Source organism: Sphaerodactylus townsendi, linkage group LG16, assembly GCF_021028975.2.
Source record: "Sphaerodactylus townsendi isolate TG3544 linkage group LG16, MPM_Stown_v2.3, whole genome shotgun sequence".
Taxonomy (NCBI): Eukaryota; Metazoa; Chordata; class Lepidosauria; order Squamata; family Sphaerodactylidae; genus Sphaerodactylus; species Sphaerodactylus townsendi.
This window is the reverse complement of record NC_059440.1, coordinates 5222327-5366505: the sequence shown is the minus strand read 5'-3', so window position 1 is coordinate 5366505 and position 144179 is coordinate 5222327. Positions and strand designations below refer to the sequence as shown.

At 52.8% G+C, this 144179-nt stretch overlaps 1 protein-coding gene across 1 annotated transcript; it reads right to left on the bottom strand.

The window, feature by feature from the left end:
* Window positions 1–38124: 38124 nt before the first annotated feature.
* TBX4 (T-box transcription factor 4) lies at window positions 38125–116412 on the bottom strand. The gene is given in 9 exon segments (XM_048519368.1): window positions 38125–40625; window positions 46055–46262; window positions 46265–46298; window positions 50524–50612; window positions 64981–65133; window positions 82614–82761; window positions 87079–87198; window positions 114682–114898; window positions 116373–116412. Coding segments are annotated over 9 exon segments (1632 nt in total). The 3' UTR covers window positions 38125–40002.
* Between the last annotated feature and the right edge of the window lie 27767 nt (window positions 116413–144179).

The following is a 144179-nucleotide window of genomic DNA, read 5'->3' as shown; positions in this document are numbered from 1 at the left end:
CTAGATGTGTGTGTGTGTATGTGGGGGGTGATTTTCCACCCCCCACATGATGAACTCCGTTTGCGCGTGCCCACAGAGAGGGCTCCGAGTGCCACCTCTGGCACCCATGCCATAGATTCGCCATCACTGACTTATGGTGACTCGGCACTGTTTTCAAGATAAAATATGTTCAGAGGTGGCTTTTGCCATTGCCTGCCTCTACTTCACAACCGAGGGCTTCCTTGACGGTCTCCCGTCCAAGTACTAGCCACGCCCCCCCCCCCCGCTTAGCTTCCATGATTTGGTGACGTCATCGGGCTAGCCTGCGCTAGCCTGTGACGAACTCTGCTGTAAATCATGTAAAACTTTGCTACTCCTGTGCTGTAAGTCTTTCTAAATAGCCTCTTACTCAGGGCTTCACGTGGGACCCACTATGCCCAAGATTCTGATGGTTTGTTCCTGGAATCCAGACTTCCAAAGCTACCCCCAGGACAGGTTCAGAGATTCTGATTGGCCTGTGGCCAGCCATCTTTACATTTCCACCTGTTGTCATTGCTGTTACCATTTCCACAGCCGTTGGTATCAATGTGAGAACCAGGAGTGGAATGCTGGCACTTTGCTGTGGTCCAGAGGCGTGTGTGTGTGTGGGGGGGGGAATGGAGCCTGGGGCAACACCTGCTCTGGCTGCCCCTCCCACCTCCCCATGTCCCCCTTTCCTTCCAGTGGGAGCCTGCTGTGGGCCGCCCCCCCGCTGGCTGATGGAGCAACCTGGTGGGGCCGAGGGGTGCCCGGCGGTGGCCCATCCAGGCTGCTCCTTCTGCTGGCGGAGGCCAGCTGAAGGAGTAGCCTGGTGGGGGACCTGAGGGGAGAGGTGTGGGGGGTGATTCTCCACCCCCCACGTGACCAGCTGGTGTGCACCCAGGGACATGTGACCCCACATGTCCCGTGAGCGCTCCGCCTCTGCTGTGTTCGGTTGTCAGTCATTCCAGACTGCATGGTATAAACCTAACTTCCAAGGCTCCAAGCTGGGAGAACAGAACAGCCGTGTTTTTCGCAGCTGCTTATTAGAAGTCGAAGGGACAACCGACCGAACAGGAATCCTGGGTCTTCTCCCTGACCCAGAAACTCCTAAATGTCACGGGAAGATGGAGAAGGAAACCGACGATTGTGAAAACCCCGTCTCTCTTGTCTGGACTGACTATGTTGATGCCCCCCCCCCCACTGGACAGGTTGGCACTCAAAATGGAAGCAAGAAACAGAAGGCGGAACTATGGAAGCACGAAAATGATAGAAACAGTGAGCCGAGAAGCCGCCACTTCAAACTCTCACCCAATATCAACCCAAGCCCTTCTTCCCGGCTTGCAGAAGGTAAATTACCTGTTGCAGAATCGCAACCGAGGTGTAATTCTACAGCCAATCGTCGTAGCCCCACCCCCACCCGCCACCTCATCCCCTCCTCCACAAAATGGCAGCGTAATTTACTTAAGAGCAGCTTTTGTTTTATTTTTTGATGAGGCAGAGAAGCTCTTAGCGTGAGGAGCTTTGTTCTGATTAAGTGCGCAAAATGACAAACGCGGTTGTCCTTGGGGCTCATCTCCTTCCTCCTTTAGGCAGATAATCACCTTTCGGAGCCTGGATCTCATTGAGCTGCTCCTCAGCCGGCAGCGCCGGGCAGGGGAGTAAGGGAGAAATCCGGGTAAGTTGCATTTATCAACCTTAAACACTTGATCGGTATCGGCATATCAGCTGGCGGCGAGGCCTTAAGACGCGAGATGAAAGTTCCAATTAGGATTTAGGGCGGTTTTGCTATCTGAGATTTGAAGTGGGTTTTCTTGGCTAATCCGGACATCTTTTCCACGCCGATATGTCGACACGGCCTTCTGCACATGGACTTACTGCAGCTTAAGTGGGAAGCCGGGGGAGTTTGCCAGGGAGGGGTTTTTAATACCTCTGAACTGAGTCAATGCCTAGTCAAGGGCGAGATCCCTGGGGAATGGGGTGAGCGCACTGAGCTGAACTCGAGGCCAGGCAGATTTTAGGAAGCACAGCTACATTAGAGTTCAGGAGCACCTTAGAAACTGACCAGAATTTCGAGGTATTGGGTGTCTTTGTTGGCTACTTTGTGAGCTTGATGGATTTCAACTCATGTGGCTGAATTGGAGATGTAGCGGCCAGGGGGACACGTGGGGCACGATGCCCTGGGTTCGTGCCAGTATGTGGGCATGGTGGGGGCAGGCAACGGCGCAGGGCAAACGCGTACCCCGGGCGCAGTTTCCCCTCGCTCTGCCCCTGGGCTGAACTGAGGTGCCTTCCATGAAGATCACTACCCAGGTATTGATCTGCAATAGAGCAGCTTAATTGCAGTCCCGTCGCATCTTCGAGACCAATAAGATTTCCGGGTCGTAAGCTTTTGAGAGCCAACATGGTGTAGCGGCTGATTCTAACTTGGAGAACCGTATTTGTTCTCCTCCTTATGTGGCCTGCTGGGTGATGTTAGGCTAGTTACAGTTCTCTCAGAACTCTCTCAGCCCCACCTCCCTTACAAGCAGAGGTGGGATCCAGCAGGTTCTCACAGGTTCCCGAGAGTAGGTTACTAATTATTGGTGTGTGCCGAGATGGGGTTACTCATTGGTGATTTTGCCACGTGATTTTTGCCTTAGTTATGCCCTCCTCTCAGCAGTAGCGTGCAGAACTTGAAGCAGTCTAGCAGGAGGTGCACCGGCGTGCGTGGCAGCCTGCGCCTGCGTGCATTGCTCATCTCCCTTGCAACCCCCCCACCCCCACCCCGGACACTCAGATCTGCATGCTGGGGATAGCAGCTTGTTCACTCTCTGGCCCCTTCCGCACACGCAAAATAATGTGTTTTCAAACCACTTTCACAACTGTTTGCAAGTGGATTTTGCTATTCCACACAGCTCCAAAGAGCACTGAAAGCAGTTTGAAACTGCATTATTCTGCATGTGCAGAATGAGCCTCTGTTTCCAGTGTCAAGCACTCTCTTCCCTGGCTGCTTTGATAACACCTCTCCTGCTCGTGGCAGCCAGCAGGCTTCGTGTGTTGGAGTGGAAAAAACAAACCTGGTTTACCGGATAAGAGTCCGCTGTTCATGTGGAGAGGAGGAGAGAATCAAACCCGGTTCTCTAGATTAGAGTCCCCCTTCTCTTAACCACCAGACCATGCTGCAATTGTCAGGAAGACACGATCAAGCAGTCTCTTGCCCCTTCGGCACCTGCAGAATAACGCACTCTCAATCCACTTTCAATCCACTTTGCAGCTGGATTTTACTGTGCGAAATAGCAAAATCTACTTGCAATTAATTTGCATGTGCGGAAGGGGGCCTCTGAGTCAGAATTTCAGCCATGACTATCCTTGATCTTCAGCTCCTTTAAGACTAAGATTTATTTGTTATTAATACAGTCGTAAAGCAAACGAACAAGGTTTTATTCTAGCTGTCGATTTCATAAGTGACTTGGAAAGATGGGAGTGGAAAGGAGACTGTGGAACAAGAGGTGAAAAGTGTGAAATGTGTCTTGCTGATATTTAAGCTCACCCCAAAAATGCTCAACAAGAGTTGGTTGATGAAACCTTGAATCCTATTTTTAAAAAATTAAAATTTGAATTTCAAAACTGACATGCAATTGTAGAATTCACGCTCCCAAGCTACGATTGGCGTGGAATTGGGTGGGTGTTTGCTGTGGTTTCGAATTTATGGCCGTGATTCTAACGCTTCTCTTTGACGTTCAGAGGATCCTCTGAAGATGCCAGCCACAGATGCAGGCGAAACGTCAGGAGAGAATGCTGCTAGAACACGGCCATACAGCCCGGAAACCACACAGCACCCCAGTGATTCCAGCCGTGAAAGCCTTCGACAATACATTGGTGTGGAATTGTGTTTCGGTCCCAATGCAGAGGAATCTTCCACATTTCAGAACTCTGGGTTTCTCCCCCTTTTCTATTAAAAGGCCGTCATCCTGATCTCACTATAAAGAACAGTCAGAACAAGCAATCTTATTGTTTTATTTTACTTATACTCTGCCCTTTCCCAATCAAGTCAGTTTCAGGGTGGCTCAGAGCACTTGTATTCTTTGCTAGATTAGGAATCACAGGCAAAATGTGGATTCAGAATGACGCCTGTCCAAATTACACCCACGTGTGAACGTGGCCAGCTGGCACCATATTTGTAAGGTTGGGGTGTGTGTGTGTAGTCCGACCTTGGAAAGGTTCTCGCCGGAGGCTTTTGGCTCAATGCCCAGTAATGGTAATTTCACTGTTTTGGTTATCTTTCACTTGCTTGCTTGCCTGACGTGAAACTCTGTGTAAAGTCTCTGTGTGAAATCCTGCCTTGTTTATACTCTTTTGGGCGGGAGTCTGTCTGTTGCCCTGTATAAGCGTTGAGCGGATCTCGGTTTCAGTTCTCGCATTGCCTGTTTCCGACTAAGAATGCCAGCTCAATAAAGAACTTAACACGGTTGCTTTTGACTGGACTTTACTGGTTCGTTATAATATTACTGTCAGTGGGGTTAACGTTCAGGCTGGACAGTGGCTGGGGCTTAGAACCAGAGCCCATGCTTTGCATGCAGGTCTGATCCCTGACATCTGTTAAAAGGATCTCAGTGCTGGCTGGTTACTTAGGACCTTGGAGAGTTGCTGATGGGCTTGATATATTTACACACTTGTGGTCTCCTTCACACTCAGCGTGCATTCTCTTCAGGTTGGATTCTCAGTTGTACGCACATTTTCCCCTCTTCAAAAGTCACCCTACTCTCAGATTAGACTCACACGTGGTTTCTATATCCTGTTTGAAGTGCGTACACACTTGTGGTCTCCTTCACACTCAGCGTGCAGTCCCTTCAGGTTGGATTCTCAGTTGTACACACATTTTTCCCTCTTCAGAAGTCACCCTGCTCTCAGATTAGACTCACACGTGGTTTCTATATCCTGTTTGAAGTGCGTACACACTTGTGGTCTCCTTCACACTCAGCTTGCAGTCTCTTCAGGTTGGATTCTCAGTTGTACACACATTTTCCCCTCTTCAAAAGTCACCCTGCTCTCAGAGTAGACTCACCCGTAGGTTTCTATATCCTGTTTGAAGTGCGTACACACTTGTGATCTCCTTCACACTCAGTGTGCAGTCTCTTCAGGTTGGATTCTCAGTTGTACGCACATTTTCCCCACTTCTAAAGTCACCCTGCTCTCAGATTAGACTCACACGTGGTTTCTATATCCTGTTTGAAGCGCGACTTTTTGCCTCTCTTCGCAAGGAAAGCGAAGACCAGCGTGTGCTCAGCGTTCTCTGGGTTTTCCCATTCTTGCCTGCCTTCCCCCACCCACCCATCAACAGTTCTGCCCAGTCTTCCGGCCCCCATTCCAGGAGGTCTGTAGGTCTACGACAGGAATGACAGACCACTGAAATGCCCCTCCCTATAAAAAGGTGGCAGGCAACCTCCCCAATTGGAGGTTTCAGAAATAGCAAGAAGGCATGGGGTAGGGGTGGGAGCAAAATGGTAATTCGGCTTGGGAGAAATCAATGAGACATAGTGTAAATGAAAAAAATGCAGAAATGAGTGTAAATGAAAAGATGCATGGAAACCACTGCAAACAGCCTAGGGCAGGGACAGATGTTCATGGACTACAGTTCCCATCAGCCCCTTCCAGCATGGCCATATAGCAGTGGTGGCAAGCCTATGGCACTCCAGATGGTTCATGGAATACAATTCCCACCAGCCCCTTCCAGCATGGCCATATAGCAGTGGTGGCAAGCCTATGGCACTCCAGATGTTCATGGACTACAATTCCCACCAGCCCCTTCCAGCATGGCCATATAGCAATGGTGGCAAGTCTATGGCACTCCAGATGTTCATGGACTACAATTCCCATCTGCCCCTTCCCATGGCCATATAGCCTCCTCCACCACAGCCTCCATTACAAATCTGATGATTCTGTACACATTCCTGGACTGAATCTCCATGACTGGTTGCAGCTCTGAATGGGAAGGAGGGGGCAACTCAGCGGTGCCAGGGTACTTGTATGCCAATGAAACAGTGCCATGAGAAGTGGGCAGCAAATCTTGGGCAAGCTGTCGAGAGGTGCCAACACCTGGAAGTTTTGTTTTCCTTTTAAAACACTAGCAACAAAGTGAAGAGTGAAACTAAGGCTCATTCCGCACATGCAGAATAATGCACTTTCAAACTGCTTTCAGTGCTCTTTGAAGCTGTGCAGAATAGCAAAATCCACTTGCAAACAGTTGTGAAAGTGGTTTGAAAACGCATTATTTTGCGTGTGCGGAAGGGGCCTAAGTGTGAGTTGAAGGGTTAAACCCCCCTTTTCTTTCCCTTCATGATTCCAAGGTAAAATTGAGGCAGCATGGGGCTTGTAACTGATAATGTATCTTCAGAATGAGCTGGTCATCTTCATCCCATCTATTTGACCTCGAAGTGTTGTTGAATTCTCAGCACTTTGTTCCTTGACATTTGTGGGGTAAGTCCTGATGGTGTCACGAGGTGCACCTAGTGACGTCACACCTTCAAAACAGGACACCTCGTTCCAATCAATTTTAATTCTGTTCCATGTAACTGAACTGTAAGCTCCTGCAGTAGCGGTAATGTTCCCTATTGAAAGACATTAGTACGTAAGCGCCAAAGGACAGACGAGGTGCAGCGCACTGGGTGTAGCCCTGCAGGGCAAGTGGCAGGGCGGAGTGTTCTGGGGGTGGATGGGGCAAGGGTGGATAGGGGCGTGGCAGGGGTGCAGGCGCATGCATTCCCCGAGCACAGTTCCCCCTTGCTCTCCCCCGATACTGAGGTAGACGAATTAATGCACTGACATGACCTAAAGCAACTGCAAATGTTTGTATGAAATACACATTTGTGAGTAACTAGTTAAGACTTTTTTTTAAGATGCAGCAGAACTAAGTCAGGGCAGAGAACTGAATTTGTACAATAAATAATCGAGCCTGGATGATTTAAAAAAACCAATTTTTTTGAGCAGAAGCAACAGTGTCATTTTTGCTGACTTGGTTCGGAAGCAATCTGTGCTCCTCAAAAAACGTTCCGATCGCTTTGCAAAACAGATGCGTCTGGTGCCTTTTGGAGCGCAGGGAAGGCAGACAGCTTTTTAACAATACTTCATCTGAACACCAGAGGTCATGAAGGCATCAGCTGAAGGCAAAAGATGCCGGGCAGTTCTGTTCTGTTTGACCACTGAGATTTTCCCCACATCGCATGTCCAGTTGCAAGTAACACTTTATGGAGCAGTTATTCTGAGATCACTTATGCTGCACACTTCGATTTCGAATACCTTTAATGGCATACAAATGGTTTAAGATTAGCTTAGCAAGATAATAACAGCCTTTACAACTTTACAATTTCTGACGAGTTAAAATAACACCATTTAAAAATTTAGCCACCGCTTCCAACAGCTCGTAGTTGTGGCTGTTTAAAAGATATATAACCTTCTGTTTATCTGTAATGCCTTCACTTCCATGCAGGAAGGGGATTATGTGTTTCTTCCTACCTATCTCATAAAAAGGACAATTCAACAGCATATGAGATACTGTTTCCACAGAACCCATGCCACACGGGCATTTCCTTTCTTTATGTGGGATTCCAAGGTGGCGTCCAAGGCTAAAGGAAGGCAGGGCATTACACCTAGCTAAGGGGATTGCTCTACGCCACCGGGCCTCAATCAGGAGATAAAGGTACCGGGCTACAATTAATCTATCCACAGGTATTCCCAGAGAGATCGGGGAACAGGTTTTATTAGCTTCCTCTAGCATCTGTTGAAATTCTCTATAAAGAAGTCTCTTCTTGATAGCCCCATAGACCTCCTGCTCTGTTAACATTATCAGGTCCTCCAAGGAAAGGCCCAACTCATTAAGTTTGGCTTCGATTTTAACCCACCACTGGGTTGTGTGGAGGATGGAGCGTCCCTGGGGTGTATAGTCCAGTTCATCTCGATTAAAACAAATCCTGGCCCAAAACTTGAATGTCAGTCCAGGGAATACCTTTGCTGCACACTTTAAATAAAGCTATCTGATCTAGGCTTGGGGTGTGTGTGTAATGGTTCGATTGTGCTGAATTCGGAGGGCTTATTTGCATCCGTCCCTCATGCCTCAAGACTACTGAACTAGGGATAGAACCAGGGGTCTTTTTCTTGGCACACAGGAAAACCCATCTGGCCAGGGCCACGGACCAAGCCTTTCTCCTGGCATACCCTGTTTCCCCGAAAATAAGACATAGTAGAGGTTTTGCTGAAGTGCGAAATATAAAGCATCCCCCCCAAAGTAAGACGTAGCAAAGTTTTTGTTTGGAAGCATGCCCGTCAACCAGAGCATGCAGCTGTGGAGCGGACATCTGGAGAGTCGCAGGATGCAGACCCCTGTTCTAGACCAAACAATTCTGGTCTCTTCAGCCTTTCCTCGCAGGAACCTTTAACTGGAAGTCTGGCGGCAGAACCACTTCCTGGGTCTTGACATTTCAGACTGTAGGCAAGGGGGAGGGGTTGCTTATATGAAGGCTGCCCCCCCCAACCATAAACCTCTCACTGCATGTTGAGAATTGCTACCCTGTTTCCCCAAAAATAAGACAGTGTCTTATATTAATTTTTGCTCCCAAAGATGCACTATGTCTTATTTTCAGGGGATGTCTTATTTTTCCGCTCCACAGCTGCATGTTCTGGTCGACGGGCATGCTTCCAAACAAAAAAACTGTGCTACGTCTTACTTTCGGGGGATGCTTTATATTTAGCACTTCAGCAAAACCTCTACTACGTCTTATTTTCAGGGGATGACTTATTTTCGGGGAAACAGGGTATGCCAGGAGAAAGGCTTGGTCCGTGGCCCCGGCCAGATGGTTTTTCCTGTGTGCCAGTGGGCTTGCATTTTATTCAAGCAGTGCCCCCCCCATCTCAACGGTGGTACAAATCCAGGGGAAGTTTGCCAATGGATTAGTTTACGCAAATAGACCAGCAGTAAGAGGTGGGGACCCTAAGCAGAAAGTTCCTGGGGTGCCCCCAAAGCCACCACTTGTTCCTTTCCTTGCCCCCCAACTTCCTTACACATCATTGGCTTGTCCACGTGCAAGCTGTCCCATCACCTGCAGTCATAGCTGCCCACACACTTGCGTGCCCTTTCCAGAATGGTGCTAAGTGGTGCACAGAGGTGTAGCTAGGGGAAATGGAGCCTGGTGCAAAATCGGAGTTTTGCTTGCCCCCCCCCCCAATGTTCGTTTGGGTTTTTTGTATTTTTCAGTGTTTTTTTAAGTTTTTGGCCTGCAGGGAGCATAGTTATTAGGCTAGCAGCATCAAAATTTCAGGGTATCTTTAGAAGTCTCCCCTGATGATACCTCCCAGGTCTGGTGAAATTTGGTTAAGGAGGTGCAAAGTTATAGACCCTCAAATGGGTAGCCCCATCTACTATTAGCTCCCATTGGAAACAATGGAAGATGGTGCACCCCCTTTGGGGGTCCATAACTTTGGACCCCCCAAACCAAACTTCACCAAACTTGGCTGGTATCAGCAGGAGTGTCGCTGGACGATATCCTGAAATTTTAGTGCCGCTATCCTAAAAATAGAGCCCCTGCCAGCCGACAAAGTAAAAACACGAAAAATACCAAAAATACATTTTTGCTGCCCCCCACAGGCACGCCCGGTGTGACACGCACCCCCCTATCCCGTGGTATGTATGCCACTGGTGGTGCATGCAGCTAAGTGTGACACAGCCACCACTGATGCTTTGTGCCCCACCCACGCACCCTTCTCCCACAGTGCTGGGCAGCCTGTGAAGCTGGGAGCCCAAGCGACCAGGCCCTTAACAAGCAGGGCCCGCAGGAGTTGGTGTGGATGCAGTTCTCGGAGGGGAGGCTTAAGCAGGGAGGGCCCCACTAGAATCCATAGGCCCTGGCAGCTGTCCCCACTTCAGGGTATGCCAATGCCAGTCTGGGTGGGGCACCCATATGAGGAGGTGTGACTGCCAGCTCAGTGGTGGGATCAAAAAAATTTAGTAACAGGTTCCCCTAAGCCAGAGGCAGTGATACCCTAGGCGACTGAGCCCTGGGCAAAAGCCCTGGAAGGGCAAAACCTTAGTTTTTTTGTGCCCCATGACAGCCACTGCACCACCTGACCCCCCCAAATTTTTTTGCACCAGGTCATTTCTAAATCATCATCACATTATAGAAAATGCCCCGACTCACAAATCTGAACCCAGCAATGGTGAAACACACAGGTTCTTTGATAGAGACTGGTGAGATAAAAGGTACGAAGGCTGAGAATCCATGAATTGCAGTACCTGGAAGGGATCAACGCCAGTTCAAGGGAGTTACATTATTAGATTTCGCGAATTGCTATATGGGGCGTTCCACGTTCAAAGGCAGGATGCCTCTCGAGGAAGCGCGAGTGGAGGCGAAAGCGGACCCAATTAGTAACCCCCTCTCAGCACACACAAATAATTAGTAACCCACTCTCGGGAACTGGTGAGAACCTGCTGGATCCCACCTCTGTGCCAGCTGCATCCTAGCCTTTGCTTTTCCCCTGTTCAGAGATGAATCCCACGGCTCTGCTCGCATGCTGCTAATTGCTAACTTTATCTTGTGTGCCCTCGTGGATCTACATTCCTGCAATGTTGTGGTTGGCTAGATTTTCTCTTTTGCACTAGAAGATACAGGGAATTCCGGCTGCTGGACAAAAGCTATTATACCAAAGATGGCATTTTTTAAAACGATGTAGCACTCTCTGGAAAATATCTCCGTAACACTATTTACCCCCACCCCGCCCCGCCCCCGACAAGGCTTTCTGAAGGATGGATTAAAGTCTGCCCCTGGATCTTTACCTGGCTTAAGTTCCAAATGAATGTAACAGAGCAACAAAGCAAATCAATGTGATCAAAGAAAAAGTGTCACTAATTATTCAAACAGGACACTTACTGGCGGGGTTTAAAGGCATAGGAGCGGATTTCCCTTGCATGTGGATCAAATCAGAAGTATCCCATAATTGACTCTTTACAAGACCTTGCTCCAGAGTAATGGACTAGATATTAAAGCCGTGGCCGTTTAAAGCCGGTTTCCGTCTTACTCTAAATGGAGGTCTACCGCTAAGAGCTATTTTACAAGATCTGACACATTAACCGCATCGCTGTGAAATGGCCCTGGCTCCGGCTTCTGAGACCCAGGATCTCCAGAGCTTTCGATAGTTCAATCGCGCGAAGTGAGCAGCGCTGAGAGGGTGGAAGATTAGCTCACCACCCCGCCCCACCCAAAATACAATTAAGTCCAGATGGGAGGATATCAGTATCCTTATCTCTCCTCCCCCCCTCCCCGCCCCGGCTTCATTAGAAGTCTTTGGGGTAAAAGGTGATTTTCTGTTTTGGCAATAATGTCTCGTCTTGGCTCTTCCATTGCTGGATTCCTACGATATTAATTATTGCTCATATACTCGTCAGCAATCAAGGAACAGAAAATCATGTCAAATATCCAAGAAATATTTCTAACACACAGTCCATCGTTCATTGATTGCTGACTAGTATATGAGCAATAATTAATATAATACATTCATTGTAACGCTTCCTTGTGTTGTGGCAAGTAATTTGGGGTTTTGGCTGACCTGGTTCTTTTTCCGTTCCTATTTCATTTCTTGCCTTTTGTATTCATGGATTCCTATGATTACTGGTTCGGTATTCTCGTACTGCCGCTGCTCTAATTTATAATTTATTTACCAGCAGCAAAGTAAGCAGGCGCTGCCAGGAATTGTCCCCGTTGGATGTCTTGCCGAAGGCTTTCACGGTCGGAATCACTGGGGTGTTGTGGGGTTTCCGGGCTGCATGGCCGTGTTCCAGTAGCATTTTCTCCTGATGTTTCGCCTGCATCTTCAGGCTACTGGAACATGGCCATACAGCCAGAGGTGGGATCCAGCAGGTTCTCGCAGGTTCCCGAGAGTAGGTTACTAATGATTTGTGTATGCCAAGAGGGGGTTACTAATGGGTGATTTTGCCACGTGATTTTTGCCTTAGTTACGCCCCTCCTCTCAGCAGTAGCGCGCGGAACTTGAAGCAGTCTAGCAGGAGGTGCACCGGCGTGCGTGGCAGCCTCGGCGCCCTCGCGTGCAGTATCGTTCCAGCCCAAGGACGGCGCCGGCGGCTCGTCTGCCCCGCCACAGCCCCGCCCAGGAATGCCCAGCCCCCGGAATGCCTGGCCACGCCCCTGTCGTGCCCCGCCCAGCCCCATTGGCACCACAGTTTGAATCCCACCACCATGGGAACCTGTTACTAAAATTTTTGGATCCCACCACTGCATACAGCCCGGAAACCCCACAACATTCCAGTCCTTGTTCACTTTGTGTGTGTATGTCCAGAGACATGGCAGGAAGAAGCTCGGGGATTGGGGTGAGGGGGCAACGATGGGGTTGCCAACTGCAGGTTGGGAAATTCCTGGAGATTTGGGGGCAGAGCTGGGAAGGGGAGAAAAGGGGTTCCTCTGTGGAACCAAAGAGTTCACCCTCCAAAGCAACCATTTTGTCCAAGGAAACTAATCTCTACGTTGCTGGGGTAGCCATAAGTTGGCTGCTGCAGGATGGAAGCCTTCCTTTCCTAGTTTAGACCAGAGGTGGCCAACCTAAGGTGCTTCAGATGTTCACGGACTACAATTCCCATCAGCCCCTGCCAGCATGGCCCAGGGGCTGATGGGAATTGTAGCCCATGAACATCTGGAGCACCTTAGGTTGCCCACCCCTGGTCTAGACAGTTACCTGGGCTTAATTGAGCCAAGGTGCTCTTCCCTTGCTTCGGGCTAAGCCAGTGGTGGTGAACCTTTGGCACTCCAGATGTTATGGACTACAATTCCCATCAGCCCCTGCCAGCATGGCCCAGGGGCTGATGGGAATTGTAGTCCATGAACATCTGGAGCACCTTAGGTTGCCCACCCCTGCTCTAGATAGTTACCTGGGCTTAATTGAGCCACCATGGGGCTAAGCTAATGTACGGCATTGATGTTTGCCTGGCCTACTCCTCCTCCTCATACCCAAACCATAAGATTCCTGAGTGATTAGAAGCAAACGTGAAATGGGAATCTTCTCAGCCAGGCCCCCCTGCCTCAGCCTTGGACTGGAATAGCATCTTTGCCTCTGTTCTACATTCACCCTGGAACTACAGCCCTTAAGCCCTTCCTGTTCTCTCGAAGACCTCTAAAGATGAAGCTCTACCTTCCTGGTCCACCTTCAGTCGCGTGCTGGACTTCAGTGCTCTTCCCAGATCACACAGAGCAAGAGATCGGTGGAGGAACCCATGGAGGGAGAGATTTCTGGTGGATGGCTTTCCCTCGCCCTGTGTATTTATTTTGTTTGGTGCATTTCCTGACTCTACTCCAAAGTCTCAAAGCAGCCATATTTTCACAGTGAACAATGAGATCATCTGAAGAATGTTCAGTGCTCAATTTTCCTCCAAAGACCTGACTTCTTCCCCCCAGAAAATGTGATATTTTGAACATTTTGATCAAACCTGGTATACTAAAAAACCCTCAACCCCATGCTAATACAAGATCTGTCTGCATCCTTACCTTTTTCTGTGCCATCAAAACCCACCCCTTTTGTTCTGCTCTGCTGTCTCTCCACCAATCAGCCTCTCTCAGTGGTGGGATCCAATAATTTTAGTAACAGGTTCCCATGGTGGTGGGATTCAAACTGTGGCGTAGCGCCAATGGGGCTGGGCGGGGTACAACAGGGGCGTGGCCGGGCATTCCAGGGGCGGGGCATTCCAGGGTGGGGCTGTGACATGGACGAAGCCACTGCGCCAGTCCTTGGGCGGGAAACGGATGCATGCAAGCGCAGGCTGCCACGCACGCCGGTGCACCTCCTGCTAGACTGCTTCAAGTTCTGCGCGCTACTGCTGAGAGGAGGGGCGTAACTAAGGCAAAATTCACATGACAAAATCACCAATTAGTAACCCCCTCTCAGCACACACAAATCATTAGTAACCTACTCTCGGGAACCTGTGAGAACCTGCTGGATCCCACCTCTGTACTTAGCCATTTCTAATGCAGAATTGATTTCTCTGCAAATGCCGGTTTTTATCCCATTTGTCTCTCACCTTTGGAAGAAACCAGTCCCAGACTAACTCTCTGAGACCCCTTCCGCACAGGCAGAATAATCCACTTCCAATCCACTTGGCAGTTGGGTTTTACTGTGCGGGATAGCAAAATCCACTCGCAAACAATTGTGAAAGTGGACTGAAAGAAGAAGAAGAAGAGTTTGGATTTATATCCCCCCTTTCTCTCCTGCAGGAGACTCAAAGGGGCTTACAATCTCCTTGCCCTTTCCCCCTCACAACAAACACCCTGTGAGGTAGGTGGGGCTGAGAGAGCTCCGAGAAGCTGTGACTGGCCCAAGGTCACCCAGCTGGCGTGTGTGGGAGTGCACAGGCTAATCTGAATTCCCCAGATAAGCCTCCACAGCTCAAATGGCAGAGTGGGGAATCAAACTTTGCTCCTCCAGATTAGATACACAAGTTCTTAACCTCCTACGCCACTGCTGCTCCTCAAAGTGCATTATTCTGCCTGTGCGGAAGGGGCCCGAGACGTCACGCTGGCTTGCCGCTTTGTGCCCCGCTCCCACAAAGAGGCATGTCTTCTAAACCCATTTGGGAGAGCCACCCCACCCCTACACCCGTCTGTGTAACTACTGCTGGGGCCGGTGTGCTTAACCTCCTGAGAAGCCGCCTGTCTAGTGGAACTGATGCAAGAAACGGGCTCAGCCGGTCAAAAAGTCGCCGCTTTTGCCTGCTATTAATATGAAGAATGTGTCAGAATTTCCATTCTAAACCGCTAATTTTGTGGGTTTATGGCTGTGCCATAAAAACACACCTCTCGCCTGAATTTTGCCTGGCCGGTTTTTAAAGCTATGCTAACTCAAAACATCCATCTAGGCCCAGATACATTCCTGCGCCTCAAATACACTTGTTCCTTTTCTTTTTAATTTCTTTCTCTCTTTTTTAGTTCTTAATGTTTGCAGCGCCGTCCGTGACCACGTGTGGTCCCAGAAGGAAGGGCTGTGCTCGTCCGTGGACAAATCGTTTCATTCAGAACGCATTACTCCAGGGCAAGCAGCTGTTGGCTTGAAAGCCCTTTTCGTTGTGATGTCCCCAAAGAATCATATAGATTATCCTTTTGGGAATCAGCCTCCTTTACTGAACATTTAAACCAGATTGCAGCCATTTTAACTGTGATTTCTTCCAAACAAAAACCAAGGGTTGTAGTTTTGAAGTGCTGATAGTGAACGGCTCCCACGCCTTGTCCTGACTGCAGCCCTTGGGAACTACAGTTCTCAAAGTCCCAACCTGAAACAGATTTTGGTTTGCTGCATAAATTGCAAATACTTTCTTGGTTCATTTTTTCACAGAGGCTAGGATGTAGAGCAGAAGGGTACCAGGGGTAAATGGCGCCCGGAGACAAATTGTCTCCAGGACGCCCCCCAGGCCCTGCCCCCCACCACCCTAGCTCCGCCCCCTGCCCCAGGCTCCACCTCCCCTGCCCTTGACCCTGCCCATGTCACCATGGACATGGGCAAGGTCTAAGGTGCCCACCTCCCCACCACAGACTCCCCCTGCTGGCTGGGCTCCCAGCCCACAGCCTGAAGTCTCTTCTGACCTCCCCTCTGGGCAGGCCAGAAGAGACTGCAGTCCCGGCTGAGCAGACCTTCTTTTATAAGCACTGAGGCCGGGGGTGGGGCTTGGGGAGCAGGAAGGGGTGGGACTTCCCCTTGTTTCAACAAATGGTAGTATTGCATTCCAGCAGTAATCAAGGCATTCAATGCAAAAGTAGTTCCGCAGCTACTCTATGGCTTTCCAGTCCTTTTCTTAGCCCAAAACACCAGTCTAAACACTCTACACTCTAAATTTCTGCATAGGATTATGGGTTTCCCCAACTGCGTGTCTTATGCAGCCTTACGCATTGAACTAGGCCTATGTTCCTTAACTACCTTGGCTTGGATTAGAGCAACTATATACTGGTTAAAAAATCCACTATCATTCCAAGCCAGGCAGTTTCCTCATTACGCTTACTGCTCTCTGAACTTAACACTTCAAACTGGCATGATAAAATAGTTGATAAGATTACAGAAATTGGCATATCTATGGATGAAATATCAATGTTATCTTATTTAGAGGCAAAAAAAAATTGTTAAAAGAAAAATTCCTTGAATGGGATTATCAAAGATCTTTAATAGCAGCAAAATTCAACTTGCTCACCCTAAATCAATCATCACTAGTTGAAGCAAAGGGTTGTCTCATTATTTACTTTATATGATTAATTTTAGATTGAGACGCGGCATTCTTCTTTAGCAAGATTCAACATTTTGCCATCTGCCTCTACCAGGGTCGCATTCCAAAAAAATACCAAAGATTGAAAGATTATGCCCCTGCAACAGCATTAGCTGCTAGAAACACTAGGAGCACATCATGCTTCACTGTCCAAATAGGGAATGCTTAAGGTATAAGCATTTCCACCATTGTTTACATCTTTTAATGTAGATATGACAGATGATCAAAGGATAAAGTATTTCCTGGATGGATCAAATCAGGATTTTTCTGAATTAGTTGCCAAGTTTCTGTTGGATATTATTGGCACATCTGCTAAGGGAGATTTTTATATTAAATGATGGTTATTTGAGTTGTGTAACTATGTTATTCTGGTTGTAAAACGTTTTTGGTTACAAATTACTCTTTACCGGTATGATGCCAACAGTTGCTTTGTGTGTGCAGGCAAATGAGCATTATTGTACTACACTGGCCAATTGGATTGTATGTTGCTAACTCCAGTGAGAGTACTTTGGGATAGGAACCTCAGGAATAAATTCAGTTAACTCATGTGTTTGTATTATTTCTTCTTGGTACTCCTACAGGTAAGTCTTTTGGGGCACAGTTTCATAAAAACAGTTATAAAGATTTTCGAGAGCTAGAGAGGTTCAGTGGTTAAGAACACTCATGTGAAGGGATGGATAATCAAACCCAGCAGACACTAATCTGGAGAACTGGGTTTGATTCCTTGCTCTTCCACATGAGGGTGACAATTTCCCATTATGGCCAGAACCACAACTTAATGAAATTCTTAACTTGATTTGTCAACTCAAGCGGAACAAGGGAACTTCCCTGGGGAACTTCTCTTGAAATATGCTGACTGGTGGGCTCTGATCTTAATCAAATTATTCACATTTATTAATCATCATGGTGTAATACCCGATACTTGGCTAGCATCAATTGTTATTCCAATCCATAAAAGAGGACCAACAGACAAACCAGAAAATTATAGACCTATCAGTCTCTTATCTATCTTGGGCAAGCTTTATGCTAAATATCTGGAGGGAAAACTAAAAGCTTAGATAACCAGAAGAAATATAATTGGTCCTGAACAAGGTGGTTTTAGGGAAGGAAAATCCACAACCGATCACTGTCTTATCCTCTCCCATCTCATAGATAAGTATACTAATACACGGTCAAAAAAACTGTATGTAGCATTCTTGGATCTAAGTAATGCTTTTGATTCGGTTTCTAGGAACCTCCTTTAGACTAAACTATCAAAATTAGATATGGATCCCCGTCTACTCATACTAATTCAGAAAATGCATAACGCTACACTTTGCCAAATTAAATTGGATCATTCAGGCTTACTATCCAAAAAAATAATAATTACTAGGGGAGTAAAGCAGGGCTGTGTATTGGCCCACATCTATTCAGTTTATATATAAATGACCTTATTGACCATCTTAATGCAGTTGACGGCCATCCCCCTAAACTAGGTCGTAAATCTATTCCACTTTTGTTGTATGCTGATGATATGGCCATTTTATCCCAAACTAGAATTGGCCTTAAGAGATACCTAAAAAACTTTTGCAAGCTATTGTAGCAAAATATGAATGAGTTAGAAAAGTCAACTATGTTGAAATCAAAAAAATTGTAGTATTTTTTCTGTGAGATGAAGTGGCAGCTTAACTGACATGGAAAATTGATAACATTTAATTAGAACAGGTTAAGTCATTTAAATATCTTGGGTTAAATTCCCATTATAATTTTAGTTGGTCTTTACAAAGATCCTGTTCTGTAACATTTGGAAAATGTCTAACTTCGAGTATTGTGCAATTCTATTATGGGAAGGGCCATCACTCACTGGATGTTGCTTTAAATATCTTTCAAGCTAAAGTAGTTCCAAAGATCCTTTGTGGAATACCCATATGGATCGAAGCATTTACTCCAGAGCTTGAATGTGTTCAAACAAACTTTTTGAGGCGAGTTATGGGTGTCCCTAATAGTGTAACCCTTACCACACTATGCCTTGAGGCTGGCTTATCATCAATTGAGACCAAGGCTTGGATCACTACAATAAAGTTTTGGCTTAAGATTCATTTTAGAACAAATCAAAACAATATGACATACTATCTTCTTACAGATAATTATATTTCAAAATGGTCTAAAATGATTACTCAAAAAATTAGGTATATTGAAATTGACATAACTGCATTACAATAGCAATGAAAAATTCATTTTGACTCAAATTAGTGATAGGTTGAAAGATCATCTGAAGAGAGACATCTTTTTTACTCAAACAAGATCCCAACTTATTCACCTCGAGCACTGGGAATTTCTCCTATGGAGTTCCAGCTAGATACTTAGTTTCTACCTTATCTGTTGAACAGCGACAGGCCTTTATGTTGGCCCGATCTGATAGCTTTCCTTCAGCTGTGACATCGGGCAGATGCCAAAAAATCCCGAAACATCAAAGGTCCTGTCGTTGTGGCTCACTTGACTCCCTGACCCATATTCTGCTTGAATGTGACTTAAATGCCGAAGTACGATCAAGTCTGATTCACCCTTTTTTACTGGCAAGGAAAATACAAAGCTCTACTTATGCTGTACATTGTCTTTTACAGGACCTTTTTTTTGATGTTAATTTGTGCAGTTGCTTCCTTCCTGGCCATTATTTTAAAACGATAGCTATTGTCTTTATTTGACTGTTGCTGCTAATCTATATCTAACCAGTCATTTAAACTATTTATATATGTTGTTGTTATACCATGCTAATAAAAGGCATTGAATTGAATTGTAAAAAAAGGAAGGTGACCTTGGGCCAGTCACAGTTCTCTCAGAACTCTCTCAGCCCCACCTACCTCACAAAGTGTCTGTTGTGGAGAGTGGAAGGGAAGGTGTAAGCCGCTTTAATTCTCCTTATAAATCCAAACTATTCTTCTTCTAGTAGTATATGGAAGTCTCTATTACCAATATTGTCTGCTTTCTTTTTTTCCTTTCCATTGTCTGCAGAGGTGTTCCTCCCATTGGGAAAAGTGGGCAGTTGCCCAGGGCGCCACCTTGTGGGGGGTGCCAAAAATGCAGGTGGGATTTTTTGAATTTTCAGTGTTTTTTTCTGTTTTTGGCCTGCAGGGGTGCAGTTTTTAGGCTAGCAGCACCAAAAATTCAGGGTTTTTAAAGAAACTATCCTAATGATATCACCCAGGTTTGGTGAGGTTTGGTTTAGGAAGTCCAAAGTTATGGATTCCCATAGGGAGTGTCCCCATCCCCTATTGTTTCCAATGGGAGCTAATAGGAGATGGGGGCTACACCTTTGAGGGTCCATAACTTTGGACCCCCTGAACCAAACTTCACCAAACCTGGGTGGTATCATCAGTAGGGGCTCATGAAGATACTCTGAAATTTTGGTGCTGCTATCTTAATAATTGCACCCCTGACAGCAGGCATACCCTAAATTTCCCCAGATTCTCCTTTTAAATCCCCCCCTTTCCTGCCAATGCCTGTTTTCTTTCTTTCTTTCTTTCTTTCTTTCTTTCTTTCTTTCTTTCTTTCTTTCTTTCTTTCTTTCTTTCTTTCTTTCTTTCTTTCTTTCTTTCTTTCTTTCTTTCTTTCTTTCTTTCAATGCCTAATAAAGGTTATTGTTGTTGTTGGGGGGGCATCAAACTCAGGTTTTGCCCAGGGCTCCAGTTTGCCTAGGTACGCCACTGATTGTCTGTAATTTACAATGCACACACTCTGCGAACTGCATACTCAATATCTGTTAGATGTCTGCCAAGATATTGAAGTGTAATGAATGATGGGTGATAGATTGCACTGGATTCATTTGTGAGGGGCTTTTCGGGTACAATAATATGTTCTTAAATGAGGAGAAATAGGTGCCACAACTGGAGAGGCCTGTCAGCTTGAGAATCAAGAATATACACATTTTCCTTAATAAATCCTGGGAAGTATAGTTCCCGCCAGGCCGCTTTTCAGCCTGAACTGAGCAGGCTGCTTTTTCAGGCTGAACTAAGGTGAGGAAAGGTGGGAGGGGTGTGGTGGCGATTTTCTGCCCCCCATGTGACCCCAATGGTGCGCGCCCGGGTCAGGGCGGCTTCCCCTGCCCCATTGCAGTTACGTGTCTGCTTTTGTATTCTGCTGTCCATTTTCCCGAGACATCTGGTTGGCCCCTAGTGGAAAAAAAGATGAAGGTCCATATCAGGGTTCACAATGTAATTATTTTCTTGCATGTGCCTCTTTTGAAGCGTGCAAACGTTTTAAACTTTATTTTTCAAGGAAATGCTGGGGAAACAATTTTGGGAAATCTTTTTGACTGGTTCTGAAAGGTAAAATCCTGCATTCCCGAATACAGACCCAGGCAGCAAGGCCGAACAGACAGCCTCCTGTAAAACAACCGTTTAATAAGGCATTAAAATACCATTGACTAGAACACACTTCTTTTTTTCAAAGGAGCAAGCTATGAAAACAAATGCCTTTCAAATAATTAGGATCTTATGCACCAGCGCAGAGCTGATCTCTGGGCAGAGATTTTCCTGTTGCAAGCCGGCCAGTCTAAATCTGATCGTCTAAGAGAGGAATTAGCAGCCCATAAATCATCCACGGTTGGGTTTGTTAGTTCTTGCTGCCATGTCGGTGGATTTTCTGGGGCAGGGACTGGCAAAATGCCACCTGCCATTTCTGGAAGTATTTTTTGCACCACTCTTGCAGGCTCTTATAATCCTGATCATCTTAGTTCTACTAGAAACAGTGAAGTAAGTTTCTAGCCCTCATTGGTCCGGGGATGAGCGTGAAAATATAACGAGGAAAATGCTGAGGAGGTTGATCAAAGGAAGCAAGTAAAGGCTAACTTGGGGCGTTGTGGGGTTTCCTCCTTAGGAGGAAATTCTACTGGAACATACCCGTACAGCCCGGAAACCCCACAACACCCCAGTGATTCCGGCCATGAAAGCCTTCGACAAAAGACTAACTTATTTGTGTGTCAAGCAACTGATGTGTTTTCTAGAGCAGTGGTTCTCAACCTTCCTAATGCCGCAACCCTTTAATACAGTTCCTCATGTTGTGGTGACCCCCAACCCAAACATTTATCCATTTTACAGATGGAGAACACTGATGCAGAGAGTCTTAGGCGACTCCTGTGAAAGGGTTGTTTGACCCCCAAAGGGGTCCTGACCCACAGGTTGAGACTCAGAGGCAGTTCCCAGAGTTAAGTTTTAGTCAGCACAGATCGTCAGGTTATGCTCTTTTCTTTTGTCATGATGAGAATCGCGAAGGATAGCTTAGGTTGAGAAAAGGGCTTGCTTTCAGCCACGCTGGCATTTCTTGGCAAGATTTGAATTTGAACAATGATTTCTTACGTCAGAAGTCCTCAAGCTTTTTGAGCCTGCAGGCACCTTTCAAATCCTGGCACAGTATGGTGGGCGCAGGCATAAAATGGCTCCCACGGGATGCAAGCCACAAAATGGCTCCCACAGCTTACCTTTGGTTGCACAGTAAAGTGCTGTGGTAGCAGCTGTGGTAGTAAAGTGCTGTGGTAGCAGCTGTGGTAGTAAAGTGCTGTGGTAGCAGCTGAAGCCAAAGCAACATTTTTAAAAATCTGCGCCGCCAATCAGATCTCCAGTGGCCAATCAGAAGACTGGTTGGACAAAAGCCACATTTGGTCCTGCCCACTTACTAAGATGCCAGGAACTGAGTGAGTGAGCAGGCGCGTATCTGCAACGGAGACATCTGGGGCGGCTTGTCCTGGGCGCCACCATTGTAGTCACATGGGGAGGCAGGGCTGGGGGCAATTCAGGGGCGGGGAGGGTGTGCACGGGCAGTTCATGCCCCGGGCACAGTTTCCCCTCCTTTCGTCACTGTCAGTGGGTGTCTGTGGGCACCATGTTGGGAACCCCTGCCCTGTACCCAGATCTAATACTCTTAATCCAATCCAATATGCACTTCAGCATAAATGTACACCTGAAACATCTGGAGGAGGGCCCTCATTTACTAGCAGGCTCAAACACTCTGTTGTGCATCAAAGTGAATGGGAAGGCTCAGTGATGAAGGCAATGTTTGCTGTTCTGGTGCAACTCAGAAATATGAGGGATAGTTTGGCCACATTTCTGGTCACTGTTCAACGATGCCGTGTTGGAAACACAGGCCTGGTTTTATCCTGAAGCAAATCCACGTTTTCTTAAACTATGGTTGGTTTGATTATCTAAGTACAGGTTGTGTCTATCGCTGGGGTTAGTTATGGTAAGCCTGGCCAGGATCTGAAACTGCGGCTTGGAGTTGATTTATGGGCCAGAGTCAGTCATAGCTCTGGTTTCGTGTGACATGTGAACACAGACGTGGCTTTATCTTGGCTTGTTCCCCAGTGCTGTCTTCACCAGCACGCAGGCCAGGGGAGGCAGGGGAAAAGGCAGAGACAATGAAACCAACACTTCTTCCACACAGTGGGTTGCTCTGTGGGTTGCTGTTGTTTTAATTGTATAGTTTGTATAGTTTGTATAGTTTGTATAGTTTAATTGTATAGTTTAATTGTATAGTTTGCTCCTGAACCTGATTTTGTATTAGTTTTGTTGTACACCGCCCGGAGCCCCTAGGGGATAGGGCAGTATAAAAATCTAAATTATATAGAGATAGATAGATAGATAGATAGATAGATAGATAGATAGATAGATAGATAGATAGAGAGAGAGAGAGAGAGAGAGAGAGAGAGAGAGAGAGAGAGAGAGAGTATATAGATATAGATAGATAGATAGATAGATAGATAGAGAGAGAGAGAGAGAGAGAGAGAGAGAGATACACACACACACATATATATAAACAAACAAACAAACAAACAGTGTGGATTCTCCACATTGCTTTCATGGCCCCCGCAAATGCACAGGTGTGCACATTGGCAACGAAACTTCCACATGTGGGGTTTTTCAGCACACTTTCCTGTGTCCAACACACTCCACGGTCAATATGTATGGACTGCTGGGGAGCAGTGGTCATCAGGGTTTGCCCTCCCCCCCATGGCTCACCACTTCTCCTGTACCCATTTTCCCCTTCGTGCTGGTGCTGTAGCAGTTCTATTAAAATTTAAGTTCGATAACAACACTATAACGATCTATAGCCACTTGCCACAATTTTACAAATTTTCAAGAACCGTTATGGCAATGAATCGTGCCCCCCATGGCTCACCACTTCTCCTGTACCCATTTTCCCCTTCGTGCTGGTGCTGTAGCAGTTCTATTAAAATTTAAGTTCGATAACAACACTATAACAATCTATAGCCACTTGCCTATTTCAAATTTTTTCAGAACCGTTATAGCAATAGATCATTGCCCCCCCCATGAAACCGCACTTCTCACCTTTCCCCTTCGTGCTGGTGCTGTAGCGGTTCTATTAAAATTTGAGTTCGATAATAGCACTATAACGATCTGTAGCCACTTGCCTATTTCAGAATTTTTCAGAACTGTTATAGCAATAGATCATTGCCCCCCCCCAATGACTCACCACTTCTCCTGTACACATTTTCCCATTCGTGCTGGTGCTGTAGCAGTTCTATTAAAATTTGAGTTCGATAATAGCACTATAACGATCTATAGCCACTTGCCTATTTCAGAATTTTTCAGAACTGTTATAGCAATAGATCATTGCCCTCCCCCCCATGGCTCACCACTTCTCCTGTACACATTTTCCCCTTCGTGCTGGTGCTGTAGCGGTTCTATTAAAATTTGAGTTCGATAATAGCACTATAACGATCTGTAGCCACTTGCCTATTTCAGAATTTTTCAGAACTGTTATAGCAATAGATCATTGCCCCCCCCCAATGACTCACCACTTCTCCTGTACACATTTTCCCCTTCGTGCTGGTGCTGTAACGGTTCTGTTAAAAATTTGGAGTCTCGATAACAGCAGCACTATAACGCATCTGCATTAACCCTTGCCTATTTCAGAATTTTTCAGAACTGTTATAGCAATAGATCATTGCCCCCCCCCCAATGACTCACCACTTCTCCTGTACACATTTTCCCCTTCGTGCTGGTGCTGTAGCGGTTCTATTAAAATTTGAGTTCGATAATAGCACTATAACGATCTGTAGCCACTTGCCTATTTCAGAACTTTTCAGAACTGTTATAGCAATAGATCATTGCCCCCCCCCCCCATGGGGGAGGCAGTGGTCATCAGGATTTGCCCCCCCATGACTCACCACTTCTCCTGTACACATTTTCCCCTTCGAGCTGGTGCTGTAGCGGTTCTATTAAAATTTGAGTTCGATAATAGCACTATAATGATCTGTAGCCACTTGCCTATTTCGAAATTTTTCAGAAGCGTTATAGCAATAGGTAATTGTCATGCTATAGCAATTACCAGGTTTTTTAAAAAAATATACCCTCGAATGCCACAGCAAGGGGGAAAAAATGCTGCAAAGTGCTGACGGAAGGAAAATAGTGCCGATTTGGTTGGGATGCTGAAAAATTCTAGGCCAGACTGAAACCCTGACACAAGGCCACAGGCTCCAGTTTTGCTGACTTGCAGCACCTTGTGCCATCAAGTGATTTCATAGCAGAACCTGCTTTTATTGAGCTGAAGGAGTGTTGCCAAGTCCCCCCGGGCCATTAGCAGGAGTTGGGGGTTCGGGTTGGCTGGTGCAGAATGGGAGATTCCTGGAGATTTGCGAATGGAGTTCATGGAGGGCAGGGCAGTGGCGTAGTGCCAACGGAACAGGGGAGCGAGACGCCCCAGGCATGCGCCGCAGTGGGGGTGTTCCAGGGCGGGGGCGGGCGGCACTGCAGCAGGGGCGCAGGGCATTTGCATGCCCCATGCGCAGTTCCCCCTAATTTCATCGCTAGGGCAGGGACCTCAGCGGGGTATAACGCCACAAAGCCCACCTTCCAAAGCATCCATTTTCTCCAGGGAAACCGATCTCTGTAATAGGGAGAGGAACGGTAATTTCAGGGGATCCTGGCATCCCTAACTGGAAGGTAAGTCAAAATAAGGAGGAGATCTGGCGTATCAGTTCTTAAACGTTCATCCCTATTAGTACCCCTTACGGCCAAATTGGTAGCAATGTGTGGAATGAGTTCTTTTTCCACTCTGTCTGCCACAAGCGATTAATCCGAAGGAGTTGCATAAAAACGTGGGCCTCGTTTGCCTGTAGGAACTGCAGGGGAGGAAATGAAAGGATCAACAACTTAAGAGGGGCACTGAAGGCGGATTGTTCCGTGCAAGGGCCCACAAGCTTTCAGGAAATTTACTTTATGAAAGGCTGAGGATGCAGGGAGGAGGTTGGGGAGGGCAGGTGATGCTCCTAAATCACGCTCTGCCCTCGCGGAGGTGTTTGCACAGGTTATTGTTGCTAAACAAGCAGGCCTGGAATCTCCAGACGTTAAGTTGGTAGCCCCAAGCCTGGCTTTTCATTAAATGCTCAAACAGTATGAAACCCTCGGGATGCTTCAGAGTTGGCATCCACCTGAAAAAGAAAAGATCATCAAAGCAAAGTCACCGAGCAGATCTTTCCTACCAATTAGGATCTTGCTTGCTTTTAACTGGTTTTACTATCACAGCAGCCAGTGTGGTGCAGTGTAGCAACCACTGCACCAGTGTGGTTAAGAGTAGCAAACTCTAGAGTAGCAAACGTCTGGAGAACCCATGACGTCAGCTTGGTGACCTTGGCCCAGTCAATGTTTGTTTGTTTGTTTGTTTCTTTATTAGTTAGTTAGATTTTTATACCGCCCCATCCCCGAGGTGCTCCGGGCGGTGTTCTGTGCAAACTCTCTCAGCCAATGGCGTAGCGCCAACTGGGGGTGGAATGCCCCAGGTGCATGCCGGGGTGTGGCAGGGGTGCGGGGCACACGCATGCCCCGGGCGCCGTTCCCCCTTGCTCTGCCCTTGCTCTCAGCCCACATAGAGGCAGGCAATGGCAAACCACCTCTGAACATCTCTTGCCTCGACACCCTTATGGAGTCACTTTAAGTTAACAGTGACTTGATGGCACATGGCTTCTCCATCTAATACTTGATGTTTACTAGTCCTACCCACAAATGACAGTGAACACATGTACAGTGTTCACTTAATTAATTTTTGTATGTGCGTTGAGTAATTCCTGTGTTACAGTCAACACACGTTCAGCTGAATATATGAGACAAACAGCACCTGTATCCAGGTGCTAGTCCCCGGTTTTGTTCATGAAGAAGAAGAAGAAGAAGAAGAAGAAGAAGAAGAAGAAGAAGAAGAAGAAGAAGAAGAAGAAGAAGAAGAAGAAGAAGAAGAAGAAGAAGAAGAAGAAGAAGAAGAAGAAGAAGAAGAAGAAGAAGACGAGGAGGAGGAGGAGGAGGAGGAGGAGGAGGAGGAGTTTGGATTTATATCCTCCCTTTCTCTCCTACAGGAAACTCAAAGGGGCTGACAATCTCCTTGCCCTTCCCCCCTCACAACAAACACCCTGTGAAGTGGATGGGGCTGAGAGAGCTCAGAAGACCTGTGACTAGCCCAAGGTCACCCAGCTGGTGTGTGTGGGAGTGCACAGGCTAATCTGAATTCCCCAGATAAGCCTCCACAGCTCAAACGGCAGAGCGGGGAATCAAACCCGGTTCCTCCAGATCAGAATGCACCTGTTCTTAACCTCTTAACCGCTACGCCACTGCTGCTCTCACATTGACCCTTTTTTAAAAACAGGTGTGCACGTGTCCAGGAGGGCTCTATGTCCCTTCACTGCAAAATGTGGACACGGTTACAGTTAGAAGCCCTTAGCACCCCCTTACAGAATATCAGCTTCAAGTGATTTTTTTTAAAAAAAGGAAAAACATATTCCAGGAATGTGGAAAAAACCCCACAGAACTGCATGAGCCATGAGTTAACTATCCTAGCAAAGAATAGCAGAGTCTAAGATTATATCACACAACACTCTGCCTTATGGTATTCATCTGTCTGGCTCAATAATTTCCACTCTGACTGGCAACAGATATTCAGAGTCACCAGTAGAGAGGAGTCTTTCCCAATACCTGGCACCTGAGAACCTTACTGGAGATGCTGGGGGTTGAAATGGAGTCTTCTGCATGCAGTGGCGTAACGCCCACGGGTTGGGGGAATCTTGCACTGGGTGCGTGCCGGTGCAGAAGCGTGGCGGGGGCGCAGAGCACACACGTAGTTCCCCCTCGCTATGGCTCTGTCTGCATGCGAAGTGTGTACTCTGCCATGGGGCTGTGGGGCAGCTTTCCAACACCTTTAAAAGGGATTGGGCAGATCTGACGGCTTTAAAAGGCAGATTCATAGAGGAGAGATCTGTCACGGGCTACCTAGGGACATCCAGAGGCCATACACTTCTGTATACCAGGGCTAGGCGGCACCATCAGAGGAAGGCCTTGGCCTCTATGCTCAATTTGTGTTGGCCCTCCAGAACAAGTGATTGGCTTCTCTGTTCTCATGTTCTCAGGGTAACTTAGTGGATAGGTCTGTCCTGGAACCTGAAAGTAATAGCCCACTAAGGCCCCTTCCGCACACACAGAATAATGCACTTTCAATCCACTTTCAATGCACTTTGCAGCTGGATTTTACTGTGCGGAATGGCAAAATCCACTTGCAAACAATTGTGAAAGTGGATTGAAAGTGCATTATTCTGCATGCACGGAAGGGACCTAAGAGAGGGTGGAGGGTAGAGAGGAGTCATATTTTTGAATACTGTATTAAAAAAACCTCCTTGCATGCAGTAGGCTAGCGTATTACAGAGACCACTGACATGCTAAATTACTTCTTGCAGGGGCTGTAAGTGTAACCATTTGCCATTTCAGTCTAGGTGCACAGTGAGATTATATTAGAGAGGGGGCACCGAATGTACGAGAATGACAGGGAAACTTCCCCGCCCCCCCCAGGTTGGTTTTTTTCTTCCCATATGACCATCTAAACTTGACCTTGGAATGCCTGGAACGAAGCTTCCTGCATCAATCAGTCCCACTTCGTGGCATATGATTTAGTGGCCCAGGATGGGATGTGCATCCACATCTGGCGTACCCATCAAGTGGGGTCTGGTTGAGAATCTCCGTGCTCGTCCAAGACGAGCAGCGCCACCTGACTGTGGGGTCTCTTCGATTGGTTCAGTCCAACTGTGAAAAGTATCCGGGTTCTTCACAGCTTGGTGGAAACGAAAGCACGGCTGAAAAAAAAAACCACTCGGTGTCCCAAAGGCGAGAAGTTCAGATGCGGGGCGGGGCGGATAAAGCCTATGCACCCGGCGCTGTAAAAACTTGTCTGACTGATACTGTACAGAAATCCCGGTGGAAGTTTTCTTCCAGCTTCCAGCCTGTCTTTTCTCCTTCATGATGATAAATTGTTCGGGAAGACAGCTTCTAATCTTCAGCCCTGGCGCTTTTCTTGAAATGCCAGAAAGGCAGAATCTCTTTACGTAGAGGACAGAATTATCACCTTCACTCCCTCTCGTTTCCTAGCGTCATCTGAAGAAACTTTGAGGACGAGGTTTTAATAGTTAAGGACAGGAGCTGTGCTGCAGTGGGATTGGTGGCCCACGCTGCCACCCAATTTTGTTCCTCTCAGAGATTCTCGGCAGCTCACCTTTGGGGGGTTTTCTTCCCCTCTGGATGAACTGGGCGGTTTACCCTGGTTCCTGTGCCTTTCCCTGTTTTTTGTTTACCCAGTTCATCACCTTCTCGGAATGCCTTTGATTATTGATTCCTCATGGCTCACGGAGAACCAGCTCCGTATTTTCTAGCCGAAACAGCCCAATTTGGGGAATTCCCAGAATCTTGCCTCTCTGGGTTATACTGATGTTTTTGTTTGCAGACATTACTTGAGGCTACATGTGTTTGAGCATCGGGTTTTGCGTCACCTTTTTTTAACGAGCGTGCCTTGCGGGAGAACGGAGGACGCTGTAAAACGCTTCTGCTGTGATCGTGACCCCTTTCAGCGAAAAATCGGATGCAATGAAAACAAGCTAATGGGACAATAGTGCAGGCATCTGGTTCTTTTTTAGAAATGAGGTGACATTCCTCTCTCTGCTTCAGATATAGGGGGTCCTCCGCATCCCTCTGAAGATGCCAGCCGTAAATGCGGGCAAAATGCAGAGGCGTAGCTGCAATGGGGACGTTTGGGGTGGCTCGCCCCGGGCGCCGCCATTGCAGTCTTGTGCGGGGGGGGTCTGGGGGTGGGAGGTTTATAAACGCAGGCAGTTTATGCCCCTGGCACAGTTCCCCCTCCCTTCGCCACTGGCAAAACGTTAGGATCTAACACCACCAGACCACGGCTACCCAGCCTGGAAAAGCCATCCCAGCCAGGTGATTCTGGCCGTGAAAGCCTTTGGCAATACATATTTATTTATTCTCCTGTTCAGATATCAAGGTTTGTGTCTGGTGTAGGACCAGAACTAAGCTTGGAGCTTCCAAACATATGACAGGCAATAAAATTTAGAACTGCTTCATAGCACTCAGCAAGGAATGCCAGCATCCAGATTGGACCAGGGAATCCCCTGGAATTACAGCCTGAATCCTCCCGAGGAGCTTCCATAAAGAATAGAGTTCTCCCTGGGAGGAACCAAAATAAGATTCGGGAGGTAGAAGCCCAACCTATGGTGCTCCAGACGTTCATGGACTACAATTCCCATCAGCCCCCTGCCAACATGGCCAATTGGAGCCAACCTGCAGGGAGGCCAGGGGGAACTGGCTCGCAACGGGCAGCCCCGGCAGAACCGGCTTGCCACCGCAGTGCCCATTTGAGCCGCCCATCCGAGCCCCACCATCCCCTAGCCTCCCTGCTGACTCCTGTAAGTGGAGTGCAGGGGGGTGCAGGGAGCCAGGCATGCCCCCAGGCACCATTTAGGCCTGAAACGCCACTGATTTTCAAGGCAAGAGACATTCCGAGGTGGTTTGCCATTGCCTACCTCTGGGTGAACTGAGAGAGTTCTGAGAATGATCACTCGCTCTTCTTCCTTGTGACTGAGGATTTATATCTTTTCGAAGGTCGTCACCTTGAGGCAGAGACCTGGTTTTTCTTTCTTTACGCTACTGTGATCAAGCATCTTGTGCCCTCAAGTTATGCCTTCCTTATACCAAAGGAGTCTCCTTCTTTGGAGGTTTTTAAAGAGAGACTGGATGGCCATCTGTCAGGAGTGCTTTGATTGTGTGTTCCTGCATGGCAGGTGGATTGGGCTTGATGGCCCTTGGGGTCTCTTCCAACTCTATGATCCTGTGATTCTGTTATTTTTATTTATTTATTTATTTATTTATTTATTTATTTATTTATTTATTTATTTATTTATTTATTTATTCTTTAGACTTTTATACTGCCATATTCCCGAAGAATCACAGGGCAGCGCACTTTCTAGACTCATGACACAGTTCATTAGGGACAATCATAAAATAGCTAAAACCTATAAAAGCAGTGATAAAAACAATGAAAAACTAAATATAAGAGATATAATAATTATAATTATAAGTGGCGTCCGATAACCCCATTTTTAAAATAAAATCCTCTCCTAAGAGGGAGGGACGGCGAGTCCTATGAGATGATAAGAGGCCCAGGTGTAAAAAGCCAAGGAAAAGGGGGGGGGGCACCATCAGCAGCCGGTCCCTCCAAAGGCCTGGCAGAACAGCTCCATCTTACAGGCCCTGCGGAATTCACCAAGGTCCCGCAGGGCCCGGACAGCTGGAGGAAGAGAGTTCCACCAGGCCGGGGCCAGAGCCGTAAAAGCCCTGGCCCGCGTGGAGGCCAGCCGCATCATCGAGGGGCCGGGGACCACCAGTAAGTTGGCCTCCACTGAGCGAAGAGGCCGTGCCGGGATGTATGGGGTGATGCGGTCTCGAACATCTAATTTAAGAAATAAAGGCAGTACAGTTTGGGATCAATTTAAAAAAATCAGACTGGCGATCCCTCTAGGTCAGTGTTCTGCCTGTTAGGATTTCATACGGAGAGAGATCTTCCCCCTGTCAGAACTTCTTCATTTAGGGACAGCAGAGATTGCACCATTCTCCCCCCTCCAATAAAATCTATGGCCTATATAACTAGCGACCATTAAACAACGCAGCCAAAGAATGAATGTGGATGTCTGGACAGTTTTAGACCTGAGCCACTGAAAAGCACGTCCTTCATCCTTCCTGCCTTAAGAGTGCCGGGGAATCCTGATTGGCCGATAGAAGCGATGGCTTTTCTGCCTTGTAGAACGTTCCACGCTTCCCCCGCCTCCCCCCCAAGAAAAATCTCCTCTTCAAAAGAAACATTTTTTCCCTACAAACTGCAATAAGAATTATTTAATGACATAATCAAAGTAATATGGAACGGCCCATATTTTCCAGAATGTATAGACCCCCTCTCTGCTCAAACGAAAATGCCCGTGCCAGAAAGCACCCTTTTAATTCCAGATGTTGGCTTTTTCTCAAGCAGCAGAGTTGCCAATGCTAGCAAATCCATATTTTTTACCCATGGATTAAGTTTAGCTTCTTTAATTTCTGGCGTATTTTAGCATGACGTACAGGTCCTTGGCAGTGTGCTGTAATATCTGCTCTACGCAGAGCGGGGCCCAAATCCCATATTGGGAGAAGCCCCGTAGCAACGGGGACAGGAGGAGGAGCAACAAACCGATGAGAAACGGTCCGGCGGTGAAAATGTAAATCCCACACAAGTCTTTAGAATTACGGCCTTGCCCAAGTACAACTTGTTTTCTTACCCCGAACCCTTGGACAGGCTCTACTTATATAGAAATGTATGTATCGATAAATGTTGTACTGTTCACTTAAAGCCATCATGCAAAATGTAGGGAGCACCTGTACCCTCCAAACAGAGCTGCCCACAGGTCAAGGAATCTGCAACTTATTAACTATCTGATTCATTAAGGAAATTTATCAGAAATGACTGCCATGTTTTGATAGGTGCCTTTTTTAAGAAGCACAAATCAACTTACAACTGGAAGTTCCTGTTCTGCTACAAGAAAAGCTTTTATTTCCTACCGCAGGAGCGCACCGAAACCGCAGGAGCCTCAAACATTAAACAACTGTGTCCTTCCCGTTACAACGGACTCCCACTGACGGACCTATTGAAGTGTTGGTTAATATTTTGCTGTAAGATTGCAGCCCTACATACAACGTTTCCAAAACAGGATTCTCAGGAAACAGTAGGAAGAGAGAGATTGATCCCCTACAAAAATAAGATGCCCCTAACCAGTGGTGGGATCCAAAATTTTTAGTAACAGGTTCCCTCGCCAGCCCCCCCTCAGCAAAGGGGGCAGAGGCGTACCTAGGCAAACCTGAGCCCTGGGCAAAACCTGAGTTGGAGGCCCCCCCCATGGGCAGCCACCCCACCACGACCCCCCAAAATTTTTTTGCACCAGGTCATTTCTAAATCATCATCACATTATAGAAAATGCCCCAACTCACAAATCTGAACACAGCAATGGTGAAACACGCAGGTTCTTTGATCGAGACTGGTGAGATAAAAGGTCCGAAAGGCTGAGAATCCATGAAGTGCAGTACCTGGAAGGGATTAACCCCCAGTTCAGGGAGTTGTTATTAAATTCGCCAGTGCTATCTGGAACCTTCACGATCAAAGGCAGTCTGCCTCTCGGGGAGGCGAGGGCGTGGAGATGGAAAAGCGGACCCAATTAGTAACCCCCTCTCGGCACACACAAATAATTAGTAACCCACTCTCGGGAACTGGTGAGAACCTGCTGGATCCCACCTCTGCCCCTAACTGTCCGCAATCGTAGTATTTTAGGGACAGATTAGTGAGCACCACCACAAAATGACTTCCATGGGGGAATGGGCCTAATGCCAAAAATCACAGAAGCATACAGTTGGAAATTGCTATGGAGGCCATCTAGTCCAACCCCCTACTCAATGCAACACCAGGACCTGAAAAAAAAATCCAGAAATATTCAGGAATAACCAAGTGTATTCAGGGTCAGCATTTTAAGGCTGCCAGACCAGTTTGTCTTCATGTTTACAGTGTGACACATCTGGCTGCCTGCACTGATATTGGTTGCAAGGTTGGCTGAGCTTAGGTTGTCTGGATTAATGTTGGTTCAGTTGGGCTTGCAACGGGGCCCCTAAAGTTGCTTTGGCTTGGATTCTCTGTACATTGGTCATGCTTCCCATTCTGGCCTTGTGTTCTGCTGCATTTCTGTGCTCTGACATTGGTTCTGTTGAGCTTGAACTAGCCATGGCCAGAAGTTTCCCTGTTGAATAAGGTGACCAGATGGTCACCTTTGTGGAAACCAAGGACAGGAAGGTAAGTAGCTTATGCCACAAGAACCTACCCGGTTTTCTAGAACTCCTGTTTTCCACCTTCTGACAGGACAGGAAATGTAAAAAAGCCCCAGAGAGCCACGTGCTGCTTCTGTATACAGGAGAACTACCGCTTGCCTTGAGCCCCAGAAGGCAGTGCGGCCGCCTTCCAAAAAGCGGGACAATTGAAATAGCCCGTGGGACGCGGGACAAATTGTTTGAAGGTGGGACTGTCTCACCAAAAGCGGGACGTCTGGTCAGCCTACTGTTGAAGCCTCATCTGCAGGAAAGCAAACAGACACGTGCAGTGACAACCAATGGCCAGGAGAGCCTTGCTGGGTGCAGCCGTTCTCACCATGACCTGCCAGGGACTTCATCCTGTGCCCCATGGGGCAGAACTCCATTGCAAACCCCTCCCCCGAGGCATAGGCTGACACCATCCAACCCATGTTTACCTGCTCTGCGTGGAGGTACTGATGATCTGTATACCACGGCAGCTGCTGCGCAAGGCTCTGACACAGGAAAAGAACGCATGTAAGGGGGGTGGGGCAACCTATTCCACTGAGGCCCTTTCCGCCCAGCAAATGTAAAGCAGGTTTCAGGTGGGATAAATGAGCCAGGTGTAGCCCTGGGCCATTCGCATGGCTGGGTGTCCCATGGTCAGCGAGCGCATTGGCTACGGCACGTGCCTTCACACGGAGGTGCTTCCCCCCACACACTAACCCACCTTGGCTGTGTAGCTACGAAACCTGGCAGGCATGGACCTCCACAGCCATGCTGTTGTCCAGTGGCGTATTTACCCAGGGACAAGAGGTACCCTCTGTCCCCGGGCGCCACTTACCTGGTCACACGGGGGGGTGCCAAATCAGCCCCCCACGTGACCAGGAAGAAAACGGCAAGAAAACTCGTCGTCTGTTACCCTCAACCCCACCCATGTCGTCCTCGACATGGGTGGGGTCAAGGGCACCCTCCCCCTGCTGCCCCCTTGGTCCTGGCTCCCAGGGAGCCAGCAGCCCCTTCTGCCCTCCCCTCCGCTCTGGGGAGGCAGAAAAGCCTGATGTCTATTGGCCTCTGGCACTTGCTTTTATAGCACTGAGGCCGGGGGCGGGGCTTAGTGGGGACATGGCCATGCCCCAGGGTGACATGGGGTGTGGCCATGCCCCCTAAGATCTCTGTCTCTTCTGCCTCCCCGGAGGGGAAGATGGAAGGGACTGCAGGCTTCCTGGGAGCCGGGAGCAAAGGGGGGTAGCAGGGGGGGCAATTTGTCTCTGGGCACCATTTCCCCTCGGTACGCCTCTGCTACCGTCCCTGTGCCCCTCTGTAGCTACACAACAGAGAGGAGGGAACTGGGAGGGAAAGGGAAGTGCAGCCAAGTAACGCACTTTCCGGAACAGCCATTCGCTCGGCTGCAGCTGCAATCCTCATTAAAGCAAAAGAATCACAGATAGTGCGATTCTTGAAACACCCAGGTTGGGGGTGAACGCGGAGCAGACTCGCATTAGGAGCGGGATCCGTGCGAAGTTCCCACCCAACACGGGTTTTATATCGTGGTTAGCCCGCGTGTATTGGCCCGTGCGGAAGTGGCCTTAGAATGGAGGGGCTCCACCACACCCTCTACAAAATACCATCTGAGCCCAGGAAAGGAATGAGCTTACAGCCCAGTGTGGAGCTAAACACTTAGCCCTACCTCTCCCCGCAGCCCTCCTAGAGCGCTCCCCTTGCACCGATCCCCTTTGTGTGCCTGGGGCTGCAGTTCTTGTGGCCCCTGCTTGTCTGCGATGCTGCTGGGCTCAAGTGTAGGAGGTGACATTACCTGGGGGTCTCCTGGCCGGAAGCAAGGGGAACGGGGAGGCAGTTTGGGGAACCAGACACCGGATGAGCTGCTGGGGCACAGCTGCCCTTTTGGGTTCTGCCTCCGGAGATGGGGTATCTGTTGGAGTTCTGAAACTAGAGAAGTCAGCGTTGCTCTCGGAGTGTCGGAGTGAAAGGCTCGCCCGGTAGCATCAAGTACTCGTTCTGTGCATTTCCCGCCACCAAAGAGCCTCACCGCTTGCTCTAAGTTCACATAGCAGGAAGTCCTAATGCTTCTCACCCTACCTTTTGAGTTGTTGTAGTGTCTAGCAGGGATATTTGTAGGGCTGGGCAGGCCACAGTTGGGTGCTGAGGAGGGAGACGATTGAGCATGTCCACAGTTGGCATCGTGAGCCGCTCGGGGCCTCACCAATGCAGGGGGGGACGATGTGGCCATACCCGCCTACCATGCTGTGAAGGGGGGGGACTTGAGGCTGTGCGCTGTCTGTAACTACAGTGTGCAATAAACATGTTGGCCCTGCTTTTCCACCTCTGTCCAGGGGTGCTCCCAAGATGAAAGGGCTTGGGGAGCCGACTATCTCTGGCCACGTCTCCAGAACGGCTCACAACCACACCAGCACTTAAGTGGAGTCAATGGGCAACCACTAGGCTGCTCTGCCATCGTTTGAGAGCAGCAAAGGATCACTGGGGTCCTGTCCTGGCACTACCAACCCTTATCAATGGCACAGTGGTTAAGAGCAAGTGTACTCTAAGCTGGAGGAACTGGGTTTGATACCCCGCTCTGCCGCTTGAGCTGTGGAGGCTTATCTGGTGAACTAGATTTGCTTGTGCACTCCAGCACACACCAGTTGGGTGACCTTGGGCTAGTTACAGTTCTTCGGAGCTCTCTCAGCCCCACCTACCTCACAGGGTGTTTGTTGTGAGGGGGGAAGGGAAAGGAGTTTGTAAGCCCCTTTGAGACTCCTTACTGGAGAGAAAGGGGGATATAAATCCAACTCTTCTTCTCGTTCTTCCCAGAGATATGTTGGTAAAAGTCAGCTACCTGAGCAGAAGCGTACCAAGGGTAAATGGTGTCCGGAGACAAATTGTCTCCAGGAAACCCCCCATGGTGAGACAGCAGGACTTCCTGGTCACGTGGGGGGCCGATTTTGCGCCCCCCATGTGGCCAGAAGAGTGGCACCCGGGGACAAGGGGTACCCCTTGTTCCTAGGCAGATACACCTCTGTACTTGAGAACTTTCACTCTGCCCCTCACCTTTAATTTTGCACTGCCAGCCACGCAATCAACCCCCCAACAAATGCTTACACTAAGTTAGTGAAAGTCACCCAGAGCCATTTTATAGTAAGCAATTCTTTTATATTCTGATATGTAAAATAAAATTCCGTACTACGGTAACAGTAGAGAAGGGAGAAAAAAACACACGGGAAAGAAAAAGGGAGAAAAAAACACACGGGAAAGAAAAAACCAGGCCACACTGTATTTCATCTAATGTGGATTCTAATAGAGATTTATCCATAGCATATATGTTTTATCTAATCAGATCTTAGTTTTTACATCATAAAAGGGAGTAAAAAAAACTTAAATAACTGTCTTCTTTTTTTTAGAAGTCCCTTGTAACATTCATTTTTAATTATGTATTTCATTGTACAAACAGACAAAAAGCAAAGCAGAATGGGAAAAGGTGGGCCTGCATTTGTGAGATAGATATACTTTATATATATATAGATATATATAAATAACTATTCAGCATGCAACATTTGTAGTGATTCCCCTGTTCTGATAATAAAATCCACACCAGCCGCGCAAACAGCCTAACAGAATCAACGCATGGATCTCTCCAGGGCAAAATAACCTTTTTTTTTTTTTTAAAAAAATGGACTCTGCATTGCAATAAAATAAAAAAACCCTTCTTCTCTCCCATTAGCAAGGAAATAAAAACCCAAGTCAGTTGGCATTTGATCACAGAGGATTAGCCATCTAAACTGCTGGAAAGTGTACCGATACTGAGACAACTCCTTGGAAGCTTCGGTTTGAGTGCTCTTCCTTTCGTTCAGTTTTGTGGCCAAAGGGACAAGAGCAGTGGCGTACCACTAATGGGGACATGGGGTATCCCACGTCCCTGGGCGCATGCCGTTTCGTGATGGAAGCCTGCAGGGAGGCCGGAGGGGGCAGGCCTCGGTGGCGAGCGGGACCCCAGAAGCTGGCTTGTCGTGCCTGCCACCGTGCCCATCTGAGCTACTGCCCCCAGCCCCACCCTCCCCGGCTTCCCTGCTGGCTCCTGTAAGTGGGGCACGGGAGGTCGGGCGGGGGGACAGGGTGAGGTGGTCCTGCCCCCAGGCGCCATTTAGGCCTGTTACGCCACTGGACAAGACTATCGTGGTTTCCTTCACGTTCCCTCTGGCAGTAGCCAATTGTGGCATTAATAGCACTGGTATGTAGCTTAAGTGGACTATGGCAAATGTGGACACGTCTTCCCTTTGGCCAGCTGTACAAAATACTGCAGGTATGGGATGCCATCTTTTTCAAAAATTCTCTCCCCCCCCCACACACAAATCTGCATGTTCTAGTTTCTTTACTTCTTACCAAAAGAGAGAATTCCAAATTATGACCCTCCCTCCCCGTAGCCTGATAGTCACTAAAATCTTATCGCCTCATTCGGCTGCATTATCTGGCAATAGGAGCGGCAGCAGCGTAGGAGGTTAAGAGCTCGTGTATCTAATCTGGAGGAACCGGGTTTGATTCCCAGCTCTGCCGCCTGAGCTGTGGAGGCTTCTCTGGGAAATTCAGATTAGCCTGGGCACTCCCACACACGCCAGCTGGGTGACCTTGGGCTAATCACAGCTTCTCGGAGCTCTCTCGGCCCCACCTACCTCACAGGGTGTTTGTTGTGAGGGGGGAAGGGCAAGGAGATTGTCAGCCCCTTTGAGTCTCCTGCAGGAGAGAAAAGGGGGATATAAATCCAAACTCTTCTTCCTCTTCTCTTCAATTAGGGCTGCCATCTTCGAGGTGGGGCCAGGGGTCCTCCCAATATTACAACTGATCACCAGACTACAGCAATCAGTCTGGAAGAAATGGCAACTTCATAAGGCAAACTCTATGGTATCTTGGCTTTGCTTGAGCTCCTTCCCCTGCCTAGGCACCACTGTCAAATCCTTTGGGCTTTCCTAAGCCAGAGCTGGTAATCTTTCTGGCTGCAGTGAGAAGGATGCAAGAGACGTAAAAGCGTGTTACGTAACCAGTGGAAACACAGGGCTGCCACTGAAAATAACAGCTCTGTGTTAAGGGATTCTCCCCGGCTTTCCTTGATGTGTACGTCAAATTGCTTCATGTCTGAATGCCATTGGGGATTTTCCTGTCTCGTCGTACTCGACTGATTGATGCTGTTGCAGCGGGAGAAATAACAGCTAATAATCTCATGTCAGGAGCCCCCATGGCATGAAATGGCGAGCCGCGGTACTGCCGCCAGAGCTCTGCTCACAACCTAAATTCGATCCTGGCAGAAGCCGGTTTCAGGTAGCTGGTTCAAGGTTGACTCAGCCTTCCAAGGTCGGTAAAATGAGCACCCAGATTTCTGGGAGTGAAGCGTAGATGACTGGGGAAGGAAATGGCAAACCACCCCCAAACCGAGTCTGCCTAGGAAACGTCACCCCAGAGCTCAGTAATTACCCAGTGTTTGCCCAAGGGACTGACTCTACTTTCTGAGCTCAGGACGCAAGTAATTTGACTTACACATTCCGGCACCTAAGCAAGACCCTGCCGTTTTCGCCAGCAGCCCCGGGTAACGTGCTTCACAGCAAATTAGCTCTTCTGGTCAAGCAGACTTTAATGGGGCTTCCATGTTTGAAACTGGCCAGGAATGAGGTTCTAGTGTGGTCTACTGGACGGGATTAGATGCTTGCGACCATCAAACGAGCAACCATCTGGATGGATATTTTTCCCAACAGAATCCCCACTGAACTTGCGCAGCTCACAGAAACTATTGTTCTCGCTTTGCATCCTTAAAACTGAAATTGATTCATATGGCCTTGGTTGCTGATCCAACGGTCCTACTAATTAACGACAGCAAAATGCTAAAAGGCTTTGGGGTTTTAAAAAAACCTGTTCCACTTGTGCATTACGTAGGTATGATTCACAAGGCCCTTGAGCCGTGCCTATTACTCACTTGGGCTCATTCCGCACATGCAGAATAATGCACTTTCAAACTGCTTTCAGTGCTCTTTGAAGCTGTGCGGAATAGCAAAATCCACTTGCAAACAGTTGTGAAAGTGGTTTGAAAACGCATTATTTTGCGTGCGGAAGGGGCCTCAGTTGGAAGTTAAGCTTGCTTGCTGCATATGTAAGCTGCTGGAATATAATTTGGGGGATTAGTTGCATTCCCTGCTTTTCTACAGACTGCCAAGAAATCTAAGGGGATTTCCGACAAAAGATCAACTTGGTGGTATAAGATTTTTGAAAGGTGACATTCCACGATTTCTGTCAGTGTGGTGCTCCTTTGGGCAGCAAAATTTCCACTCGCCATTTCAGACTGGTTGATCCAAGCGACTGAGCTGAGCTCCCCCCCCCCACAGAATTGCTTTTTTGGCTTAAAACCCCCCAAGTTCTTTAGACACACAAACGCCAATGGAAACGCTGGCCCCTGAAGGTGTCACGGAAGTGCAAGTTACCCCACAGGTATTAACACCGAACTAACGTTGTCCAGGAGCAGTGGGCCTGGCCGTCGCTATGTTCATCGCTCAGGTGGTGGAGTCATCCGTCCGTCCAGTTCTCCACAGACCCCATGCCCGAATGATACTGTAACGAAGACTCCCTTGACAGCGAAAAGGTCTGTGAGTACAGAAACTCGTTCGGCGTGCTTAAGTGGGGAGAGGGGGGTTTCCTCTCGCACACCGAGGGGTGCACCCTTTCCCTCGGGAAGGACGTGGCCGGGACTCTCTCTCGACCCTGAGACTGCGAGAGCTGGTTGTAGACAGCAAAGGGACTGTTGCCGGGCGGCTGGGAGCTTTGATTCGTGATGGTGGGGAGGCGTGGCATCATCGTGGTGGCGGTGAAGTGAGCGGGGAACGGCTGGTAGGGCACAGTTTCCATGGTCTGGACGCTGTAGCTGGTGTAAGGCGCGACCGAAGTCCACATATTGCAACTCAGAGGGGGAGGCGGCGGAGGCAGATCTTCTACCGAGGAGACGCCTGCAATTTCAGTGCCGGAACCAGAGTACATGCACGCCTCCCGCGGGGCCACTTCGCTGCAATAGGAGGGGCTCAACATTTGCTGGTCGTAAGGAGGGGGCGATCGGAAGTAGTGGTCTTCCCCGACAGAAGAAGACGCATCCAGGTAAGAGCGTTTGCAGGGCAGATCCAAATGCCGGGCACCCTCTGTGAAACAAATAAACCAAGAAGCGTTTAGAATGGCGGTCTCCTTCCTCCGTCCCCTCGGATGGCCTGAACAATTGTCCATGTATCACGACTGTATCGTATAGCCCAGGGGTCTGCAACCTGCGGCTCTCCAGATGTTCGTGAACTACAATTCCCATCAGCCCCTGTCAGCATTTGGCCATGCTGGCAGGGGCTGAGGGGAATTGTAGTTCATGAACATCTGGAGAGCCACAGGTTGCAGGCCCCTGAGATAGCCCCTCTCGTGACTGCAAAATGGTAGCCATGTTAGTCTACTGCAGCACAATAAAATGGAACTCCAGGGGTACCTTAAAGGGGAGCAGTAATTATTTCTGGGTGAGTTTCTGTGAAGCAAGCAGTGACTCACAAAAGCTCACATAGAAATAAAGATGGTTGGTGCTGCTGGACTGTTTGCTTGATTTGGCCTCTCTCACATCAATCACAAAAAACAGCAAACCCAAGCCCTGACAGACAAGGCAGTAGAGATGTCAACAAAGGAGATCCTCCCTCCAGGTCTGTGGCAAGAACAAAGGCCTAAAGAAGTCTGGGTATGCTCCAGGAGACACAGAGGCCCTTTCCACACAGGCCAAAAACAGCTCCCTAGGGACGGCAAAAATGCCGTCCCCTAAGGGGAGAACTGTTGACAAGCATCGGCGCTAAGCGTGCATGCGCCATGGCAGTGCCAGCCCTCAGTCCCCCCCCCCAGCGGCGCGAAGCCGCTGTTTCCCAACCTCGCTCCCCGAGCGAGGTTTTCTGGAAACAGCGGCTTCTGGAAACAGCGGCTTCCAACTGCTGCCATGCGAATGGCAGCGGCTGGAAGGCGCCATGTCCCCCGCACCATCCCTGCAAGCTTACCTTGTCTCCTGGCTTTTGGCTCGTTGCAGAGGCCAGGGAACACACACCCCTGGCCCCCCTGGCCTGCGACTGCGGAGCCGTCGCTCCAGCCTGTGGGGGCGTGTCCCCTGGCCTCTGTGACGAGCCGGAGGCCAGGGGATGAGGTAAGCTTGCAGGGACGGCGCAGCCTGTGTGAACGGCCCCGGGGGGATGCATTGGCGTTGTTTATGCCGACACACCCCTGCACCATATTAATTCCTTGATGTCTTAATTAATATGGACTGAACATATATTAATGTATATACATATGGTTGTATTAATTGGACACTCACCTGATGAAAGTTGAATTGATAGGAGAGTATGAACTAAATACTTATTTGAATTAATATTGATGATCCTGGATTTATTTGTTATGATTTTGGACTTACCTAGTGGATGTTGTTAAAAAAATAATTTGAACTTACCTTTTTTACGTTATGAACAATAAGTAATTGTGTTTATAATTTATGAGATATAAAAATATGAATAATGGTACACATATGAAAAATTAGTTATAGCCAGAGTGCAACAGTGCGAGTAGTCTAATCATTAATATTTACTGCTGCACCCTTCTTTTATGTGAGACATGGACTATGATTCCCATCAGCGCCTGCCAGCATTATGCTGGCAGGGGCTGATGAGACTCAAAGTCCATGAACATCTGGAGGGCCACAGTTGGACACCCCTGTCCTAAAAAATTGTTATTGTCTGATTACCCACAGCTGGTTCTGCCCCGCCCTCGCCCTGCTCTGGCATGAAAAGTCACGCCGGAAGTACTCGCACAGAAAATGAGAAGAATGCACAGGGCAACAGTGTGTGTTTTGGGACAAGATTTCTTGCCCCGATGTTTGGTGGGACCGGAAGTGCACTGGGGCAAGAAATCCCGACATGCTTCCTCTTTGTGGCATGCCAAGAGAGGAGGCGCGTCGGGGCAAAAACGAAGAATATGGTTGAAATGATGGATGTAAATTATTAATTCACATCCATCATTTCAACCATATTCTTTCTTTTCCCCTGTTCTTATTTTTGAGAACAGTAGGAATAACAATACATTTTCTATTCAGCCTGGAATTCTTGGATTGATCTCTTATCCGCAGAGTTGGTTAATTTGGACATTGTTGCATGTTCTGTTAGTTGGTTTCCCCAGATCTCTAAAGAACTCGGAACTCGATCTCAAAAGAACATCGATTTTGCTAGGTTTGAAATAGGTTCAGTAGGTTTGTGAATTCCTACCATCCAGCCAATTGCTGGCCTTTGGGCTTCTGGAATTTGCAGCGCTGCTCTGCACTAATCCCATTAGACCACTTTATTCGTTTTCAAGAGACAGTCTTTTTCAGAAAAGGCAGTCCGATGGCCAGTGTCTGGCTAATCCAATCAATCTTAATTCTGGACCTTTGTTTATCAGTTGAGAGCTAAATGAGCTGGGCTACTTAACTTTCTCACATCCAGCAACTGTTTCTCATTCCTCTCAAGAACTGACAGACCTCGCTACTTTCGTGGTGTTGCTCTTGACAAGTTCAAGGGGTCTCAAAATGTCCGATCGGGAGCTCTCACTCTCTTTCTCGCGCTCAAAAACACTGCTCTACCCTGGCCTGGGATTTGTGTCAAGGCTGCTAAAATCTTTTGAGATAAAGCATAAGCATAAGCATTTTATTGTCATTGTGCACGCACAACGAAATTTACAGCGGCATTCCTCGATGCACACAATTTCAGACTCATACCCCATCCTCCCTTTCCCCTTCCTCCACCCATCCCTACACAGCCCCAAACACATCAACACGAAGCCGCGGAGTTCAGCATCGCCACAGCTCTAGAGTAGAAGCTGTCTCTAAGCCTCTTTGTCCTAGTTTTGATAGACCTGTATCGTCTTAGTGACTTGCTTAGGGACTTGCTTAGGGACTTGCTCTGGCAACCGGTAAAAGGTTTCAGGGGACGTGCCCAGTGGTGGGATTCAAATAATTTAACAACCGGTTCCGGTGGTGGGATTCAAATAATTTAACAACTGGTTGTTTACATGCACTATTTTAACAACCGGTTCTGCCGAAGTGGTGCGAACCGGCTGAATCCCACCCCTGGACGAGCCTCATGGCGTTTCATATGTTTTGCAGTGACGCTACTTCCTGTCGAGAGTCAGCTTGCAGCATGGTTTAATTAGCAGCTTGCTTCATTCCTCCACTTATTAGTTGCGCTGTTAACTCGGGCTGAGCGGAAAAGGGAGAGGCACACTTTGCAGAAACCTGCAGTCAATAGCCTTGTTGGCCACACACACCCTTTGACGGGTCCCCCCTTCCTTAGACAGTCCTATTCACACAGCTGCAACTGTGCAGCTCCCCTCCCATGGAGCCCTGAATGGCTGCACGTTGATTTTTCAAATTGTCGCCCTCACTCTAGATTGGTTTGCCCAAAGCAGCATCAACCATGCAGTGAAATCTGGTTGACTTTGTGATTGTTCCATTACTCCCGAAAAGGAAACGAAGATTTGGAGGTTGAAACAGAGCAGTGCCAATAGATGTCGTAAACATGGGTGAATCAGCATGAAAGAAAGGAGGAGGAGGAGGAGCAGAAGCAGAAGCAGAAGCAGAAGAGCCTTCAGGGAGGGCACTATATAAATATAAATAATAAATAAATAAGAAGCAGAAGCAGAAGAAGAAGAAGAAGAAGCAGAAGAAGAAGAAGCAGAAGCAGAAGAAGAAGAAGAAGAGGAAGAAGCAGAAGCAGAAGCAGAAGAAGAAGAAGAAGAAGAAGAAGAAGAAGAAGAGGAAGAGGAAGAAGCAGAAGAAGCAGAAGCAGAAGCAGAAGCAGAAGCAGAAGAAGAAGAAGAAGAAGAAGAAGAAGAAGAAGAAGAAGAAGAAGAAGAAGAGCCTTCGGGGAGGGCGGTATATAAATACAAATAATAAATAAATAAATAAATAAATAAGAAGCAGAAGCAGAAGCAGAAGCAGAAGCAGAAGAAGAAGAATTTGGATTCATATCCCACTTGTCTCAACAGTAAGGAGTCTCGAAGTGGCTTACAAACTCCTTCCCTTCCTCTCCCCACAACAGGCATCTTTTAAAGTAGATGAGGCGATGAGAGTCCTCAGAGAACTGTGACTAGCCCATGGTCACCCAGCAGGGAGGAAACAAATTCAGTTCACCAGATAAGAGCCCACTGCTCATGGGGAGGAGTTGGGAATCAAGCGGGGAATCAAACCCAGGTCTCCAGATTAGAGTCCACCACTCTTCCATATTTTGTTTTTTTTTAAATAAAATTCAGAAAAATAGGAGACAAATTGTTCTTGTTAGAGGTCCACCACTCCTAACCACTACGCTATGCTGGCACAAGAGAGAGGCAGTGGGATAGCTTTTAGATCACATTTCTACATCCCGAAAAGCTTCCTTCACACCAACAGTTCGCCCTCAAAAATTTGGTCCAGCCCGACATTTAACTGCTTTGTTTGCACTTTAGATAAAATGGTTGCAAGCCTTGTTGTGCTGCTTTTAGAGGTACTTTACAATGAGGGTAAGAACATATGTCCCCCAGCCATGCTCTGCTCTCTGAAAACGAATCACAATCACACACACGCACCCCCGCCCCAGCAAGGTATGTACAACCAGGGGCGTATCTGCCTGGGACATGAGGTAACCAGATGGTCGTTGGCTTCGCTGTGAGTCTCCGGATGATTGGTCTTTGTCGTACCGGTGGGAGGTCAAAGGTGACGAGTCAGCTGCTGCTTTGTCGTCTTTGGCCTCCCTTGGCCCTGCCCACATCATCATCGGGGCTACGCAGGGGGCGGGGCTCCACAACCTGCAGGGGCGTGCTCGAAGGAGGTTTTGTCCAGAGGTGGGATCCAGCAGGTTCTCACAGGTTCCCGAGAGTAGGTTACCACCATTTGGTGTGGCTGCCGCAGAGAGGGGGGGGGGTTACCTAATAAGTTGATTTTGCTAATGCGTGATTTTTTGCCTTTAGTTACCTCCTTTCAGCAGTAGTGTGCATGGGAACTCTTGAAACAGTCTAAGCGTGGATGTGGCAGCCCGCTTCGCATGTCGCTTCCGCCCATGACGGCGCGAGCTGCCGCGCCCGCCCCGCCACAGCCCTTCCAGGAATGCCCTCCACCCCAGAATGCCTGGCTCCCTCGCCCCTGTTCCCATTGCTCCCCGCCCCATCCCCATTGGCGCAATACCTTACAGTTTGAATCCACCACCACCATGGGGAACCTGTTACTAAAAATTTTTGGATCCCACCACTGTTTTTGTCCCCCGGCACCATTTCCACCCCATACGCCTCCGTGTACAAAAATAGCTGAATCGGAAAGATAGGGACATACAAAGGGAGGGGAGCATAAAGCGTAACCCTCAAAATCAGGAAAGCTGCCAGCAGCACTTGAAGGAAATGCTCCGGCCAATGCACAACTGAAATCATGAAGAATCAAGAACTCCCAAACTGCCCTGTTTAAGACTATTTCCCCCTTGGAAAGAGGTACCTGGAAATCCCGAGTTTCTCTGTTGAGCAAGCCCTCCTCCCCCGGCCTAATGCTTTCTTGCCCCCCAAGCTCAGTTACCTCGCCGTTTCAGGCAGTGATAGAAGAGCCCCGATTCCCTTTGTGCTGCGAAGGTGTTGAGAGGCAAGTCTTGCGCATCTGACGCGGCAAACTGCATGTGAGCTCCGTTCTCGTACTGGTAGTGCTGGAGGCCCTGGTGGCTCCCATGGAGCGAACTCACATCTGACTTAGCAGAAAGCTGACCGTGAGTGGACACCAGCCTCTGCCTCTCATGATGCTTTTGGAGATCACCGGATACTCTTTGCTGCATGGAGAGAAGGAAGCAGGAACTGGTTAGATTACCTCCAAGCGACGGTGAAGGCCACTGCTGTGATTGTGTGGCTCTACTAGAGCAGAGATTTCAGACTGTGTTCCAGGGAACCCGTAGCAGACAAGCGCTATTAAAAGACCGTCTGACCATTTCCCACCATTACCTACCCTGTGCAACCTGAAGCCACACAATTACTGATGCACATCCGCAGTTAGAGTCTTTAACATGAAAGTGATTTCCTCAATTGCTCTATGGAATCCTTGTGGATTAATGCTTGGAGCCAAGTGCTAGAAAAGGATCCAGTCAGCCTTCTTATTAAAAATATTCAGAATTCTGCCACATTGCATTCCTGCTGCACTCTGTTTGGAAGCTGGGACAGCATCTGCACTGGTTACTAAAGCTTGGCTGGCCACCCATGCCAAGTTCTGCCCGCTTGCTATTAGCTGAAATTCGGACACTGGTAGCTTTTTATCCATCATATCCTCCCCCAGCTCCATGGGATCCTGGTAAGTGGTGGCGGGCAGTTGAAATTAAAATACTTTCCTGGGAAGTTCTCCTGGGAGTCTTCGTAAATGCTACCTTCCGAACTCTTTTTTTTCAACTAAAAAGGCTGACTCCTTGACCAGGAGCTACAAGTTCTACAAGACCAAGCACGAAGTAACTGTCTACCTTCTTTTTTCAACATCAAATTCAAACCAATGTGATGGCAGAGACTATCTGAGTATACCCAAGAGCCTGAAGCTGGAGATGGATATAATACTAAGGGCCTAGTTGTAATTCCTTCCCTTTGTTCTATACTTCCAAGGGAGGTTTCTTAAAATTGACTCAAGTAAGAGCCGAAATGCCTCCCCACTGTACACTATAGTGGGTGCAAATCTATGGGAACATATAATGCCTCAACTGCCCCAAATGTCAGAGGAAGCTAAGGACCAGGCTTTTGACCTTCCTTTTCCTGCTAGAAGTTTAAGGAATACTCTGTTATGCTGGGAAGGTGGCATTCCTACTAAACAACTCTTCTTCTGTGATTTTAAATTCTGTAGCTAGGTTCCTTTTAGGAACCTTGGAATAATACCTGTGGTGGTTTTATATATGGAACATCTGTCTGGATAATGCTGGTTGTTATATTCGTTTTATGCCTAATAAAGGTTTTATGTATGTATGTACTGATGCACACATCTGTCTTTGAGGTCTACTGATTTTATATATATATATACATTCTATTTAATATATATTCTATATTCAATATATATATTATCTATATTCTCTCTCACTATATATATGTGTGTGTGTGTGTATGTATGTATATGTATATATATGTGTGTGTGTATATATGTATATATGTGTATATGTGTGTGTGTATCTCTCTCTCTCTCTCTCTCTCTCTCTCTCTATATATATATATATATATATATATATATCCATCCACTATCCATCCATCCATCCATCCATCCATCCATCCATCCATCCATCCATCCATCCATCCATCCATCCATCCATCCATCCATCCATCCATCCATCCATCCATCCATCCATCCATCCATCCATCCATCCATCCATCCATCCATCCATCTATCTATCCATCCATCCATCTATCTATCTATCTATCTATCTATCTATCTATCTATCTATCTATCTATCTATCTATCTATCTATCTATCTATCTATCTATCTATCTATCTATCTATCTATCTATCTATCTATCTATCTATCTATCTATCTAGATATCTAGATATCTAGATATCTAGATATCTAGATCTCTCTCTCTCTCTCTCTCTCTCTCTCTCTCTCTCTCTCTCTCTCTCTATATATATATATATATATATATATATATATATGTATAATAATATGTGCCTCATATGGTGGGTGGGTAGATAGATGAGTAGATGGATGAATGGAATGGTGGAATCAGATGAATGAGATCAGATAGATGGATAGATATGAATAGATAGATGAATGAATGAATGAATAGATAGATAGATGAATGTAGAGATAGATGAATGGAAATGAATAGATAGATAGAGATAGATAGATAGATAGATAGATAGATAGATAGATAGATAGATATTGATATATTCTATTTAATAAATCGCTCTACCCCCGAAGGGCTCAAAGCGGTGTACAGGTCAAATAGGAAACCAATAAATAACAAAATGCAGACAAACATATTGAATAACACCATTAAAATTCATAAAAGCAATAAAATCAGTAGCAGCGATACAACCTACCCCACCCACAATTTGGTGGATGGCATCCGGTCCTAACCCCAGGAGGGGACCAGCAAATTGCCGAAGATGGTATGTAGGGGGTGTCCAAAGTTATGGACCCTCAAAGATGTAGCCTTCATCTTCTATTAGTTCCCATTGGAAACAATGGAGGATGGGGGCACCCCCTTTGGGAGTCCATAGCTTTGGACCCCCTGGACCAAACTTCACAAAACCTGGATGGTATCAATAAGAGACTCTCCTGATAGTACATCCCAGGTTTGGTGAAGTTTGGTTCAGGGGGTCCAAAGTTATGGACCCTCAAAGGTGTAGCCCCCATCTTCTATTAGCTCCCATTGGAAACAATGGAGGATGGGGGCACCCCCTTTGGGAGTCCATAACCTTGGACCCCCTGAACCAAACCTCACCAAACCCGGGTAGTATCATCAGGAGAGTCCCCCAAACAATTCCTGAAAGTTTGGTGCTGCTAGCCCAAACAATGCGCCCCCTGCAGGCCAAAAACCGAAAAAGCACTAAAATGTTTTAAAAACCCACAAACGGAGGGGCAGATCTTCGGACATGAATGGGGGGGGGGGGGTTTCAAACCCGAGCCCTCCCCCTTACCTACGTCCATGATGTAGGGCATCAGGCTTTTGTCATTAGAAAACACATTTCATGGGGATCTAAGTTTCTGAAAAGCTGCCCGGTCTTCTGCCGTTAATAGTTTCTGACCTGGCTGCCTAGGTTTGATATCTTGAGATATCAGGTCAACCAGCAGCTTGGATTCAGTTGACTGTGTCCTTCATTGAGATAAGCGTGATCTTGTGATCCCATTGCCAGAAGTGATCCCATTGCCAGAAGCTTAGCATTGTGGATTCCTTACTGTTGCTGTTATGTTTATTGATGTTGTTATTATGTTGTTGTACATAATAACAAGGCTCCCGGAGCCTTTTGGGGGAGGGGAGTATATAAATGAAATTACCATACCACAATACCTATGAATACTCTGTTGTTCGATTTGTGGGAGAGCTGGATGAGAAGAAAAGCCGTAATGATCCCAATCTGTGAAAGACGGGAGACCAACACTGTCCTGCTAGCTATTGCTCAAGAAGTGTGTAAACTGTTTTGAAACCTCAACAGCACCAGAATATAGGGAACTTTTTACATTAGTACCATAAGTACATAAGAACTAGCCTGCTGGATCAGACCAGAGTCCATCTAGTCCAGCACTCTGCTACTCGCAGTGGCCCACCAGGTGCCTTTGGGAGCTCACCTGCAGGATGTGAAAGCAAGGGCCTTCTGCTGCTGCTGCTGCTGCTCCCAAGCACCTGGTCTGCTAAGGCCTTTGCAACCTCAGATCAAGGCAGATCAAGATTGGTAGCCATAGATCGACTTCATAAATCTGTCCAAGCCCCTTTTAAAGCTATCCAGGTTAGTGGCCATCGCCACCTCCTGTGGCAGCGTATACCCTGTGGCATTTTGCCCCTGACCTTTCGTGTCAGCTTATTCCCTTCTGCCTCAGTAGTGTTTTCCCAATCTGGAACATGTGACACACCACTCATACCACACTGCAGATGTGACAGTGTGTGCTCTTCAAGAAATAAAACTATCAACTGGGCAACGTGAAAATGGCATCCATTAAAAGGCTTTGAGCAAGAGGCTGGGAAGCAGTGATGATGGGAGCGGGAGCTGTACCCAGGACATGAGTTGCCTGCGTGCCCTGTCCCGAGTCCCGCCCCCTCCCCGAAACGCCCCCAGCCCCACGTGACGGCAATGGTGGCACCTGGGACAAGCCACCCCGGGTGGCCCCATTGCCGCTACATGTCTCGTGGGAAGGGTTCCTCATTCCAGCCATTTTCTAACTCTCCACTTCCTGTGGAGCAGGGCGGGGCCCCTTCTCCCAGCTAAGTGACGAGGGCAGCTTCCACCCTCTCTTGAGTGCCTGTCCTGTTGGCTTGGATCCTGCCTCCAGGGGAGTGTCCTTTGCAGCGTCAAACAGGCTCATTCATTCTGCCCACCTTTGTAACCTGGCCACCCGCAGGTCGCTGTCGTCGCTTCCCCGGAAGCCCTTGGCGAACGGGTTGTTCTCTATCTTCAGCTGGGTTATCTGCGGAGAGAAGGAGAGAAGCCAGGTCAGCCTTGCATTTGAAAGTACAACCACGACTACGCTGCAGATGTACACTGTTTAACAGTTCCATGAAGAAGAAGAAGAAGAAGAAGAAGAAGAAGAAGAAGAAGAAGAAGAAGAAGAAGAAGAAGAAGAAGAAGAAGAAGAAGAAGAAGAAGAAGAAGAAGAAGAAGAAGAAGAAGAAGAAGAAGAGGAGGAGGAGGAGGAGGAGGAGGAGGAGGAGGAGGAGGAGGAGGAGGTGGTGGTGGTGGTGGTGGTGGTGGAGGAGGAGGAGGAGGAGGAGGAGGAGGAGGAGAAGAAGAAGAAGAAGAAGTGGAGGAGGAGGAGGAGGGGAGGAGGAGGAGAAGAAGAAGGAGAAGTGGAGGAGGAGGAGGAGGAGGAGAAGGGGAAGGAGAAGAAGAAGAAGAAGTGGAGGAGGAGGGGGGGAGGAGAAGGGGGAGGAGGAGAAGAAGAAGAAGAAGAAGAAGAGGCGCTGTTTACTGGGGTTTTACTGGGGTTTTAATGTTATGATTATTGTAACTTTGTTTATTTGCTCCAACACTGTTTTTTTATTCATCTTGTTGTTCACCGCCCAGAGCCCTTTGGGGGAGGGGCGGTATATAAGAATGAAAAATAAATGAATAAGGGGGAGGAGTTTGGAGTTATACCCCACCTTTCTGTCCTGTAAAGAGACTCAAGGTGGCTTGCAAACTCCTTTCCCTTCCTCTCCCCACAACAGACACCTTGTGAGATAGGTCGGGGTGAGAGAGTTCTGAGAGAACTAGGACCGGACCAAAGTCACCCAGCAGACTTCATGTGAAGGAGCAGGGAAACAAACCCAGTTCACCAGATAAGAGTCCACTGCTCATGCAGAGGAGTGGGGTATCAAACCAAGTTCTCCAGATTAGAGTCCACCAGAACGCCCAATCGGTTATACTTAGACTTTATTATTCATTGTTAAATTCATTTTTAATCCATTTGTTCCCTGGTTTTCTCCCCAGTGGGGACCCAAAGTGGCACTCATCGCTCTCGTCTCTTCCGTATAATTCCCCAAAACAACCCTGAGAGGTAGGCTAGGCTGAGAGGGTGTAACTAGCCCAAGGTCATCCAGCAAGCTTCTGCGGCTGAATGGGACAGGGCAGGCACCCGTCTCTCGGATTTGGAGGCAGGGGCCTTCCATGAAAGTCACATGATGCCTGCATCCAGGTCAAGAGGACCAAATTTAGGGCAGGGAAGGTCCCCTTCTCCCAGCTAAGTGATGAATGCAGTTTCTACCCTCTCTTGGGTGCCTGCCGTCAGTGGCGTAGCGCCAAGGGGATGAGGGGGGTGCGCAGCGTGGTGGGGGCGTTCTGGGGCGTGGCGATGGCGTGGCAGGGGCGCAGTTCCCCCTCGCTCCGGCCTTGCCTGCCCTTCTTCGAAGAAAGGCAACAGGAATGGCAATCTCCATCTCGACAGTTTGTCAGATGACTCCTTCCTGGGACGATAGTTTCATAAGGTAGCTGTGTTGCTCTGCAGTCCAGTGGCACCTTGTAGACCAGGGGTCTTCAAACTATGGCCCTCCAGATGTTCATGGACTACAATTCCCATCAGCCCCTGCCAGCATGGCCAAGTGGTAGGGCTCATGGGAATTGTAGTCTATGAACATCTGGAGGGCCATAGTTTGAAGACCCCTGTTGTAGACCAGCAAGAGTTTTAGGGGATGAGCTTTTGTGAGTCAAAGGGAGAATCATTTCCCTTTGTCAGATGAAGCAGTTTATCCCTCGACAATCTTGTTGTCTCTGAGGTGCTACTGGACTACCTGGACTATGAATCTACCTATTAGCAGTGGCGTAGGAGGTTAAGAGCTCATGTATCTAATCTGGAGGAACCGGGTTTGATTCCCCGCTCTGCCACCTGAGCTGTGGAGGCTTATCTGGGGAATTCAGATTAGCCTGTGCACACTAGTCACAGCTTCTCGGAGCTCTCTCAGCCCCACCTACCTCACAGGGTGTTTGTTGCGAGGGGGGAAGGGCAAGGAGATTGTAAGCCCCTTTGAGTCTCCTGCAGGAGAGAAAGGGGGGATATAAATCCAAACTCTTCTTCTTCTTCTTCTAAACCAGTTCAGGATGTAGTTTAAATGTAGTTTTGTTTTAGAACTGTGAGCTGAATATAGATTCAAGTCCAGAAGAGAGCAACAACAAGATTTTGGAGTATGAGATTTCAGGAGTCAAAGCAAAATCTTGTTGCTGCCTAAGGTGCTACTAAACTAGAATCTAGCTCTTCTCCATCCTGTGGACTCAGAAGGAACTCATCCCACACACCACACAAGTGACCAAAACACCTCCTCCTAGTGTGGCAAGTAAAAAGCTGCAGGAGAGGGGAGGGTCTCCCTCCTTACCACACATCAGGAGGGGTCAGCCTTATTGTTTTCATTTATTTCTGTGCCACCTTTGCAGCCTAATTCAGGGTCTCCAAGGTAGCGAACATTTGAGACATTAAAAACACTTTAAAAACAATTATATAGAACATAATATAAACACATAAAAACCAGACTTCAACCCCCTTTTGTTTGTTTGGAAATGTAAATGCAGCTTCTCCAGAGACCTGCTCCCTGCCCACCCCTGCCCCGGAACGCCCCCGGAACGCCCCGGAATGCCCCCACCATGCCTCTGTACCGGTGTGCTCCCGGGGCGTTGCACGCAGCCCTGTCCCCTTGGCGCTACACCACTGCTTTCAGCATACAGTTGGGGGTGCTGGGGATGTGGCGGGGGGAAGGTAGTTGTGAATTTCCTGTGTTGTTCAGAGGGTTGGACTAGATGACCTTGGACATCCCTTCTATGTTTCTAATGATGTTTAATGGGGAATCATCCCTATGTGAAAACACCCTAGGCTCATTGAAGCTTTTTATCGTATCCATCTCTAAACCAGGATTCTCCTTCGCAGAAAGGGCACCGTGGAATGTGCGACTGATACACAGTCCCAGCCAGGCACCTTCATGGTCAGTAGAGGGTTTTTTTCTTCATCCCCGCCCCCGCCCCCGCGCCAAAGTACAATTCGTGTGTGCATGTTGCCGAAACCATACTAGCTTGACCTGGTGCATAAATGTTTGTCTTGCAACTATCTTTCCAGGTTGTGGGACATTGCCCCCCAAAAGTTAAGTGGATTAGATGTCTGGGGGTTGACATCAGAGGTGGGATCTGATGGGTGGGAGGTGGGATCCAGCAGGTTCTCACAGGTTCCCGAGAGTAGGTTACTAATTATTTGTGTGTGCCGAGAGGGGGTTACTAATTGGGGATTTTGCCACGTGATTTTGGCCTTCGTTACGCCCCTCCTCTCAGCAGTAGCGCGCAGAACTTGAAGCAGTCTAGCAGGAGGTGCACCGGCGTGCGTGGCAGCCTGCGCCTGCGTGCATTTGTTTCCCGCCCAAGGACTGGCGCAGCGGCTTAGTCCTTGCCACAGCCCCGCCCAGCAATGCCCCGCCCCCAGAATGCCCCGGCCACGCCCCCGCTGTCCCCTGCCCAGCCCCATTGGCGCTACGCCACTGTTTGAATCCCACCACCATGGGAACCTGTTACTAAAATTTTTGGATCCCACCACTGGTGGACATTGTTAATAATTTTGGGGTTTTCACTGGACTTTGGCAGGGTAGTAAAGCATCTCCGTCTAGTGTAGTTAGTGTAGTAGTCGACCTTCTGGATGTAACGGAAATTGGGCTGCTATAAATGGGGTTGAAATGTATACACTAAACTGGCTCTGAGAGTAGATAGTTGTAGTTAGGTTGTTTCGGTTTACAGAGCTGTGGGAAGTCGCCATCAACATTTTTCTAATTTTTCTGATCTTCTGCTTGTCCTCAGGTTTATTAATTTATGAGGTTGTTAGTTGTAATAGTCAACAAGTTATGTATAGGGATAGTTAAGTTATGTAGAGATTGCTGCTCTGTCATTCTGTATGCTACGTATTATGTTGTTAGGCTATTGCAAACTGTTATGTAGGTGGGGTGCTGTGTGGTTTCTGGGCTGTATGGCTGTGTTCTAGCAGCATTCTCTCCTGACGTTTGGGCTGCATCTGTGGCTGGCATCTTCAGAGGATCTGATGTTATGTATGTGCTTATTGTAGGTGCTAAGATATGTGATATGTGATATGTGATATGTTATGCAGGTTCTTATTGTATGTGTTAAAGTATGTGATATTGATACTTTGCTATTATATCGTACGCTATGTATTATGTTGTTATGCTATTATGTTGTTATGCTATTGTAAAAAAATTTATTAGGTGCTATGCGGATTATGCTGTTAGTGGTTAACCTGAGATAGGAATATTATTGTTAGTTATATTTAGCTGGTGTTGAATTATTGTCAGGGTCTATTGCAAATGTTGTATTTACCGTGTTTCCCCGAAAATAAGACAGTGTCTTATATTAATTTTTGCTACCAAAGATGCGCTATGTCTTATTTTTAGGGGATGTCTTATTTTTCTGTGTTCTGTTCGCCGGGCATGCTTCCAAACAAAAACTTTGCTACGTCTTACTTTCGGGGGATGCCTTATATTTTGCACTTCAGCAAAACCTCTACTGCGTCTTATTTTCAGCGGATGTCTTATATTCGGGGAAACAGGGTATGTAGGTGCTTATTGTTGGTGCTAAAATATGTGATATGTTATATGTGATATGTTATTCAGGTTCTTATTGTAGGTGTTAAAGTATGTGATATTGATACTTTGCTATTATATTGTATGCTATGTATTATGTTGTTATGCTATTATGTTATGTTATTGTAAAAATTTTTTATTAGGTGCTATGCGGATTATGCTGTTAGAGTGGTTAACCTGAGATAGGAATATTATTGTTAGTTATATTTAGCTGGTGTTGAATTATTGTCAGGGTCTATTACAAATGTTGTATTATTATGCTTGTTGTATTGCTGTTGTTGTCATTTATCATGTTGTACACTGCCCTGAGCCCTCCGGGGGAGGGCGGTATATAAATTAAATTTCAAATCAAAATCAAATCAAATCAAATCAGCCTTCAGCCGGGAACGCTTATTGCGAGAAAGAGAAAGTCAAAATGCGAAGCCGCTAGTTTGCAGCCGGTTGACATGAGCCAAAGATTCAGTGTTCCCCTGGCTGCGGTGAGAAAAAACAAGGCGTGGAGGGTGGTGGGCAAGAGGAATGCACCACACACACACGCAAGCCACACCCTGTTAGGCCGGTGACATTTCAAAAGGAGGCCAGCGTCAGCGTCTGGCGGGCTGGTCGTGGTTTCCTTGGCCTGCTCCCATTGGCCGGTTCTGTCGGCCTTTTACAAAAAAATGGATTTCCAGGAATGTGGCTTTAAGTTGACTTTTACATTTTAACCTCTTAAAGGGGGAAACAAAAAGAACCCTCGGGCGTCTCTTTCCCTGCCTTCCTCACTGGTTCTTATCCCAAAGGGGATGTTCGGGCATCTGATGGAGCTGTGCGCATGGACCATTGGTACCCCGTGTGCGAGAGGGATGTCAGGATTCCTGGCAGACTGTCAGCGAACCCTGGAAGCAGCCTTATTGGCTCGGTTGTAGAGGAAGTACGTCTCTCTCTCTCTCTCTCTCTCTCTCTCTCTCTCTCTCTCTCTCTCTCTCTCCCTGCCCTCTGCCTCTGGCTAGCTTTTCCCGGTGGATTTCTTAAACCACGGTGGGTTCTGCGGAAGCATAATAATGTCCCCCCCCCAAACCCACAAAATGCTTGGACCCTCTCCCGGCCACCACCCACAGAATGACGTCCAACCAAACACTTCTCAATTCAGCTTCTTTATGTAATGGCTGGGGGAAGCGGGCATCTGGACTCAAATTGACTGCTGGCCGGATGCAGAATTTTATGTGGACAATATTCGGTTCTTCTCCCCCCCCCCCCCATTTTTTTAAATAAAAAAATTAAATTAAAATTTTTAAAAATCCCAACAGCCTCCATGTTCCAAAAACTTTGACCACAGCTGGGCCGCTAGCTCTGGCCCCTGGGCACATCTGTCTGCCCACAAGTCCATCCCAAAATAAAGCAAGGGGTAACCCAGACCTCTTGCTCTGAAGTCCTTGGTGAAAGAAAAGTGCCACGCTAAAAACTCTGCTGCCTCATTTCAGTGGCAGAATTCTGCACATGCTCAAAGGCACTTTCTGGTTTTATGTATTTGCTTTATTTATACCCCAATCCTCTCTCCACTAAAGTGACTTGCGTTGTTCACCTCTCTTTCATTTTATCCTCATGGCAACCCTGTAAGGCACAGGTGTGAAACTCGCAGCCCTCCAGATGGTTATGGACTACAATTCCCATCATCCCCTGCCAGCATGATGCTAACAGGGGATGATGGGAACTGTAAGGTAAGTTAGGATGAGAGTGTATGACTGGCCCACGGTCACCTAGCAAGTTTCCATGGCAGAGCAGCGATTTGAACCCAGGCCTCCTAGCTTCTTGTCAGGGGGATTGTATTGTATTGGGATTGAGATGCATTCCTAGATCAATGTAATTGCTACAAGATATATGTAACCAACCTACTATATGTTATCACTGCCATTCTGGGGCATTCTTTCCTTGATCTTTACTTTATAGCTTCACACACTTAGATAACTAGGCTTTCCCCTGACACTTTGGTCTCATGAGAACCACAATTGTTTCTGTTATCTCATGTGAGCAGGATGCCAGGTCACTCTCTGTCTCTATCTGTCGCGACCTTGGGATGCCTCAGCTCCAAACTAACTCTTTCTCACGTTTCTTGGGAAGATGGGAGGGGGGTCTAAAATCGGAATAATGGGGATAGCAAAAGCCAGATTTGCCAGAATTGGCTTTGTCAAGCTGGGTGCTTCGATGCCTATCAATAAATCCTGCTGGTCAACAATACAGAGTATTGCTTCAAGGTTCGAGACTACTACACTACTACTCTTTTCTAGCAGGATTAATTATTGTATGTTATGTTTTGTCGAAGGTCTTCATCAGCCTTCCCAAAGCACCAAATGCGGCCACATTCCTGGTCAGGATGGAGCATAGAGCCCGGCGCTGAGAAGCAGCACATATCTGGGTCATTTGCGTAGAAATATGGACCCCCCCCCCCCCCCTCCTCGTAATGCTGACATTTTAAGCGAGACCTTTCGGTGATCTCTCTCCATAAAGCCACTCAGAGAGGAAAAAGCCTCCTTCTGGACAGCGTCACTTTTCAACTGACAACCTTGCCGTGGACTAATCAAATGAGGGGCTGCACACACACACACACACACACACACACACACACACACACACACACACACACACACACACACACACACACACACACACACACACACACACACACACACACACACACACACACACCCCGTATTTGTTACAACGTTCATTCCATTTACTCAATGCTACAACTAGATTTCAGTCCAGCAGCTCCTTTGAGACCCACAAGATTTTCGGGGTATACGCTGTCAAGGGTCAAAACATGACCATCCTCTGAAACTCACTCAATGCCGCAGTTCTGGGGTTAAGGCCTCAGAGAATGTATGTGTACAGTGCTACGAAGCTGCGCCTGACTTACAGAGACCAAGTAGGGTTTTCAAAGCAAGGGGCAAAACCAAGACGATTGGTATTACCTTCCTCTGCATAGCAACCCTGGTATTCCTTGGTGGTCTTCCATCAGGGGCGGAGCGAGGGGGAACTGCGCCCGGGGCACACTGCGCCCCGCGCCCCTGCCACACCCACGCCCACCCCGGAACACCCACGCCACTGTACCAGCATGTCCCTGGGCGCTACGCCACTGTCTCCCATCAAGCACTAACCAGGAGCAACCCTGCTTAGCTTCAGAGGCCTGCATAGGTCAGGGCCCGGGATAAATTGCCATATTTTCCACCAGAATAACTCCACCAGAATAACGTTTGTCTGCTTCCAAGCTGCAGCAGCAGCACTGAACACACATAAAGCTGCCTTACGCTGAATCTGACCTCCAATCCCTCGAGGTCAGTATTATCCATTCCGACTGGCAGCAGCTCTCCTGCCACCTGGCCCTCCTAACTGGAGATACCGGGGATCGAAACTGGGAGCTTCCGCATGCCGAGCAGATGCTCTGCCCTTGAGGTGCGGCCCACCACGGTTGAAATCTCCTCGCCCCAAGCTGGGTATCTGTGGGCCAGTGCAAATTGCAGCAGGCTGTAGGTGCCATGGGGTGGTAAATGGAGTCCTGTGCATGTGTAACCCCCATGCTCAGAATGGGTTGACCCAGAAAGGGGTGGAGACTCAAAGCAGCAGAAGGCTGCAGAGCTCATGTAGTTTGGAGGAGACGAGGCTACCAGACTCGGACCTTGATTTGTATAAGCCCTTAACACCTTGTTAAGGTAACTGCAATGTTGTTGGGAACTAGTGGGAAGGTAGTTATTTATTTTTGCTATGTTGTAAATGTTGGAGTTTATTGTTTCAGGGTTTCTTTTTGCGGTTGTAATGGGTGAGAGTTCTCCTGGAAACCTTCATCACGTTGAATCCTGTTCATCAAGCCCTTGGTGTCTTCAGGAGCCAACCCACTTGCAAAGAAGAATTGGACTTGACAGTATCAGTAGACTGTCAATATAAGGACTTGAAAATGCAACCTGAACAGGACCTTGAAGTATGATGTTAAATGTTGATGTTATATGTTAAGAAAGTAAACCGTTTTGTTTTTAAAATTTGTTGTTGCAAACTCATTTCAAGTTCTGCCCCACAGAACCCACAAACAGAGGTTACACACGCGTGAATCACTGGCGTAATGCCCATTGGGCAAGGTGGGCAGCTGCCCAGGGCATCACCTTGTGGGGGGCATCAAAATGCTGAGTTCGTTTTTGGGTATTTTAGTGGTTTTCCAATTTTGGCCTGCAGGGGGCGCAGTTTTTAGGCTGGCGGCACCAAAATTTCAGCGTATCATCCGGAGACTGTTCTTATGCTACCCCCCAGGTTTGGTGAGGTTTGGTTCAGGGAGTCCAAAGTTATGGACTCCCAAAGGGGTACTCCTATCCCCATTGTTTCCAATGGGGAGCTATTAATAGGAGATGAGGGCTACAGTTTTGAGGGTCCATAACTTTGGCCCCCCTGAACCAAACTGCACCAAACTTGGGGGGTATCATTAGGGCAGTCTCCTGATGAGACCCTGAAAGTTTTGAGACTGTGCATTCAGAAATGTGCCCCCCCAGCCTGCAAGCCCCATTGACAGCAAAGCAGAAAACTCAATGCAGAACGAAGATTCTTGGGCAAATTTCGGGATGTTCTTGCAGGGAGGGCATTCTTGGACGTATCATCACCAAAATTTCAGGGTATCATCTGGAGACTGTCATGATGGCACCCCCAAGGTTTTGTGCAGTTTGGTTTAGGGGGTCCAAAGTTATGGACCCTCAAAAGGGTATCCCCCTTCTCCTTAGCAAAGAATGTGGGATGGGGTACCCCCTTTGGGAGGCCATAACTTTGAACTCTTTGAACCAAATCTTACCAAACCTGGGGAGTAGCATAAGGACAGTCACCAGATGATATGCTGAAATTTTGGTGCTGATATGTCTAAAAATGCACCCCCTGCAGGCACCAATGTCCTGGTGCAAAAAAATTTGGTCGTGGTGAAGTGGCCGCCCATGGTGGGGGGGGGGGGGGCATCCAACTCAGGTTTTGCCCAGGGCTACAGTTTGCCCAGGGCTGCCTCGTTACGCCCCTGGCGTGAATACACAAACGCACACCCACACAGTAGTGCAGAAATCCTCAATGCAGATCCTGTTTCCAAGCCCAGCGTGGTCTCCTGCATGCAATCAGGCCAACCCCCCCCCCCCCCCCCACGGGCGGCCACTTCACCACGACCAAATTTTTTGCACCAGGACATTGGTGCCTGCAGGGGGTGCATTTTCCCCCCCCCACCCCCCCCCCCCCCCCCCCCCCCCCCCCCCCAACCCCCCCCCCACGCACCCCCCCCCCCCCCCACCCCCCCCCCCCACCCTCCCTCACCCCCCCCCACCCTCTCCCCCCCCCCCCCCCCCCCCCCCCCCCCCCCCCGCCCCCCCCACCCTCCGCCCCCCCCCAACCACCCCCCCCCCCCCCCCCCCCCCCCCCCGCCCCCCCCCCCCCCCCCCCCCACCCCCCCCCCCCCCCCCCCCCCCCCCCCACCACCCCCCCCCACCCCCACACCCCCCCCCCCCCCCTCACCCCCTCCCTACCACCCAACCCCCCCACCCCCCCGCACCCCCCCCCCACCCCCCCCCCCCCCCCCCCCCCCCCCCCCCCACCCCCACCAACCCCCCCCCCCCACAAAACGGATGCGAATCCACCGCAAGGACAAGAGCTGAATGCTTTTTTGCGTTTTGCTTTCTCCCAATTCTCTCTCGCCCGCCCCCCTCGGCCTCGCCCCTCCAAATCCTTCTTTTCCTTCATGTTCTGACCGCAAGGCAGGCTCTTAACTCCGCTTTTATAGTAACATTCCTTGTATGTCTCCCTAAATACATATGCCGTAATTACTTTTCACTGTAGATTTATGGCCGGGCTTTACTAGTCATTATTAGGTTTGCTCGCTGTTTTGAATGACATCCGAGAGTTTATGGCCTCCGATTCATTAGTTACAGGGCTTGCTGTGGACTGCCAAGTGGCCTTTTAGGGAAAAGAAATAACCCACCCACCCACCCCCCCCCCCCAAAAAAGAAGAGGTGCATTTTTCTTCCTGCCTTTGAGCTGCATCCTTGGCAAAATTCTCCTGCAGCAGTCCACCGCCAGAGGCGTACAGCCCACGGGGGCATATAGGGACATATGTCCCCGGGCAGCTACCATTTGATCACGGGGGCGTGGGAAATCGCCCCCACACCCCTCCTGCAGTGGAGCAGCAGTGGCGTAGGAGGTTAAGAACTCGTGTATCTGATCTGGAGGAACCGGGTTTGATTCCCAGCTCTGCCGCCTGAGCTGTGCAGGCTTATCTGGGGAATTCAGATTAGCCTGTGCACTCCCACACGCGCCAGCTGGGTGACCTTGGGCTAGTCACAGCTTCTCGGAGCTCTCTCGCCCCCACCTCCACTCCTCAAGCAGGCAAGTTTGCTTTTAGGGGGGAAGGGCAAGGAGATTGTCAGCCCCTTTGAGTCTCCTGCAGGAGAGAAAGGGGGGATATAAATCCAAACTCCTCCTCTTCTTCTTCCTCATCCTGCCCCCCCATGTCAAAGGCACCCCCTGCACCCCACTTAACAGCAGTGGTCCTGGGCAGCCTGGCGGGTCAGGGTCTGGTGGGGCCGGGCCAAGGGGCACCGGGCAGCAGCCCAGCCAGACTTCTCCATCCCCACCAGCCCCCCCGCCAGGCTGCCGGGGACCGCTGCCACTTAAGGTAAGTGGGGTGCAAGGGGGCGCCTTTGACACGAGCAGGTGTTGCCCCAGGGGCCATTTCCCCCGCTACGCCTCTGCCCACCAGCTACCCTATGAGAGATCCCAACATTTAAAGCACCGTTAGGACCAGAAGAACTGTCTTTCTGGATCAGATCAAAGTTCATCTGGGACAACATCCTGTTCCCGCAGCGTCGGACAGATTCTTCCAGAGGTTTGCAGCCAGGCAAGATGAGAAGCTGGTGCATCCCCCCCTTCTCAACATCTGGTAATAAGAAGCCCAAAGGCCTGTATGCTGGGAGGTTCTCTCAAGCCATCACAGCTAATAGCTGTTGATAGACGCCTTCTCCTCCGCTGCCCTTATCTATTCCTCTTCTGCAAACCATGGAAGCTGGCCATCATCACTGCATTCCAGGGCAGAAAACTTTGCACATCAATCATGCGTTGGGAGAAGAGCAGCCTTTCATCTCCTCTCAGCCTCCTGCCGGTCAGCTTCAGTGGGTCGGGCCCACATTCTATGGTCGTGAGAGCGCATGAGGAATGTTCTGGCCAATGATGTTGATCTACAGTCTTTAAATAGCAGTCACTTGGGTTCTGAGCTCCAATCCCCCTTTACATAAATACAGGGGATGGGGGCGGGTGGGGGAGAAGAGAGGAGGAAGAGTTTGGACTTATATCCCGCTTTCCTCAACCATAAAGAGTTTCAAAGTGGGTTACAAACTCCCTTCCTTTCCCGGCAAGAGACACATTTTGAGGTGGGCTGGGATGACAGAGTTCTGAGAGAACTGTGATTCGCCCAAGGTCACCCAGTAGGCTTCATGTGGAGGAGTGGGGAAACAAACCTGGTTCCCCAGATCTCATCATGCCCACTAGGCTCAAGATTGCTGGCGTTGTAAAATATATTGATATCGTAGCAACTCCCTGGACCACACACTGCTGAAGAAAGGGATTATGTATACAGCTGATATTCTCTCCTCCTCCCCTCCCCTCCACACAGATACACTTCTTGCTGCTGCCACTGCCACAGAACAGAGAGGCTTCTTTTAAAATAAAGGCATTTTTGAAATAATTTTAAAAGCACTCCCGGGCTTCAGGGTGGGCAGGAGTAGAGTCGGGGAGGTAGGCTAGAAGCAAAAAAAAGAGACTGTTCCTTGGGAAAGCCCTCTCTGTTATTATATTGAGATATCAATATCCTGATGTGAGCATTTACAGAAGCTGGAACGATCTGGCATCATGGAAGGAGTGGGGTGAGGCATGGACGGCAATGCAAGGGAGTGGGAAGGGTGGAGCTGTGTAGGCTGACTGTGGGTGGAGGGAAGAGGTCCAGGGCAAAGCTGTGCTTACTGGCATATCTGCCCACTGTGGCGGCGAAGCAGATTAAAAGTCATTCTAGAAGCAACCTCGCTTGCCGCGGAGAGAATGAAAAGTGAAAGCTGGACTCGAGGAAATACGTCCATGCAAGAAATCTTTCTGCGAGGGACATTCACCCCCATTGCTCCCCAGACACCTTGTGCATAATTGGCCCCAGACTAGGGTCTGGGTGAGTCAGGTTTGAATCCCTGCTCTGGCAGGAAAGCTTGTTGAATGACACGCTCAGGCTACCCTACCCCACAGCACAGTTGTGAAGATGAAACAGAGGAGAAGAGAGTTATATAAGCTGCTTTCAGTTCTCAACAAGGAGAACAGCAGGACTCAAATGAAGTGAAATAAAATGAATAAAAATAAGAGGATATGTGGTTTTGCCCCAGGCAAGTCATCAGAGGAAAGCCAAGAGAATATCCGATAACAATAGCAGAAGATCTTAAAGTTCTATCTGTTTGTCTGTCTACCTGCCTACCCATTTAATTTATAGACTACTCTCCCCCGTAAAGATGATGACTGCCCATATAGCAGGGGTGATCAACCTATGATGCTCCAGATGCTCATGGACTACAATTCCCATCAGCCCCTGCCAGCATGGCCAATTGAAAAAGAAGAGGAAGAGTTTGGATTTATATCCCCCCTTTCTCTCCTGCAGGAGACTCAAAGGGGCTTACAATCTCCTTGCCCTTCCCCCCTCACAACAAACACCCTGTGAGGTGGGTGGGGCTGAGAGAGCTCTGAGAAGCTGTGACTAGCCCAAGGTCACCCAGCTGGCGTGTGTGGGAGTGTACAGGCTAATCTGAATTCCCCAGATAAGCCTGCACAGCTCAGGCGGCAGAGCTGGGAATCAAACCCGGTTCCTCCAGATTAGATACACGAGCTCTTAACCTCCTACGCCACTGCTGCTCCTTCTTGGCCATGCTGGAAGGGTTTATGGGAATTGTAGTCCATGAGCATCTGGAGCACCACAGGTTGGCCACCCCTGCCATGTAGTGTAGCGGTCAAGAGTGTCAGATTAGTATCTGGAAGACTGGGGTTCAAATCTCTGCTCTTCCATGGAAGCATAGGTTGGTGACCTTAGGTCAGCTACATACACTCTTCCTAACCTACCACCCAAGGAGGTTGGTGAGGATAAAATGCAGGAGAGGAGAATGATGTAGGCTGTTTTGCGTTTCCTCTAGAGAGAAAAGTGTGATATCAATGAAGTAAAATAAATACAATTCAAAATAGATGCAAACTCTTGAAGCGGCCTGCTCTAGGGCAGCAAGCTAGCTAGGATGATGGAACGGCCATGGATAAACCTGTGGAACCTGTATGGATTTTCCCCATGTGGTGAGTGGACGAAATATGGCAGGAGTTGGGGGAGAAACCACCATTCCCCCTGCGCTACAACGTCTATCCGAATCCAGCCCGCCCCCTATCGCTGCACAGGTTAATCCAGGAAATCTAGTCTGGTCCCAGACCAGACTTTTGCTCCATCTAGCTCAACAATTTCTGCTCTGACTTTAGCTCTCCAGGGTCTCTGGCAGACGGAAGTCTGTCTCTGCCCTTCTGCCCGAGACCGTTTCGGACGGGAGATGCCAAGGAGTGCGCCCGAGACATCTTACGTGACACGTTTACAGTCAGCGTTCCTTACAGAGGCTTAGAACAGAAGTTACTTCTACCTCACCACATAAAAAAAAGACAGATAAACCAGATTTACGTTTGGACTTCAGGGCCGCTCACCTTGTGGTTCTGATAGGAAGTGACGGAGATAAAGGACGTCTCCGGAAACACGTGCGTGCAGAAGGCCGTGTTCTTGGAGCCAAAGGCGTTGTTTTCATCCGCTTTCACAATGTGCAGCCGTGGCTGGTATTTGTGCATCGAATTGAGAATGATCTAGGGAAAAGGGGAAAGGGGGAAAAAGGCCATTAAGAATCAAAGAGCGCCTGTTCGACTGGACTGAGCCGCAGGAGACAGGAAGGTGGTTTAAGAACAGCAGAGCTCAGCTGAGAGCTTTGTTTTCGAGGACGCGGCGGTTTGGTATGCACGTAAATATCCGCGAGACGCACGAGAGGCCTGCAGCCAGACTTTGTGACTTCCTTCGAACAGTCAGCAAATGGACTTCCTCGCCTTCCCCGTTGCCGTTCCTCCCCGTGCAGCTCTCGCCTCAATTTCTCACCCCCGTTTTATTGACGCCACTTAATTTCTGTCCTTCCTTCCTTCCTGCATTGTACTCTTGACAGTGTGTGTGTGTGTGTGTGTGTGTGTGTGTGTCCAGAGAAATCACCTCCTCTGGTCACTGACCATACTGGATCCAGGTTCGCTGTGGCATCACAGACCCATGCTTCCCCACCCCCACCTGGGACTTTCGTTCCACCACTCCCCCTCTTCCAACTTTCCTGTCTCAGCCTCTCCTGCTAGCAGAGCCCAACCTTCAGATTGGGCTTGGAGACCTCCCGGAATAACAACTGATGGGGATAAATCTTGGACCGATTTATGGAGGAGAAGCCGATCTATGGCTACCAACCTTGATCCTCCTTGATCTGAGATTTCAAATGCCTGAGCAGACCAGGTGCTCGGGAGCAGCAGCAGCAGTAGCAGCAGCAGCAGAAGGCCATTGCTTTCACCTCCTGCATGTGAGCTCCCAAAGGCACCTGGTGGGCCACTGTGAGTAGCAGAGTGCTGGACTAGATGGACTCTGGTCTGATCCAGCAGGCTAGTTCTTATGTTCTTACTAGTGGAGCCCAGCCACGCGTTGCTGTGGCAATTGTCCTTCTCATCACAGTCTGCAACCCACACAGATGTCCATGCAGGTCCAATGATCCGCAGCATAGCCTTTTGGGGTGGTCAAATGGAATCCCTCTTTCCCTTTTCAATGCACATCGTTATATGGTGCTGTCTTGTTTTTTTAGTATAAGGTAACCCTTTCCATTCCACAACGGAACTGTCCAGAGTGCGAATCCCGCTGTCCATGAGGCTGGTTGACACGCGCAGTCCTGGCTTGGGTAAGGCAGAACTGGGGCAAGGAGGCTATCCCAGCCAGGCAGCCGAGGCAGGGTGGTGAGGCGCTCAGATCGAGGCCAGCTCCCTGGGTTCTTAAAGGGCCATGTGCAAAAGAAGCGGAGCCAGTAGTGTTGGTTCGCCCCCACCCCGTGGATTTTCTTAGAAGAAAAAGGCAAACTCCAGCTCGCTTTTAGTAAAAGAGATCTGTGGTGAATATGGGTGAGAAAGTGGGTAAGTGGTGGTTGGATGTGAGGGAGGGCAGAGTGAGGTGTGTGAGGATGAGCTGGATGTGTATTGTGTGGTAGCAGTGGGTGAGGCACAGAGAGTGAAAGTTACCTGTGTGTGAGGGGGGGAACCCCACCTGATGTCTCACACGGCAAAGTGTGTATGTGTTTCACTTCCACTCATATTACCTAACAGTATTACCTATTTACTGTTTTCACTGCTCATCTCTGCCCATCTGCACGAACATCCCAAGCCCTCAGGCCACAGACAGGCTGCACAAACATTCTAAGGGTGACAATTAAACAGAGGCAGCTTCATGGCCTGGTGCGCCAGGAAAAAGATGTTTTACCTGGCTCAGGTATGGACTTTCGGCGATTTGAAGGTCCCATTACCTGCCCGCAACAGGGAGGAACGTCATGTGAAAATTTGGGGGCGATCCATCCAGCCGTTTCGGCATTAGGGAGTGACTAACAAAGTCACTGTTTGCTTTTTATGTATATAGATAAGTCCCCCTGGATAAAATGGCAGCTCTGGAGGATGGACTCTGATATCACCCTGCTGAGATCCGTCCCCCAAACCCTGCCCTCTTCAGACTTGACCCCTAAGTCTTGAGGAATTTCCCAACCTGGAGTTGCAACCTTATGACCTGCGCCCCAGGCCACACACCCCATCCGAATCAGGGCTCTCTATCCACCAACTCTCTTCCTTTAAAAAACGCTGGCCAGTCTTGTTCACAGATCTCTCACCGGGGCTACCTGAGGTCTAAAACCAGGTTCAGGGTCCGGGGCAGCACACGGACCAATTCACGCATCCCCGCCCCCATTGCTGAACTTTGGAGGATGCCATGCCAAAATTCTGTCCTTGGCATTTGAAGCAAGCCTTTATTGGCATAGACAACAGTGCAACAGTAATAAAAAACAGATTAAAAAGCATATACAATATAGATGGAAGGAAATCTACTGGCATTTAGTAATTTCCAGGAGAAAGTCTGCCACTATCATACAGAGAGAAGGATCAGGGTTGTCCAACAAGTAGTGTAATCTAATTAAATCGGGGAGATGGGGTAAATGTAAAGGAGTAAGATTCACATACTTGGATCTGATTTCCTTGAATCTGAGACAGAGTAGTAATTGGTGGGCCAGAGATTCAACTGAGCCATCGTTACATGGGCACAATCTTTTAGCCTTTTCTTGCTTATTAAATCTGCCATGTAACAAGGCAGAAGGCATAACATTAAACCTGGCGAGCATTATGGCTCTCCTTTGAACAGGGTTTATTAAGCAATACAGGTAGTGTGCCAAGTTCAAATGGGAGAGAAAAATACAGGGGGGAGCACGTTTTCTTGGCTGCAGTGATTAGGGTAGAGAACTCTCTATCCAATAGTTGACCTTTTAATATCCTATAAGCTTCTGAATAGGACAAAGGGCAAAGTGAATCCACTGACAGTCCAATAGAGGCCATTTTTTCTTCAATTATGGAAAACCAGGGGTTGGAATGGGTGTCAGAGAGCAGACGGTGGACCAGGGAATTACAGTCTGAGAGAAAGTGAATTCGCAGCCAGAATCTAAAAGTCCTCAGCCAAGCGGCTGATTCCAAGGAGTTTTGACCTAACTCCAGACAAAGAGCTGCATAGGGCACGCAATTTGGGAGTCCAGTTATCTTGTGAAAAAATTTGGATTGAAGAGAATTCAAGGAGTGGTGTCCTTGGCTTTTGCTCTGTGACTACCTCACCTTGTCCATGTCAGCCTTGACTTAAATGCAGGTATGTAGGTGAAGCCGGCTGTACACGGAGACTAAGGAGCGAGCCCTTCGAGGCCTGGGAATCTCTGGAAAGGAGAGACCGCCCAACTATCCAGGCCGCTCCCCTTCTACTCTTCCGCACCAGCTATTCCTGTACTTGATGCTGATGGATGGCAGTGGACTTGGGGGGGGGGAGAGGAAGAGAGGAAAAACCAAAAACAGAAGCCTATTCTTTTCCAGACGGATCAGGCTGCCCCATAACGGTGAGCTCGGCACTTTAAAGCTCCGTCTCATCTGATGGCGTATAACCCTGCCCACGGTAGTGGGGCTGCATCCCGTACCGTTTAAATGCAGTTTTTATTGATGACATTTTCCAGATCATGCAGGCGCCCCCACCCCTCTCCCCCCCTCCCTCCCAGAGCAGGAATGAGAAACTTTTCGCCGTTTTATCAGCCTCCTCTGAGGTTCTCCTTAACTCTTTGGCTGCTGTGGGGCTTCAAAGCTTGGAGCACAAAAGGCAGGAGAGGCCTTTGATTTAAGGTCGGCCTTCTTTCCTCGCTCGGGTCGTTGGAAGGAATAAAGTTCTGCAAAAACTGCTCTGAGATTTGGCCCCTGAAAGCATTGATCGTCGTGCAACTAATTTGGTAGCTGCTTAGTTATAGGCTTTAAGGAGAGAGAGAGAGGCGTTTGTCGAGGTTGTCACGAGACGTGATGCGTTGCGGAGTCGTTCATGTATACGGAGACGGGTCTTTGCCCCAAGCAACTGGCACAATGTCAATTTTAACAACAGAGGAGATAAAAGAGGAAGGAGGAGAAGAAAGGGAAGAGTTATAATGGATGAAGGCGGGCATAGTTACTGGTTTAAGAGTCCACAGACTTGCCAGCCTCAAGGTGGGGCTATGAATATCCCCTGGAATTACAGCTCATCGACAGTCTACAGCAGTGGTGTCAAACTCGCGGCCCTCCAGATGTTATGGACTACAGGTCCCATCATCCCCTGCCAGCATGTCCACCTCTGAACACATATAGTTGTGCTGTGATGACATAGAACACAAGGTGATTAATTGACTTGACTTGATTATTCCTAGGGCAGGGGTCTGCAACCTGTGGCTCTCCAGATGTTCATGAACTACAATTCCCATCAGCCCCTGCCAGCATGGCCAATTGCTCATGCTGGCAGGGGATGATGGGAACTGAAGTCCATAACATCTGGAGGGCCACGAGCTTGACACACCTGTGGTCTACAGCAGGGGTCTGCAACCTGCGGCTCTCCAGATGTTCATGAACTACAATTCCCATCAGCCCCTGCCAGCATGGCCAATTGCTCGTGCTGGCAGGGGATGATGGGAACTGTAGTGCATAACATCTGGAGGGCCGCGAGTTTGACACTTGTGGTCTACAGAAATCAGTTCCCATGGAGAAAACGGATGATTTGGGTGGACTCTACGGCTTTAAGCCCAACTGATGTCCTCTCCTCCCCAGGCTCCATCCCCAAACCTCCAGGACTTTCCCAACCTGGATCTGGCAACCCTACCCGCCCCCCCACCCAGTATCCCACCTGTGGCCATGGGGGATCTGGCAACCCTATTCTCAGACCAACCGTGCAATCTTGAACAGAGTTACACCCTTCTAAGCATATTGACTTGAGTGGACTTGGAAGGGTCTGAGAACTGACAGAGCACAGCAACAACAGGAACAGGTTGTGATCCTGGCTATTAACAATTCAAACCTCACTGCAGCCCCCCCCACCCCCCACTCAATAGGCTGCTTTAGAGGAATCAGCCTCTGCAGCCTTGGGCCTCATCTGCAAAATGGGCACAAGAATAGTGGCCTGCTGGGAAAAAAATGGATTATCTGTTTCGATCTGGATTCAGGCCCGGCTTTGGGTTAGAAATGGCCTTGGTCACTCTCACTGATGATCTTTTCCAGGAGAATGAGGGGTGGGTTGGGGGGGTGGGGTTGTCCCCGTTTATTCTCCTGAACTTTTGAGTGGCTGTCGATACTATTGCCCACGGGATCCTTTTGCAGAGGCTGCCTGGGCTGGGAGAAGGAGGCTCTGTGCTTTGGTGGTTCTGCTCCTACATGACCAGTCGATTCCAGAAGGTGGTGCTGGGGGACTGCTGTTCAGCCCAGTGGCATTCGTGCTACAGGGTCCCACAGGATTCCATCTTTTGCTCCTTGCTATTTAATGTCTACAAGAAAATGCTGGGATAGGTCATCTAGGGCACAGGTGTCAAACTCACGGCCCACCAGATGTTATGGACTACAGTTCCCATATCCCCTGCCAGCATTGTGCTGGCAGGGGATGATGGGAACTGTAGTCCATAACATCTAAAGGGCCGCAAGTTTGACACCTGTGAACTAGGGGTTTGAAGCAAGGTCCTATATGCAGATGACACCCAGCTCTTTTTCTCCTTAAGCCGGGTGGGTCTGCAGAAGTCCTGAATAGGGGACTGGAGAAGCAAACACGCATCTAGGGTGGGGCAAGCTAGGGCTTATGTCCCAGGCACTGCTTGAGGGGGACACCAGGCAGTCCCGAGCCCCCCATCCCAGAGGGTCTGCTCCCCCACTGTCAAGCTGTGCCCCCATCCCAAACTCTATGTGGAGTTCAGGGGTGGAAGCTGCAGTTCGAGGCTGGGCTTGGGTCCAGTGTTCAACTGTGGGCCCCGCCCCTGAATCCCACATGGTGCTTGGGGTGTGTGGCTAGACTTGCCTGGATCTAGCTTTAACCTTCAGGCTCCACCTCTAAGCTTGCGGTTTGAAACTGAACCCGGCCAGGCGAAGGCCAGCCTTGAACTCTAGCCTCTGACTTGACCAGGTCCAGCTTCAGACTGCTGGCTCCACCTCTGAAGTCCATGTGACTAGAAACAGGGCATTTTCTGTGATGGCACCTCGCCTTTGGGATGCCTTCCCCTTGAGGCTGACCTATTGTCTCCTTTACTTTTTCTTAGATGTTAGACTAAAACACATCTTTTTGCCCAGGCTTTTAATTAGCTGTTTCATCTTATCAGTTTTTAACAGTGTGCTTCTGTTTTTTGCACCTGCTTTTGCATTCACACTGCTAAGGTGGGGAAACTGGGAAACAGCCCCCATGTGAGATTGACCTCGGTGGCCCTGGGGCAGGGGTCTGCAATCTGTGTTCCTAGGGCAGGGGTCTGCAACCTGTGGCTCTCCAGATGTTCATGGACTACAATTCCCATCAGCCCCTGCCAGCATGGCCAATTGGAGGTGCACCAGCGTGCGTGGCAGCCTGCGCCTGCGTGCATTCGTTTCTCGCCCAAGGAACGGCGCAGCAGCTGTGTCCTTGCCACAGCCCCACCCAGGAATGCCCCGCCCCCGTCATGCCCGGCCACGCCCCATTATGCCCCGCCCAGCCCCATTGGCGCCACGCCACAGTTTGAATCCCACCACCATGGGAACCTGTTACTAAAATTTTTGGATCCCACCACTGTATGTGTCCCTAGGTGCCTTGAAACGGGGAGGCTCTAAATATCTCTCGGGCTGAATTCTGATTCCTCATTTTAAAGGCAGGAATTTAAAAAAAATGTCCCGTCATCGCTAAAAGTCTGCAAAGCAGTTTTCCCACTAAAAACTCTGTAAAACTTGCGTTACTCTTTTGTGCTGCTGCCTCTTGTGTGTTCTTGTCCTTGCCTCTGCGTCTTGTCACGCGTTCGCAGTCTGAAACCGCGTCCCGGGAGTTCCAAAGAAGCCCCGGGAGAGTCAGGCGCCCCGATCCCTTTTGGGTTTTACTCCTTAAGCCGCTTTGAAGATCGCAAACTGAAACCACCAGCTCCATCCCCTGCTTGGGCTCCTTTTTAAACACAGAAAGGGTCTTGAGAAGCATAATTAACCCAAAGACGCAGTCCTCCAGGTTGCCCGCCTACAGTCCATATAATTGAGAGAAAGGGAGGCGTTCCAGCCCAAAAGGATCTTTTACAGAGACTCCAAAAGGTACAAGTGTGACCCATAAAGCTGTCTAAGGTTTTGGGCCGGAGCCACTTGGCGGGGGACGCAGTGGGGGGAGGGAGAGCGAGGCAGACTCCGTTTTAGTCACCCCAGTGTGCCCCGTCCCACTGCAGCTGGTTACAGATTTCATGGCCACAGAGGGATGGGGGTTAATGCCAGAGAACCTTGTGACTAAAAACACGGTGTGTTTTTGCAGCCCAGCAACCACGAAAGGAAAGGGGACTTGGGAGTTGCCAGAGTCAAACGTGCTGAACAGAGAAGTGAGAAGTTTGCAGTCTTGAAATAAACTTTGTGTCGGGTAAGTCTGTTCAGACCCACTTTTGCAGCAATGTAGGATATGAGTTAGTAGTTCTTGGATTCTTCTTACAAGGCCTCTCCCGTGCTTCGCTCCCCATTTGTCAAAATCGTCCCCAAATTAAACTGTTCTGTCAACCAGGGGTCTGCAACCTGTGGCTCTCCAGATGTTCATGGCCAATTGGCCATGCTGACAGGGGCACATGGGAATCATAGTCCATGATCATCTGGAGATGTATTGTCGAAGGCTTTCACGGCCGGAATCACTGGGGTGCTGTGTGGTTTCCGGGCTGTATGGCCGTGTTCTAGCAGCATTCTCTCCTGACTTTTCGCCTGCATCTGTGACTGGCATCTTCAGAGGATCTGATGGTAGGAATGGAAAGCAAGTGGATCTGAATAGAAGTATCCTGGTCTTTGTTTCCTTTGGGTGCTATAGTCTATAGTTGTCCTGTGTTTGTGTGGAGCTGATCAGTCACTGTCTTGATTCTAGACTTTTTCAACACTGGAAGACAAATTCTGTTCATTTTCATGAACCATGAACCATGAAAATGAACAGAATTTGGCTGCCAGTGTTGAAAAACTCTAGAATCAAGACAGTGACTGATCAGCTCCACACAAACACAGTGTGACAATCTAGTAGATTATGTGCACCTAAAGGAAATAAAGACTAGGATACTTCTATCTTGTGGATACTTCTATTCAGGGGATCCATTCACTCATTGGACCTTTAGCTATCTTCTTCATTGTTACTCCCATGCTACAGACTTCTCTGTGACTCACATGCCAGGCTACTCTATTCAGAGGGCCTCACCTTTTGACCTCCCAGTATATATACTCCACTGCTTTCCATATGTGTCTTGAAACCAACCATTAAGCACTCTAACATCTGAGAGAGCTACAGGTTGTGACTCACATGCCAGTCAGACAAACCAGACTCAGTGGCAGGGGATCCTCCCTAGGCTTGCCAATCTCCAGGTGGGCTCTGGAGACTTCCTAGAATTACAAGTTATCTCTTGACTACAGAGATTAGTTTCCCTGGAGAAAATGGCTGCCGTGGAGGGTGGACTGCCTTCCTCATATTCCACCCCTCAGAGTCTACAGGAATTTCCAAACCGAGAGAGGGCAACCCTAGATACCCCATTGTTTTAAAAAGCTAATGGCAGCCATGAGGGAACCCAAATTACGGCTCCTGTGGTCTGGGTTTTGAACTCCATCTTGGGAGATTCCTACAGATTTGGAGGCAGTGGAGTCGGAAGAAGAACCCCACTTTTCTCGATCGTAAGGAGTCTCAAAGCAACTGACAATTTCCTTCCCTTCCTCTCCCCACAACAGATGCCTTGTAGAAGAAGAAGAAGAAGAAGAAGAAGAAGAAGAAGAAGAAGAAGAAGAAGAAGAAGAAGAAGAAGAAGAAGAAGAAGAAGAAGAAGAAGAAGAAGAAGAAGAAGAAGAAGAAGAAGAAGAAGAAGAAGAAGAAGAAGAAGAAGAAGAAGAAGAAGAAGAAGAAGAAGAAGAGTTTGGATTTATATCCCCCCTTTATCTCCTGTAGGAGACTCAAAGGGGCTTACAATCTCCTTGCCCTTCTCACAACAAACACCCTGTGAGGTAGGTGGGGCTGAGAGAGGTCCGAGAGCTCCGAGAAGCTCCGAGAGAGCTCCGAGAAGCCCAAGGTCACCCAGCTGGCGTGTGTGGGAGTGCCCAGGCTAATCTGAATTCCCCAGATAAGCCTCCACAGCTCAGGCGGCAGAGCTGGGAATCAAACCCGGTTCCTCCAGATTAGATACACGAGCTCTTAACCTCCTACGCCACTGCTGCTCCTGTAAGATATTTGAGGCTGAGAGAGTTCGGAGAGAACCATGAATGGCCCAAGGACACCCAGCAGGCTTCATGTGGAGCAGTGAGGAAACAAACCTAATCACCAGATTAGAGTCTGCCACTCATGTGGAGGTGTGGGGAATTGAACCTAGTTCTCCAGGTTGGAGTCCACTGCTGTTAACCTCTATGCAACACTGGGGGCGGGGGGGCGGGGAGAGCCCAGCAAGGATATGTTGCCATTCCACAGGGGTGTCCAACTCTGGTGCTTCAGATGTTCATAGACTACAATTCCCATCAGCCCCTGCTGGCATGGCTAATCGGGTGTCCAACTCTGGCACTTCAGATGTTCATGGACTACAATTCCCATCAGCCCCTGCTGGCATGGCTAATCGGGTGTCCAACTCTGGCGCTTTAGATGTTCATGGACTACAATTCCCACCAGCCCCTGCTGGCATGGCTAATTGGGTGTCCAACTCTGGCGCTTCAGATGTTCTTGGACTACAATTTCCATCAGCCCCTGCTGGCATGGCCAATTGGCCTTACCTGGAAGCTGTCAGGACCCTGCCTATGTGGACCAAACAGCAATTGTGGAGAGGTGTGATTTATATTAGGAAATGAGCATAGCAGAGAGAGTTAAAGGCTTTCACCTGTAATACAGCCACAGTCCAATTCCCTCTCCCACAATTGCTAATCTTTTTTCTGAAGAATGCAGATCTGGTCATAAATGTGGATGTTTATCTTTCGATGTCAGGCTTGCGCGTGTACTTTTGTGGAAACAGAGAAGAAAGAGTGGAAGTTAGTTTGAAAGAAGGTATTTGTATTGATGGGGTCCCTCTCGTTTTTATCTTGCCATCCCTCCAAGGTGTGGGAGCTACAGTGGCAGGATATAGCCCACATTTGTCAAGTTTTGGAAGCTATAAGCAGGGTCAGTGCTTGGATGGGAGACCACCAAGCAAGACACTGCAGAGCAGAGGCGTAGCTGCAACGGGAATAGGGAGGCGCCCCACCCCGGGCGCGTGCCATTGGGGTCACATGGAGGGCGGAAAATCGCCTTCACAACTCTCCCCCTTCCCCCCACAAGGTCTCCTGGGAAATGTAGTTCCCACCAGGTCGATTTTTGAGCCTGAACTGAACAGGCTGCTAATTTCAGCCTGAACTTTTTCAGGCCGAACTAAGATAAGTGCAGGGGTCGCTGGGTAGGGGTGGGTGGGGTCGGGCCCCTTTTTCTCCCCCTGTGCCACTGCTGCAGAGGAAGGTGATAGCAAACCACCAACTCTAGGGCCCCTCCCGCACACGCAGAATAATACACTTTCAATCCACTTTGCGGCTGGATTTTACTGTGCGGAATAGCAAAATCCACTTTCAAACCATTGTGAAAGTGGATTGAAAGTGCATTATTCTGCATGTGCGGGAGGGGCCGAGGTGCTCATCGCTCAGAACCTCCACCTATCCCTAAACAATCGGTTCTGGGTGCAAACAACAGGGAGGCCATAACCTCCATGTGCTGCATTTGAGCTTCTTGCAGGCAGGGGCGTAACGAGTCAAACTGTAGCCCTGGGCAAAACCTGAGTTGGATGCCCCCCCCATGGGCGGCCACTCCACCACCACCAAAGGTATGGACCCTCAAAGGGGGTGTCCCATCCCCCATTCTTTGCTAAGGAGACTTTGAACCAAACTGCACCAAACTTGGGGGGGGGGGGGTACCATCATGACAGTCTCCAGATGATACCCTGAAATTTTGGTGCTTATACGTCCAAAAATGCACCCCCTGCAGGAACATCCCAGAAATTTGCCCGATAATCTTTGTTCTGCATTGAGTTTTCTGCATTGCTGTCACCGGGTTGCAGGCCAGTACATTCTTCTGAAGGCACAGTCTCAAAACTTTCAGGGTCTCATCAGGAGACTGCCCTAATGACACCCCCCGAGGTTTGGTGCAGTTTGGTTCAGGGGGGCCAAAGTTATGGACCCTCAAAACTGTAGCCCCCATCTCCTATTAGCTCCCATTGGAAACAATGGGGGATAGGGGCGCCCCTTTTGGGAGTCCATAACTTTGGACTCCCTGAACCAAACCTCACCAAACTTGGGAGGTCGCATAAGGACAGTCTCCTGAGGATGTGCTGAAAATTTGGTGCTGCTAGCCTAAACACCGCGCTCCCTGCAGGCCACAAATGGAAAACTACTTCAACAATACTCCAAAAATTTAACCTTGCATCTTTTGATGCCCCCTACAAGGTGCCCCAAAGTAGCTGCCTAATCTTTGCCCAATGGGCATTACGCCCCTGCTTGCAGGCATCTGGCTGACAGCCACAAGAGACTGAAGGGCCTCTGGCCGAATCCAGCAGAGGAATCCTTATAATTTTTTCCCCTTATAAATGAATGGCCTGTGCTCAGGGAAGGCAAACGGACCTCTTGCTCTTCAAAAGACGTTTTTATTCCCAAAGTCGGGAGCGCACGCTGCTATTGGACCCGTTCCTATTCAACCACCTGTGAATGTGATTGTTACCGTAGATCATGTTTGCTAATTTTTAATAACCAAATATTCCAGCTTGGTTCCAAGCGTGCATTATGTGGAACGGCCAGCATCTGGAAGGCGGTCTGTGAAGGTTTTCAGTGCAAGCCGAGGCTGTTAAAGAAGTAAGCGATTGTCCCACCGCAACGACATCATGGGAAAATAGCAAACGGTTTTGGAAGCTGCTCTTGCCAGCCCTTTCCAGTAAGAGAGAGCACGCCAGAATCCAGCGGTTTCCTTGGCGTTTGCAACTGGAGGTGCCTATATGGAGTGACTGGGAATTACGCCATTTCTTTTTGGCAAGCCATCTCATCGATCCAATCCTGCACCTTGGGAGCAGAAGGCCTTCCTATCAGGGGCTCGGAGTTTGAGAAACCTCAGAACAGATGGAAGTCGATTAGAGACCACACCACTATAGCTTGAGGCAAGCAATGGCAGATTCCACACAGCTAATATATAACGGGTTTGCAGTCGTTAGAAAGCAACCCGTTGTCAGGCCTGCGCCATCCTTGGCCTGGCAGAGCGCACGTACACAGGCCAGCCACAGTTGGGCAAGCCATCTCCGCCGCCCCAAGGCCGTGGGGCCTCTTTCAGCAAAACCTAGGGAGCAGCAGTGGAGTAGTGGCTAAGAGCAGTGGCTAAGAGCAGGTGCACTCTGATCTGGAGGAACCGGGTTTGATTCCCAGCTCTGCCGCTTGAGTTGTGGAGGCTTATCTGGGGAATTCAGATTAGCCTGTACACTCCCACCCACACCAGCTGGGTGACCTTGGGCTAGTCACAGCTTCTCAGAGCTCTCTCAGCCCCACCCACCTCACAGGGTGTTTGTTGTGAGGGGGGAAGGGCAAGGAGATTGTAAGCCCCTTTGAGTCTCCTACAGGAGAGAGAAGGGGGGATATAAATCCAAACTCCTTCTTCTTCTTTCTCCTTCTTCTTCTTCTTCCTCTTCTTCTTATTCTTTTCTTTCTTCTTCTTTCTTTCCTTCTCTTCTTCTTCTTCTTCTCTTCTTCGGGCTTGCTTCCATATAACTACTGTGTTTCCCAAAAAATAAGATAAGTGTCTTATAGTATTAATTCCTTGGTTCTAAAGATGGCAATTCATGTCTGCCTTTCTAGGAAGTCTTATTTTTCTGTGTTCTGTTCGTCAGGCATGCTTCCAAACAAAAACTTTGCTACGTCTTACTTTCGGGGGATGCCTTATATTTCGCACTTCAGCAAAACCTCTACTACGTCTTAGTTCCAGGGGATGTCTTATTTTCGGGGAAACAGGGTAGTTCAATAGAGCTTGCCGAGTACTCCTTATCTGTCTTTCACAGGGAGTAACTTTGCCTTTCCCAAAACAATGTGACTATGGTACTGCCTTTCTCATGCTGATATTGGGGAATGCAAAGGTGGGGGCTTTATGGGTTGAACCAAACTGTAACCCTAAAGTTTATACTGGGGCCAGGGAGCTTGAATCTCAGATTCAGCTACCTGGCCGTTGTGCTGACACAGTTCTGAATTGCTCCCTAAATTTGTTATGTTTGGCCCATTTGGAATCCACCCAAGCGACAGCCACATTCTTCTACCACCGCTTTGTGAGCTGTGTCTTAGCAGGATGGGGAGGTCAAACAACACTCTCCTCTGTTTGGGTGCAGCTGGCAAGCAGCAGAGTACCAAGGTAGGATGTTGTGTGTTTTCCAGGCTGTCCGGCCGGGTTCCAGTAGTATTCTCTCCTGATGTTTCGCCTGCAAAATGTCAGGAGAGAATACAACTGGGACACGGCCATACAGCCTGGAAAACCCACAACATCCTAGTGAGTCCGTCCATGAAAGCCTTCGACAATACAATCTACAAAGGTGTTGCTTTGGGGCATGCCATTACTGCTTGGACAGAGCTCCCACTTATTTCCCACTTGCTCAACCTGTATATACACACGTATTTTGTCAACAAACAGATAACACACAGACCTCCACAAAACTCAAGTATTGTCCTTCCATGAGCAAGCTGACCCTCTAAAGCACAGGTGTCAAATTCGTGGCCCTCCAGATATTATGGACTACAGTTCCCATCATCCCCTGCCAGCATGATGCTGGCAGGGGATGATGGGAATTGTAGTCCATAACATCTGGAGGGCCACGAGTTTGACACCTATGCTCTAAAGCTACCTTGGAACTTCCTACTACTTGTGGACAGTTGGAGAACAAAATAAGATTTCCTTATGGGGCCGATTTTCTGTACACAGCTTTTTGAATTACACAAGAGCTTTCCCAATCACCACTAGCAAGCTGGGCCCTCATTTTACTGATCATGGAAGGATGGAAGAAGAAGGAGGAGGAAGAGAAAGGAGCAGAAGCAGAAGAAGCAGAAGAAGCAGAAGTAGCAGTAGCAGTAGCAGTAGCAGTAGCAGAAGAAGAAGAAGAAGAAGAAGAAGAAGAAGAAGAAGAAGAAGAAGAAGAAGAAGAAGAAGAAGAAGAAGAAGAAGAAGAAGAAGAAGAAAGCGGGACCTTGGATTTATATCACTGAGTCAACCGTGAGCCAATGGGGACCCAAAATGGCTTGCACCATTCTCTATTTAATCCTCGTAACCACCCTGTGAGATAAGTTAGGGTGATAGTGTAAGACTAGCCCAGCAAGCTTCCCTGGCAGAGGAGGGATTCAAACCCGGGACTCCCAGATCCTTGTCTGACACGTTAACCACTAGGCTTTAACCACTAACCATGTGATTCTGGAGTTTCCCTTCCGCGGACACATCAGGAACTGGCCATCCTATGTACAGGAAATTAGACGGCTGGCTTAGGAGAACGTCTGGGGCACAAAGGGATGCCTTCTCTTATGGACTGTCGGTTGGCATCTCACATGAATCATCTGGAATAATTTGTCCTGGAACAAACTTTCTGCATCACAGTGAGCACACTGTGATCTGGACTGCGCAGGTTGGTGAATTAATTGCTGGTAGAACAGCCTGTGTGGGGGTAATGGTTAAGAGCGGCAGAGTCTAATCTGGAGAACCGGGTTTGATTCTCCACTGGGTTCAATTCCCCAGTCATCCACGCAAAGTCTGCTCGGGCCAATTATAGTTATCCTGGGCCAATTACAGTTCTCAGTCCATGCAGAGACTGGCAGTGGCAAACTACCTCTGAACGTCTCTTGCCTTGAAAACTCCAGCAGGTTGCCATAGATCAGCTGTGATTTGTTGGTACAGACACACAAATAGACACAGAGGTGCTCGGTCCAGCCCAGGGCCTGCAACCTGTGGCTCTCCAGATGTTCATGGACTACAGATCCCATCAGCCCCTGCCAACATGGCCAATTGACTACAAATCCCATCAGCCCCTGCCAGCATGGCCAATTGGCTACAAATCCCATCAGCCCCTGCCAGCATGGCCAATTGACTACAAATCCCATCAGCCCCTGCCAGCCCCCCCCCACCCCCCCCCCCCCCACCACCCCCCCCCCCCCCCCCCCACCCCCCCCCACCCCACCCCTTTCCCCCCTCCCCCAGCCCCCCCCTCTCCCCACCCCCCCCCCCCCCCCCCCCCCCCCCTCCCTGCCCCCCCCCCCCCCCCCCCCCCCCCCCCCCCCCCCCCCCCCCCCCCCCCCCCCCCCCCTCGCCCCCCCCCCCCCCCCCCCCCCCCCCCCCCCACCCTTCCCCCCCCCCCCCCCCCCCTCCCCCGCCCCCCCCCCCCCCCCCCCCCCCCCCCTCCACCCCCCCCCCCACCCCCCCCCCCCCCCCCCCCCCCCCACCCCCCCCCCCCCCCCCCCCCCCCTTCCACCCCCCCCCCCCCCCCCCCCTCCCCCCCCCCCCCACCCCTCCCCCCCCCCCCCCCCCCTCCCCTCCTCTCCCATGCCACCCCTCCCTCCCTCCCCTCCCTTGCATGCCTCTCCTCCCCTCACCTCCCTCGCATGCCACCCCTCACTCCCTCCCCGCCCTTGCATGCCACCCCTTCCCCCTCCACTAGGGTGGGTGGGCCAGTTCCAGATGCTGGGCCCCCTCCCCTCCCTTGCAATGGGAGCTAATCGGAGATGGGGGCTGCCTTTTTGAGGGTCTGTAAAAGAAGGCTGAAGAACAGATATACAATTTTTCCGATTTGGATCTGGACGGCTATGAGTCATGGGCATTCCCTTAACTACTTCTGCCCGCTGCATTCTCCACGCAATATAATGCAGACCAAATTGTGCATTATTGCATGCCTCTTGTTACGGATTTTCTTTTTCCGCGACCTGCTCTTCTCAAATCGTAGGCCTATTTGGGATATTTAGCCACAACCGCAGCCATACACGGGGGATGAATGTAACATACCCTAAGTCAGTAGGATCTGAGAAAGGTTATTCACATGCACGTGATGCACCATCAAAGTCTAGTTGTAAGAATGGTGACCTCCCACTGGGAACAACGTTTTGCACCGCGAGCCAGTCTTTGGATGCGCAGTGCATCTTTTACCCGCCAATAATGACAGGCAAGACCAGGCGAGATAAACAGTTCAAACCACACACTGGTTGCATTTTGGGTGGGGAGGGATACAGAAAACTCCAACTGAGAGAAAAACAGGACAGAAACATTCTAAGGGCCACTGGACAGAATTAATAAAAGCCTTGGAGAAATATGCACGAACGAACAGATAACGCAAGATGGGCAACCAATGAAAATTGCCAAACGTGCAGCTGTCTAGTTGATGCTCTCTTCTGGGTAAGACTGGACCAGGCTTAGAAGAAGTCAGAGACTAGATCAGTGGTGGCGAACCTATGGCACGGGTGCCAGAGGTGGCACTCAGAGCCCTCTCTGTGGGCACGCACAAACAGAGTGCCCCCTCCCACATCTAGGCTGGCCTAGGCCGCTGGGCTCGATTATTAGCATTAAACCTAAGACCTAGTTTTGGGGAAGCAGTGTAGGTAACCCTGTTAAGTACTGCTAAACCCCACTGATTTTCATGCGAAGAACTAAAGCGCAATCCTTTACCTGGGAGTAAGCTCGGTTGCTGGCAATGGGGCTTGCTTCTGAGTAAACCCTCCTAGGAGTGTGATTCACCCGTTGGAAGAGTTGCACGGCTGCTTCAAAGCAGAGCCACCGACTACCACCAAGCTTACTCCCGAGTAACACATGCCTCGGAGCCAACCGTTCTTTCTAAATTAAAACTCCTGGCATTCAAGCACCCTGCTATGCTGGCCCTTTGGGTGCATAAATAAGTGGCTTTAAGCCAGCAATCTGGGCAATTCCTGTCTCCGAAAAGGTTTGCTGTCACTGGTCTAGATTCACACGGCCCCTCAGGACAGCTTAAACAAATCTGCATGCCATTTGCGCAGAAGTTGCACAAAAAGGCTAGAACTGTATAGGAGAGGGAAATATGGGGGCAGCTCACCCCCACGGAGCGCAGATGTACTATACAAACCAGAACAAGCCTTTGGAGGGATCAGCCGCTGATAGTGCCCCCCCTACATCCGGGCCGAGTGTCATCTAATGGGACTCGCCGCTCCTCCCTCTAGGGGAGGGGACTTTGGAAATTGAGTTGCTGGACGCCACCTATCTTTAAATCTGTATTTATTATATTAGTATACTTAGTTTTATTGTTATCGCTGCTTTTAAAGGTTTTAGTTATCTTATGACTGTACCATGCTATATGTTGTACACCGCCCAGAGCCCTCCGGGGACAGGGCGGTATAAAAGTCTAAGGTATAAGTAAATAAAATAAATACATAAAAACAAGACTGGCTCCTTTGCTAGATCGCGGGTCTGCCTGATCCCCCCTCTGATCCTACAAGACCGCCCCTGCCAGTATCTCTTCTGCCACGAAAGCAGCATCTTTGACACAGACAAAAGTAACGACGATGACGTTCCCGTCGGTGTCACTTACATGTCCAAATGGGTCCAGGTGGTTGTTGGTGAGCTTGAGCTTCTGGAAGGACACCAGTTGGCGCATCCAGTGGGCCCCTGTGGCAGGCGAGTCGGGGTGGACGTACAAGCGCCCCGGCATCGCAGGCTCCGCCTTTCCGGCCACCATCCTGTCCGCAAAACAGAAGAAAGACTTTCACATTCCATGAAAAGTTAGCGTGCTTAGTTTTGGGACAAATGCATTTCCCCCCCGGTCTTTTCAGTGGTGGGATTCTAAAACTCCGACCACCGGTGCGCCCCCCCCAGGCCACGTGCCCCCGCTGCGTGCCCCCTTCCCCACTGCTCACTTACCTGGTTTCTGTGACCTCCTGCGGGTGCTCCAGCAGGCCGCCCCTGAAGGCCACGCCACCAGCCCAGAGGAGCGCAGCCTGATCTGTGGCCGGCCACTGATCAGGCCGCGCACCTCTGAGCCGGCAGCACGGCCTTTGGGGGAGGCCTGCTGGAGCGCCTGCAGGCCGCGCTGCTAGCCCAGGTGCGCAGCCCGATCTGCGGCCAGCCTGGGATGGTAGGATTCCAGCTGATTAGCTATCAGTTCTACTGAGCTGGTACGAACCGGCTGAATCGCACCCCTGGGTCTTTTGCATTTATATTAAGAACATAAGAACATAAGAACAAACCAGCTGGATCAGACCAGAGTCCATCTAGTCCAGCTTTCTGCTACTCACAGTGGCCCACCAGGTGCCTTTGGGAGCTCACGTGCAGGATGTGAAAGCAATGGCCTTCTGCGGCTGTTGCTCCCTGGTCTGCTAAGGTATTTGCAATCCCAGATCAAGGAGGATCAAGATTGGTGGCCATAAATCGACTTCTCCTCCATAAATCTGTCCAAGCCCCTTTTAAAGCTATCCAGGTGAGTGGCCATCACCAGGATAGCTTTAAAAGGGGCTGCCCTTTTATTCTGCCCTTCTCGCAAGGAGACTGGGGTAGCTCTTTCATTTCCCCTTGACCTTTATAGCAGTCTTGAAAGAAAGAAAGAAAGAAAGAAAGAAAGAAAGAAAGAAAGAAAGAAAGAAAGAAAGAAAGAAAGAAAGAAAGAAAGAAAGAAAGAAAGAAAGAAAGAAAGTGAACGTCACGGCTGAGCAGGTGTTTCAGCCCAAATCTCCCTATTTGAGCACTCTCTGAACATGGCATACGCCCCCTCCCTGTCCCATCTCTCCCAGCTTTCGAAGCAGCCTGCAAAACTATCGACACAAGTCAGTTTGTCAAAACAGTTCAGAATAGCGGAGGAACACATTTTAAAAGAAAGCCAAGGATTTTCCACGCTCCTTTTTCAAATGCCAAACTACCACACAAAAAGACCTCGTATTTAAAGGGCGGGGGCACTAGCATTGATAGACTTAATAAGAAGGTTGTTGCAGGGGGGCTACAGTGGAAAAGGTCCCATTCCTTCTCGTCACAGTCCTAACAATCCTTTGGAAAGCTCTTCTGCGTCACACCAAATGCAGTCCTTTAGTAGATATGCTTCAAAGTTTCTATCCAGTTTTTAGGCCCAGGGTGACTGACCAATAATAATTTTAAAAAACTGTTTTTAAAAACACTTCAACAAACCATTCTGTAAAAAAAATCATAGTCATCGGAACGTTTTAGAAGAAGAAGAAGAAGAAGAAGAAGAAGAAGAAGAAGAAGAAGAAGAAGAAGAAGAAGAAGAAGAAGAAGAAGAAGAAGAAGAAGAAGGGGGCAGGGGCTGATGAGAATTGTAGTCCATGAACATCTGGAGCACCTTAGGTTGGTCACCCCTGGTCTAAACTGGGCAAGGAAGAAGAAGAGGAGTTAGGATTTATATCCCCCCTTTCTCTCCTGCAGGAGACTCAAAGGGGCTGACAATCTCCTTGCCCTTCCTCCCTTACAACAAACACCCTGTGAGGTAGGTGGGGCTGAGAGAGCTCCGAGAAGCTGTGACTAGCCCAAGGTCACCCAGCTGGCGTGTGTGGGAGTGCACAGGCTAATCTGAATTCCCCAGATAAGCCTCCACAGCTCAGGCGGCAGAGCCGGGAATCAAACCCGGTACCTCCAGATTAGATACATGAGCTCTTAACCTCCTACGGCACTGCTGCTCCACGTCCAGAGCTGTAGCAAGGGGGTATTTTAATGGTAGAATGCAATGGACACAGGTTAGTTCCCTGCCTAGACTTCTCTTCTGTCTTAGCTTCCATTTCAGCATCGTATGAGTCCAGGGGTATTTTAGCCATTGTTAGAATGTTGGAATAGGGCCGAGGTTCAAATCTCCTCTGTGCCATGATGTTTGTTGGATGGACTAGTCATTCTCAGTCATACCTACCTGACAGGGCTGTTGTGAGGCTAAAATAGCGGAGGGAAGAATCATGTATGCCACCACGAACTCCTTGGAGACAGTGGCGTATCAAGGGTGGGACAGCTAGGGTGTGTGCCCTGGGCAGTGGTGTAGCACTAAGGGGGCTGGGGGGCATGATGCACCGGGTGTGCTCCGTGGCAGGGGCATTCCGGGGGTATTCCGGGGCATTGCTGGGGCAATCTGGCCCTGCCCCTGTGTGACACTTGAAGGGGGTGCCCTTGACCAGCGCCCTCCCTGCCAAGAACTCCACCCTGCTCCAATTGGGTCCAGCTTTAAACTGCTGGCTCCACCCCCAGAGCTCCAACTCCAGCAGCGGAAATTTAATGCTGGACCCGGCCAGGCTGCACAGAAGGGGGGGATTTTCAGTGGTTGCCCTAGTGCCGGTTTTCCATAGATGCCTCCCTCTTGGAGGACAGGCAGTACTAAATCACAATAAACTAATTGCAGCATGTAAGAAAGGAGGAAGAGATGAAACTAGATCTGTGCAGTCGATTTGTAACATCTGGATGCCTGCTTCGGAAACATTTCAGCATGACTGGGTGTTGGGCTGCTGCAGTGGCTGTGGACGTGGCTGCCAGCCTTTAGGTGAGGGCTGGAGAACTCCTGGAATTACAGATGATCTCCAGACTACAGAGCATTATACTCTACTGTAAAATTGGAAACTTTGTCCCAAAGGCTCTGATAGTATTCAGCAGTGGCGTAGCACCAAGGGGATAGGGGAGCATGACGCACCGGGCGCGTGCCAGTACGGAGGTGTGGGGGGCATTCTGGGGGTGTGGTGGGGGTGCAGGGTGCATGCATGCCCTGGGCGCAGTTCCCCCTTGCTACGGCTCTGGTATTCAGGATCATACCAACCCAGACTTGAGGAATTCCTGGAGTTTGGGAGGGTTGGCCCTGGGGAAGGCAGAGTTTGGGGAAGGGAGGGAGCTCAGGGTAGATGAGATGCCACCAATTCTACCCTCCCAAGCATCGATTTTTTTCCCCCAGGTAAATAGTCTGGATATTGGTTGCAAATCTGGAAGATCTACAGGCCCCACCTGGAGTTTGCAATGCCACCTTCTGAGGTGATCTACGAGTGGATGGACCAAGGTTCTCTGGTCAGTGGCGGGTCGGAATAGATGGACCAAGGTTATCTGGTCAGTGGTGGGCCCTTGCCAGGCTAGGAACCTCAGCAGGTGCCCCATGAAGAAGAAGGTGCCACCATGAAGAAGAAAAGTTTCACCATGCTACAGGGACTGATGAGAATTGTAATCCATGAAAATCTGAAGCATCATAGGTTGGCCACATCTGGTCTAGAGAGTAGTTGCAGTTCTGGTACATCTACAGGCCCCACTTGAAGTTTGCAGTGCCACCTTCTGAGGTGATCTGCCTTCTCTGGGTACGAGTGGATGGACCAAGGTTCTCTGGTCAGTGGTGGGTCGGAATAGATGGACCAAGGTTCTCTGGTCAGTGGTGGGCCCCTGCCAGGCTGGGAACCTCAGCAGGTGCCCCATCATGAAGAAGAGGAGTTTGGATGTATGCCCTGACTTCTCGACCATAAGGAGTCTCGAAGTGGCTTGCAAACTCCCTTTCCTTCTTCTCCCCACAACAGGCACCTTGTGAGGTAGGTGAAGCTGAGAGAATTCTGAGAGAACTGTGACTGGCCCAAGGTCACCCAGCAGGCTTCATGGGGAGGAGCGGGAAACAAATCCAGTTCACCAAGAATCCACCACTCATGTGGAGGGGTAGGGAATCGAACCCAGTACATATTAGAGTCTGCCGCTTTTAACCACTACACCCCACTATCTTTGATGGCAGCAGTGAATGACATGGGCAGTTTCCTTCAAAGACAATCTGATCTTCCTTCATGTCTGCATAGCTTGTACTTGCCATGCAGTCTACAGGACTTCCCACCAAATCCTCTCCCCCTCTTCCAGTTACCTGCTACAGAACCAAACTGGGATTGCACAAAATCAGGGGTCTGCAACCTGCAGTTCTCCAGATGTTCATGGACTACAAATCCCATCAGCCCCTGCCAGCATGGCCGATTGGATGCAACAGTAGGCAGCGATGCAACAGTAGGTAGCAATGAAAAAGTTATCTTTAGTGCTCGTCCTTACACCAGCGAACATTCCCTTACCATTTGTTGTCGCAAAATTTGTACCGATGGTCGTCCGCAGGGACAATATCAATCAACAGGATGTATTTGGTTTTCGGGTTCATTCCCGTGACTTTAACTTTGTAACTTGGAAACATCCTCCTTATGGGAAGGAAAAAGAAAGAGATTAATGCATTACTTGAAAGCTAGAGGTACTGCTGTCCAGAATCATGACACATGCTCTAAACCAGTGGTTCTCAACCTGTGGGTCGCGACCCCTTTGGGGGTTGAATGACCTTTTCACAGGGGTCGCCTAAGACTCTCTGCATCAGTGTTCTCCATCTGTAAAATGGATAAATGTTAGGGTTGGGGGTCACCACAACATGAGGAACTGTATTAAAGGGTCGCGGCACTAGGAAGGTTGAGAACCACTGCTCTAAACTAAATATGATGAGGAAACATCTTTTTGCTGTGGATATACTGCATGCATTTTAGTTATTAAGCGGATAATGTTGTGCTGCTCTCCAGGACCGGAGCGAGGAGGAACTGCGCCGGGGGTACGCATGCGCCCCGTGCCCCGCCACACCCCGGAACCCCACCACCACACCCCCGCACTGGCTCGCACCTGGTGCGTCGCTCACCCCCCTGTCCCCTTGGTGCTACGCCTCTGCTCCTCTCTTCTGTGTTATTCTAACAACAATCATGTGAGGTAGGTTAGGCAGAGAATGTGTGACTGGCCCAAGATCACCCAATAAGCTTCCATGACGGAGGACTCTAAAAAGCCAAGCAAACCAGACATTCAGACCCTACAAAAGGAAGTTCTTCTTCAAACAACAGGAAGTTAATCACAAGGGGAGGTTGCTGCATTTGATGGCTTTTTCTAAGCTTTAGAAAACTCACTGAGGAGAAGACCACCCATGCTTTGACTAATATCAGCTAAATGAAACAACACCTGGCTCCCAGCGGCCACAAACCACCAAATGGCAGGTACTGCGGAAATCCAACTGGCGGAGCAGATTCTAATATGGAGATGCCGTGATGGGAAAGCTTAGGGGTCTGCAACCTGCGGCTCTCCAGATGTTCATGGACTACAATTCCCATCAGCCCCTGCCAGCATGGCCAATTGGGAATTGTAGTCCAACTGGCCAATTGGGAATTGCAGTCCAATTGGCCATGCTGGCAGGGGCTGATGGGAATTGTAGTCCATGAACATCTGGAGAGCCGCAGGTTGCAGACCCCTTTAGCTTGTCAAACATCCAGCCCTCAGTCTACCAGCCCAAAAAGATGGCGGCCCCGTCAACAGAAAATACAGTTTATGGGTAAAGGGAGAGATCTTTGCAAAAGGCAAGATCCAGAGTGGATAGTGGATATCCCCATCCTGAAGACTCAAGTTGGGAGAATGACATGGAACAAGCTCATGGCCAAAGTGAGAGTTGAAGTCACAGTTGATTTTCTCCCTTTCCAAGTGCCCCAGCCTCCGCGTCTCTTCCATGCTTCCATTTTGCCTCTAGCAAATTTCCTTCTGGTCACAAATATATTAAGAGATGTGTGTGTGTATTTTGAAGCTACCTATACAGAGCAAAATATATTATCTGTGCCTGAGGTTTTAACCGATACAGTATTCCAAATTATAATTTGTAAGCCTCTATCGGCATCTTAAAAATGGAAAGGCAGCATCAAAATCTACTAAAAATAAATAAATGCTTCTCAGTCAGCCATTTGGGATTCCTTGGGACACGTTCCAGCAGAAGTTACGTAGACATAGTATTGCATGTACCAGTTTAAATACATTTCTTTCTCCTCCTCCAATTGCTCCGGAAACTAGATGGTCAACAGAAACCATATTAACTTCTCTCGCAGCGGATCGCTCTTCTCAGTTACCTTCCTTGAAAACGCGCGCGCACACACACACACACACACACACACACACACAGAGAGAGAGAGAGAGAGAGAGAGAGAGAGAGAGAGAGAGAGAGAGAGAGTTCTACATAAATTTATCTCAAAAAAGAATGCTATGGTTACCTGTGAAAACCCTTTTGGACCTACATTCTCACTCTCACCAAAAAAAGAAGAAGACTAGGAAGAGAAAAGGACCCAGAGACCAAAGAAGAACTTCTGTCTGAGGCGGCCGAATAATCGTTGTTGTCTGAGCCACCATTTTGTAACCACTCGGGCAGAAGTCCACAAAATGGGTTCCTTTTAGAAGCCCTTTGAATCAAGCCTTTCTACCACCCTGCATAAATTCCAGGTGTTTACCATGTAATTAGTTTGGGCTCAAAAAAGGGGCCGGTTTACCAACATCCATCTTTGATTTCCATTCATAAGCCCTGCACTACGCTTAACCTCGGACACAGGTAAGCACCTGAATAAATACAGTAGGATATTTCAGTTCGCAAATACACAGGCTAATTCACACTTTCAGACCGGGGGGGTGGGGAAAGTTACAGGAGGAATCCAATTTTAATGCCAAAGATTTCTTTCATTTTTGTTTTGTTATTTTTTTAATTAGATCTTTTTTTTAAAAGAATCCGGTCCCCAAGTGAAAACTAAAAAGAGAAAAAGCATGACAGAGGTTTGTTCAATATAATTTTGAACACGGCGCTGGAAGACTCTACAAGGATATTTATGACCCCCAACTTCTTTCGTCTTCCCCCTCTAACACCCCCCCTCCAAACCAGCGACCCGCTTTCCAAACCATAGCCTATCTAGGCTGCTAAGGGAGCCCGGATCTGATATACTGCAAATGTTAAGTGCTTTTTAATGGCATTTAAAATTAAGCTTTAGCATATGGAATTCATATCAAGTAGACAAGTCTGAGTTTATAATGTTTTTTAGACTAGCCCTCTAAAATAAATAGAGGGAGCCGAAGCACTCCCGTAATATATACAGCCGAAATTCTTCAAGGATAACAAATTAGACCTCGCATCTGATCTTAAGTGTTGCTTCGCTTCCTAACTGTCTTTGGTAGCATTCGTGGCCGCAAAATCTGAAGGGTCAAGACCCTTTGGATCCTGCCCGTTGGGTGCACCCTTTTCCAAGAAAAACCCTGGGCACTGAAGTTAAACAATTCTGGTTGTGCGTTGCCATTCCATCATTATTATTAGCTGCTGTGTTTTTGGCCTCCGCCAGCGAAATGCCAGGGACTCGTCCGTTTAATTTGCTTAATGAAAACATATTTCCCAAGCTCTTGGCAAACGCCGGCTTCTAAATAAAACGGTCAGAGCAATAAGACGGAGAAGGGTGGGGCATGAATTTATTTTCGAAGGAGGAAGACTCCCCCCCTCCCAAAAAAGCAGGGCTGTGTCCAAACTGAATGTTGTCGTAAGAGTTGGGCTGAAGTGGAATTTGTGGGATGTTTCTCCTCTCCCTCTGTATACCCAGGTTGAGACCAAAGAAAACACGCTCAGCTGGAATGCAATACCTGTGGAACCGGAGACCATCTGCAGCCAGCCAAGCCTTTGTCCACTCTTTGGAGGAGCGGACTGTAATAAGGGGTCTTTTTTCCCCGTTGTGGTTTCCTTGCTTATGGAACAAAACGAGGAAAGGGAATGGAGCATGCCTGGGCTACCTGAGAGCCCACTGCCCACCTGTTTTTGCAGGGAATGAAAACATGGGGTTGTTGGCAAGGGCACAGCGAGAAGGAACAGCGCCCGGGGCATGCCTGCGTCCTGCGCCCCACCACGTGCCTGGTGCATCGCGCCCCACCCCACCCCTTGGCGTTACGTCACTGGTTGTTGGAGTCCTGGCTGGCCACAGAGGTTGCTGGCAAGAAGCGTGCAGATCTTGGAAATGGTTCTCTCAATATATCTGCTTGAACCAATTGAAAAAACAGTTTAATTATTGTGGCATGTCCCATGTGACCTGTCATGCTGCGAGAACAGCAAGAATTTTTCTGTGGTCTCCAGCTTCCCCTCCCCTGAAATTTCCTTTGGAAAAGCCATAATGGTTAAACAGAAATGTGGGGAACCCCCCCCCCCCAGATTTGATTTGTGACATAGAAGTTAGTGGGGTGGCCGTCCATTATAGCCCAGCCATTGCAGGTAGCCTGTGCTGGCAGGGGCTGATGGGAACTGTAGTCAATGAACATCTGGAGCACCATAGGTTGGCCACCCATACCTTGGGGTCTCTTCCACCTCTATGATTCTGTGATTCTTCCACCTCTATGATTCTATGGCCCCTTCCGCACACGCAAAATAATGCGTTTTCCATAAGGCAAGAACTAAACACGTAAAGGTTATTTATTTTTATTTCTTTTTTCCCCATACAAATACATGTAAGAACATAAATGTAAATTTAAATTTGTGTTGGATTATGTACAGAAATATGGCTAAGTTTGGAAAGAAGACTTAAGTAAAGTATAAATCTCATATTTTAGGAATGAAGCTAGTAGGAAGTTAGAATAAGATACTGCTTAAATAATATAAAACAGAGGATGTAAAAAGAAATTTAGCAGAATAGTAAGGAAGATATGTTATAAAAGTTCTATAAGATGATGCTGTAATGTTAGTTGATGCAAAAAGGAACTAGGAATACGATGACGAAGTAGATATGATTTAATTGAAAGGTATCTGTAATATTTTAAAAGTATTTCAATAATGTACGTATGATTTATGTTGATTTGTTAATAAAATTATTTTTAAAAAACCAGAACAAAACAATGCATTTTCAAACCACTCACAACTGTTTGCAAGTGGATTATGCTATTCCGCACAGCTTCAAAGAGCACTGAAAGCAGTTTGAAAGCACATTATTCTGCATGTGCGGATTGAGCCAATGATTCTAAAATACAACCCCAAAAAAGAAGCCAGCAAACACCGCCATGAGTCAATTGATTCCAAAGGACCTTGCGCAGTGGTGGGATTCAGCCGGTTCGCACCACTTCGGCAGAACCGGTTGTTAAAATGGTGCTTGTAAACAACCAGTTATTAAATTATTGGAATCCCACCACCGGAACCATTTGTTAAATGATTTGAATCCTACCACTGGCCTTGCGGCATTTGCTTAGAACTGCACTATAAAAAACCTGTTGTGGCAGTTACTTATCAGAATGAAACCTTTCTAAACCCATTGACTTCACTGGGTTTATATGGATATATGTCTAGGACTGCAACATTCCAAAAAAATGTTCCGCACAGTCCCAGTTCTGTAATCTCATAAATCTCATGCACGGATCGGACAAAAATGGGCAGTTAGCACAATTAAGTGTTTTTAATTAAATATTTGAAGAGAATGATAGTTAAAGAGAGAATGATAAAGGTCGAGGCATGGGGAATAAGGGATGCAGGTGACATTTTTAACAGAAGTATTAAGTTTTGGGAAATTCATTTTAAAATATGGGGTTTCCTTCCCCCCTCCCCCTTTATATTGCTTCAAGTTTTATACTTGAAATGTTTTGAAACAAGGAAGAAATTATGTTGGGCTGGATGTTAAAAGGGTATAGAATAAATTTGACAGCAAATAAAAAATGTTAAAAGGGTATAGAATAAATTTGACAGCAGGGTTTGGCCAGGAAGTCATGTACTTAGAAAGTCATGTAAGTCGATTAGAGCGGCTGGAACACTTTTCCTTTTTACCTTGTAAAAAAATTAAAATTATATATATTTTAAATGGACACAGATCAGACAGACAGAGCCATCTTCAATGTATTGTTGAAGGCTTTCACGGCCGGAATCACTGGGGTGCTGTGTGGTTTCCGGGCTGTATGGCCGTGTTCTAGCAGCATTCTCTCCTGATGTTTCGCCTGCATCTGTGGCTGGCATCTTCAGAGGATCCTCAGATGATCCTCTGAAGATGCCAGACACAGATCAGAGGATCCTCTGAAGATGCCAGCCACAGATGCAGGCGAAACGTCAGGAGAAAATGCTGCTAGAACACGGCCATACAGCCCGGAAACCACAAAGCACCCCAGAACTATCTTCATTCTGCCATTCTTTATTTTACACTGCCCTCTAATTTTCTAATCTAGCTTTATTACTCTGTTTGCTCGGTGTTTCCCTGCACTGTTCCCAACTCTTATAATGCTCTGTATTAATGTGCTGTTGTCTAATTTTGCATGTATCCTTATTGCTTTGCTTTAGTTTCTTTTTAAAAAAACCTTGAGCTTCAGTGAGAAAAGCAGACCAAAAAAGAAGCAGCAACAAATAACTAAATAAATTTTTCTTAGTAGGGTCGGCTCACACGTTACAATACAATACAACGACCTTTATTAGGCATATTAAAATAGGCTCCAGAGCATTACAGGCATTTCTGAAATACAAACCAAAAGTACATTCAAAACACAGACAGATAAACTGCTTAAATAATGCTCCTTTTTCCTTAAATAATTGCTCCTTTTTCCAAGAGCACGGCCTCTGTGTTATTTAACAAAAGCTCCACAACAGAGTTGTCAGAGTCTTCTTCAGGTTTGTCTAAGACCCGCCCAGGAGAGAAATTCCTAATACCCACATATCTCGGGCAGTCGAGTATAATGTGAGCAAGAGTCTCCACTTGGTTTTTACAGTGTGGACAGACCCGATCCTGGAGAGGGATAGATAGGTAGCAACCCTTTGTAATGGCCGATGGAAAAGTATTGCATCTGGCCCTTGTAATAATCCATCTCTGTTGGGGTTCAGTTAATAGTTCAAGATATTTGGCTATGTGCCCCTGTTCTGGTACTATTCTGGCTCACACATTCAGCTGCCGTAATTGAGGAATAAGGCTTCAAAATGACCAACAGACACACGAGAATCACTTCCATATAATACCTAACCCATGGCTGTCACTAAAGAAATTATATGCTGAATATCAGTTGAAGTCACATCATCAGTATGGCATCGTATTCCCAGAAATCATTACAACAACCCTGTAAAGCAGGACAGTGTTGGTCAGGATTTCTAAAGGGGGAATAGAGAAGCTGAGGCACAGAGAAACGTAGCTTATCTAAGGCTAGCTGACTGAGTACGTAGCTGTCATGGAATCTCCACCAGGGACTTGGTCTCAGTTCCCAGTTCAGTACTGGCTAATGCTTTGCTAAGGAAGGGCTTTGGCTCAGCAGTGGCGTAGCACCAAGGGGACAAGAGGGATGATGCACCAGGCATGTGATGCGGGAGGACGCAGGGCGCATGTGTGCCCCAGGCGCAGCTCCCCCTCATTCTGGCCCTGTGGTTCAGTGATAGAGTGTAGGGGTGTACATTCGGCAAACCTGAACCACCTCCAAGCCTGAAAAATCCCTTGTTGGTATTTTTCAGCAGAGTTCTCCCCCGAAAAATAGCACTAAGGCTGATTCCGCATGGGCCAAAAACAGCAGTGTGAAAACGGTGTGAAAATGGTGTAAAAGGGTTTAAAACGTTGTAAAAGGGTTTATACTGTTTTCACACGGCTGTTTTTGGCCCATGCGGAATCAGCCTATGATAATGGGGCCGAAAAGTGGATACCACAAAATGCCGATTTGGGGGGGGGGCATTTTCCTGGCCACTTTGGCCCTGCTGCTGTTGATTGAAAAGAGATGGGAGACCCCTCTCCCCCTTCCCCTCACTTGCCTCCGCTGCCTGCAAAGTTTGTCAAAAAGTTTTGGATCTTTTAAAGCTGAATTAAAAAATAATGGGGGGGGGGGAATGGTGCACAGCCAGAGGTGGGATCCAGCAGGTTCTCACAGGTTCCCGAGAGTAGGTTACTAACTATTTGTGTGTGCCGAGAGGGGGTTACTAATGGGTGATTTTGCCACGTGATTTTTGCCTTAAGTTACGCCCCTCCTCTCAGCAGTAGTGCGCAGAACTTGGAGCAGTCTAGCAGGAGGTGCACCAGCGTGCGTGGCAGCCTGCGCCTGTGTGCATTCGTTTCCCGCCCAAGGACCGGCGCAGCGGCTGCGTCCTTGCCACAGCCCCGCCCAGCAATCCCCGCCCCTGGAATTCCCGGCAATGCCCCTATTGTGCCCACCCAGCCCCATTGGTGCTACACCACAGTTTGAATCCCACCACCATGGGAACCTGTTACTAAAATTTTTGGATCCCACCACTGTAGCACAACCCTACTAGAATGTCTGCTGGTCATGCAGAAGGTTCCCGGTTCAATCCCTGGCCTCTCTAGTTAAATGCATCAGGTTGTAGGTGATGGGGGGGACCTCAGCATGAGACCCCGGAGAGCGGCTGCCAGTCAGAGTAGACAATATTGACCTTGATGGATGGATGGTCTGGCTCAGTATGCAGCAGTTTCATGTATTGATATGATCCAAGAGTAAAAATAGAGAAATATGCAGAACTATTGAGGAAACTAATGTTAAAATGGTATAGAATCCCGAAGCGACTGGTGTATATGATAAGTGGATTCAGCCCAAAATGTTGGCACTGCGGTGAAAAAATTGCAATCTACATGCATATGTGGTTGGAATGCAAAGAGGTTAAACAATTGTGGAAACAAGTTATATTGTTTATAGAGAAATACGTCAAAGTTAAAGTAATGGTAAATATAGACCTGTTACTTATAGGTATAATGGAAAACAAACCAATAGAACAAAGGAAGAGGACATTTTTAAAAATGATGATAAGAACGCTTTAATAGCGTTGGGCTGGAAAGATAAAAGAATGTGGTCTATAGAAGAAGAAGAAGAGGAGGAGGAGGAGGAGGAGGAGGAGGAGGAGGAGTTTGGATTTATATCCCCCCTTTCTCTCCTGCAGGAGACTCAAAGGGGCTTACAATCTCCTTGCCCTTCCCCCCTCACAACAAACACCCTGGCCCCTTCCGCACACGCAAAATAATGCGTTTTCAAACCACTTTCACAACTGTTTGCAAGTGGATTTTGCCATTCCGCACAGCTTCAAAGAGCACTGAAAGCAGTTTGAAAGTGCATTATTCTGCATGTGCGGAATGAGCCTCTGTGAGGTAAGTGGGGCTAAGAGAGCTCAGAAGAACTGTGACTAGCCCAAGGTCACCCAGCTGGTGTGAGTTGGAATGCACAGGCTAATCTGAATTCCCCAGAGAAGCCTCCACAGCTCAGGCGGCAGAGCTGGGAATCAAACCCGGTTCCTCCAGATTAGATACACGAGCTCTTAACCTCCTACGCCACTGCTGCTCCCGTGGTTGGAATACATATGGGAACAAGTACAACTAGAAATTTTTGGAATAATGTCAGGAAACCAAACATGGCAAGAAAAACAGACATGATGAGGATTTGGACTGAATTCACAGAATGGTTAAGTGAAGTTGGAATCAAAGGAGAATATTGGAAAAGGAGAGTGGAAAGAATGAACCTGCTGCTACACACTTAAAGAAATGAAGAAAAAGATTGAGGGGAAGGGTGGGAAAAAAGGGTAAAAATGATATTATGGATGTTGAAATTAAAAATGTAAAAAGATCCAAAATATCAATAATTTTTTTAAAAAAAGATATGATCCAAGAGATTGTAGGATGCAAAACTAACCATAATGCTGGGGATGGCCATTTCTATAGGACAGGGGTGGCCAACCTATGGCACTGCCAGCATGGGGCTGATGGGAATTGTAGTCCATGAACATCTGGAGTGCCATAGGTTGGCCACCTCTGCTGTAGTATAAAGGAAAATAAAATTAAAGCTCTTGGGAAAGGAAATTTACGGCATCGTTGCTCAAGCTTTGGAAACCGGGTTCCCTACCCTATGTTGGGAAATGTCTAGGAAGGGCAGTGGTGGTGTCTAGGAAGGGTGGTGTCTAGGAAGTTGGGGGTGGTGTCTAGGAAGGGCAGAGCTTGGGGAGGAGCTATGACAGGAAGTGACATCATATAGTCCACCCGCTGAAGTTGCCATTTCCTCCAAGGGCACTGGTCCTTATAGTCTATGTTGGGAAATTCCTGGAGTGTTGGGGGTGGTGTCTAGGAAGGGCAGAGCTTGGGGAGGAGCTATGACAGGAAGTGACATCATATAGTCCACCCGCTGAAGTTGCCATTTCCTCCAAGGGCACTGGTCCTTATAGTCTATGTTGGGAAATTCCTGGAGTGTTGGGGGTGGTGTCTAGGAAGGGCAGAGCTTGGGGAGGAGCTATGACAGGAAGTGACATCATATAGTCCACCCTCTGAAGTTGCCATTTCCTCCAAGGGCACTGGTCCTTATAGTCTATGTTGGGAAATTCCTGGAGTGTTGGGGGTGGTGTCTAGGAAGGGCAGAGCTTGGGGAGGAGCTATGACAGGAAGTGACATCATATAGTCCACCCTCTGAAGTTCCCATTTCCTCCAAGGGCACTGGTCCCTTGTAGTCTAGAGATCAGTTGTGATGGCAAGGGAACCCATGGCTCTATCCAAGGGATGGCAGCCTTATTTGGAAGTGCCCAGGAGTATGGCAAGTTCAAACCCACCCACTCATCTATGAAACTCACTGGAGGCCAACCTGCAGATGGGGCCTAGAGATCTCTCATCATTACAACTGATCGGGAAGACTACAGAGATTAGTTCCTCTGGATAATGTGCAGTGGCGTAGCACCAATGGGACAGGGGGGCGATGCCCCGGCCGCACCCTGGTGCGGGAGCATGGCCGGTGTGTGGAGGGGTGTTCCGGGGCGGGAGCAGGCAAAGGTGTGGTAGGGACACAGGGCACATGCATGCCCTCAGCGCAGTTCCCCTTTGCTTTGCCCCTGAGAATGTGGCTGCAGAGTGGCCTCCACAGTATTATACCCTGCTGAGGCCCCTTCTATCCCCAGACTCTGCTGTCCCAAGGTTCCACCCTCAAATTTCCAGGAATTTCCCAATATGGAGTCGGCAACCCTACTAGGGCCCCTTGGATCTAACCTTGTCTGCCTGACTTCCAACACAAGAAGGGAAGACAAAGAGTTTGGATTTATACCCTGCGTTTCTCAACTGTAAGGAGTCTCAAATGCAGCTTACAAGCTCCTTCCCCCCCTCTCCCTGCCACCGACACCTTGTGAGGCGAGTGGGGCTGAGAGAGTTAGGAGAGAACTGTGACTGGCCCGAGGTCACCCAGCAGGCTTTATGTGGAGGAGCAGGGAAACAAGATAATGGTGCGGATGAAGCAGAGGAGGCAGAGCCCTGTTTGCTGCCCAGAACTCCTTGGAAGGACGACAGGGTCAGTGAGTTAGAGATCAGATGTCACTCAACAACGGCACATCATGCCTATACTAAAAAACATGTTCTCTGGCTATTGACAAGCCGAATTCCATGCCGAATTCTATGCCGAATTCCAGGTGCTGGGCTAGAAATGGCCTGGGAGCACCAGCACCTGACACCAGAGCAGTGGCGTAGTGCCAACGGGACAGGGTGGACATGATGCACCAGGCGGCGCTGTAGCAGGGGGTGTGGCCAGGCCCCTTTGCTCTGCCCCTGCACCAGAGAGAGGCTTTGACTGTGCCCAATTTATGGAGCACCCAGAAGGGTGCTCGCCTGAACCACCCTGGCCATCTGTCCAATCGTTGGGTTCCCAGGGGGAAAAAAAACCACTCCTCTATGTTGAATTTTCTGGATGTTGATTCCCAGCCTTTTACCTCCTGCCTCCTAATTCCTCCTTTGGTTTTCTAGTTTTCTATTGTTAGCAGCGAACTGGGCAGTTTCAAAAACCTGCCACTGCCAATGAATTCGTCACTGTTTATTGGTGGGTTTTTAAGACTTTTTATTGCCAAACGTACAGGCCTGGCATACAGTACATTTGGGCAAAATAACCAAGCTAACGGGTTTAACATAGAAAGCTAAGAAGCATCATTTTTGTGAAACGAGCAATTTTTCAGCATCATGGGTGTTTGGGGGAGGTGTACTGGGGGGGGGGGTAGAGGGAGAAAACGCATTGGGGTGTTGTGGGGTTTCCAGGCTGTATGGCCGTGTTCTAGTAGCATTTTCTCCTGATGTTTCGCCTGCATCTGTAGCTGGCATCTTCAGAAGAAGAAGAAGAAGAAGAAGAAGAGTTTGGATTTATATCCCCCCTTTCTCTCCTGTAGGAGACTCAAAGGGGCTGACAATCTCCTTGCCCTTCCCCCCTCACAACAAACACCCTGTGAGGTAGGTGGGGCTGAGAGAGCTCCGAGAAGCTGTGACTAGCCCAAGGTCACCCAGCTGGCGTGTGTGGGAGTGTACAGGCTAATCTAAATTCCCCAGATAAGCCTCCACAGCTCCGGCGGCAGAGCTGGGAATCAAACCCGGTACTTCCAGATTAGATATACGAGCTCTTAACCTCCTACGCCACTGCTGCTCCTTTCGAAGATGCAGGCGAAACGTCAGGAGAAAATGCTACTAGAACACGGCCAGACAGCCCGGAAACCACACATCACCCTAGTGATTCCGGCCGTGAAAGCCTTTGACAATACAGAAAATGCACTGCACATCGAACCCGTTTCAATGGGGGGTGCCTTTTGAGGAGAAGGCTGAATGGATTTCACCCAGGCACCAAGTTTCAGGACTGTTCTCTGAGCTCCGGACTTGATGTTGCTGTTTCTGGGACCGTTCTTTCCTGCCCTAATCAGATCAGCTCCGGCAGCGACCCGGTCCTGGAAATCTCCACTGGTGGCCAAGTACAAAGAAAATCGGAGGGGAAGGACAGAGGGCCGGGGTTAAAATAGCTAAGCGATGATGTGCGGCTGACTTATTTGCTCCGCTAATGAAGTGATCCCTCCCTGGTTCAGTTTGTCCCAGGCACATTTCGGAGTTTCACAAATGGCTTTTAAATGAACTGTTAGAGGAGAAACCACTTAAGGGGATTTTGCTTTCATTTATCGGCTTTTCTTTCTTGCAGAAGTGCCGGCTCCTGGCGGGGTTGGGCTGTTATTGAAGCAGAGCCAGGTACTGTCCACTGTCCACCCAGAGATGGAGCAGACTTTAATTACCGGGCTCTGCTGGAAAGGAGCATGTTGGGTCTTTTCTCTGTTTTGTTCAAACCACCCATGCCAGTTTACTGAAGAAGAAGAAGGAGAAGGAGAAGGAGAAGGAGGAGTAGGAGGAGTAGTAGTTTGGATTTATATCCCCTCTTTCTCTCCTGCAGGAGACTCAAAGGGGCATACAATCTCCTTGCCCTTCCCCCCTCACAACAAACACCCTGTGAGGTAGGTGGGGCTGAGAGAGCTCCGAGAAGCTGTGACTAGCCCAAGGTCACCCAGTTGGCGTATGTGGGAGTGTACAGGCTAATCTGAATTCCCCAGATAAGCCTCCACAGCTCAGGCGGCAGAGCTGGGAATCAAACCCGGTTCCTTCAGATTAGATACATGAACTCTTAACCTCCTACGCCACTGCTGCTCCTACAGGCAAATAAAACCCCAGTTGAATCCCAATGATGGGCAAAAGAATCTGTGGCCAACAAGAATCATGCTTGCATTGGCAGCTTGACAACAGATATGTTGGGATGGGAACCAAATGAGCCATGCTGGCAGGGGCTGATGGGAATTGTCGCCCATGAACATCTGGAGCACCATAGATTGGCCACCTCTGGTCTAGAGATTAGTTGCAGGTCTGGTAGAACAACCGGCCCCACCTGGAGTTTTCAGTGCCACCTTCTGAGGTGATCTGCCCTCTCGGTATGAATAGGTGGACCAAGGTTCTCTGGTCAGTGGCGGGTCGGAATAGATGGACCAAGGTTCTCTGGTCAGTGGTGGGCCCTTGCCAGGCTGGGAACCTCAGCAGGTGCCCCACCATGAAGAATAAGAGTTTGGCCATGCTACAGGAACTGGTGAGAATTGTAGTCCATGAACATCTGGAGCACCATAGGTTGGCCACCTCTGGTCTAGAGAGTAGTTGCAGTTCTGGTAGATCTTACAGGTCCCACCTGAAGTTTGCAGTGCCACCTTCTGAGGTGATCTGCCCTCTCTGGGTATGAGTAGGTGGACCAAGGTTCTCTGGTCAGTGGTAGGTTGGAATGGATGGACCAAGGTTCTCTGGTCAGTGGTGGGCCCCTGCCAGGCTGGGAACCTCAGCAGGTGCCCACCATGAAGAAGAAGAGTTTGGCCATGCTGCAGGGGCTGATGGGAATTGTAGTCTATGGACATCTGGAGCACCATAGGTTGGCCACCCCTGATTTATACCTTGTCTTTCTCCCAATGGAAGTCCAAAGCGGCTTACATAAGTTCTCCTTTCCTCCCTTTTATCCACACAACAGCCCTGGGAGGTAAGTTAGGGCCGCAAGTCTGTGACTGACCCAAGGTCACTCAACAAGCTTGCTTGGCAGAGACGGGAATCAAACCTGGCACCTCCCAGATCCTAGTCCAACGATCTAACCCCTTGCACAACACGAATTTGGGCAGTAGAGCACACTGAGAAGGAGCATCGAAGCTTGAGAGACAGAATCTGAACAATCTGAAGAGGACTCAGATTTATTCCTAGAGCCATTCCAGATGAACCACGGAAGCAGAGTGTGCAGGGGATCAAACAGGTGAGCCTTCATGAACATTTCCCACTCCTTCCCCTCTTTCCCAATTATTGGCCCATGTTTGTTTTAAGAAGAGGAGTTCGGATTTATATCCCCCCTTTCGGATTTATATCCCACGCCCCCGTACAGGTGAGCACCCTGGGTGTCGCGCCCCGCCCCCTTGGCGCTATGGCACTGACCCTACAAGAGTGAAAAAGCAGCCTAGAAATGTTTTGAAAGAAAATATAAATAAAATTATGGCCAACAGGAACAGTAGCCGAGAACTCCGCATTCTAAGATGTGCACAGACTGGCTCAATTCACACAATACAGAGGCCCCTTCCGCACATGCAGAATAATGTACTTTCGATCCACTTTCAATGCACTTTGCAGCATAGCAAAATCCACTTGCAAACAATTGTGAAAGTGGATTGAAGGTGCATTATTCTGCATGTGCGGAAGGAGCCAGAATCTGCCTTTTGGGACAGAATTTAAATTGCCTGGTACAAAAAAAATCAGCCCCTCTCCCCCTCCGTCCAGCCTTCTACAAGGCAGTGGATCAAGAAATACCAACATGGTCCTTTTAAAGCAGTGATGGCGAACCTATGGCACGGGTGCCAGAGGTGGCACTCAGAGCCCTCTCTGCGGGCACGCACAGAGTTCATCATGTGGGGGGGGAATCGCCCCCCCCCACACACACACATCTAGGCTGGCCTGGGCCGCTGGGCTTGATTATTAGCATTAAACCTCAGACCTAGTTTTGGAGAAGCAGTATAGGTAACCCTATTAAGCGCTGTTAAACCCCACTGATTTTCATGCAAAGAACTAAAGCATGATCCTTTACCTGGGAGTAAGCTCGGTTGCTGGCAATGGGGCTTGATTCTGAGTAAACCCTCCTAGGGTCGTGATTCACCTGTTCGAAGAGTTGCATGGTTGCTTCAAAGCAAAGCCAACGAGCTTACTCCTGAGTAACGCACTCCTCAGAGCCAACCACTTTTTCTTAACTAAAACTTCAGTATTCAGGTTAAATTGCCACGTTGGAACTTTGTGATAAATCAGTGGGTTTTGGGTTGCAGTTTGGGCACTCGGTCTCAAAAAGGTTCGCCACCACTGTTTTAAAGTAACTACACTAAAATAGCTTTTTGAAAAATTTAAATGATTTTGGCTTTCAGAAGAATAAGAGAGAGATCAAAGCGTTTCCCATCTCCAGCCCATTTTCCCAGGGCATCTCGCTGCCGTCGCGTTTTCTCTTATCACCCCCACCGCTCCGCCATGACATTCTATATACAAACCCAGGGCCCTCTGCTTTGAAGTGGAGGATTAGTTCAGGCTGGATCCTTACTCCAGAATAACAAACAAGTCAGGTTCAGCAGAAGTTCTCTGCACTAGTTCATTTTTCAGACCCCAAAATTCACTTTCACTAAACACAGGCAACCTTGAACTCGTAGCCTTGCGGACAGATCGAAGAGATTTATCTGGTGGCAGCTCCGTGGACTTTTAAGTGAGGAGGTCAGGGGAATAGAAGACTTTTTTAAATAATGAGCAGAGTAGGTTACATATTTATCTGGCGCACTCATCGAAATTTTATTTAAAATATTCCGACAGACACTAGAAAGATCGTTAACCCTGGTGCTGCGCAGATTTAAACAAAGATTTCCCAAAGGTTTTCTCGATTCTCTCCTGCGCACTGGCAAAGTTCCTTTTCCAAGGAGCCTAAACCATAACAGAGCTAAAATTAGATCACATTTATCCAAAATGTAAATATCGAGAAGGGCCCTATAAATAATCGTAGAAGTGGGATCACGGTTTAACGACACCGCTCCGTTTCATAATGCATTTAATTGCCCCTGTAAAGACGAGGCCTGCGTAATCCTCGGTGCGGAGAGATTTCTCTGTGGCAGGGAAGGGGACTATCTTACGAGAGAATTCCCCAGCCATATGGACCAAGCCTTCTGGCGGAACTCAGCCCACCAACATTGTAGGACACCAGAAGACACGTCCCATGCCCTGGTGTGATTTTTACATGCCCCTTCTGAATGGTGGAATGGGTAGTCCTGCAAACTCGCCACTCTAACCTGAACTAGCAAAGAGTTTTACAGTGCGGTTCTCCTGAGCAGAGACCTTCCAACTTTGTTGATGCTTAAGATGGTAATTGTAACTGAATAGGAAAATTATAAGCTCGGCTCCTCCCCTAACCTTCTGTGAGGGCCCCTCACCTAGGAATAATAAAGCTGGCCCTCCTTACAGGGTTGTTCTAAAGGGACATCAAAACAATAGACACCCTCATTTCTCCTTGATGCTCCCTTACCTTGAGTCAGAGGCCCCTTCCACACATGTAGAATAATGTACTTTCAATGCACTTTCAATGCACTTTGCAGCTGGATTTTACTGTGCAGAATAGCAAGATCCACTTGCAAACAGTTGTGAAAGTGGATTGAAAGTGCATTATTCTGCATGTGCGGAAGGGGCCAGAGGTTCTCTTTAAGCCTACTTCACAGTGTGGTTGTAAGGTTAAAAGGAGGCGCTTCTTATAGGTAGGATATGAACTGAATAATAAATAGAAGAAGAAGACGAAGAAGAAGAAGAAGAGGAGGAGGAGGAGGAGGAGTTTGGATTTTCTCAAACTCCTTCTCTTCTACTCCCCACAACAGACACCCCATGAGATAAGTAGAGCTAAGAGAGTTCGGGAGAACTGTGTTCGAACTGTCCCCCCTCCTTTTTCAACATCAAATTCAAAACCAATCCGATGGCAGACTGTCTGAGTATACTCCGAGAGCCCAAGCTTAGATGGATATACACAAGGGTTCATTGTAATTCCTTCTCTTGTTCTGTACTCCAAGGGAGGTTTCTTAAAATTGACTCGCAAGAGCGGAAATGCCCCCACTGTACTATAGTGGTGCAATCCATGGAATATATAATGCTTAACTCAGTGGTGGGATCCAAAAATTTTAGTAACAGGTTCCCATGGTGGTGGGATTCAAACTGTGGCGTAGTGCCAATGGGGCTGGGCGGGGCACGACGGGGGCGTGGCCAGGCATTCCAGGGGTGGGGCATTCCTGGGCGGGGCAGTGGCAAGGACGCAGCCGCTGCGCCAGTCCTTGGGCGGGAAACGAATGCATGCAGGCGCAGGCTGCCACGCACTCCGGTGCACCTCCTGCTAGGCTGCTTCAAGTTCTGCGCGCTACTGCTGAGAGGAGGGGCGTAACTAAGGCAAAAATCACATGGCAAAATCACCAATTAGTAACCCCCTCTCGGCACACACAAATAAATAGTAACCTGCTCTCGGGAACCTGTGAGAACCTGCTGGATCCCACCTCTGGCTTAACTGCCCCAAATACGAGGAAGCTAGGACCAGGCTTTTGACTCTTCTTCCTGCTACGTTTAAGGAATACTCTGTTGCTGGGAAGGTTGCATTCCTACTAAACAACTCTTCTTCTGTGATTTTAAATTCTGTAGCTAGGTTCCTTTTGGGAACTTTGGAATAATACCTGTGATGGTTTTATGTGTGGAACATTTGTCTGGAGAATGCTGGTTGTTATATTGGTATTATGCCTAATAAAGGTTTTATGTATGTAAGAACTGTGATTGGTCATTCATTAATACCCTGTTTCCCTGAATATAAGACATCCCTGGAAAATAAGACATAGTAGAGGTTTTGCTGAAGTGCGAAATATAAGGCATCCCCCGAAAGTAAGACGTAGCAAAGTTTTCGTTTGGAAGCATGCCCGACGAACAGAACACAGAAAAAATAAGACATCCCCTGAAAATAAGACATAGCACATCTTTGGGAGCAAAAATTATTTTCGGGGAAACACGGTAGGAGTTCAGTTCCCCAGATTAGAATTTATCACTTTTAACTACTACATCGCACTGCAGAAAAGCAATTTTAAGTCCTGTTGTTTTCCATGAAAGATATTTAAACCTATGCTTAATTCTCCCATGAAAGCAAGAGGACTTTAAAGTGGTTATCTTTGGTTGGATAAATCCCCTTTGTACTGAGTCAGCACTTTCCTGAGTTCTCAAAGTGCTTCAGTTAGCACTTTCAAGTCAAGCTCTTTTAAACCCTCTCCCCTTGAAGTCATCATTACTTAAAAGTGCATCACTTAAAAGTGCCACCACCCATGTTTGTAAAAGTACTGAAAATGGTTTTTTCCAGATCTTTCACCATTTCAAAAAAGCAATTAAAATTTTAAAATAAATTAATGTAACCAATTAATAGACAAACAACCCCATCCAAAAGCCCCCCCCCCCAATCCGCTAGCTGGAGTGGCACGTAGCCACGCCAGTGAATTCATCCTCCCTGGGGCACTTGCCCTGGCGAAGGGGCGATTCCACCAGTATGCGGCCACCATGGCCTTCCCCAGCAGGGGCAGGCGGGGTGTGTGGCTAGGGGAGGAGCCAACATTAGTCCCAGCCTTTGCTACCATGATGCTGGTGGCGTAAGTTCATAAAGCCACTGGGGGCTTCTTGGCAGCAGGGAGGTTGGTTTTTTAACTGTTCAAGCCTCCCCACGCCATTGAGAAGCTATCATGGGAGCGGGGGGTGCTGCCACATTGGCGCCAAGGCCCGCCACCCTGAGTTTGGATGGGGCTGTTAGCTTTGCTGCCCCATCTGGAAGCCTATAAGGCATGGCCTTTTGGAAATTGCAATATTTGCTTCAGACAGAGCCGTAAGCAAGGGGGAATTGAACTCAGGGCACGTGTGTGCCCTGCGGCCCTGCCACGCCCCTGCCTACCCCCGCCCTGCCCCAGAATGCCTCCGCACCGCCCCCGCACTGGCGCACGCCCGGTGCAAGACGCCCCCCGCCTTCCCCCTGGGCGCTACGCCACTGGCTTCATACTACTGTCCTGTATTCGAAGCGTTTGAGTCAACATAGCTCGCACAATCCCCAGAACACAATCCAAAGGATTGTGCATCTGCTTGGTGCTATTTCATCTAGTACTGTACAGCGGAATTTCTTCATCAATTTTATCTGAATCGTCTCCACCTGTTGACTTGAAGACAAGCAAAAGAGACTCTCGAGGAACTTACTTCTCAATGGGAGCTTGACCAATATTGCATATACGAACTAAATTATGAATGAAACGGACTAATTTATGAAAGAATATATTGTTGTTACTGTAACACTTGTTATATCCTGTTACAGTTATCACAGTATAAGTTTTTGACACTATTGGTATAATATATACTGTGTTTACTATCGTGTGCCTTATTTTCTTTTTCCTTGCTTCTGCGTGCGGTTGTTTGTGCCTTGGCCAGGCTGTTCTTTTCCCTGATATGAAGATCTCTGTATGCTGACACCCAGAGAGATTTTCCGAACCTTAAAAAGTAGACTTCTAGAACAGGAATGTCATATCTTGTTGGGGCAAGCAAATAAATCATGCTCACCCCTCTCGGTCGGAATAATACCGGAACAGGGGCACATAGCCAAATATTTTGAATTATTAACTGAACCCCAACAGAGATGGATTATCACAAGGGCCAGATCCAATACCTTCCCATCGGCCATTGCAAAGGGTCGTTACTTATCCATCCCTCTCCAGGATTGGGTTTGTCCACACTGTAAAAATCAAGTGGAGACTCTTGCTCACATTATACTTGACTGTCCGAGATATGTGGGCATCAGGAATTTCTCTCCCAGGCTGGCCCTAGACAAATCTGAAGGAGACTCTGACTGTTCTGTTGTGGAGCTTCTGTTAAACAACACAGATGTTGTGCTCTTGGAAAAAGTAACAAAATTTCTTTTACAAGTGACAGAACTTTCTAAGTAATGTATACTGCTATATACAGTCTTCCTGTCTGCACTTTGAATGTACTCTTGATTTGTATTTCAAAAATGTCTGGCAACGCTCTAGAACCTATTTTTAAATGCCAAATAAAGGTTGTTGTTGTTAAATTGTTGGAGGACCTCCACCTGAGACATTGGTGAACAGCTGCCAGTCTTAATAGACAATACTGACTTTGATGGACCCAATGGTCTAATTCAGTATAAAGCAACAGAAATCCCGGGACAGCTCCAGCCACCACCACAGGCAAGCCCATTAGCATCTGATATTTAGCTCCAGACTACCACTGAATATGGCAGTTCTATATCATTAAGAAGAACGTATAACAGGAGCCCTGCTGGATCACACCAACGGGTCTGCAACCTGTGGTTCTCCAGATGTTCATGGACTACAATTGGCCATACTGGCAGGGGCTGATGGGAATTGTAGTCCATGAACATCTGGAGAGCCACAGGTTGCAGATCCCTGATCTAGACCAACTACCCATTCACAGCTGTGGTCCAAGAACGTCTATAGAAAGGAGGGGAAATCTGCTAGAAAACTGGCTAGCAAAATAATGATTTCAGTTCCAGGGGACTTGCACAAAAACAATAGCTGCAGATCTCACTGAATGCACATCTTGCAAATAATTAAGAGATATTTTGAAAGCCAAGATCGAGTCACAATAAAAACCTGGAACCAGAAAAAGACCCAGATTTATGCGCTGCCGTGTTCGAAGCCCTGTAGACTTCCGCACAACATATTTCACCCACGAAGGAGTCAAACCATTTAAACATAAAGTCTGGAGAACTTGGTGAACATAAACTTTTTTTTATCTTTTGATGATCCTCTTAATATGAAATAATCTCTCAATTCCCCCTTCTCGTAACAAAAACAGTCAAACATGAGAAAGATAGCGAGCACATTTTAAAGAAGTTTCCACTTTATAAATCACGACTCTTGGCAAACCCATTCCCGTTTCACCGCTGAGTTTGTGTGGCTTTTTTTTCAACATCTCCCACAGACGAGGCCTCAGAGGGCGCCTGGAGCCTTGAAAGCAAATGCTCACAATAAATTCTAGGTAATTTATAAAGCTGGACTTCTCCTGTTGTGTCTTATGGATCTAGAAGGGGAAGAGTAACGTGGTTTCTTAGCCATTGCTCTTTGGCTGGTGGCTGCTGGGGAAAGTAATTCAAGCCATCGAGCCTTCTCTTCCGTCACACCGCAAGACTTACAATGAACCAAGAACCTGACCATGATGTTTATCCACCAAGCTCAAAAAAAAGAAGAGTCACCATAAAAGATTCACCTATAGAGACACTCAGACACAATTTTAGCCTTTGTCCCCAAGCAAAACTTTGGAAGAATGTCAGAGGAAGCCAAAAAAGAAAAATTCTTAGCTGGAAGCTGCAGGGACAGAGCGAGGGGAACCTGCGCCCGGGGCACGCGTGCGCCCTGCACCCCCGCCTGCCCCTGCCACGCCCCTGCACTGGCATGCGCCCGAGGCGTTGTCCCCCCTTCCCTTTGGCGCTACGCCACTGCCTACCACCCAGACATATCAGAAATGAACAGTCACTGCAATAGACCCAAAATGCACAGTCGCTGTAGTGGGTAAACTTAGCCATGCATAGGTTTCCATGCAGTTCTTGCCTCTTTTTGCATACAAGAGAGCTGTACATGCATGGAAAACCCATGCATTCACATAATACCGTTAGGGCTCTGCGGGACCTTGGGGAGTTCCGCAGAGCACGTAAGACCGAGTTGTTCCACCGGGCTTTTGGGAAGGTTGGCCGTGGATTTGCCGCCCCTCATGATACCCCCCTTTGATTCTGTTTATGTTATCCTCAGCTTTTCGCCGAATCCCCTCCCGATCCTGGGGTCGGGTGCCACCAATACATTTGTATGTGCCGCTGCGACTGTATTTTAAATAATGTTAATGTTTATATATTTATTTTCCTATTATTGTATTGTATATGTGCCTCTTGGCCTTTGTTCACCGCTCAGAGCCCTTCGAGGACTGGGCGGTATAAGAAAATAATAATGATGATGATGATGATGATGATGATGATGATGATGATGATGATGATGATGATGATGATGATGATGATGATGATGATGATGATGTATTGTCGAAGGCTTTCACGGCCGGAATCACTGGGGTGCTGTGTGGTTTCCGGGCTGTATGGCCGTGTTCTAGCAGCATTCTCTCCTGACGTTTCGCCTGCATCTGTGGCTGGCATCAGATCCTCTGAACACGGCCATACAGCCCGGAAACCACACAGCACCCCAATAATAATAATAATAATAATAATAATAATAATAATAATAATAATAATAATAATAATAATAATAATAATAATAATAATAATAATAATAATAATAATAATACAGTGACCCCACATATCAGCACTCCCCTTACATGCAGTTTGTAAGCTCCCAGTTGGAATGGACATAACTTCTGCACAGGCCTTATGTTATTAACAGTGTGAAATATCACCTAGACAGCTATACTGTGTAAAACGGCGCGTTGTGCGCTGCAGGGTGTCTTACGACCAGCATGAATTAACGCTCATGCGTTGACCTAAACAACTACGCATCCGAATCTCGCTCCTTTAGATAGCTAACTCTGGGGAGGAAACAACCTCTAAAAATGACCATTCTAGCAATTCATTCTAAATAATTTAACAGGACATGCACACACCCCACAAAGAGAAAAATCAGGACAACGGGTTTGTTAGAGACAAATACCAGAACCTGCCTTGTCTTAAATGGCCCAGGCTAGCCAGATCTCACCAGAACTCAGAACTTAAGCAGAGGTGGTCCTGGTAAAGTATCTGGACGAGAGACTACCAAGGAAGCCTACACAGAGAAAGGCCGTGGTGAACCACCCTTGGACGTCTCTTGCCTTGAAAACCCTACGTCCTCTCCATAATTCAGTATTGGTTGAATTTACATTAATGCATAATATAATAGAAGGGAAGTAATGAACCAGGTACCAATGGATTGCTTAATAGTAAATTTTACTAGCTAAAGGAAGAGTAAACTTGGAGGAAAAGAATAAACTCTGTACTACATCGTCACATACTACAATGGTGCTACCTGGTCCAACTGGCAGACCGTCCAACTGGCTCAGAACAAAGAAACTAAGTTTATTTTATAACTTCAGATGTACCTGCTCCTACACGTGTAGGCGATGGCTATTAAACTCACCAATGCCTAATCATTGGAATATGACCTCAGCATCCTTACCGCCACGGAAATTTACCATCATCTAAAGATCAGACTGTACGACCAGGAATACCAATCTCTCCTGAGTGCTGCACAAAGCTCCTGTTCCCCTCTATACTTTGGGATCATACCCCCGAAATCTAGCCCTGCTGTATATTTAGAACAGCTTGTTAATTTTAAGTGCAGATGGGTCATGACCAGAGCAAGGTGCAACTCATTCCCCTCTGCTTATCTTCAAGGTCGTTTCCTTAACATCCCACAAAGTGAGCGTTGTTGTCGGCACTATCCCAACGCTATGGACTCCATCCCTCATATCCTGCTTTACAGTGCGAGGTATAATGATATTAGAACCCATCTGGGAGCTTTACTGCCTCTAGAATTTATGTTTCTCTCAGACAAACTCAAAATGTCTAAGCTACTGAACAGCCCTAATGTAGAAATTTCTGAAGCAGTCGCTACATTTTTAATCCGTGTTCTACATGATATATAACAATGATCCTGTTATTGTACTTGGAATGTACGGGACTTCCGGTTTATGCCTAATAAAGGTTTTTGGATTGGATTGGATTGAACCTCAGCATCTTGTTTGGATACAGACAGTTAACACTTTCATGACTGGCTGTGACATACACTTGCAATTCCCAACACTTGGCCGCAATTTAATGGCATTTTCCACCACCAGAACGTCGGAATTAGAGACATGCGTCTGTTCAAGGCCCAATTTCCTTTTTGTCATTTCTCTGAGAGACACACGCAACCAGAGACAGTTTCCTCCAGCCCCAAGAAAAGGCCCCAGGAACACATTCTTCTAAGCCAGTGGCTCTCAACCTTCCTAATGCCGCAACCCTTTAATACAGTTCCTCCTGTTGTGGTGACCCCCAACCCTAACATTTATCCATTTTACAGATGGAGAACACTGATGCAGAGAGTCTTAGGCGACCCCTGTGAAAGGGTCGTTTGACCCCCAAAGGGGTCCCGGCCCCCAGGTTGAGAACCACTGTTCTAAGCCTACCTGATGCCAGAGGAGAACACCTAGGCCCCTTCCGCACACGCAAAATAATGTGTTTTCAAACCACTTTCACAAATGTTTGCAAGTGGATTTTGCTATTCCGCACAGCTTTAAAGAGCACTGAAAGCAGTTTGAAAGTGCATTATTCTGCATGTGCGGAAGGAGCCCAAGTCTCTAGTGGACCAAAAAGTTGAGTTGACAACAATCCAGCCTGTCATTCCAGTGGCCAGGCTGGTAATGCCATGTTTTGTCCAGAAACGCCCCAGGAACACATTCTTCTAAGCCTACCTGATGCCAGAGGAGAAAACTCCACATTCTGGCAAGATCTGTCCGCCACCCACCAGATTCTATCCTGGTTCCACCACCGGTGTAGCACTGCCAACTCTCAGCTAGACACTGAGATACCTTCAGCTTGACCACCACAAGATCCTCTGGATCTGACAGCTGCTGCCTTGGGTGGTGAACCCCAAGGGTCAAAGGCTGGAGCATTCCATTGGAAGCGCAATCTTCCTAAGCTCTGGAGTGACCCCGCCAATGCAGGCCAACCATTGGTTCTCCTTGACCTGGAAGGGCCTCAATGGCGTCCAGGTCAAACTGGAACTCCGCCCATCTAGGTTGGCCAAACTCCAGGTGGGGCCAGGAATAATAATAATAATAATAATAATAATAATAATAATAATAATAATAATAATAATAATAATAATAATAATAATAGTAGTAGTAGTAGTAGTAGTAGTAGTAGTAGTAGTAGTAGTAGTAGTAGTAGTACACCACCCAGAGCCCTTCGGGGGTTGGGCGGTCTATCAAGCCTAATAATAATAATAATAATAATAATAATAAGAATAAGAATAAGAATAAGAATAAGAATATTATTATTATTATTATTATTATTATTATTATTATTATTATTATTATTATTATTATTATTATTATTATTATTATTACAATGTACAATGAGGCATAAAACAAATACAATATAAGATCTCATAAATACAATAGCGATAAAACATTAAAATTCATTAAAACATATTATAGCAGCAATTCCAAAAATTACAGATAAGAATACATGCACAGATGCATGCACAGATGGTGCCCAACCCAAAGGCCAGGAGGGCCAGCATTGCCCCAAAATTATCCCAGAATTACAACAGATTTCCAGGCTACAGAGATCAGTTTTCCTGGAGACAACGTCAGTTTTGGAGGGAGGCCTCCATGATATCACATCCCTCCACCCCCAAACTCTACCCTCCCCAGGCCCCACCCCCAAATCTTCAGGAATTTCCCAACCTGAAGTTCTCAAGCCCACCAGCAGCTATTCTGTGCTACGGCTAGCAGTCCTAGGCCCCTTCTGCACCTGCAGAATAAAGCACTTTCAATCCACTTTCACAACTGTTTGCAAGTGGATTTGGCTATTCCGCCCAGTAAAACCCAGCTGCAAAGTGCATTGAAAGTGGATTGAAAGTGCATTATTCTGCATGTGCAGAAGGGGCCCAAAACTGACATGTTGTGGTCCTTCTGCCCACTTGTATTTGGAAAGCTGCCCTACCAGGGAAGCATGCAGGGCTCTCTCCTCTGCTATCTTACCTTCTCAACTAAAACCCTAGAACAGAGGTCTGCAACCTGTTGCTCTCCAGATGTTCATGGACTGGAATTCCCATCAGCCCCTGCCAGCATGGCCAATTGTAGCCCATGAACATCTGGAGAGCCACAGGTTGCAGACTCCTGCCCCAGAAGGTGAATTCAACTGAGGGAGGAAATGTGGTCTGAGGTCACACGGGCCAATTGCCCACCCGTGCCAGGGCACGCGGTGGGACCAGAAGTGCGTTGGGGCAAGAAATCTTGTCCTAACATGCTTCCTCTTTGCAGCATCGGGGCAAGATTTCTTGCCCCGACACGCTTCCTCTTGCCCTATTCGTCCTTCTCGCTTTTCACGGAGAAAGTGAGAGCACTTCTGGTGTGACTTTTCGAGCCAGGGCAAGACGAGGGCAGGGAACGCTGGTGTAACCCCCATGCTCAGAATGGGTTGACCCAGAAAGGGGCGGAGACTCAAAGCAGCAAGAGGCTGCAGAGCTCATGTAGTTTGGAGGAGACAAGGCTACCAGACTTGGACCTTGATTTGTATGAGCCCTTAACACCTTGTTAAGGTAACTGCAATGTTGTTGGGAACTAGTGGGAAGGTAGTTGTTTATTTTTGCTATGTTGTAAATGTTGGAGTTTATTGGGGTGCTGTGTGGTTTCCGGGCTGTATGGCCGTGTTCTAGCAGCATTCTCTCCTATGCTGCTAGAACACGGCCATACAGCCCGGAAACCACACAGCACCCCAGTGATTCCGGCCGTGAAAGCTTTCGACAATACATTGTTGGAGTTTATTGTTTCAGGGGTTTTTTTTGCGTTTGTAGTGGGTGAGAGTTCTCCTGGAAACCATCATCACGTTGAATCCTGTTCACCAAGCCCTTGGAGTCTTCAGGAGCCAACCCACTTGCAAAGAAGAATTGGACTTGGCAGTATCAGTAGACTGTCAATATCAGGACTTGAAAATGCAACCTGAACAGGACCTTGAAGTGTGGTGTTAAATGTTGATGTTTGATGTTATATGTTAAGAAAGTAAACTGTTTTGTTTTTAAAATTTGTGGTTGCAAACTCATTCCAAGTTCTGCCCCACAGAACCCACAGATAGAGGTTACACTGGCAGTGGGAAATTGGCCACAGCGAGCTTTGTGGCCAAGTAGGAATTTGAATTCTGGTCTCCCCACTACCTGCGTGGGCAGTTGGCTCAGCTAACTTCATTTTACTTCACTGACCAGATATTTACAAGGTGACGTCTGTTACCCAGGACAAGAGCAGGTAACTCTAGAACAGCATTTTAAAAAGCAGAAGAAGTCATCCTACTTGGGAGCCTCCGTTAAAAATGCACCAGAGTCCATCACTACTTAATTAAGGAGCAGGTAAATATTTTACCTATCACACAATAACCGTGGCATAAAGTAGGAACCAAAGTATTCTAGGGACTGTTGTACAGGGGAAACAGGTCTAAGGGGCACTTAGTAAGAAAAAGAAAGCCATATTTATGATGCAGCAATTATACCATGCTGAGGCAAAATATCTTTGCTTTATTCTCTAGTCCCGTGGTGGTGAACCTTTGGCACTCCGGATGTTATGGACTACAATTCCCATCAGCCCCTACAATTGGCCATGCTGGCAGGGGCTGCTGGGAATTGTAGTCCATAACATCTGGAGTGCCAAAGGTTCGCCACCACTGCGGTCTAGTCTCTACACGGAGGCTGGATTTCATAAAAACATGAAGCTGCAGACATCGCCGAAACCCGTAAGAAAGGAATTTAGGAGCAAAAGGATTTTTAAACCCACCTTCCAGCTTTGGTGATGATCATCTCTGTGCCAGCTTCGTGAAATTTCTTCCATAGTTCCTTCTCGTGCAGGTACACTTTAATATTCTCAATAGTCTTCGGACAAAAGAATTGAGAATAAATAGATAAAATTAGAAAGACACGTAAGCATGGTTTGCAGAAACACAAGCAAAACTTACAGTGGTCAGAGGCTAGAGTGGACTTTCCACTCTGCGTTGCTAACAGGAAGGAAAAGTCAACAGATAGCTGACTAAAAACTCGAATTATTGGATTTTTCCCCTCCACCAACATGAGATTTCCTAGCCTTCCCGTTTTGCTCGCTCTGTCTTGGCTTCCGCCCCACCCTTCTTTGCACTGTCCTTTTGTAGCATGGGAGCAGCTCACCCACTGGCGTAATGCCCATTGGGCAAGGTGGGCAGCTGCCCAGGGCATCACCTTGTGGGGGGCATCAAAATGCTGGGTTCGTTTTTGGGTATTTCAATGGTTTTCCATTTTTGGCCTGCAGGGGGTGCGGTTTTTAGGCTAGTGGCACCAAAATTTCAGGGTCTCATCAGGAGACTGTCTTTATGCTACCCCCCAAGTTTGGTGAGGTTTGGTTCAGGGAGTCCATAGTTATGGACTCCCAAAGGGGGTGCCCCCTATCCCCCCCCCCCATTGTTTCGGGAGCTAATAGGAGATGGGGGCTACAGTTTTGAGGGTCCATAACTTTGGCCCCCCCCCTGAACCAAATGCTTAGGGGGGTATCATTAGGAGTGAGTCTCCTGAGTAGAGACCCTGAAAGTTTTGAGACTGTGCCTTCAGGTACCAATGTACCCCCCACAGCCTGCAATCCCCACCATTGACAGCAGAAATGCAGAAAACTCAATGCCAGAACAAAGATTCTTGGGCAGAATTTCTGGGATGTTCCTGCAGGGGTGCATTTTTGGATGGGTGCTCCCTAGGCACTCAGGTAATTTGGCAAAGGTATCATCTGGAGATGATGGCACCCCCCACGTTTGGTGCAGTTTGGTTCAGGGGGGCCAAAGTTATGGACCCTCAAAACTGTAGCCCCCATCTCCTATTAGCTCCCATTGGAAACAATGGGGGATGGGGCACCCCCTTTGGGAGTCCATAACTTTGGACTCCCTGAACCAAACCTCACCAAACCTGGGGAGTAGCATAAGGACAGGCTCCTGATGATATGCTGAAATTTTTGTGCTGATATGTCTAAAAATACACCCCCTGCAGGCACCAATGTCCTGGTGCAAAAAGAAATTTGGTCGTGGTGGAGTGGCCGCCCATGGGGGTGGGGGATCCAACTCAGGTTTTGCCCAGGGCTACAGTTTGCCCAGGGCTGCCTCGTTGCGCCCCTGAGCTCACCCAATGACAGCCAAGGACCCCTCCCCTCCTGTGACATCAGAGCAGTTCAGCCAATCCATGCCAAAGGCGGAAGCGTCTACCAAAAAAAAAAGCATACCATTTTGCAACCCAGACTCCCAAATTATATCAATGTGTATAGTTTTAACAGGAACAATTATGTGGAGAGAATTCCAGATTTGTGTTGACCTAGCCTGCCTGTGCAATAAAGCTGGAATGCGCGCATGCTTTCTACACTATAACATATTGAATGGCAACATTCTTCTCCCCAAGACAGCTAGGGCTGGCCTCAGCACCTGGAAATCCTACAAGGTGGCCGCATTGCATTCCACCTACCTGGTAGTTTTAAGGGCCAGCCGCTGTACAGGTGGTGCATTTCCCACACTACTGTAGGCGCAGAAGGCATAAGAGGAATATACTCTGAAAAAGCAAAGGTTTTCTTTTTGCCCCCCATTACTACGCCACTGGAGCAGCAGTGGCGTAGTGGCTAAGAGCAGTGGCTAAGAGCAGGTGCACTCTGATCTGGAGGAACCGGGTTTGATTCCCAGCTCTGCCACTTGAGTTGTGGAGGCTTATCTGGGGAATTCAGATTAGCCTGTCCACTCCCACACACGCCAGTTGGGTGACCTTGGGCTAGTCACAGCTTCTCGGAGCTCTCTTAGCCCCACCCACCTCACAGGGTGTTTGTTGTGGGGGGGGGGGAAGGGCAAGGAGATTGTCAGCCCCTTTGAGTCTCCTGCAGGAGAGAAAGAGGGGATATAAATCTAAACTCTTCTTCTTCTTTCCTTGTAATGGGTAGTTGGCAACCATGATGCCGCTGAACCAGGAAAAATGCAAGCTTGAAAATCTATCCTTTTTCTGTTACTCGGCAAGCTTGATAGCCCAGCAGAATGCCCCTTGTTCAGAGTTATACAGAATGTGCAAATTCAACTGTTTTTAAGGTCTTACTGCTCCCAGACAGATACCTTGGATTTGCCCTTCTTCTAGTGACAGAAGAGAGAAACATGAAAATGTTTAGGCTCTTCGTCTAAGGAGAAGGACAACAAAAGACAATATAGATTAGAAAGAAACAGGGCCCTAGTTCATCTTGCGTCAAAGAACCAGGTGCTGACATCTTCCAATAAGGGTCTTGGACAACTCCAAATGTTTTGGGGAAAGGGAAAATCTCCACCTTTCTTTAGGATTGATTGATGATGATGAACTTTTGGGGTGTATTCTTTTTACTGCTATTCTGATGTAACCTATAAAAGTAAGAACACACTGTCATTTTGCGTGGATCCCCTGATGCCGTTTTGCCCGTCTGTTGGCGTGAATAAAATATTTATCTGATTTTATTCCTTTGTCGGCTTAAGCTTTTTGGCTTCAATATTTTGAACCCGTTACCCTGCTGTAACACTACCAGGAATACCTCACCAACCATCGTCTGCCTGTATCTGGGCTAGCTCAGCAGGACGACAGAGCAGGAATAGTAAAGCACTACCTGACTTCAGAGGAAACCGGCGGTCTATCCAGCACACCTGAGAGTTAATAGCTCTGCATTAGAAGGCTTCCTCTGTGCTGTTGTCTGAAGTCCCGGAGACTTGGATTTCCTACACGCAGTGCATCGTGGGCAGATTCCGCACAGCATATTTGTAACAGGTGGCAGTTGTTATAAATGAACCCGTTTTCTGTTTTGCTATTTGCGTGTGTGCTGTTTATCCGTTAAGACAGCGATTGGAGCCCATGGAAACAATCCGGGCTGCTTTCACGCCTTCACACGGAGATGCTTCTGTTTTTTAGGTCTCCTGCAACACGTGTGTAGCTGCAAAAGTGTACAGACACTAATCCTCCCCGCTTTTTAAAAAAGGGGATTTCCCTGAAATGGCCGGGCAATAATGACTGAGTTGTTGCAGATCTATATGGTGGTCATACTCGCTGCCACGGGGAGAAAACGGGCTTAGGGGACTGTGTACTCTGGTGGGCACGCAAAGGCCCCTTCCACACACGCAAAATAATGCATTTTCAAACCACTTTCACAACTGTTTGCAAGTGGGTTTTGCTCTTCCGCACAGCTTCAAAGGGCACTGAAAGCAGTTTGGAAGTGCATTATTCTGCATGTGCGGAACGAGCCAAAGATTCTGCCTACAACATGCTGGGCGACCTGGCAGGGAACCTAAATTGAATGGATGGAAGGGAGGGAGGGAAATAAAGCGTTTCCTGCCTGTTATGTTCACACAGGAGTGCCTCCAACGCGCGACTGTGCAAAGGGCTCGCTGGTTTCGCGATTTTCGAAAATCCCGGGTCGAGGGAAATTTCGTTTTGGGGAACGGGACCTGTGCGAAGTTCCCCCCATAATAGTTTTTATAATGTCCTGCAGACTTTACGTTTGGCCTGTGTGGAATCCACTACTGAGAAGACAGAAGTTGTGCTGAGTTTCTTTCTGTGCTGAAAAACCAGCCCTGCCATCTTCTTTCTCCTCCAACCACCGTTCTAAAACTTATTTTTTAAAGTCCTGTACGCAGCCTAATCCATCAAAACAACTCACAGTAATCCTTCTTTAAATTGAGACCAAACCATATAATTATAACGAAACGCTGAAGGTTAGATAGAGGGAAGTCACTTTCAATGTATATGTATAAGTTTTATTAAGATTATTATTAAGATGATGATGATGATGATGATGATGATGATGATGATGATGATGATGATGATGATGATGATGATGATGATTTTATTCGGCTTAATAGACCGCCCAACCCCCGAAGGGCTCTGGGCGGTGTACAATGAGACATAAAACAAATACAATATAAGGTCTCATAATACAGATGAGCAATAAATAATAAATAAATAAATAATAAATAAAGATGAGCAAAAATGTAGTTATTCGAAAGATAGATAAGATCGATTCTGTGTTTTAGGTATTGTTTTTTGTTTTGTTTTTTTCATAAGAACATAAGAACATAAGAACAAGCCAGCTGGATCAGACCACAGTCCATCTAGTCCAGCTCTCTGCTACTCGCAGTGGCCCACCAGGTGCCTTTGGGAGCTCACGTGCAGGATGTGAAAGCAATGGCCTTAAGAACATAAGAAAGAGCCAGCTGGATCAGACCAGAGTCCATCTAGTCCAGCTCTCTGCTACTCGCAGTGGCCCACCAGGTGCCTTTGGGAGCTCACGTGCAGGATGTGAAAGCAATGGCCTTAAGAACATAAGAAAGAGCCAGCTGGATCAGACCACAGTCCATCTAGTCCAGCTCTCTGCTACTCGCAGTGGCCCACCAGGTGCCTTTGGGAGCTCACAGTGCAGGATGTGAAAGCAATGGCCCTTAAGAACATAAGAAAAGAGCCAGCTGGATCAGACCAGAGTCCATCTAGTCCAGCACTCTGCTACTCGCAGTGGCCCACCAGGTGCCTTTGGGAGCTCACGTGCAGGATGGTAGAAAGCAATGGCGCTTAAGAACATAAGAACAAGCCAGCTGGATCAGACCAGAGTCCATCTAGTCCAGCTCTCTGCTACTCGCAGTGGCCCACCAGGTGCCTTTGGGAGCTCACATGCAGGATGTGAAAGCAATGGCCTTCTGCAGCTGTTGCTCCCGAGCACCTGGACTGTTAAGGCATTTGCAATCTCAGATCAAAGAGGATCAAGATTGGTAGCCATTTCTCACGTCATGTATGTATTTAAGTCTTAGTAGATTTGACGTTGCACGTCAGCATGCTAGAAGTAGATTTGTATGTTTTTGAAAGGTTAGTTTTTATTTTATTTTACTGTTAAATGTAGCTGTTATTGCTAATTTTGAACTTATGTATGTCAACTGTGTAACACTGTTTTGTTATGTTTTGAGTTTATACTACACATATTTAATAAATAAATTATTTTAAAAATTGAGACCATGTCCTCTCTCACACACACACACACACACACACACACACACACACACACACACACACACACACACACACACACACACACACACACACACACACACAATGCACAGAACTGTAACTGAATGTTATAAGCCAGTATTTACATGGCATTTAGACGTTCTTCATTGGACTGGTTCTCATGTTGTTAGTTTGTTTTTATTGAATTATTTTACAATTTTAAATGTTTCTTTACGTTGTTCTGATGCTTTCACGTTTTTAAGCATGCTGTCTTGGAGACCCTGATCACATGGAACGGCGGCATTGAAATATTTTAAAGAAAAGTTAAACAGAGAAGGGCAACGAGGATGATGGAGGGATTGGAGCACCTTCCTTATGAGGAGAGGCTGCAGCGTTTGGGACTCTTTAGTTTGGAGAGGAGACGTCTGAGGGGGGATAGGATTGAAGCCTATAAAATTATGCATGGGGTAGAAAACGTCGACAGAGAGACATTCTTCTCTCTTTCTCACAATACTAGAACCAGGGGGCATCCATTGAAAATGCTGGGGGGAAGAATTAGGACTAATAAAAGGAAACACTTCTTCACGCAACGTGTGATTGGTGTTTGGAATATGCTGCCACAGGAGGTGGTGATGGCCACTCACCTGGATAGCTTTAAAAAGGGCTTGGACAGATTTATGGAGGAGAAGTCGATCTATGGCTCCCAATCTTGATCCTCCTTGATCTGAGATTGCAAATGCCTTAGCAGACCAGGTGCTCGGGAACAGCAGCAGCAGAAGGCCATTGCTTTCACTTCCTGCATGTGAGCTCCCCAAGGAACCTGGTGGGCCACTGCGAGTAGCAGAGAGCTGGACTAGATGGACTCTGGTCTGATCCAGCAGGCTTGTTCTTATGTTCTTATATACAAACATCTGACAAAGCTTGAGCACATGACTTGGTAGCTTTGAAGCCTTTGCGATTTGCATGGGATCATCCCTGGCTGGGGTCAGCTGGCGCAACAAACTACAGTTCTGGCCCATGGGCCAACCAAATGCAGAAACTGGCCAGCTTTGCTGTAAACAATGGATGTTATAGAGCTGTGTGTTTGTTTTGTTTTGTTTTGTTCACTTTATTTATATCCCACCTTTCTCAACAATTGGGATCCAAAGCAGCTTCCTTTGTTCTCTTCTCCTCCATTTTATCCGTACAACAACCCTGTGAGGTAGGTGATGCTGAGTGTGTGTGACTGGCCCAAGGTCACCCGGCAAGTTTCCACGGCAGAGTGGGGGTTGCGTAATCCATATACTTTAACCCAGGGGTGGCCAACCTATGGTGCTCCAGATGTTCATGGACTACAATTCCCCCAGCCCAATTGGCCATACTGGCAGGGGCTGATGGTAATTGTAGTCCATACACATCTGGTGCACCATAGGTTGGCCACCCCTGCTTTAACCAATACACCACACCGTTTCTACGTATGAAACAAACGTCAACATATGTTGTCTCTGCGTTCCTGACAATTGCCCAGTGTGATTACAACTTGGGATGGAGTCTCCAAGGGTGAGCCCCTAGCGGCCAGAGAGTAACTTCAGGAGGAGCAGCAGCAGTGGCATAGTGGTTAAGAGCAGGTGCCTTCTAATCTGGAGGAACCGGGTTTGATTCCCCGCTCTGCCGCCTGAGCTGTGGAGGTTTATCTGGGGAATTCAGATTAGCCTGTACACTCCCACACACGCCAGCTGGGTGACCTTGGGCTACTCACAGTTCTTCTGAGCTCTCTCAGCCCCACCTACCTCACAGGGTGTTTGTTTTGAGGGGGAAAGGGCAAGGAGATTGTAACCCCTTTGAGTCTCCTACAGGAGAGAAAGGGGGGATATAAGTCCAAACTCTTCTTCTTCTAATCAGCTGGTACAATCAGATTTAGACAGCTGAGTAAATCGGCTAAAGGAAAAGCAAACTTCTCCTGAGTTAGTTGCCGTGTACCCCTGCCTGCTGCTAGCAACTTGTCTCTGCTTTTTCCTCTCCCTGTGTGGCTATTGTTGCAAACAGAAAGCAATTGGGCTTTTAAGTCTGGACCTCAATACGTGTTGAGTTTATACAGGACTTAAAAAAAAGTTACTGAGAGCAGAATCGACTGCACATTTCAGCTTCCTCATTACACAACGAGTTATATAATTCTGATATGGGCAACGTGGCAAGCGTTTTAAAATGTTGGTAAACCGCTTTAAAAACCCATACGCTAAATAAAGTGAGCCAATCAGCAAAGCAGTTTTACGTTCTCCTCTATTTCTGGAATAAAGGTGCCAGGTAAGTGTAGTTATTTATTGTGTAACAATCACTGTGTATCAGAGGTGGGATCCAGCAGGTTCTCACCAGTTCCCGAGAGTGGGGTACTAATTATTTGTGTGTGCTGAGAGGGGGTTACTAATTGGGTCTGCTTTTCCGTTAGAAATTCCATTAGGTCCAAAAATCATAAAGTCCTGTTGTTTCCTTTGTGGCTGGTTAGCGAAGGTAGAAAGCAGGATAATTCTCCCTGTTGGGCTGTTTTAAAAACATGTTTTAGTAATATGGTAAAGTTCCTTGTTTAAGGAAAGGATCCTTCTTTTGATTTCTAGAAACAAAATTAAGTATTTGAAAGTATTAAGTATTTGACAGGCAGTCAATTAGAGAAGTAGTTGTTTCTGTTGGCAGTAGACGATAGGACTTGCTAGAATGAGTTTAAATTATGGACAGAAAGATACCAGCTGGAAATTAGGAACTTTTTTTACAGTAAGAGTTTTTTACAGTAACAGAAATTATTAATGCCCCGCCCCCGGAATGCCCGGCCACGCCCCCATCATGCCCCGCCCTGCCCAATTGGTGCTACGCCACTGTTTGAATCCCACCACCATGGGAACCTGTTACTAAAATTTTTGGATCCCATCACTGCTGTGTATGTGCCTATCTAATCACATTGCAATTCAATAATTTGGTGCGTAAAATTTTAGAACAGTCCTGAAAGGAACGGCAGTTTTATTATTCCTCGATTGCAGGTGAGGGCCTTATTCAGTTACAATTACCCTCTTAAGCGTCAACAAAGTTGAAAGGACATAGCTCTGCTCAGGAGAACTGCACTGTAAAACTCTTTGCTAGTTCAGCTTATAGTGGCGAGTTTGCAGGAATTCCCGTTCTACCATTCAGAAGGGGATGTCCCTAGTCCGTGTAGTCGTCTTTTCCTCTGTTCTTTTGTGGTGGGTTCCTGGTTTGGACCAAATAAGTGATGGAGCAAATAACAGATGGAGAAGGGACTTCAACCAGAGGTGGGATCCAGCAGGTTCTCACCAGTTCCCGAGAGTGGGTTACTAATTGGGTCCGCTTTTCCGTCTCCACACCCTCGCCTCCCTGAGAGGCAGACTGCCTTTGAACGTGAAGGTTCCATATAGCAATTGCGACTAATAATGTAACTCCCTGAACTGGGTTAATCCCTTTCAGGTACTGCAATTCATGGATTCTCAGCCTTTCGTACCTTTTATCTCACCAGTCTCTATCGAAGAACCTGTGTGTTTCACCATTGCTGGGTTCAGATTTGTGAGTTGGGGCATTTTCTATAATGTGATGATGATTTAGAAATGACCTGGTGCAAAAAAAAAAGTTCTGGGTTGTGGTGGGGTGGCTGCCCATGGGGGGGGGGGGGAAAATCCAACTCAGGTTTTGCCCAGGGCTCAGGTTTGCCTAGGTACGCCTCTGCCCCCTTTGCTGAGGGGTGGCTGGCGAGGGAACCTGTTACTAAAATTTTTGGATCCCACCACTGACTCCAACCTTCTCTCTCTCTCCCCTTTCCATAATTTTCTCAACCTATTTGGCTTGCTTGGGGGAAAATATTCATATACATGAAAGAGTCAGTGTATCAGGAAGAAGGCTAGATTACAACTGACCCTCTGGGCACCCTACTTTCTTATACTGAAGGGCAGTATTTCATGCAAGCTCTCTTCCTGCATATGTAGCTGTACAGCCCCCACCCAAGTTTACCACCCTAGGAAAAACGAAGTCACTGTGAAACCCAAGGGAAGAATTTCTTCCCAATTGCCCAGTTCAGCATCCAGAGAATCATTTTTTAAAAAAACCTGACCAGATCCAAGGCCCCTTCCGCACACGCAAAATAATGCGTTTTCAAACCACTTTCACAACTGTTTGCAAGTGGATTTTGCCATTCCGCACAGCTTCAAAGAGCACTGAAAGCAGTTTGAAAGTGCATTATTCTGCATGTGCGGAATGAGCCCAAGTTTCTGTCAGAGGTGACAGGCTTCCTCTATTCTATCATGGACTTCTCAGTCCAATCTCAGAAATCTCAGATTTATCTGAGAAATCTCAGAAACCAAACTGGGAGAGAGGGTCTCCCAGCAACTTCAATCAATCAATGGCCCTTTCCACACAAGCCCCTGAAAACATTTTTTTAAAAACCCATTTGTCCACACTCGCCCCCTTGAAAACACTTCCATGCCTCCATTTTGTGTTTGTTCCATTAAAAAAAAATTAGATTCATAGCTATGAAGCTTCAAAGCCTTGTGCTGTGATTCTCTAGGAGTCACATCTGTGCAGTGGCGTAGTGCCAAGAGGACAGGGGGTGTGACACACCAGGCGCACGCCGGTGTGGGGGCATTCCAGGGGCATGGCGTGGCATTTTGGGGCATGGCAGAGGCGCAGGGAGCACATGTGCCCTGAGTGAAGTTCCCCCTTGCTACGGCCCTGCATCTATTTAGCTATGACACCACCACCCCATGATGGAAATAGAGTGAGACAGCCAATGGGAGCTCAGAACATGGCGCCAGCAAGGAAGTCCAGGGACTACAAGCAGGGGTCTTCAAACTATGGCCCTCCAGATGTTCATGGACTACAATTCCCATCAGCCCCTGCCAGCATGGCCAAGTGGTAGGGCTCATGGGAATTGTAGTCTATGAACATCTGGAGGGCCATAGTTGGAAGACTCCTGGACTACAGAGAGACACGGGAAACGTTTTAAAGAGAGATTGTGCAGCAAGTGAAAATGTTTTCATTAGTATATATGCCCATAACATTAAAAAGTATGTATGATATTGGTTTTTTAATGTTATGGACATATATACTAATGATTTGAGTATGATGTATTTTTAATGTTTGTTGAAATAAATAAACATTTGGCAGAAGACGTTTTCAAAATATTTTCAAAAAAGAATCGTGAGGGAACAGCATGCAAATAAAACCTTTTCAGGCTGGAAATAAAACGTTTTGGACTAAGAGCCATGCAGAACTCCATGGGGGAAACATTGTATTGCCTGCCTGAAAACATTGTGTGTTGTGTGGAAAGGGCCATTCAATCAAGCAATCTTTATTACGATCATTGACCACCATAGACTAGGATGAGGTAAATAAAATATAACTAAGGGGTGAAACGTTTTAAAATTGTAAATATATATATCTGAAAGGATCTACTGATATGAAGAAACTGGATACATAAAACAGTAGGATAAAAGCATAAATATTCAAAGGAACAAAAGAAGAAGAAGAAGAGTTTGGATTTATATCCCCCTTTCTCTCCTGCAGGAGACTCCAAGGGGCTGACAATCTCCTTGCCCTTCCCCCCTCACAACAAACGCCCTGTGAGGTAGGTGGGGCTGAGAGAGCTCCGAGAAGCTGTGACTAGCCCAAGGTCACCCAGCTGGCGTGTGTGTGGGAGTGTACAGGCTAATCTGAATTCCCCAGATAAGCCTCCACAGCTCAGGCGGCAGAGCTGGGAATCAAGCTTTAAAAATAATTAAAAGGATTGTAAAAGAATTATAAAAATTATTTTAAAGGGGGGTAGGCATAGACCCCTTCCGCACAGCAAAATAATAGTGAGTGAACGGCAGGTTACACGAACCCGTCTTTGCCCCGACCTGTTCGCATGGCTGGCTGTCCCTTTGCACAGAGGTGGGGTTTTTTTTGGGGGGGGGGGTTTCCCTGCCTCCCTTGGAATCACATGAAACGGCCCTTTGTCCCTGTGTGACTCTGCAGATGGGAGTTGGGGACTGCAATTCTCCTGTTGGATTGCAGCCAACGAACGCGCCCCACAGCCACGGCCATTTGTTTGGCCGCAGCTGTTGGGGCGCATTACAACAAAAGAATCACACATATTGCGATTCTTGAATAACACAGGTTGGTCCCCCCACCCCCCCCCCCCCCCACCCCCCCCCCCCCCCACCCCCCCCCCCCCCCACCCCCCCCCCCCCCCACCCCCCCCCCCCCCCACCCCCCCCCCCCCCCACCCCCCCCCCCCCCCACCCCCCCCCCCCCCCACCCCCCCCCCCCCCCACCCCCCCCCCCCCCCACCCCCCCCCCCCCCCACCCCCCCCCCCCCCCACCCCCCCCCCCCCCCACCCCCCCCCCCCCCCACCCCCCCCCCCCCCCACCCCCCCCCCCCCCCACCCCCCCCCCCCCCCACCCCCCCCCCCCCCCACCCCCCCCCCCCCCCACCCCCCCCCCCCCCCACCCCCCCCCCCCCCCACCCCCCCCCCCCCCCACCCCCCCCCCCCCCCACCCCCCCCCCCCCCCACCCCCCCCCCCCCCCACCCCCCCCCCCCCCCACCCCCCCCCCCCCCCACCCCCCCCCCCCCCCACCCCCCCCCCCCCCCACCCCCCCCCCCCCCCACCCCCCCCCCCCCCCACCCCCCCCCCCCCCCACCCCCCCCCCCCCCCACCCCCCCCCCCCCCCACCCCCCCCCCCCCCCACCCCCCCCCCCCCCCACCCCCCCCCCCCCCCACCCCCCCCCCCCCCCACCCCCCCCCCCCCCCACCCCCCCCCCCCCCCACCCCCCCCCCCCCCCACCCCCCCCCCCCCCCACCCCCCCCCCCCCCCACCCCCCCCCCCCCCCACCCCCCCCCCCCCCCACCCCCCCCCCCCCCCACCCCCCCCCCCCCCCACCCCCCCCCCCCCCCACCCCCCCCCCCCCCCACCCCCCCCCCCCCCCACCCCCCCCCCCCCCCACCCCCCCCCCCCCCCACCCCCCCCCCCCCCCACCCCCCCCCCCCCCCACCCCCCCCCCCCCCCACCCCCCCCCCCCCCCACCCCCCCCCCCCCCCACCCCCCCCCCCCCCCACCCCCCCCCCCCCCCACCCCCCCCCCCCCCCACCCCCCCCCCCCCCCACCCCCCCCCCCCCCCACCCCCCCCCCCCCCCACCCCCCCCCCCCCCCACCCCCCCCCCCCCCCACCCCCCCCCCCCCCCACCCCCCCCCCCCCCCACCCCCCCCCCCCCCCACCCCCCCCCCCCCCCACCCCCCCCCCCCCCCACCCCCCCCCCCCCCCACCCCCCCCCCCCCCCACCCCCCCCCCCCCCCACCCCCCCCCCCCCCCACCCCCCCCCCCCCCCACCCCCCCCCCCCCCCACCCCCCCCCCCCCCCACCCCCCCCCCCCCCCACCCCCCCCCCCCCCCACCCCCCCCCCCCCCCACCCCCCCCCCCCCCCACCCCCCCCCCCCCCCACCCCCCCCCCCCCCCACCCCCCCCCCCCCCCACCCCCCCCCCCCCCCACCCCCCCCCCCCCCCACCCCCCCCCCCCCCCACCCCCCCCCCCCCCCACCCCCCCCCCCCCCCACCCCCCCCCCCCCCCACCCCCCCCCCCCCCCACCCCCCCCCCCCCCCACCCCCCCCCCCCCCCACCCCCCCCCCCCCCCACCCCCCCCCCCCCCCACCCCCCCCCCCCCCCACCCCCCCCCCCCCCCACCCCCCCCCCCCCCCACCCCCCCCCCCCCCCACCCCCCCCCCCCCCCACCCCCCCCCCCCCCCACCCCCCCCCCCCCCCACCCCCCCCCCCCCCCACCCCCCCCCCCCCCCACCCCCCCCCCCCCCCACCCCCCCCCCCCCCCACCCCCCCCCCCCCCCACCCCCCCCCCCCCCCACCCCCCCCCCCCCCCACCCCCCCCCCCCCCCACCCCCCCCCCCCCCCACCCCCCCCCCCCCCCACCCCCCCCCCCCCCCACCCCCCCCCCCCCCCACCCCCCCCCCCCCCCACCCCCCCCCCCCCCCACCCCCCCCCCCCCCCACCCCCCCCCCCCCCCACCCCCCCCCCCCCCCACCCCCCCCCCCCCCCACCCCCCCCCCCCCCCACCCCCCCCCCCCCCCACCCCCCCCCCCCCCCACCCCCCCCCCCCCCCACCCCCCCCCCCCCCCACCCCCCCCCCCCCCCACCCCCCCCCCCCCCCACCCCCCCCCCCCCCCACCCCCCCCCCCCCCCACCCCCCCCCCCCCCCACCCCCCCCCCCCCCCACCCCCCCCCCCCCCCACCCCCCCCCCCCCCCACCCCCCCCCCCCCCCACCCCCCCCCCCCCCCACCCCCCCCCCCCCCCACCCCCCCCCCCCCCCACCCCCCCCCCCCCCCACCCCCCCCCCCCCCCACCCCCCCCCCCCCCCACCCCCCCCCCCCCCCACCCCCCCCCCCCCCCACCCCCCCCCCCCCCCACCCCCCCCCCCCCCCACCCCCCCCCCCCCCCACCCCCCCCCCCCCCCACCCCCCCCCCCCCCCACCCCCCCCCCCCCCCACCCCCCCCCCCCCCCACCCCCCCCCCCCCCCACCCCCCCCCCCCCCCACCCCCCCCCCCCCCCACCCCCCCCCCCCCCCACCCCCCCCCCCCCCCACCCCCCCCCCCCCCCACCCCCCCCCCCCCCCACCCCCCCCCCCCCCCACCCCCCCCCCCCCCCACCCCCCCCCCCCCCCACCCCCCCCCCCCCCCACCCCCCCCCCCCCCCACCCCCCCCCCCCCCCACCCCCCCCCCCCCCCACCCCCCCCCCCCCCCACCCCCCCCCCCCCCCACCCCCCCCCCCCCCCACCCCCCCCCCCCCCCACCCCCCCCCCCCCCCACCCCCCCCCCCCCCCACCCCCCCCCCCCCCCACCCCCCCCCCCCCCCACCCCCCCCCCCCCCCACCCCCCCCCCCCCCCACCCCCCCCCCCCCCCACCCCCCCCCCCCCCCACCCCCCCCCCCCCCCACCCCCCCCCCCCCCCACCCCCCCCCCCCCCCACCCCCCCCCCCCCCCACCCCCCCCCCCCCCCACCCCCCCCCCCCCCCACCCCCCCCCCCCCCCACCCCCCCCCCCCCCCACCCCCCCCCCCCCCCACCCCCCCCCCCCCCCACCCCCCCCCCCCCCCACCCCCCCCCCCCCCCACCCCCCCCCCCCCCCACCCCCCCCCCCCCCCACCCCCCCCCCCCCCCACCCCCCCCCCCCCCCACCCCCCCCCCCCCCCACCCCCCCCCCCCCCCACCCCCCCCCCCCCCCACCCCCCCCCCCCCCCACCCCCCCCCCCCCCCACCCCCCCCCCCCCCCACCCCCCCCCCCCCCCACCCCCCCCCCCCCCCACCCCCCCCCCCCCCCACCCCCCCCCCCCCCCACCCCCCCCCCCCCCCACCCCCCCCCCCCCCCACCCCCCCCCCCCCCCACCCCCCCCCCCCCCCACCCCCCCCCCCCCCCACCCCCCCCCCCCCCCACCCCCCCCCCCCCCCACCCCCCCCCCCCCCCACCCCCCCCCCCCCCCACCCCCCCCCCCCCCCACCCCCCCCCCCCCCCACCCCCCCCCCCCCCCACCCCCCCCCCCCCCCACCCCCCCCCCCCCCCACCCCCCCCCCCCCCCACCCCCCCCCCCCCCCACCCCCCCCCCCCCCCACCCCCCCCCCCCCCCACCCCCCCCCCCCCCCACCCCCCCCCCCCCCCACCCCCCCCCCCCCCCACCCCCCCCCCCCCCCACCCCCCCCCCCCCCCACCCCCCCCCCCCCCCACCCCCCCCCCCCCCCACCCCCCCCCCCCCCCACCCCCCCCCCCCCCCACCCCCCCCCCCCCCCACCCCCCCCCCCCCCCACCCCCCCCCCCCCCCACCCCCCCCCCCCCCCACCCCCCCCCCCCCCCACCCCCCCCCCCCCCCACCCCCCCCCCCCCCCACCCCCCCCCCCCCCCACCCCCCCCCCCCCCCACCCCCCCCCCCCCCCACCCCCCCCCCCCCCCACCCCCCCCCCCCCCCACCCCCCCCCCCCCCCACCCCCCCCCCCCCCCACCCCCCCCCCCCCCCACCCCCCCCCCCCCCCACCCCCCCCCCCCCCCACCCCCCCCCCCCCCCACCCCCCCCCCCCCCCACCCCCCCCCCCCCCCACCCCCCCCCCCCCCCACCCCCCCCCCCCCCCACCCCCCCCCCCCCCCACCCCCCCCCCCCCCCACCCCCCCCCCCCCCCACCCCCCCCCCCCCCCACCCCCCCCCCCCCCCACCCCCCCCCCCCCCCACCCCCCCCCCCCCCCACCCCCCCCCCCCCCCACCCCCCCCCCCCCCCACCCCCCCCCCCCCCCACCCCCCCCCCCCCCCACCCCCCCCCCCCCCCACCCCCCCCCCCCCCCACCCCCCCCCCCCCCCACCCCCCCCCCCCCCCACCCCCCCCCCCCCCCACCCCCCCCCCCCCCCACCCCCCCCCCCCCCCACCCCCCCCCCCCCCCACCCCCCCCCCCCCCCACCCCCCCCCCCCCCCACCCCCCCCCCCCCCCACCCCCCCCCCCCCCCACCCCCCCCCCCCCCCACCCCCCCCCCCCCCCACCCCCCCCCCCCCCCACCCCCCCCCCCCCCCACCCCCCCCCCCCCCCACCCCCCCCCCCCCCCACCCCCCCCCCCCCCCACCCCCCCCCCCCCCCACCCCCCCCCCCCCCCACCCCCCCCCCCCCCCACCCCCCCCCCCCCCCACCCCCCCCCCCCCCCACCCCCCCCCCCCCCCACCCCCCCCCCCCCCCACCCCCCCCCCCCCCCACCCCCCCCCCCCCCCACCCCCCCCCCCCCCCACCCCCCCCCCCCCCCACCCCCCCCCCCCCCCACCCCCCCCCCCCCCCACCCCCCCCCCCCCCCACCCCCCCCCCCCCCCACCCCCCCCCCCCCCCACCCCCCCCCCCCCCCACCCCCCCCCCCCCCCACCCCCCCCCCCCCCCACCCCCCCCCCCCCCCACCCCCCCCCCCCCCCACCCCCCCCCCCCCCCACCCCCCCCCCCCCCCACCCCCCCCCCCCCCCACCCCCCCCCCCCCCCACCCCCCCCCCCCCCCACCCCCCCCCCCCCCCACCCCCCCCCCCCCCCACCCCCCCCCCCCCCCACCCCCCCCCCCCCCCACCCCCCCCCCCCCCCACCCCCCCCCCCCCCCACCCCCCCCCCCCCCCACCCCCCCCCCCCCCCACCCCCCCCCCCCCCCACCCCCCCCCCCCCCCACCCCCCCCCCCCCCCACCCCCCCCCCCCCCCACCCCCCCCCCCCCCCACCCCCCCCCCCCCCCACCCCCCCCCCCCCCCACCCCCCCCCCCCCCCACCCCCCCCCCCCCCCACCCCCCCCCCCCCCCACCCCCCCCCCCCCCCACCCCCCCCCCCCCCCACCCCCCCCCCCCCCCACCCCCCCCCCCCCCCACCCCCCCCCCCCCCCACCCCCCCCCCCCCCCACCCCCCCCCCCCCCCACCCCCCCCCCCCCCCACCCCCCCCCCCCCCCACCCCCCCCCCCCCCCACCCCCCCCCCCCCCCACCCCCCCCCCCCCCCACCCCCCCCCCCCCCCACCCCCCCCCCCCCCCACCCCCCCCCCCCCCCACCCCCCCCCCCCCCCACCCCCCCCCCCCCCCACCCCCCCCCCCCCCCACCCCCCCCCCCCCCCACCCCCCCCCCCCCCCACCCCCCCCCCCCCCCACCCCCCCCCCCCCCCACCCCCCCCCCCCCCCACCCCCCCCCCCCCCCACCCCCCCCCCCCCCCACCCCCCCCCCCCCCCACCCCCCCCCCCCCCCACCCCCCCCCCCCCCCACCCCCCCCCCCCCCCACCCCCCCCCCCCCCCACCCCCCCCCCCCCCCACCCCCCCCCCCCCCCACCCCCCCCCCCCCCCACCCCCCCCCCCCCCCACCCCCCCCCCCCCCCACCCCCCCCCCCCCCCACCCCCCCCCCCCCCCACCCCCCCCCCCCCCCACCCCCCCCCCCCCCCACCCCCCCCCCCCCCCACCCCCCCCCCCCCCCACCCCCCCCCCCCCCCACCCCCCCCCCCCCCCACCCCCCCCCCCCCCCACCCCCCCCCCCCCCCACCCCCCCCCCCCCCCACCCCCCCCCCCCCCCACCCCCCCCCCCCCCCACCCCCCCCCCCCCCCACCCCCCCCCCCCCCCACCCCCCCCCCCCCCCACCCCCCCCCCCCCCCACCCCCCCCCCCCCCCACCCCCCCCCCCCCCCACCCCCCCCCCCCCCCACCCCCCCCCCCCCCCACCCCCCCCCCCCCCCACCCCCCCCCCCCCCCACCCCCCCCCCCCCCCACCCCCCCCCCCCCCCACCCCCCCCCCCCCCCACCCCCCCCCCCCCCCACCCCCCCCCCCCCCCACCCCCCCCCCCCCCCACCCCCCCCCCCCCCCACCCCCCCCCCCCCCCACCCCCCCCCCCCCCCACCCCCCCCCCCCCCCACCCCCCCCCCCCCCCACCCCCCCCCCCCCCCACCCCCCCCCCCCCCCACCCCCCCCCCCCCCCACCCCCCCCCCCCCCCACCCCCCCCCCCCCCCACCCCCCCCCCCCCCCACCCCCCCCCCCCCCCACCCCCCCCCCCCCCCACCCCCCCCCCCCCCCACCCCCCCCCCCCCCCACCCCCCCCCCCCCCCACCCCCCCCCCCCCCCACCCCCCCCCCCCCCCACCCCCCCCCCCCCCCACCCCCCCCCCCCCCCACCCCCCCCCCCCCCCACCCCCCCCCCCCCCCACCCCCCCCCCCCCCCACCCCCCCCCCCCCCCACCCCCCCCCCCCCCCACCCCCCCCCCCCCCCACCCCCCCCCCCCCCCACCCCCCCCCCCCCCCACCCCCCCCCCCCCCCACCCCCCCCCCCCCCCACCCCCCCCCCCCCCCACCCCCCCCCCCCCCCACCCCCCCCCCCCCCCACCCCCCCCCCCCCCCACCCCCCCCCCCCCCCACCCCCCCCCCCCCCCACCCCCCCCCCCCCCCACCCCCCCCCCCCCCCACCCCCCCCCCCCCCCACCCCCCCCCCCCCCCACCCCCCCCCCCCCCCACCCCCCCCCCCCCCCACCCCCCCCCCCCCCCACCCCCCCCCCCCCCCACCCCCCCCCCCCCCCACCCCCCCCCCCCCCCACCCCCCCCCCCCCCCACCCCCCCCCCCCCCCACCCCCCCCCCCCCCCACCCCCCCCCCCCCCCACCCCCCCCCCCCCCCACCCCCCCCCCCCCCCACCCCCCCCCCCCCCCACCCCCCCCCCCCCCCACCCCCCCCCCCCCCCACCCCCCCCCCCCCCCACCCCCCCCCCCCCCCACCCCCCCCCCCCCCCACCCCCCCCCCCCCCCACCCCCCCCCCCCCCCACCCCCCCCCCCCCCCACCCCCCCCCCCCCCCACCCCCCCCCCCCCCCACCCCCCCCCCCCCCCACCCCCCCCCCCCCCCACCCCCCCCCCCCCCCACCCCCCCCCCCCCCCACCCCCCCCCCCCCCCACCCCCCCCCCCCCCCACCCCCCCCCCCCCCCACCCCCCCCCCCCCCCACCCCCCCCCCCCCCCACCCCCCCCCCCCCCCACCCCCCCCCCCCCCCACCCCCCCCCCCCCCCACCCCCCCCCCCCCCCACCCCCCCCCCCCCCCACCCCCCCCCCCCCCCACCCCCCCCCCCCCCCACCCCCCCCCCCCCCCACCCCCCCCCCCCCCCACCCCCCCCCCCCCCCACCCCCCCCCCCCCCCACCCCCCCCCCCCCCCACCCCCCCCCCCCCCCACCCCCCCCCCCCCCCACCCCCCCCCCCCCCCACCCCCCCCCCCCCCCACCCCCCCCCCCCCCCACCCCCCCCCCCCCCCACCCCCCCCCCCCCCCACCCCCCCCCCCCCCCACCCCCCCCCCCCCCCACCCCCCCCCCCCCCCACCCCCCCCCCCCCCCACCCCCCCCCCCCCCCACCCCCCCCCCCCCCCACCCCCCCCCCCCCCCACCCCCCCCCCCCCCCACCCCCCCCCCCCCCCACCCCCCCCCCCCCCCACCCCCCCCCCCCCCCACCCCCCCCCCCCCCCACCCCCCCCCCCCCCCACCCCCCCCCCCCCCCACCCCCCCCCCCCCCCACCCCCCCCCCCCCCCACCCCCCCCCCCCCCCACCCCCCCCCCCCCCCACCCCCCCCCCCCCCCACCCCCCCCCCCCCCCACCCCCCCCCCCCCCCACCCCCCCCCCCCCCCACCCCCCCCCCCCCCCACCCCCCCCCCCCCCCACCCCCCCCCCCCCCCACCCCCCCCCCCCCCCACCCCCCCCCCCCCCCACCCCCCCCCCCCCCCACCCCCCCCCCCCCCCACCCCCCCCCCCCCCCACCCCCCCCCCCCCCCACCCCCCCCCCCCCCCACCCCCCCCCCCCCCCACCCCCCCCCCCCCCCACCCCCCCCCCCCCCCACCCCCCCCCCCCCCCACCCCCCCCCCCCCCCACCCCCCCCCCCCCCCACCCCCCCCCCCCCCCACCCCCCCCCCCCCCCACCCCCCCCCCCCCCCACCCCCCCCCCCCCCCACCCCCCCCCCCCCCCACCCCCCCCCCCCCCCACCCCCCCCCCCCCCCACCCCCCCCCCCCCCCACCCCCCCCCCCCCCCACCCCCCCCCCCCCCCACCCCCCCCCCCCCCCACCCCCCCCCCCCCCCACCCCCCCCCCCCCCCACCCCCCCCCCCCCCCACCCCCCCCCCCCCCCACCCCCCCCCCCCCCCACCCCCCCCCCCCCCCACCCCCCCCCCCCCCCACCCCCCCCCCCCCCCACCCCCCCCCCCCCCCACCCCCCCCCCCCCCCACCCCCCCCCCCCCCCACCCCCCCCCCCCCCCACCCCCCCCCCCCCCCACCCCCCCCCCCCCCCACCCCCCCCCCCCCCCACCCCCCCCCCCCCCCACCCCCCCCCCCCCCCACCCCCCCCCCCCCCCACCCCCCCCCCCCCCCACCCCCCCCCCCCCCCACCCCCCCCCCCCCCCACCCCCCCCCCCCCCCACCCCCCCCCCCCCCCACCCCCCCCCCCCCCCACCCCCCCCCCCCCCCACCCCCCCCCCCCCCCACCCCCCCCCCCCCCCACCCCCCCCCCCCCCCACCCCCCCCCCCCCCCACCCCCCCCCCCCCCCACCCCCCCCCCCCCCCACCCCCCCCCCCCCCCACCCCCCCCCCCCCCCACCCCCCCCCCCCCCCACCCCCCCCCCCCCCCACCCCCCCCCCCCCCCACCCCCCCCCCCCCCCACCCCCCCCCCCCCCCACCCCCCCCCCCCCCCACCCCCCCCCCCCCCCACCCCCCCCCCCCCCCACCCCCCCCCCCCCCCACCCCCCCCCCCCCCCACCCCCCCCCCCCCCCACCCCCCCCCCCCCCCACCCCCCCCCCCCCCCACCCCCCCCCCCCCCCACCCCCCCCCCCCCCCACCCCCCCCCCCCCCCACCCCCCCCCCCCCCCACCCCCCCCCCCCCCCACCCCCCCCCCCCCCCACCCCCCCCCCCCCCCACCCCCCCCCCCCCCCACCCCCCCCCCCCCCCACCCCCCCCCCCCCCCACCCCCCCCCCCCCCCACCCCCCCCCCCCCCCACCCCCCCCCCCCCCCACCCCCCCCCCCCCCCACCCCCCCCCCCCCCCACCCCCCCCCCCCCCCACCCCCCCCCCCCCCCACCCCCCCCCCCCCCCACCCCCCCCCCCCCCCACCCCCCCCCCCCCCCACCCCCCCCCCCCCCCACCCCCCCCCCCCCCCACCCCCCCCCCCCCCCACCCCCCCCCCCCCCCACCCCCCCCCCCCCCCACCCCCCCCCCCCCCCACCCCCCCCCCCCCCCACCCCCCCCCCCCCCCACCCCCCCCCCCCCCCACCCCCCCCCCCCCCCACCCCCCCCCCCCCCCACCCCCCCCCCCCCCCACCCCCCCCCCCCCCCACCCCCCCCCCCCCCCACCCCCCCCCCCCCCCACCCCCCCCCCCCCCCACCCCCCCCCCCCCCCACCCCCCCCCCCCCCCACCCCCCCCCCCCCCCACCCCCCCCCCCCCCCACCCCCCCCCCCCCCCACCCCCCCCCCCCCCCACCCCCCCCCCCCCCCACCCCCCCCCCCCCCCACCCCCCCCCCCCCCCACCCCCCCCCCCCCCCACCCCCCCCCCCCCCCACCCCCCCCCCCCCCCACCCCCCCCCCCCCCCACCCCCCCCCCCCCCCACCCCCCCCCCCCCCCACCCCCCCCCCCCCCCACCCCCCCCCCCCCCCACCCCCCCCCCCCCCCACCCCCCCCCCCCCCCACCCCCCCCCCCCCCCACCCCCCCCCCCCCCCACCCCCCCCCCCCCCCACCCCCCCCCCCCCCCACCCCCCCCCCCCCCCACCCCCCCCCCCCCCCACCCCCCCCCCCCCCCACCCCCCCCCCCCCCCACCCCCCCCCCCCCCCACCCCCCCCCCCCCCCACCCCCCCCCCCCCCCACCCCCCCCCCCCCCCACCCCCCCCCCCCCCCACCCCCCCCCCCCCCCACCCCCCCCCCCCCCCACCCCCCCCCCCCCCCACCCCCCCCCCCCCCCACCCCCCCCCCCCCCCACCCCCCCCCCCCCCCACCCCCCCCCCCCCCCACCCCCCCCCCCCCCCACCCCCCCCCCCCCCCACCCCCCCCCCCCCCCACCCCCCCCCCCCCCCACCCCCCCCCCCCCCCACCCCCCCCCCCCCCCACCCCCCCCCCCCCCCACCCCCCCCCCCCCCCACCCCCCCCCCCCCCCACCCCCCCCCCCCCCCACCCCCCCCCCCCCCCACCCCCCCCCCCCCCCACCCCCCCCCCCCCCCACCCCCCCCCCCCCCCACCCCCCCCCCCCCCCACCCCCCCCCCCCCCCACCCCCCCCCCCCCCCACCCCCCCCCCCCCCCACCCCCCCCCCCCCCCACCCCCCCCCCCCCCCACCCCCCCCCCCCCCCACCCCCCCCCCCCCCCACCCCCCCCCCCCCCCACCCCCCCCCCCCCCCACCCCCCCCCCCCCCCACCCCCCCCCCCCCCCACCCCCCCCCCCCCCCACCCCCCCCCCCCCCCACCCCCCCCCCCCCCCACCCCCCCCCCCCCCCACCCCCCCCCCCCCCCACCCCCCCCCCCCCCCACCCCCCCCCCCCCCCACCCCCCCCCCCCCCCACCCCCCCCCCCCCCCACCCCCCCCCCCCCCCACCCCCCCCCCCCCCCACCCCCCCCCCCCCCCACCCCCCCCCCCCCCCACCCCCCCCCCCCCCCACCCCCCCCCCCCCCCACCCCCCCCCCCCCCCACCCCCCCCCCCCCCCACCCCCCCCCCCCCCCACCCCCCCCCCCCCCCACCCCCCCCCCCCCCCACCCCCCCCCCCCCCCACCCCCCCCCCCCCCCACCCCCCCCCCCCCCCACCCCCCCCCCCCCCCACCCCCCCCCCCCCCCACCCCCCCCCCCCCCCACCCCCCCCCCCCCCCACCCCCCCCCCCCCCCACCCCCCCCCCCCCCCACCCCCCCCCCCCCCCACCCCCCCCCCCCCCCACCCCCCCCCCCCCCCACCCCCCCCCCCCCCCACCCCCCCCCCCCCCCACCCCCCCCCCCCCCCACCCCCCCCCCCCCCCACCCCCCCCCCCCCCCACCCCCCCCCCCCCCCACCCCCCCCCCCCCCCACCCCCCCCCCCCCCCACCCCCCCCCCCCCCCACCCCCCCCCCCCCCCACCCCCCCCCCCCCCCACCCCCCCCCCCCCCCACCCCCCCCCCCCCCCACCCCCCCCCCCCCCCACCCCCCCCCCCCCCCACCCCCCCCCCCCCCCACCCCCCCCCCCCCCCACCCCCCCCCCCCCCCACCCCCCCCCCCCCCCACCCCCCCCCCCCCCCACCCCCCCCCCCCCCCACCCCCCCCCCCCCCCACCCCCCCCCCCCCCCACCCCCCCCCCCCCCCACCCCCCCCCCCCCCCACCCCCCCCCCCCCCCACCCCCCCCCCCCCCCACCCCCCCCCCCCCCCACCCCCCCCCCCCCCCACCCCCCCCCCCCCCCACCCCCCCCCCCCCCCACCCCCCCCCCCCCCCACCCCCCCCCCCCCCCACCCCCCCCCCCCCCCACCCCCCCCCCCCCCCACCCCCCCCCCCCCCCACCCCCCCCCCCCCCCACCCCCCCCCCCCCCCACCCCCCCCCCCCCCCACCCCCCCCCCCCCCCACCCCCCCCCCCCCCCACCCCCCCCCCCCCCCACCCCCCCCCCCCCCCACCCCCCCCCCCCCCCACCCCCCCCCCCCCCCACCCCCCCCCCCCCCCACCCCCCCCCCCCCCCACCCCCCCCCCCCCCCACCCCCCCCCCCCCCCACCCCCCCCCCCCCCCACCCCCCCCCCCCCCCACCCCCCCCCCCCCCCACCCCCCCCCCCCCCCACCCCCCCCCCCCCCCACCCCCCCCCCCCCCCACCCCCCCCCCCCCCCACCCCCCCCCCCCCCCACCCCCCCCCCCCCCCACCCCCCCCCCCCCCCACCCCCCCCCCCCCCCACCCCCCCCCCCCCCCACCCCCCCCCCCCCCCACCCCCCCCCCCCCCCACCCCCCCCCCCCCCCACCCCCCCCCCCCCCCACCCCCCCCCCCCCCCACCCCCCCCCCCCCCCACCCCCCCCCCCCCCCACCCCCCCCCCCCCCCACCCCCCCCCCCCCCCACCCCCCCCCCCCCCCACCCCCCCCCCCCCCCACCCCCCCCCCCCCCCACCCCCCCCCCCCCCCACCCCCCCCCCCCCCCACCCCCCCCCCCCCCCACCCCCCCCCCCCCCCACCCCCCCCCCCCCCCACCCCCCCCCCCCCCCACCCCCCCCCCCCCCCACCCCCCCCCCCCCCCACCCCCCCCCCCCCCCACCCCCCCCCCCCCCCACCCCCCCCCCCCCCCACCCCCCCCCCCCCCCACCCCCCCCCCCCCCCACCCCCCCCCCCCCCCACCCCCCCCCCCCCCCACCCCCCCCCCCCCCCACCCCCCCCCCCCCCCACCCCCCCCCCCCCCCACCCCCCCCCCCCCCCACCCCCCCCCCCCCCCACCCCCCCCCCCCCCCACCCCCCCCCCCCCCCACCCCCCCCCCCCCCCACCCCCCCCCCCCCCCACCCCCCCCCCCCCCCACCCCCCCCCCCCCCCACCCCCCCCCCCCCCCACCCCCCCCCCCCCCCACCCCCCCCCCCCCCCACCCCCCCCCCCCCCCACCCCCCCCCCCCCCCACCCCCCCCCCCCCCCACCCCCCCCCCCCCCCACCCCCCCCCCCCCCCACCCCCCCCCCCCCCCACCCCCCCCCCCCCCCACCCCCCCCCCCCCCCACCCCCCCCCCCCCCCACCCCCCCCCCCCCCCACCCCCCCCCCCCCCCACCCCCCCCCCCCCCCACCCCCCCCCCCCCCCACCCCCCCCCCCCCCCACCCCCCCCCCCCCCCACCCCCCCCCCCCCCCACCCCCCCCCCCCCCCACCCCCCCCCCCCCCCACCCCCCCCCCCCCCCACCCCCCCCCCCCCCCACCCCCCCCCCCCCCCACCCCCCCCCCCCCCCACCCCCCCCCCCCCCCACCCCCCCCCCCCCCCACCCCCCCCCCCCCCCACCCCCCCCCCCCCCCACCCCCCCCCCCCCCCACCCCCCCCCCCCCCCACCCCCCCCCCCCCCCACCCCCCCCCCCCCCCACCCCCCCCCCCCCCCACCCCCCCCCCCCCCCACCCCCCCCCCCCCCCACCCCCCCCCCCCCCCACCCCCCCCCCCCCCCACCCCCCCCCCCCCCCACCCCCCCCCCCCCCCACCCCCCCCCCCCCCCACCCCCCCCCCCCCCCACCCCCCCCCCCCCCCACCCCCCCCCCCCCCCACCCCCCCCCCCCCCCACCCCCCCCCCCCCCCACCCCCCCCCCCCCCCACCCCCCCCCCCCCCCACCCCCCCCCCCCCCCACCCCCCCCCCCCCCCACCCCCCCCCCCCCCCACCCCCCCCCCCCCCCACCCCCCCCCCCCCCCACCCCCCCCCCCCCCCACCCCCCCCCCCCCCCACCCCCCCCCCCCCCCACCCCCCCCCCCCCCCACCCCCCCCCCCCCCCACCCCCCCCCCCCCCCACCCCCCCCCCCCCCCACCCCCCCCCCCCCCCACCCCCCCCCCCCCCCACCCCCCCCCCCCCCCACCCCCCCCCCCCCCCACCCCCCCCCCCCCCCACCCCCCCCCCCCCCCACCCCCCCCCCCCCCCACCCCCCCCCCCCCCCACCCCCCCCCCCCCCCACCCCCCCCCCCCCCCACCCCCCCCCCCCCCCACCCCCCCCCCCCCCCACCCCCCCCCCCCCCCACCCCCCCCCCCCCCCACCCCCCCCCCCCCCCACCCCCCCCCCCCCCCACCCCCCCCCCCCCCCACCCCCCCCCCCCCCCACCCCCCCCCCCCCCCACCCCCCCCCCCCCCCACCCCCCCCCCCCCCCACCCCCCCCCCCCCCCACCCCCCCCCCCCCCCACCCCCCCCCCCCCCCACCCCCCCCCCCCCCCACCCCCCCCCCCCCCCACCCCCCCCCCCCCCCACCCCCCCCCCCCCCCACCCCCCCCCCCCCCCACCCCCCCCCCCCCCCACCCCCCCCCCCCCCCACCCCCCCCCCCCCCCACCCCCCCCCCCCCCCACCCCCCCCCCCCCCCACCCCCCCCCCCCCCCACCCCCCCCCCCCCCCACCCCCCCCCCCCCCCACCCCCCCCCCCCCCCACCCCCCCCCCCCCCCACCCCCCCCCCCCCCCACCCCCCCCCCCCCCCACCCCCCCCCCCCCCCACCCCCCCCCCCCCCCACCCCCCCCCCCCCCCACCCCCCCCCCCCCCCACCCCCCCCCCCCCCCACCCCCCCCCCCCCCCACCCCCCCCCCCCCCCACCCCCCCCCCCCCCCACCCCCCCCCCCCCCCACCCCCCCCCCCCCCCACCCCCCCCCCCCCCCACCCCCCCCCCCCCCCACCCCCCCCCCCCCCCACCCCCCCCCCCCCCCACCCCCCCCCCCCCCCACCCCCCCCCCCCCCCACCCCCCCCCCCCCCCACCCCCCCCCCCCCCCACCCCCCCCCCCCCCCACCCCCCCCCCCCCCCACCCCCCCCCCCCCCCACCCCCCCCCCCCCCCACCCCCCCCCCCCCCCACCCCCCCCCCCCCCCACCCCCCCCCCCCCCCACCCCCCCCCCCCCCCACCCCCCCCCCCCCCCACCCCCCCCCCCCCCCACCCCCCCCCCCCCCCACCCCCCCCCCCCCCCATGGCCAATTGGCCATGCTGACAGAGGCTGATGGGAATTGTAGTTCCTGAACATCTGGAGAGCCGCAGGTTCCCTACCCCTGTGTTAGTAGAATTTTAGGTTGATTCTGGTTTTCTGTAAAAGGCTTTCCTTCCTGCTGTAAAACGTACTACTCCCTGAAACCATTGTCTAAGTCACAAGCTTGCTGAAACTTAAAAAAAGATTAGATTATGCTAAAGGTGGACCCAGATGCAGACAGTTAATGATTCAAGTAAACCCCTTTTGCATTTTGACATAGCCCCAAGTAATTGTCACACACACTCAGGATGCATAAGAACCAGCAGGCAAACATCTGCGTTATCACAAGGGGCGATTCAGCGCACGAGTAAAATAGGTTCGACCCAGTTCCCTGAGAAGGGTGCTGACCTAGGTCGAAGCCATCATTGTTCCCCACTGCAACCAGCTTGATCCCAGCTCGGAGGGCGGGATCATCCTGTGCCTCTTCGCCGCTCCATTCCGATTGGCTACTGTTCTACGGCCATGTTCCGTCTATCCCCACACACGTTATTTTAAAAAACTGCCACAGGAATGGAGGGACGAAGGTGGCGTTTTTTGATTGGCCAGCTGTACGCATGGCCGAAACACTCAGCTGTGATTGGCTGAATGGGGGACTCCTGGCACCAGAGATTCCGCACTTTACTGGAATCGAGCTGAGTTCGAGCGGGGTTCCCTGAAAAAGTAGTCGTTCCCAACTGGAGTCGGAAATTTGACCGTTACACGGGGTGAAGCTGGTACAAAACCACGTCGATCCCAGTGGTTGTGCGGAGCACTTAGGTCGAACGCAGCTCGAACTTAGGTCGATAAAGCAAGTGCGGAATCGACCAAGGACAACTATCCAGAGGTATTTCCTCACCAAAGATCAGACCTGGACGTCTTGGAGGAAGACGCTTGATGGCCCCTGATGGCCCTGTACTGTCATTGTATAATTCAATCTATGATGTAACCTCCACAATTTACTATAAGAAGTCTGTACTTTTCTGTGTTCAGGGTGCCTTTTGCCAGTCTTGCCTGGTGCTGACCGAACTGCTGAATTCACTTCTTACTGAACGAAACTCTGTTCGACCGCATTCAAACTTTATTTTATTTTTCAATCTGAATGTTTTGGCTTCAATTTTATTTGCTGCCAAGCTGAAATCACTATTAAAGTTGCCCACGGCAGTGGGAAACACTATCACATACATGTTGTTGATATGATCATGTTTTTAACGAACAAGTGTACTATCAAGGTAAACAGGGAGTATGTATCATGTTGTTTACCAAGGCTCATTCTGCACATGCAGAATAATGCACTTTGAAACTGCTTTCAGTGCTCTTTGAAGCTGTGCGGAATGGCAAAATCCGCTTGCAAACAGTTGTGAAAGTGGTTTGAAAACGCATTATTTTGCGTGTGCGGAAGGGGCCTAACACTCTGCTGTTCTGCCCTGCTTCGGGCTCTGCTGTGTCCACTGACGCTTTAGCTGCGGGCAGACCCTCTGCTCAATAAGAGATCGGGAGTCCCACCCACCCTGCAGCTGGCCAGGGTGGGGGTCAATTCTGACACCAGACCAATCACCTTCAGACAATTGTGTGGTGACAAAATGTAACCAATCAGGTATTCACAAAGTTAAATTGCCTGCTTGAAAGACTGTATTAAAAAGTGTCTTTGAAACGTGTTCTGCAGAGGTGGGATCCAGCAGGTTCTCACAGGTTCCCGAGAGTAGGTTACTAATTATTTGTGTGTGCCGAGAGGGGGTTACTAATTGGTGATTTTGCCACGTGATTTTTGCCTCAGTTACGCCTCTCCTCTCAGCAGTAGCGTGCAGAACTTGAAGCAGTCTAGCAGGAGGTGCACCGGCGTGTGTGGCAGCCTGCGCCTGCGTGCATTCGTTTCCTGCCCAAGGACCGGCGCAGTGGCTGCGTCCTTGCCACAGCCCCGCCCAGGAATGCCTCACCCCCGGAATGCCCGGCCACGCCCCCGTCGTGCCCCGCCCAGCCCCATTGGTGCTACGCCACAGTTTGAATCCCACCACCATGGGAACCTGTTACTAAAATGTTTGGATCCCACCACTGGTGTTCTGTTGACATTTTTTTTTTGTCTGACTACAGCACATTGTCCTGGTAATACTGCAATAAAAGTTTATCTGCTTCTTTGACCCAATTTATGTGTCTCTGTGTAACGGGGAGACTGCTGGAATTTTCCAACACCAATAGGGCAGTTTACAGAGAACACTGGTAGCATTATTATCATTATTAACAACAACAACAACAATAATATGACAACTGCAGTCCTATACCAGACCGGCTAGCTTTTCTATCGTTGTCGTCCATCTAGAACAGGGGTAGGGAACCTTTAACACTCAAAGAGCCATTTGGACCCGTTTTCTACGGGAAAAGAAAACACTTGGAGCCACAAATAATTTTTGACATTTAAAATAAAGATAACACTGTATATATTGGGGGTTTTTTTACCTTTTATTCCACTCATTCTGAGAAGTGCATGGATGCACCCGCCCTGCTACCTGCAGGGCGGGCAAGGATGGAGCCAGTGGCTCGGCCTCGCCAGCCACCAGGAAAGCGCCCGTCCCACTCCAACGGGGCGGGCAAGAGGGAAAGCCTGCGGCGTGGCCCAGCCGTCCGCGGCCAGTTGGTGCATCCACCCTGCTGCCTGCAGGGCAGGCAAGGATGAAGCCGGCAGCTCGGCTCGTGGAGCCGCAGTGCAAGGGCAGAAGAGCCGCATGCGGCTCTCGAGCCGCAGGTTCCCTACCCCTGATCTAGAAAATAAGGACCCATTTCCACCACTTCATATTGTAGGAACGATCTCTGTGCCTTCAGCTGCTGAGATAAAATCCAGCTTTTGGAGTCACCACGGCCTCCTTTTACCCGAGATGAACAAAACCACAGAACAGGCTGCAATTCAGCGAGGGCCCGACTCCAGGGTCCTTGAATAGATATGGATAGATGTATGTAGAAGAAGAAGAGTTTGGATTTATATCCCCCCCTTCTCTCCTGTAAGGAGACTCAAAGGGGCTTACAAACTCCTTTCCCTTCCCCCCTCACAACAAACACCCTGTGAGGTAGGTGGGACTGAGAGAGCTCCGAGAAGCTGTGACTAGCCCAAGGTCACCCAGCTGGCATGT